At 37.8% G+C, this 113,248-nt stretch overlaps 9 protein-coding genes across 13 annotated transcripts; 3 read left to right on the forward strand and 6 right to left on the reverse strand.

Annotated features, from left to right (window-relative positions):
• The first annotated feature begins 2,302 nt into the window (after positions 1–2,302).
• stoml2 (stomatin (EPB72)-like 2) lies at positions 2,303–9,581 on the forward strand. The gene is made up of 10 exons (XM_084400929.1): positions 2,303–2,499; positions 4,774–4,926; positions 5,006–5,105; positions 5,189–5,247; positions 5,323–5,424; positions 5,513–5,647; positions 5,733–5,877; positions 7,965–8,044; positions 8,210–8,338; positions 9,240–9,581. The coding sequence occupies exons 1-10, from the start codon at positions 2,455–2,457 to the stop codon at positions 9,354–9,356; spliced, it is 1,065 nt and encodes a 354-aa protein (XP_084257055.1). The 5' UTR covers positions 2,303–2,454; the 3' UTR covers positions 9,357–9,581.
• Positions 9,582–13,305: 3,724 nt separating this feature from the next.
• Positions 13,306–21,452, reverse strand: pcyox1 (prenylcysteine oxidase 1). The gene is made up of 7 exons (XM_084399893.1): positions 21,311–21,452; positions 19,671–19,815; positions 16,862–17,068; positions 16,230–16,404; positions 15,915–16,126; positions 14,559–14,711; positions 13,306–14,054 (listed from the first exon to the last, which is right to left on the reverse strand). The coding sequence occupies exons 2-7, from the start codon at positions 19,780–19,782 to the stop codon at positions 13,384–13,386; spliced, it is 1,530 nt and encodes a 509-aa protein (XP_084256019.1). The 5' UTR covers positions 19,783–19,815; positions 21,311–21,452; the 3' UTR covers positions 13,306–13,383.
• fam136a (family with sequence similarity 136 member A) lies at positions 20,980–23,392 on the forward strand. 2 transcript variants are annotated; one of them, XM_084399896.1, is made up of 4 exons: positions 20,980–21,468; positions 21,595–21,727; positions 22,801–22,941; positions 23,024–23,392. In XM_084399896.1, exons 2-4 carry the CDS (start codon positions 21,641–21,643, stop codon positions 23,210–23,212), a joined length of 417 nt encoding a protein of 138 aa, XP_084256022.1. In that variant the 5' UTR covers positions 20,980–21,468; positions 21,595–21,640; the 3' UTR covers positions 23,213–23,392. The 2 variants fall into 2 exon arrangements, with proteins under 2 accessions (XP_084256022.1, XP_084256021.1); XM_084399895.1 differs by having other exon boundaries at positions 21,411–21,727.
• A 721-nt stretch (positions 23,393–24,113) lies between these two features.
• On the reverse strand, positions 24,114–31,176 carry gmcl1 (germ cell-less, spermatogenesis associated). The gene is made up of 15 exons (XM_084399791.1): positions 30,941–31,176; positions 30,330–30,516; positions 29,448–29,571; positions 29,254–29,350; positions 29,068–29,165; positions 27,448–27,560; positions 27,303–27,368; positions 27,145–27,229; positions 26,463–26,553; positions 26,252–26,392; positions 25,994–26,063; positions 25,837–25,912; positions 25,611–25,756; positions 24,912–24,999; positions 24,114–24,822 (listed from the first exon to the last, which is right to left on the reverse strand). Exons 2-15 carry the CDS (start codon positions 30,503–30,505, stop codon positions 24,679–24,681), a joined length of 1,515 nt encoding a protein of 504 aa, XP_084255917.1. The 5' UTR covers positions 30,506–30,516; positions 30,941–31,176; the 3' UTR covers positions 24,114–24,678.
• Positions 31,177–32,592: 1,416 nt separating this feature from the next.
• ggcx (gamma-glutamyl carboxylase) lies at positions 32,593–44,491 on the forward strand. 2 transcript variants are annotated; one of them, XM_084400509.1, is made up of 15 exons: positions 32,593–32,827; positions 33,486–33,695; positions 33,789–33,947; positions 35,009–35,174; positions 35,317–35,395; positions 35,505–35,611; positions 36,958–37,121; positions 37,202–37,503; positions 40,590–40,721; positions 41,033–41,184; positions 41,323–41,492; positions 41,586–41,716; positions 41,834–41,981; positions 43,013–43,217; positions 43,294–44,491. In XM_084400509.1, exons 1-15 carry the CDS (start codon positions 32,797–32,799, stop codon positions 43,451–43,453), a joined length of 2,316 nt encoding a protein of 771 aa, XP_084256635.1. In that variant the 5' UTR covers positions 32,593–32,796; the 3' UTR covers positions 43,454–44,491. The 2 variants fall into 2 exon arrangements, with proteins under 2 accessions (XP_084256635.1, XP_084256636.1); XM_084400510.1 differs by having other exon boundaries at positions 32,658–32,827; positions 33,489–33,695.
• Positions 43,770–49,324, reverse strand: snx24 (sorting nexin 24). The gene is made up of 7 exons (XM_084400511.1): positions 49,061–49,324; positions 48,667–48,750; positions 47,298–47,402; positions 47,116–47,210; positions 46,942–46,971; positions 46,640–46,704; positions 43,770–45,766 (listed from the first exon to the last, which is right to left on the reverse strand). The coding sequence occupies exons 1-7, from the start codon at positions 49,127–49,129 to the stop codon at positions 45,696–45,698; spliced, it is 519 nt and encodes a 172-aa protein (XP_084256637.1). The 5' UTR covers positions 49,130–49,324; the 3' UTR covers positions 43,770–45,695.
• A 3,066-nt stretch (positions 49,325–52,390) lies between these two features.
• On the reverse strand, positions 52,391–59,937 carry loxa (lysyl oxidase a). Of its 2 annotated transcripts, XM_084400827.1 has the most exons (8): positions 59,863–59,937; positions 59,078–59,749; positions 58,182–58,290; positions 57,599–57,736; positions 54,645–54,801; positions 53,266–53,361; positions 53,061–53,176; positions 52,391–52,976 (listed from the first exon to the last, which is right to left on the reverse strand). In XM_084400827.1, exons 2-8 carry the CDS (start codon positions 59,697–59,699, stop codon positions 52,970–52,972), a joined length of 1,245 nt encoding a protein of 414 aa, XP_084256953.1. In that variant the 5' UTR covers positions 59,700–59,749; positions 59,863–59,937; the 3' UTR covers positions 52,391–52,969. The 2 variants fall into 2 exon arrangements, with proteins under 2 accessions (XP_084256953.1, XP_084256954.1); XM_084400828.1 differs by lacking the exons at positions 58,182–58,290; positions 59,078–59,749; positions 59,863–59,937 and having other exon boundaries at positions 52,394–52,976; positions 57,660–57,973.
• Positions 59,938–78,809: 18,872 nt separating this feature from the next.
• Positions 78,810–88,573, reverse strand: LOC311285379 (eosinophil peroxidase-like). Its single transcript, XM_084401012.1, has 16 exons — positions 88,456–88,573; positions 88,102–88,160; positions 87,944–88,009; positions 84,821–84,914; positions 84,554–84,729; positions 84,320–84,452; positions 84,105–84,234; positions 83,445–83,651; positions 82,994–83,351; positions 82,687–82,847; positions 82,331–82,589; positions 82,072–82,242; positions 81,682–81,919; positions 81,221–81,417; positions 79,958–80,011; positions 78,810–79,746 (listed from the first exon to the last, which is right to left on the reverse strand). Exons 2-16 carry the CDS (start codon positions 88,142–88,144, stop codon positions 79,301–79,303), a joined length of 2,733 nt encoding a protein of 910 aa, XP_084257138.1. The 5' UTR covers positions 88,145–88,160; positions 88,456–88,573; the 3' UTR covers positions 78,810–79,300.
• Positions 88,574–107,357: 18,784 nt separating this feature from the next.
• Positions 107,358–110,107, reverse strand: LOC311285380 (zona pellucida sperm-binding protein 4-like). 2 transcript variants are annotated; one of them, XM_084401014.1, is made up of 9 exons: positions 109,223–110,107; positions 108,881–109,153; positions 108,614–108,801; positions 108,443–108,540; positions 108,216–108,373; positions 107,940–108,132; positions 107,723–107,870; positions 107,565–107,637; positions 107,358–107,464 (listed from the first exon to the last, which is right to left on the reverse strand). In XM_084401014.1, the coding sequence occupies exons 1-9, from the start codon at positions 109,617–109,619 to the stop codon at positions 107,388–107,390; spliced, it is 1,605 nt and encodes a 534-aa protein (XP_084257140.1). In that variant the 5' UTR covers positions 109,620–110,107; the 3' UTR covers positions 107,358–107,387. The 2 variants fall into 2 exon arrangements, with proteins under 2 accessions (XP_084257140.1, XP_084257139.1); XM_084401013.1 differs by having other exon boundaries at positions 108,881–110,106.
• Positions 110,108–113,248: the final 3,141 nt, after the last annotated feature.

The raw sequence follows: 113,248 nt of genomic DNA on the forward strand, positions 1-113,248 counted from the left end.
CTTTTATGGAAAAATGTTGGCTTCACTGAATATACTAAAGAGGATGAAAAGTGCTTTAATTTAATTTAATTTAATTTAATTCTATTTTGACTCAATTTCACATTCTTAAATGCAGCTTTACTAATAAAAACCCGACAGAAGTTTTCTTTAGAAAGTTTTACTTTCTAACATAGAGAGTAGAGACTCTATAAAGCTAAAGACTTTAAAAGTGTGTGAGCTCTACAAAGTATTCATTTGATATATGTCTGATTTATATCAGATTTTTATATTTATATTATTACCCCACTGCCATTTCCTTCTTTCTTTCTTTCTTTCTTTCTTTCTTTCTTTCTTTCTTTCTTTCTTTCTTTCTTTCTTTCTTTCTTTCTTTCTTTCTTTCTTTCTTTCTTTCTTTCTTTCTTTCTTTTTAAAGTTGCATTTCCCCTCTTTTCTCTCGTTTCTTATTTTTTTTATACATAATTGTATTATGTTCCAGTTTCAGTTTTGTATCACTGAGATACTATTAGTTTATTTGAATATTTAATTATAATTATTTTTTTAAATGTAATTTTCCGTTTTCATTTTTATTTAGTTACATTTTTAGTAATTTTGTTGTTTTTTGTCTTTTTTGTCTTTTTTTTTAAATAGAAAACAGTCTACATAGTTTTTTATTCATTTTTATTTTATTTTATTTTGTTATTTTAGAGTAGGACGTTAAACTAAGTTAAAATGAGAAAAAAATGCCTTGGCAAGTAGCTGAAATGAAATAAGTATTTTAATTGACTATTTTATTGCAGTTAACATTGTTTTATTTCTAGTAATGGTTTTAGTTTTAGTTAACTATAATAAACCTATATTGTTCAATGTTTGCATTTGAACAAAAGTGCATGAATAATGTTAATGTTTATTCAATAACAAAAAATGTATAAATGTATGGACTGTAATGATTTGACTGCTGAAATTAAATTAACATGGTCATATTTCCTTTCATCGGTCCATCAGGTGGACGTATGGACGTAAAACAGGAGGACAGTCAAAAGTCAACTAATATGGATATATCTGTTATTTACTCTCCTATTGCCAAACCCTCGTGTGATCCTTTGGTCAAATATGACCAGTGTAAAAAAGGTATTTTTATTGTTGTTGTTGTTTTGTAACACAATTTATGTACATTATTTTTAATGCATAACTTAATGTATGCATCATTCTGTTATTAGTATTTTAAATCTACAAATCTCCATTGTGACTGGAGCAGTGTTATAGGATTACAATAATATCAATTATTTATATTTTGAATATATATTTTCATTTGTATAGTTATATTTTTCATCTTAATTATAGTTATGTGCTTTTGTAATTTATTTCATATTTTTAATTAGCTTTAAAATATTTTTTCAGTTTTAGTTTTAGTAATTTTTCTATTTTTCTAATTTTTAAACATTTCTAATTTTCGTTAAAAAAAATTGTTTCATTTTTTTATTAAGTCTTAAAGCACCGGTTTCACAGACAAGGCTTAAGCAAGTCCCAGACTGTTTGAGCTGTTTTAACTGAAAGAAACTTGCACTGAGATATCTTAAAATACATCAGTGCCGTTGTTTTGTCTCAAGATGCACACTAATATTTTTTTCTAAGGCACGTTTATAAAAGCTACTTAAATGTCCTAATTGAACTAAAGCCTAATCCTGGCTTAATCTAAGCCCTGTCTGTGAAACCGGCCCTATATTTCATTTTATTTCAGCTTGATTTAATTTACGAAAACACTTATTAACCTTTTAATAACGTTTATTAACGTTTTAGTTTTGGTTAACAGTAAAAACACTGGACTGGAGCTGTTGATATGAGCCCACATTGCACATGCATCACAACAAATTATAATTTCTCCCAAATTATGCAAAACTAGTTGATGCAGTACAGTAGTTTAGTATAGTCGTGTATGTTGTCATGTAGAAAACAAATTACATCCAAGGGGCCTTTTAACCTAGAAGGCATTTAGCCACATTGCACCCCAGAGAAGTTATATAGCCATGTGTAAAAGTTTGCTTTGCAACATCATCTGAAAGCTGAATTAAAAATATGACTGCCCACTAGTGGCTGAATTTTAAAATACAAAATACATATAAAACAACAACAACAACAACAACAACAACAATAAGAATAAGAATAAGAATAATAATAAGAAAAACCTCCCTTGAAACATTCATAAACATACTGGTGTGTACAATTAAACGTTATAATTTATTTGTAATATTTCACACTCAACGTTCAGCTACGGACATTACGGACGTATTCCCGGAACCATATATTAAAAGCATTTGTTTCCCTCGCAGCCCCGGATGTTTGTAATTGACGCACGCCCGTGATGTTGTAACTTTGATTTCCGCAGCTGTTAGAGGGTCACGTTTGTAGTGTAAGCTCGGGAAGAGTTCATTCATTTGTTATAGACATCTTCAACATCTGTTTTTACACAGGGTGAAAATGCTGAGGACGGTGGTGTGTCGGGCAGGGAGCGGCCTTTTAAAGGTAACACACGTGCACTGCTTCTATGTAGGACTGTCCCGTCACTGCTTGACACTTCAGCTGAATTCTGTCTTGAAGTTCATTTCGAAATTAAATCGATATAAACGAGTTCGTTCGCACGTTTTTTTTCCCGTGTTAATATTCTAAATATTAAACATAAGTATTATGAATTTCTTTGAAGACGTGATGATTGTTACATCAGCTGCTTGTTTCATCAGGCGTGTTATATCCCACTGTGTACTTCAACTTCAAGCCTCATATGAATGATGGCTGGTGTCAGATATGTTTAATAACTTTTGAATTAAACAAAACGGTCTGGCAGATGTCAGAATGACTTTATTTGCCATTGCAGAGATACAGCGGATTTTATCTTCATCGACAACACACACACACACACACACACACACACACACACACACACACACACACACACACACACACACACACACACACACACACACAAAACAGTACAAGTAGTATAGAGTTGTACTCACTGATCTATTATATATTTTTATTTTTTATTATGTTGTGCAACATTTACTACACTACACAGTGATCAAAGTTTTAATTTTAATTTATTTAGATTTTTTTTAAATAAATTGATTTAATTATATATTTATATATATAATATTCTTTTTGTCAAATCGATGAATCGCATTTAAAATAAAAGTTTGTGTGTGTGTATATATATATATATATATATATATATATATATATATATATATAATTATATTCATATATGTGTGTGTATGACGTATTAAATTATTCATAAAACAAGTTGATGATATATAATAATATTCATACACAGTATTATATATAAACTCAAACTTGTGATAGATGCGATTAATCGATTTGACAACACTGATGTATATATATATACAGTGCAATGCATAAGTGAATACACCCATGCTAAAGTTGACTAAAAAGAGGAATACAAAATCATATTTTGGAAATTGAACTTAATGCCTTAATTTAAAAAATTAGGAAAAATCCAACCTTTAAGGACACCAATTTTCTTTGTGAATGAATAATGTATCGTAAATAAATAAATGTTCTTCCTTAAAATACAGGGTGCATAAGTGAGTACACCCCTATGTTAAATTCCCATAGAGGCAGGCAGATTTTTATTTTTAAGTATTTTTATTTTTTATTTTTTAGGATACTATGCATCCTGATAAAGTTCCCTTGGCCTTTGGAATTAAAATAGCCCCACATCATCACATAGCCTTCACCATACCTAGAGATTGGCATGGTTTTATTTCAGTTAGCCTAAAAGCTAGTTTGATTTGCATTGAGAGATGATCTTATGGAAAGTACCCCATGCCAATCTCTAGGTATGGTGAAGGCTATGTGATGATGTGGGGCTATTTTAATTCCAAAGGCCAAGGGAACTTTATCAGGATGCATAGTATCCTAAATTTTGTTTAAAAAAAATACTTAAAAATAAAAATCTGCCTGCCTCTATGGGAATTTAACATAGGGGTGTACTCACTTATGCACCATGTATTTTAAGGAAGAACATTTATTTATTTACGATACATTATTCATTCACAAAGAAAATTGGTGTCCTTAAAGGTTGGATTTTTCCTATTTTTTTAAATTAAGGCATTAAGTTCAATTTCCAAAATATGATTTTTTATTCCTCTTTTTAATCAACTTTAGCATGGGTGTATTCACTTATGCATTGCACTGTATATATATAACTTCTTTTTTTATTTACTTATCTTATTATGCAAATATAAAAAAGGTTATATATAGTACCGGTCAAATGTTTGGAAACATTACTATTTTGTAGTATTTTAATATTTTCTCCATGCTCATCAAGCCTGCATTTATTTGATCAAAAATACAGAGAAAAACCCTGTAATATTGTGAAATATTATTACAATTTAAAATAATGGTTTTGTATTTTAATATGCGTGAAAATATAATTTATTCCTGTGATCCAAGCTGAATTTCCAGCATCATTACTCCAGTCTTCAGTGTCACATGATCCTTCAGAAATCAGTCTATAGATGCTGACTAATTATCAGTGTTGGAAACAGTTGTGCTGATTCATATTTTTCAAAAATAGAAATCTTTTTACCATAAGAGACTTTTCAAAAACATTAAAAATAGTAATGTTTCCAAACTTTTGACCAGTATTGTGTATGTGTGTATTTATTTAATTATCGTGTTTTTGAATTTATGCAAAAATACATTTTATATATAGGTTTGCTGTGTAATTTGCTTTCATATACTACATCTGGTTGCGTTCTGTCTCTCTTCTGTGAACAGCATTCGCGTCAAACAGTGCCTGTGTTGTGGAGGACTCGAGCTCAGCAGCGATGGGCCTCCAGCCTTCCCATGAACACTGTGGTCCTGTTCGTTCCCCAGCAGGAGGCTTGGGTAGTGGAGCGGATGGGCCGTTTCCACCGGATCCTGGAACCAGTGAGTTCTCATCTCTTCTCCACGAATAGCTTCAATATATATGAATCACTTCCATTTCAAATATTTGATTTCCCCGCAGGGTCTTAACTTCTTAATTCCAGTCTTGGACAAAATTAGATATGTTCAAAGCCTCAAAGAGATCGTGATAGATGTGCCGGAGCAGTCAGCAGTTTCCCTTGGTAAATCACAGGCATTCTGATCTTTTTCTCTCACACTTTTATGGATTATTGAGATGAGACTTAATATGATGTTTTGCTTTTAGACAATGTGACCTTGCAGATAGATGGAGTTTTATACCTCAGGATACTTGATCCGTTTAAGGTAAGTACTTTGCTGCTTTATTCCAGTGTTTCTTTAGGCTTTCCTCTCATAATGTGCTGTTGTTCTCGTCTGAAGGCCAGTTATGGCGTGGAGGACCCAGAATATGCCGTCACCCAGCTGGCACAGACCACCATGAGATCAGAGTTGGGAAAACTGACCCTGGACAAAGTGTTTAGGGTATGAATGCCAGGCAATCTGTCAGCGACTTACAATATTGGATATACTATTCATTTGCGTGCTCAAGGATCATTTCGTCCTTTGGCAGGAAAGAGAGTCCCTGAATTCCAATATTGTCCACTCGATAAACCAGGCATCAGATGAATGGGGGATTCGATGTCTTCGATACGAGATCAAAGACATTCACGTTCCTCCACGGGTAAAAGAGTCTATGCAAATGCAGGTATGATGATTTACTCTTCAACTTGATCTCATAGATGCACCTCTCAATCATATGACTGATGTGATGTGACATGAATGTCGTTCAGGTTGAGGCCGAGAGGAAAAAGAGAGCGACTGTTCTGGAGTCAGAGGGACACAGAGAGGCGGCCATCAACGTGGCGGAGGGTCGCAAACAGTCTCAGATTCTGGCGTCTGAGGGACAGAAGGCCGAACAGATTAACAAAGCTGCTGGTGGGCTTTTTACTTTGGTTTGGAATAATGTTAGCAGTAGAATAAAATGTTGTTGTCAAATCTGAAATCAAAATGAAACCAAAATTATCTTATTGTGAACAATTCATGGTATAACTTGCCCCACCTCTGAACTGAATTTCTTATTTGGCTGATGCCGCCAGGGTTATTATCTAAACTAAACCATAAAAAACTATTTCATTACTTGAAATAAAAATAAACGTTAACTGTAATATTGAATATGAATTAAGTAATTATCAAGTTCTAAAATAACAAAAAAATAAATAAACTAAAATGGAAAACTACTGTTTATAGACATTATTTATAAATATATATATATATATATATATATATATATATGTGTATGTGTGTGTACACATATTTAAATGTCTATAAACAGTTCTTTTCATATATATTTAATATTAATTGTTCAATTTTTCAAAAATAGAAATAAAATCACATTTCAAATGTTTATATATATATACATATATACATACATACACATATATACACTCACCTAAAGGATTATTAGGAACACCATACTAATACTGTGTTTGACCCCCTTTCGCCTTCAGAACTGCCTTAATTCTACGTGGCATTGATTCAACAAGGTGCTGAAAGCATTCTTTAGAAATGTTGGCCCATATTGATAGGATAGCATCTTGCAGTTGATGGAGATTTGTGGGATGCACATCCAGGGCACGAAGCTCCCGTTCCACCACATCCCAAAGATGCTCTATTGGGTTGAGATCTGGTGACTGTGGGGGCCATTTTAGTACAGTGAACTCATTGTCATGTTCAAGAAACCAATTTGAAATGATTCGAGCTTTGTGACATGGTGCATTATCCTGCTGGAAGTAGCCATCAGAGGATGGGTACATGGTGGTCATAAAGGGATGGACATGGTCAGAAACAATGCTCAGGTAGGCCGTGGCATTTAAACGATGCCCAATTGGCACTAAGGGGCCTAAAGTGTGCCAAGAAAACATCCCCCACACCATTACACCACCACCACCAGCCTGCACAGTGGTAACAAGGCATGATGGATCCATGTTCTCATTCTGTTTACGCCAAATTCTGACTCTACCATCTGAATGTCTCAACAGAAATCGAGACTCATCAGACTAGGCAACATTTTTCCAGTCTTCAACTGTCCAATTTTGGTGAGCTCGTGCAAATTGTAGCCTCTTTTTCCTATTTGTAGTGGAGATGAGTGGTACCCGGTGGGGTCTTCTGCTGTTGTAGCCCATCCGCCTCAAGGTTGTGCGTGTTGTGGCTTCACAAATGCTTTGCTGCATACCTCGGTTGTAACGAGTGGTTATTTCAGTCAAAGTTGCTCTTCTATCAGCTTGAATCAGTCGGCCCATTCTCCTCTGACCTCTAGCATCAACAAGGCATTTTCGCCCACAGGACTGCCGCATACTGGATGTTTTTCCCTTTTCACACCATTCTTTGTAAACCCTAGAAATGGTTGTGCGTGAAAATCCCAGTAACTGAGCAGATTGTGAAATACTCAGACCGGCCCGTCTGGCACCAACAACCATGCCACGCTCAAAATTGCTTAAATCACCTTTCTTTCCCATTCTGACATTCAGTTTGGAGTTCAGGAGATTGTCTTGACCAGGACCACACCCCTAAATGCATTGAAGCAACTGCCATGTGATTGGTTGATTAGATAATTGCATTAATGAGAAATTGAACAGGTGTTCCTAATAATCCTTTAGGTGAGTGTGTGTGTATATATATATATATATATATATATATACTAATATAAGTTACACATAAGTAACTATAATAGTATCAATTATGATATATAACACTGGATGGCAGGTTTTACATTGAACAATAACTATTTATAATAATACAAATTACTGTTATAATAACAGATAATAGCAAACAAATTTAAATAAATTGTGAAATAATTGTTACATTTATTTTTTTATTTATATTATTATGAAGAAATACAACAAACATTTTTCTTATTATTTTTAAATAATGCAAATGTATATTAATTATATGTTCATAATTAAATGAATGATTGAATATTCATAATCCTCACTGACGTATCACTGCTCTTTTCCCCTGTGCAGGAGAAGCGAACGCTGTTTTGGCTAAAGCGGAGGCGAAGGCCAAAGCCATCCGGCTGCTGTCCGAGGCGCTCACCCTGCAGGTACATCTCATCCTCTTTTGAAGAGCTCAGATCACACTTATAAACATGACACTGTATCTCAGTAGAGAGGAAATCAGTTCTTCAGTCTGACTGATAGACGAATATAGTGAGTTCAGACTGTTTAACATTATAAAGGCATCTTGCTGATGTCTCATAACTGTACAGAATGGAAATGCTGCGGCATCTTTAAGTGTGGCCGAACAGTACGTCTCTGCTTTCTCCAACCTGGCCAAGGAGTCCAACACCATCTTACTGCCCTCGAACACAGGAGACATCAGCAGTATGGTCACTCAGGTATGACTTCATTCTGTACCCGGCTAAAGTTAGGAATAATTATGATTCATTGTTTTTGAACCAAGTCTCTTTTGTTCAATTTGATCAAAAATACAACAAAAGCAGTAATATTGTGAAATAATATTTTCAATTTCAAATAACTTTGATATATTCTAAAGGTGCATTGTGAGATATTTAGCAGGATCTGTTGACAGAAATGCAATATATACATAACAGTGTTTTCAGTGCGTATAAAGACCTTACTTAATGACCCGTAATGTTTTTATTACCTTAGAATGAGCCATTTATATACATACACCCTTACATTGAAATGCACCGACATGTTTCTACAGTAGCCCTAAACAGACAAACGCGTTTCGTCACTATGTTGTTCTTCGGGCAAAGAAAGTCAGCGAATAAAACACTGACACAATGATGAACAAGTAACAATAATATTCGAAATAACACATCGTTTTACTGAATAATGAAGTAAACATAATTTCTTAATTTAGAAACCACATTGCTTAACAGTCTCAGACGACGATGACGTCTTTTCCTGTCGGCCGCTGTAACTTCTGCTGGTTGCAATTCGCAACCTCACCACTAGATGCCGCTAAAAATCACACACTGCACCTTTAAAATTTAATTTATTCCTGTGATCAAAGCTGAATTTTCTGCATCAATACTCCAGTCTGCTGTCACATGATCCTTCAGAAATCATTCTAAGATGCTATTATTAATTATTTTAAATTCTAATTAAATTTGAAAATATTACTGCCATAACAGTAATAGACGACTTTTAAAAACATTTAAATCTGAATTATTTTTTAATAGTGTAGTGTATTTATGGCACATAAATATCCTAATAATTAGAATAATTTTTAGTTTGCATGTATTCCTCATTGTTCTCTACCGTCTTCAGGCCATGGCGATTTATGGGAATTTATCAAAGACGCAAGCTCCGAGCACAGCAGACATCGCGACCCCCGAGTCCTGGGAAGGAAATACAGTGTCTGAAACTGAAACTGCACAGAAATAGGCTTGAGTCTCATTCTGGGACAAAAGACACAAACTGATACCGATTCTGTTTGTAGAGGACTGATGTGATGATAATTTAATTGTGATGATAAAATACCTGAAACACTATGGTGTTCTGTAGTAACTGCACAAAGATTTTATTGTGTGTGTTATGTTTTGTTTCTGTCTTATAAGTTTGGGATGTTTTGTTTCTAGTTCTTGTAAAATTAAAGGCTATTCACCATTATTCAAAGGTTTCTGCTATTCATATTTTCAATAAAAAATGTGAAATAAACTAGTAATATTCATGTGATTCAAATTAATTGCAAATGAATGAATTAATGAACTGCAGAACATTGGTAAATATTGTATGGCTGTTTACAGCTTTTTCCAAACCGATGTATTTTGAGAGAGTTAAGGTACGCCACATTAGCGAAATTTCTTGTGAAATGTTTCATGGGCGAGAAACTGTTGTCAATTGTAGAAGCGTGCAGTTGCGCCTGTACACTTTTAGGGAGGACAAACTTTAAAATCACTAGGGCTTCCCCTGTGTGTGGTTGCTACGTGGATGAAAGTGGCAAGTGTTTGAAGGGTGGTGTGATGGGAACGGTCTCACATCATACCAGTTCTGATCAGGGGCCGTATTCACAAAGAATTTTAAGGCTAAAAGTAGCTCCTAACTGGCGAATTTAGGAGCAACTCCTAAAAATAATGGGCGTGTCTCTCGTAACTTTAGGACTCCTATTTTTTTTGACTAAGAGTAATTCACAAAGCATTTTAGCCCTAAAAGTAGCACCTAAGCCTGGGACAGCTTAAAAGAAGTCGAGAGGACTCCTAACTCACTAAGACCTATTCACAAACCGCTTTTTGTGGCATTTCACGTTGCGATGTTTTGAAATGCGTACGCGGCGGCTACAGGAGCTTCCAATCGCGAGGAAACAATTTTGCATTGTAGGCATAACTAGGGATGCAATAACGCCACCAACAACAACCAAAACTAGGCTACTCATTCATTGCATGCAAACTAATTGTAACGTTTGATTGTGAATCAAATTAAAATGTTCTTCTCTTTGCAAACGTAGGCAGAGGGATATAGTGACAGATTAATTCAATAATGTTGCAAAGATATTGCATCAATCCATGTTTTATTAGGCTACTAGGCTATTTGTTTTTCCTTACTCTTTATTCATTTAGGCTATTTATTCAGTTATTCATCATCTTCCGTCCTTCGCACTACTTGTGTAGCGCACGCATTCTCAGACCTGTCACCTGTCACTCATCATCGTAGGGGAGGTGTTTGGAATCATTCCCGCGTTACAATCATCAGCCAATCAAGGTGGTCACTTCAGTCAAGCTCGTGCATGAGTAATGACGTCATCCATAGCAACAAAGACTCACTCTTAGTTTAGGAGTTGTCATTTTTCTTTACTAAGAGTAGGTCTGAAAGGCGTTGTGAATAACTTTTAAGAGAAAACTCCTAGCTAAAATCTTTTAGTGCGATTTAGGAGTACTCCTAGTGATAAGATAAAATGCTTTGTGAATACGGCCCCTGGTGCGTACCCCGAGATAAAATCCTGCGGGCGCCTCTGGAAGCGCAGGTCACACAGAAGTCACTTTCACACTAGAAATATTTCATAAGACAAGTGTAATGATATTTCCTGCATTTAGAAGTGCACTACAGCAAACTCAGCAAAAAAAAAAAGTAGTTTATAATTCAGAGCTATTGCTACTTTTATATAGTTTTAGGTAGAGGATCGTGTATGTATTATATTTTGCAAAAAAAAATTGAATAAAATAGTGATCAAGACTAGATAATTTTGTAATTTTTACTTTTTCCTGAAAATTGTGATATGTAAACTCACAATTCTTGCTTTTTTTGCCCGCAATTCTAACTTTTTATTTTTTTCGTCCCCAGAATTTACTCTAGATTCACTTTTTCAAATTTGTATTCCCTGGTGGGAACTTACGATAGAAAACCATGGAAAGCAAGCCGAGTTAAATCCTTTAAGTCATATACACTAATTTCACTGGTCTTGAGGCCACTAACACAAACATTTAAGTATATCATGTAATTGTTAAAACTGCACAAAATAATACATTTAATCACATTTTAAAAGACATTAACCTTTATTGCAATTGTAAACATGTTTTGATCTTCAATCAACATGAAATTCTCCATCTTAAGTCCCATCAATGTCAATCCTGCTTTTGACAAGTTTGAACAATCATCCATTTGTTCTTATAAAAGAAAAAATCCCAAATATGTAAACAGACTGAAATGAGTGCGTTTCTTGCAGGAAGCCATCATTTACAGAGGGAAGGCAAAATAAGAAAGGCTAATTTTCATGAAAAACACAGAAAGTTAGAAACTCATCAAGTCCAAGTCTCAATACTTGCCAGTTTGCCATGACTGTTAATGTCTGTGCAACAAGGGAAAAAAATACTTCAGAAGGTTTTGATCCATTATTCTCTGATCATTATTAAAATTCAACAAATGTAATGCAATTATTTTTAATTAAATCACCATAAATTGACAGCAGTAAAACAAATACCACCATAATTGAAAAAAATTCACTTTTGTCTGTGGAAATAAAATCAAGTCACATCCTTTCTTTTGAATTTTAACTGTCATTCAAGTTTTTTTTTGTTTTTTTTGTGGAGTTTATGAAACCGAAGACACTTTAAGGCACCAAGAATAATTAACAATATATTAAATGCAAATTTGCAGGAATAACAAAATAAGAATTCAATAGTTTCCTGTGCACATTCATCAGTTATAGGTCATTGAGATTGTAAATTACAAGTTAAAGGAGTGAACAAGTGATCTAACGTGGTAGTTTTAACATCATAGTGCAAACGTAGCACATGATAGCGACCCTGACTACACACACACACACACACACACACACACTAGTAGCAGTAGTATCAATCAATCTATATTATTGCTTTGTTCCATTTCGTTTAAAATAAAGAGCCACCTATAGTGCTAGTCCTAGTGCTTCTACATACTGTACAGTTTCTCATCACAAGATGATGTTATTAAAAGAGTTAAGTGGGCAATATCCCCACAATCTTATAAACGCTCACTATTACGGTGAAATTTCAAAGTGCATCCTGGGTGGCTCTTCTTAAAATGTACCTGAAGGACACAAGAGTGAATCTCATGAAACCCGTCTAGAACACAAAACAAAGGGGAAAATATTGTATTGTAATTATCACCATATTAGTAGTATAGTGTTTAATTTGTAATTTAAGTACTTTTATTACAATATTTGTTTAATGTAATATGGCTAAAAGATTATATTAATGAAAATGATCAATGAGAATAACACAAATGAGAAAAAATAAAATAAAAAAAACTTGCTAATGGGGAAAAAAGTGCTTAATTGTGCTTAATTCTTTGATTCCCCCACAAGGACGAATGTAGACAGACTGTCAAATAATTATTTTCTCTATGGCTTTGTAGTCAGTGAAACATGCTGATTTATCCTTAAGTGTTTTGTACAAAGTGAAATTGTATAAATCTATTGTTCAGAAATATATAATAATAAAGATACCAGTAAAAATACTAGTATAACTATTAATTTGAAGTTAAGTGATGCTCCTTTAAATGCCAGCCCACTGCTAACAAAATCATTAATAAATCGCAAAACAACTGACAAATATATATATATATATATAAAAATAAATCTATTAATTGTAATAATATATAGTTTATAATAATATATAAATTGTATATAATATCATGTAAAGTATATTTGTAGTACAGATCAAGTATTTACTATACTGAATTGAACTTATGTAATGATAAGATTCTTCCACATTACGGTAATGAGAATTGTGGGGTGAAAGTGCTTATTTGTACTGAAAATAATGTTACTAAAAATGGGTGAAATATAATTTCTTATTTTGGGGGTGAAATATGAAGCAGATATTTCCTTATGAGATTCACCAAGAAAAAAATAATAATTTTCAAATAAACAGCACAAAAATCCACTCTCTCATCTCCATTAGAGAGTTTATTGCTTATGAAGTGCCCCGCTCTTCTGTCAAAGTTCACCTCTGAGTCGGGTGTGCAGATCCTCCTGGTCGATTTTGCCCGTCTGCTGGAACCAGCGGTGGTGGGCGAGCAGGGCCAGATTACGGGCAGAAATGGCGCTCATCTCCATGGCACTGGCCGCCCACTCCACGGCGTTGAGGTAGTAGAGGCGCTCGTGGAGGATGAAGGGAGGCGTCCTGCGGTGCGGCGGGTTGTAGGAGGGGTACGCGAGCCAGCGCTTCTCCGACACAGAGTCCCAGGACAGGAAGATTTGCTGCAGATGCTGCTGAGAAAGAGGCTGGGACGAGAAGATCTTCCAAACTTTGCTTTGGCTGGCAGGGCTTGGGCTGTAGCCCTTGGGAATCTTCACCGGGTTCAGAGAGCTCAGGCTCAGGATGTCGGCGGCTTTGTTATCCAGCGTGAGGACTTCGGATACGAAGAAGTCTTCCGGCTTGTCCGTGGTGCCCAGGAAGGACACGTTGAGCAGGCCGTGGACCAGCGTGGCCACCGTTTGGTGGTAACGGCCGGGGAAGTGGGATGGAATGGGTGGAGAAAAGCCTGAGAAGTTGATGTCAGACATGCCCTGGTGGAGAGGTGTGGCGACTACAACTATGTCGTACGTGGAGTGGGCGGCACCAGACTCACCAACGTAGTTCAACTCATAGAAATTTGTGACTGAACCTGAAAGGCAAAAAAAACAAAAAAAAACAAAGGGTAAATATGATCACACTGTAGAGACACATTACCATTCAAAAGATTTAAAAAAAAATTGTCTCTTATTCTCAACAATGCTGACTTTATTTGATAAAAAATACAGTAGCAGTAATACTGTGAAATATTATTACAATATGTTTTAAAATTGTATTTATTCATGTGATGCAATGTCACATGATTCTTTAGAAATCCTTGTAATATTCTGATTTGATGCTCAATAAACATTTATTATTATCAATATTGAAAAAAATTGTGTACATTTTTGATCAATACAAAGTTCAAAAGAACAGCATTTATCTGAAATAGAATATTTTGAAACATTATTAATGTCTTTACTGTCACTTTAGGTCAGTTTAACATATCCTTGCTAAATAAATGTGTTAATTTCTTTGAAAAAAATCATACTGACCCCAAACGGTAGTGTACATACTATATAAAAAGATTTACTGTAATGTTCATAGTGGACTGTACCAATTTTGGATGGTCTCATCTTTATGGAGATGGCAGTCACACGAGCTGGAACAAGCTCGGCTTTGCTGTGGTACAAAAGCCCGGAACAAACCAACTTATTCCCTCCATCCACTGCCCACAAACCTGACTCGGCTCCTGCTAGTGCGACAGCGCCTGCAAAAGGAATACGCCATATTCACACACTTCTGTATGCATTAAATCAGTGTTTCCAAAATGCTTTTGCTGTAGGACCACATTACACATTAGACAACAAGATTATACATTAGATTACACAGATATAAAGTGTTGACCAAACGCAATAACAAATTTGTGGTACAAAACTAAAAATGCTTTGCTGTTACATAATTACAGCACATGGTCTCTATGGCATTTGAGACCATGACAAATAATAGTGTACATGATTAAGAAAAGGCAAAAAAATCTATTTGAAAGTTTTTTTATTTCAATAATTCGTTACATTTATATAGCGCTTTTTCTGAGACCTCAAAGCGCTTTACATATGGAAGGGGGGAATCTCCTCAACCACCACCAATGTGCAGCATCCACTTGGATGATGCGACGGCAGCCATATTGCGCCAGAACGCCCACCACACACCAGCTTACTGGTGGAGAGGAGACAGTGATGAAGCCAATCAGTGTATGGGGATGATTAGGAGGCCATGATGGACAGAGGCCAAGGGGCAAATTTGGCCAGGATGCCAGGGTTACACCCCTACTCTTTTTCAAAGGACATCCCGAGATTTTTAATGACCACTGAGAGTATGTATGCTTTGGTTTTTACATTTTTAAATGTATGTTGGTTTCATATCATTTTGAAAAATGTTATATATAAAAATAAAACTGAAAAATGTCATGTGGTGTTACCAAATAATAGCATATTTTATCGTATACTGCGAATACTTGTGAGTGTACACACCTTAATCATTATTTTCAGAAAAGTTTTAAATACATTTTTCAATGTAAAAAGTACATTTTTATTAGAAAAATAATGAATCATAAATTTGTAAATCTCATTAAGTTTTTGCAGAGTCGCACCACATGACATTCTTCAACCTGAACTAACTTTGCCTTGTCATAAAAAGGTCAAATTATCTGATATTTTAAGAGACAAACTGACCTTGACAAACAGTCATGATATGATTTCCCTGCATGTTTGCACACTGGTTGCACCAGATGATTTTGATTTGGCACAAACATCAAACATTCAGAGTATTATAAATATGTTAAGGCAGCGGCTATCTACACTGTTTAAATAGCAATAGATTCTATTTACACAAAAAAATTTGTGTTATATGCCCATTTGTTATTAATGCTGAAAGGTCACAAACATCCTTTATAGTATAAACATAGGCCTACCTGCAAATCCACTGATTCGGACACTTTGGCCGTAGTTGACTCGTGTGATGGGTGCTACCATGCCATTGAGAAAGACCTGAGAGAAGCCCTCGGCCAGCATGGCCTCCTCCAGCGTCTGATTGACCAGAGTGAGGAAACCGTCTCCACCCATAGCGTGCAGCAGCTTCTCCAAGCTGGAGAACGAGTAGCCAAACTGCTGGTACTGATATATCCTACACAGAGGACAGAAAGGGACAATAAAAGGAACTTAAGAACTTACTGGTCATAATCATTCTATTCCTCACTAGATGAATTAAAGCGGCATGACAGACAAACCTCATAAACTTGTCCATTATGCCCTCCACCCACATATTCATCCGAATGAAGTTGAATCCATATCTCCAAAGCATGCGTATGAAATTCACGATGAACCAGTCGCTCTCTTCGAAGGTCAGCTCCTTCCCATCAAATATCGCCAGTTTAGAAGGTACATCAGCACGAGGTGACATACCTGATCAAAGAAAATGACATAAGATAGGGCTTTTCACACTTAACCCGGGTTGCCGTCGCTCTAAACCCTGCTTTTAACCCCAGGTTAAGGAGAGTTAGCGTTTTTTACCCGGGGTTATGAAACCCTGGTCCGGAGCAGGGTTAGCATCGCTTTTGCACTGTTAACTCTCTAATGCGGTGCCAAACGTGTGAAATGATCTGGTGTTAGAATGTTACAGCTAGACGCTTAGCAACAGACAGCCAATCACATGCCTCACATGTTGGTGTAATTAGTTGATGTACATTTTAGAATATAAAATTCTCTAATTTTCCCAGGGTAAACTATTTCAAGTGTGAAAAGCCCTGAAGTGACACACTTTAGTTTCCCCGATTAAACTGAAAATATCCAGTTGTTTCGCAGAAGGACATCATAAGATTTCTTTAAACAGAAAGATCTTGAGAGGGAAGTGGACACTGACCGAGTCTGTCCAGAAAGTACTTCATGTGCAGGTTAAGGGGGTGAATAATGGACCCCCCCGTCTCATACTCGTATCCTCCAATGTCCTCAGTGGCCAGGCGCCCTCCGACAGTCCCCGCCTCGAACACTTCGATCTTCACTCCCGGCCCAAACTCTTGTCTTAAGAAAAACGCTGCTGCCGTGCCTCCAATACCAGCCCCAATTATTGCTGAAGAAGAAATGGACTCTTAATCCATCAGATCCCACCAAACACTCCCATTAACCCTATAAAGTCTACGGTCTCACATCTGATACAAGAATTTCTAAAAGCCTATTAATTAACAACATGAGAAAAACTTTGCTGAAAAACCTGTTGTACACAATTTACTACATGCATTTTCATTTACATGCACTATTCAGAATTCAAATGTTTCTAGCAAGTAAAAGGCCTTTTAGTGTAATTGTCTTTTTGCTGTGAAATCTTTAAAAAAAATAATAATCAAGTGAAAGAATAATTTTATATTGCTATTAATATTTCAAGATGAGCACTGTCGTAGAAATTTTAAACTGTATATTAAACTAACCATGTTTCTAACATCTAACCTTATTTAACATCTAATATTTGAACAGGATGTACTGTATGAAACCAATGGAAAACTTGTGACTTTGACTGTGTGCGTGTTTGTATGTGTAAAAATAACATAGTTTGGGAAATGAAACTAGACAGTCTGTTAGAATCTTGTGATAAAAAAATGAAGTCATCATTGTAAGAATTGATAAATTAGGAGATTCCAGACGGTCTGTTTTGGGGGTGACCAGGCCCTGAGAGAACAAAAGGACCTCTCTGGAGATTAGCATTTGAACTGGCTCTCATGCACCATCGAGACGAAAGTCTCACCCCCGAGTCATCTAATCTGCATCTCCTTCCCTCTCCCCTCACCCCCTCTCTCTCATGCTCAGGTGACTACCTGATTTCACCCAAGAAAATGTACAGTTTAATGTGAATGATTATCACAGAGTATATTCATGTTTGGTATCGTTTAAAATGTCACAGTGCGACTGGTACAATTCTCTCATCTCAGAATAAGTAAAACACAAGGTAATAAGGTTTTTGAAGGTTTATGGATAACTAGCATACAAGGAGGGGTTGATCTCTCAAGCAAATGGTCACACCCCCCCCAAGAGGTGCTACAGTGTACCTCAGAATGCAAATTTACTATTGTTAGCACATGTTTACATGTGAAAGAGGTCTGGCTATTTAATGGAGTACAGCAGGCAGATCGGGGCCCTTTTCTGTACTTCAGATCGGTCCGTTAGGCTGGGAGATATAGATCTCTCAGCCTAACGTATTTCTTAATGTTGGGTTTGCATCTTCTCTCTATTCCAGAGCATTTGATGTTTTGTATCGATTATCTTTGAATTGATTATGAAATTGGCATGATACATTTACCTGACATAATAAATTGTTACATTTGATTATTCTCACTGACTTTGATATTATTTTCATTGAAGAGTTAAACGGAATAGTCAAACACCCACTCACTTTAAGTGAGGCACAGATATTATTAAACCCTTTCATTTATGGAGTCAGATGAATTAACGAGAGAATACATGATTAATGTATTACAAATTTAATCAACCAATACTTCGCATGAGTGAGGACAGAGCACGTGAGACCTTCCCTGTGTTATTGGAAAACCTCCATTGGACCAATTTCACGGGCCTTACATCATTAAAACAGAGTTTGCTTGTGCCAGTGACAGAGGAAGAAGGTTGGGGCTTTTGAACCAATCATACTGAAGGTGACATGTTAGTCTTATTTGTTTTCTCGATTCTATAAAAACTGTTGTATCTGTGTTTTACGGTGGGATTGTCTCAATGGAATTTGTCTGAGATCCTCCGGCCTTGATTCTTTGGGAGAGATTCCCTGAGAACTGCTCGGGAAGATCTCCTGGCCGTCATTAAAGCATTTAAAGGACATTTGCTTATGTCTGTCTGTTAATTACTGCTGCGCAGCAGGTCAGTTTAGGGAAGCAAATAAGTTAGAGTGAGTAAGAGTAAGAGTAAGTAAAAGTAAGAGACTCAGCCAGTTGTCGACGGAAGACGCAAAGAGCTGGAGTATAAAGGTTATTAAGTGTCGATCAGTAGACGCAACAGATTTATTTATAAAGTGTCGATTTGTAGACGCTAGATAGTCAGGTTTAGGGAAAAATCCACTACAGCACTTACTGGACTGAAGCAACTGAGGTTTATTTGATTATCCATACATATTTTCTTAGAAAAAAATCACATTAAAATGTGAGTATCAAATATGATACATCAGAATGTTTATTAATATATCTCTCAATCATCATTGTATTGCATTGCATTATATATTTTCGCCCACAAAATAATTTAATTATGTAAATATCATCTTACTAAGACATATTATTATCATCAGATATATAGAGTGAAAACTGATATTTATGTGCATTATATGCAAGCAGTCTGCTATACTGGTTTTACAAGCTATATACATTTTGGCCATATAAATAACATATGCTCAGTTTGGACTTCTGAATAAAACTGAGGTGTTTTTCTCCTCCTCAAGTGTGACCTCAATATTTCTCACTATATCATCCTATATGAGCCATAAAAGCCTGGTGTATCAAATATTATACAAAATCTAAAACACATATGCAAACTTTTTGTTTTTAGATTTAGGCTAAAGGTTCAATAAACTGTTCCATTTAAAAATTGAGTTTTCTAACTATTATTTCATTGTAGGTCTTTAAAGGGTTAAAAAGTCTCACACCTACTAAAATAAATGATTGATGTGAATTTGACCATACCGATTTTCTTGGGTGGCTCTCTGACTTCAGGAGCAGAGGCAAAACCCCTGCGTCCTACTTGACAAAGCCCGATGAAGAGGAAAGCCTTTATCGACAGGTGTCTCAGAGCCATTCTAGGGATTTAGTGCTTCACAAATAAAAACATCTGAAAAAGAAATGGCAAGAAAATAGGTAAACGAGGCATTTACATGAGATCATAAACTTTTTCATTTAGGAAATGTACTTTGGAAGAAGGTGGATGTTCGAAATGTCTTCACTGACAGCAGTGTTTTATATCATCTCATAGCAAAACTCAGATTTTGCTTTACAAAACAAATCATGTAGCTTGCTTCCAGATTTGCATTTTATTATCTGAGTGATAAAATAAAAATATTTCTATGAAGGAATTTTCAAGCAAACGCAACACATTTGTGCAAATTGTATACGAAATTGAATACTTCCATTACGTACTATATAGTAGGCGAAAAACAGTATGTGAAAAAAGAAGTATGTCTGAATTCAAAGTTCTCTGAATTCTTAAGTGTGCATAAGATGGACACTTTACTATCCCATGAGGCCATGGGAGAGGATTTGTGAATTTGGCAGTGAAGCGACCCAACTGACGCAGGTAGGTCACATGATAATGACAACATGGCAAATGTAGTCCAGATTACTGCACACATTCATACTACACAGACACACACACACTCATACTATATATAGAATGTACTTTAACGGTTGCGAAGTAACTACTTATTTAAACAAAATACTACCTACTCACGAGAGTATGCATTTTTGGATGCAGCTTCTTAATTCAGCAATAAAAACTAAAAACATTACCAAATGTGATGTCTAACTGAAGCAATTTTTGCTTATTTGTATTAGTATGTCTGTTTTTATTAATTTTGAGGAATACTGAATCTGTTTTTGTCCCAGTGAGATGAGCAAATGCCTGCTCAGTGCTCACATTTAGTCTACCACTATTAACCATCAAGTTCACTCAGCGCACACAACAACTCCAGTTTTCTCTCAACATGGGGACAGGAAAGCTGTCAGTCAATAAATATATGAAAACAAATGATCTTGCGTTACTTGTTTACTACGTAAAAAGTAACTTTTAAAGTAATGTTTTACTAGTAAATTGAAAAAGTAATCTGATTACCTCGCGTTACTTTTAATGCGTTACCCCCAACACTGGTAATGAGAAACAGTAAAATATTTTCATTACTCGGTCTTTTCATTTCGTCCATTTTTAAGGAATCATTTAACATTTTTTTATTATTTTTTTATAGTCTATGATTGACACGCGCCTTTAAGACTATTTTCACCTGTGAAAACGAATCTCGAGAATCTTGCGTTCCGTTCAGTTCAGGCGCGTCGAGCTCCGTCTGCTCTTGAACACAAGCATGGAAAACCCCAATTTAAAGTTTCGACAGTCTGCTAATAACGTAAGCTGTAATAAAAATGCAAATCTTTAATCTATAGCATTGATAAAAACTGCTGTAGACAGAGAGGACAAAGTTACAAGTTACAGTTAAGTGAGTCTAATCGATTCAAAACAAATTAGTTAAAGAAGTGAAACTACTTAAGACTTTCATGCCGACATTGTCAGGCATGTCACGTCCACGTTTACGCAGCTGTCAAAACACCATACATCTCACCTCTGTAAATCTCACTTTGAGAAGTTAAAATAATAAAGTGTGTGAAATCCAGAAGCCGCAGATTCGTCCTTTGAAAGAAGTACGGAACCGGAAATAGGAAGCACTCCATGGCGGAAGTGGCGTGATTATAGTGGCAGCATGCTTTGGTGTAGTAGGAGGTGACCTTACTGTAGTATTATTGAAGCATTTTGGTGTCAGTTCAAACAGATGCATTTGTAAGGTTTCAGTAGTGGTTTCCAGGAGTTGTTAGTAAAACGTGTTCGTTGTGATTCATGGCTTTATAGAGTCGCTGGTTAAAGAAGAACTGAAGCAGTGGATGTGAGATCAGGAATGGCAGAGGCTCAGCAGGCTCGCGTGCAGAAGGCAGTGGAGGACATGGTTCAGAGTCTCGAGAGAGATCACATCCGGAAGATGCAGGTGAGGATGAGGAGGAGGATGACCTTCAGATTCTTCAGAAGTAACTGATCTGAGGGACAATATGATATGATATGAGAACACTGTTGCTCTTTGTGGCTCAACATTCATTGCAGGTTTTTTTTTTTTTTTTTTTTATGATATGAATAGGAATGATTCATTCAATGTTCAGCAATATTGTTAAAATTAACTTTTCTATTTTATTATATTTTACTGTAAGCAGCCATTTTCAGTATCATTAGATACTTGTCACATGATCCTTTAGAAATAATTCTAATATGATGATTTGATGCTCAAGAAACATTTAATATAATTATCAATGTTGAAAACAGTTTTTGCTGCTTAATAATTTTAGGGAAACCATGATGAAAGTACAAAAGCATAGCATTTATTTGAAATATAAATCATTCATAACGTTATAAATGTCTTTACTGTCACTTTCGATTAGTTTAATGATTCATTGTTTTTTTTAAATAAAAAAAACATATATATTCATTATTCACACATTAAAAGTTTGGGGTCAGTAAGATGGTTTTATTAGTAGTAGTACTGTTATTATTATTGAAGAAATTAAAGCTTTGCCATCACAGGAATACATTAAAATGTAATCAAATAGAAACTAGCTATTTTAAATTGAAATAATATTTCACAATATTACAGTTGTATTATGTATTTTTGATTAAATAAGTGCAGCCTTGGTGAGCATAAGAGACTTCTTTCAGAAATGAACGACTCTTTCACAACGACCCCAAAACTTTTTAATAGTCAATTACATAATTAATATTAATATATTATTTATATACAATGGATTATACAAAAAAAATAAAAAAATGTTAGTAATTATAATTAATTTACATTTTTATGGAATATTCAAAAAAATCATTCAGTAGTTTTCTATCAATATGAACATTTTTTGAGATGTTTAAGCATAGTTTTGTCATTGATTCTGTTTTTCTTTCCCTCCTGATTTTCTATACTGACTAGAAGTCTTTTAACGGCTAAAATATAGTCTTTGACCACTTATTAGTCAGAGGTTGAGCAAGTAAACGTCTGCTAACACTAAAATGCGCTCTCAGGGCCGCATGTTCCACTGCAGTGCCGAGTGTTGTGAGCGTCCCGGTGAGTCCATGAACCAGGTGCACCAGTGTATCGAGCGCTGCCACACGCCGCTGGCTAAAGCTCAAGGACTGGTCACTAGTGAGCTCGAGCAGTTTCAGGTCAGTCGTTCTGTGAGATCATTTACTCTTAATCTTCCAGCTGGAAGAGCGTGATGTGGAAGAACTCTTGATTCACCCACAGGATCGTCTCTCGAGGTGTACGATGCACTGTAACGATAAAGCCAAGGACCTGTTTGACTCCGGGGCGAAGGAGCCTGCTGTGCGGGCGCTGATGGACAGCTGTGTGAGCAGCTGTGTGGACGAGCACCTGAACCTGCTGCCCAGTGTGACCCGCAGACTGAAGGACAGCTTGAACTCAATACCTCAGTGAAGAGCAGATTATGGCCGAGGCTGTAGAAAATCGTTCTCGTGAACTCATCGGTTTACCGTGAAGATTTGCTTTTCGAGAAGGTTGCTCTTTGCTGTCACCGTATTGGCGAGTGGCGTGTGTTGATTACTGTGTCTGTATTGTTTGTGGCTTTTGTACAGGCAATAAATGTGACGAAATCAACTTGCTGTCTGTTGAATGTGTCCCAGGAAAACAGAAAAAAAAAACATTTTGATGAAAGAAAATTAATTCTATTTTTAGAACCATGAAGACTTTTTTTGTATTGTTAAATTATTTTTATTATAATAAAAAATATTTGTAGTAAATATTTATTATAATTAAATTCAAGGCATTATGTTTTATATAAGATGCATAATTAATATATATATATATAAAATATAGTATGTTATTATAAATATATATGTACATTGTTGTATATATATGTGTGTGTATATAAAATGTATATTAATAAATATAACACTTGAATTGAATTTTTAATTATAACGGAAATAAGATGTGTATTATTCACACACACATATAAAATGTATATATTTTATATGTATGTTATATAAAATAGAGTTAGCTAATATAAAAAGTTTGTTTTTAATTATACTTTTAATTCTAATAAATGTTAAACAAATATTTTTTACAACATATACATAAAATATTTACTATATATATATACATACATATATATATATAAAAATAAATGTATATATATATATAGCTATAAAATTTATATATACACATATATAAAAATACACATCTTCATAGTATTAACTTCTAAAATCTTAAGTCTATAATAATTAAAATGATTGAAAATGTTCTAGGCCAGTTTTATTACTGCACTGAAGTGAGAATGAGATGTTTTTCATACTGGATAAAAAAAAAAGTGAACAATTCCTTCTGTCAGTGCTGTTTTAATGTACATCTCATAAGAATTTCTATCATATGATGCTTTGGTCCAACAATATTTACATTTCACCAAAAACACATTGTGTATAAATTTTCATTGGACACTTGTGGAAGTCACTTGAAATGCCCTGCTGGTAAACCAACACATGCCTGTTCAACCGTCACTGATCCTATATCAGCATGCATTGACTAAAACAACAACTTCTATCATGTTAGCACCAATTTCACACTGGACTGGAACAGTACAAAACCAATATTCAGTCCTTTTTTTTTTTTTTTGTAAATAAAAAAAATGTGGGAATGCCTGACCAATTAACAACCAGCCTAACAATAACAATGAGAAATGTTTAAATATAAGACAACTTCCAACAAATAATTTACAAACAGAATCAAAGAGCACTCACTCTTAGCTCTGATACTGATATACAGTAAATTATTTAAAAGGCACCTGACTATTTACAAATTAAGGACACAAATAAAATGAATGAAATAATATACATGAGGTTAACAGAACATAAATAATAAAAAGGGGCTCGATTAGAGGCGGTGTTGGGTCACGACACACTGCGTGCGCTGCTGCTCTCTGGCTCTGGTGTGTCGCCTCTCCTCTCACTGGACGGAGAAGTGTAGAGGAAGTTACAGCACACATACAGAGGGAAAGACAAGAGCCGGCTGTCCAGGTTCATCACCACATATTCCTGTCAATGCGACACAAACAAGTACTTCGGTCAAGTCAAGTAACTGGAAACAAAATGATTTTATATTTGACGTAATGACGACAGAATACCTGGTCTTTTTCAAGGGTCACAAGCTGGTAGCCTGTCGACCGGCTGCAAACCACTTTTCCACTGCTATCAAAGGAAGCAAGGCGCAATCTGAAAAATAAAGAAATAATAATCGTTAAATACTGAAGTAAAAATATATTTGATATTTTAAAAAAATATATTATTTATTTAAATATTAACTTTAAATAATTTTCAAAATGAATGAATTATAAAATAACTGAAATTATTAATTATATTATTAATTTGAAAATAAATTATGTTTTCCACCTTGCTTAGTACCATATTAAAAACTATTTTTTACTATTATAATTTATTTTATAATTTATTATTAAAAATATTAGTTACAAAATAATTAATTAATTATAAAGTAATTTAAATTATTCAATAATTTAATGAATTTATAAATTATTCAAAGCATATACATATATTCATTTTTAATAACATTAATTATTTTCTAGATAAATAGACAATTTTATTACTAAGAAACAATGTCCATATATGTATAGCATGTACAAACATATAACACATTGTACAAGCAAACATTATTATTATTTGTAGTTTAGACCATCTGTAGGAAGATGTATAAGATATATATGTATAAGATGTATATATGTATAGATTATAATACTCATTCCTTCATAATGTAACGCAATGTAATATAATATAATATGAGAAAAATAACCAGATGTGTAACAGCTCACCGGTACGCAAGGTGGCGTCGTGGCTGTAAGCTGACAGCGCCCCCACATGGCTGACTGAGGGTGTTTCTCTTAAAGATTATGAAGCGATTTGTGTAAGTCACCAGCAGGTCAAAACCATAATTGAACCCCGTCCATCGCCAACAGTACTGTAGAGACAACAAAAATACATACGTGTTATTCAAAAACAAAAATATGCAATATACTGTACAGCAAGAGTTCAACTCACATCTCCATCTTTGGTCAGTTTCCGTCCACAGCGCATGCTGTTCAGCTCAAACTCCTCTTTATTGGCCTCTTGTGGTCTGTAACCATCAGATTCACTCATTTGCAATTCAAACCACATGTTTAATGTGTAGCAGTGCAGGTGTTGGACGTTCTCTCACCCGTTATCATTATCATGTTCTGTCCTCAGCATGGCGAACCACTGCTGTTTGTACACGGTGCTCAGCCACTCTGATAAACACACAAGAGGAAGTCGGGTTAATATATATATATATGCCCCACTAATTTCCACCTCGGATAACAATGGAGCGTTGCAGGACAAGATGATGCATACTGCACAGAAAAATAGCAAAAGCTTTCTCAAAAATATTTAATCTGACTGGATTCATGCAAGTTCTGGAAGTCAAGAGGAGAGTCACCGGGCGGTAGGATGTTGTCCCGTTCCAGCATGCGGGCGGAGGCCAGGTCATTAATGATGTACTGCAGGCGGATGAGTCGGAAAACGGGCACGAAGGGCATCCCGTCATCTGAGTTCAGAAAGGGCTCCTGCTCTCCAACCTCTGTGTACGAGTGTGGCAGTTAGAGGAAGATTATAGAAATGTTTTAAGCATTTGTATGCGTGTAACGTACCACTTCTTCTTTTACACAGCCAGGCATCAGCATCGAGCAGAAGCTGTTTGATAGGACCATCCCAGGATGGATTAAGCTGCAAGAACATCCACTGAAAAAAAAAAAAAAGAGTTAAAAAAATAATAATAAGCTGTGATGCAATTTCAGTGCACCGCTAAAAACACAGACTTAACCCTATAAAGCCTGACATTCATTCTTTAAAAGTTTGGAAACATTAAAAATGTTTTATGTTTTTGAAAGTAGTCTCTTATGCTCACCAAGGCTGCATTCATTTGCTCAAAAATACAGTAAAAACAGCAATATTGGGAAAAAAAGCTGAATTTTCAGCATCATTCTAATATGCTCCAGAAACATTTATTATTACTATTATCAATGTAGAAAACGGTTAAGTAAAAAAATAAAATAAAAAACGGTTCCTTTGATGAATTATATATATATTAGTTCTATAATTAATGTATGAAATATCCACTAAACATTAAATCCACTAAACATTATGTTTAGAAATATCAGTAACAGTATAAAGTGAATTCTTTTTTTCTCCATATATTGTTGTTCTTTTGTTATTTTCTCACAATCATTAAAATATATATATTTAAATGTATTAAATTTCCATCTACTTCCTGAAGCATGTTTACACCACCAGGGGGCAGAAGACACATGGATCATGTCCCACATCACATACCTTTTTCAGTGCCGTGTAGACATCCATCTCCACTTGCATTACGAACAGATCGGAAGACTGAATAAGTTGTTCCATAATTTCCACCCTACACACACATACTAAATGAGACCAAACATTTACAAAAACTAAACGTTCAGATGCATAAAGTAAGACTGTACCCGAGCTCCTTCATGAGGTCCACGTTCTGATGCGTCATGAGGTTATTGAGGAGCCACTCTAAACACCTGCAGTGCACATGCAACATGCTCATTATGTCACAAGAGTGGTGGAGAATAATGAAGGGAATCAAACAAGACTACTGACTTCTTCATGACGGAGTCCAAGCCGTACATGGTGGCTGAGTTATAATAGCTGCACACGGTCTTCACATTCACGTTCTCCTTCATGGTCTCTCCACACTGCTGGATCAATCCATCCTAGGAAAGACAAAAAGCATGTTATTAAGGATGACACTAGAAAGACAACCTGCACCAGTGATTCAAAAGTGTAGTTGGTGGCTATAGGGGTGTTGCTAAGGTGTTTCTAGGAGAGTGATTCTGATTGGCTGTGCATTTGTCACTTTCTGCAGCAGTGAGGATTTTTTCTGCTTGTCGTGTCATTCCAGTAGTTCAGATTTGTATTGCCTTGTCAACGTTTGCACTTGTTAAAAACACAAGAATTATATTATAAATATAAACTATTATACATTTTTTCAGATAAGCTCTTTACAAATGAAAAAAATATATATATTTGGGGTCTGTTTTAACAGAAGTCTCATTCTCACCAAGGCTGCAAGTATTTGATAAAAACACACAAAAACGGTAATACTGAAAATTATTATTTTCAATTTAAAATAACAGTTTTTTGTTTGTAATATATTATGAAATTTTATTTATTCCTGTGATATAAAGATGAATTTTCAGCATCATTACTCAGTCACATGATCCTTCAGAAATCAGTATAATATGATCATTATTATTATTATCAATGTTTAAAACAGTTGTGATTCCTAAATAGTTTTGTAGAAATAGAATTTTAAAGGGATGGTTCGGAGTAATTTCAACCCAGGGTCCTTTGCACTATGACCTCGAGCCAAACACCCCCCCAGAAGCTTTTATTCCTTTGGTCGAACATTATTAAAGTTAGAGCTTATTTAGAGATATCAGCCGAATGGCTTAGTGCAGGCGCTAATGGATCCAAGGTTGTATCTTGTAAATTACGCCACTAATAATGCCCAGAATGATACCAAACTTCTACAGTAGTACAAATATGTTCTGTACTCATAAAACAAGGCATTGGAAAGTTTGTAAGTACATCAGGAGTTTATTTAAATAACACTTGCCTGATGGCTTATGCTAACGCTAACCCGGACGTCGAGGTCACTTCCGTGATTTGGGAAGAAAAGCTTCTGGGGGGGGGGGTGTTTGGCTCGAGGTCATGGTGCAAAGGACCCTGGGTTGAAATTACTCCGAACCATCCCTTTAAATGTCTTGACTATCACTTTTGATCAATGAATCCTTGCTGAATAAAATTACTAATTCTTTTTTTCTCTTTTACATACTAAACCCAAACCTTTGAATAGTAGCTCAATAACACATAGACATTATTTATAGTTATTAAAATCAAACTGAAACTCTAAGACAGCCATACATTCATTAAAACTTTTGCTGAAGAATTACAGCATAGATGGCAAAACCCATTCATACGGATATGTCACTATGACTATCAAAAGTAATTCTTGCAATTTCATTTATCTAGTGGATTAGATAACTTTACGTAGCTAACAAGCTGATTAGCAGAATTCTCAACCACATTTTTGGAAAGCAAAAGTTTGCAATAAATAAAAATGTGTGCACATGATCAAAACTGTAAGATTGGGCACGCGACAGAGAAATCGCATATCTTTACAGATCAGACACTGTTTTTAACCCTAGACATACTTACCAACTGAAGCATACAAGCAGCAGCGAGAATATTAACAACCCGACTTGGTTTGATCAATACGTCATCCCTGTAGAGTGACCCGAAAACCACTTGCAGGGCTGCAGATGGAGAAGAAAACAAGGTCAGGATATGAATGTTTGGTGTCCACAGTACAAATACAACATCAAGGCGGTGTAAAATCCTCACCCTCAGTGTCAATATTTTGGTCTGGGATCTCAAGCTCAATAACCATCATGTTAGACTCCTTCCAGGATCCACTGAACATGCTGGAGAAATAGCCCGACTGTTTCCAAACAGGAAAATGAAAGGGGGAAAAAAACATTTAAATCAAAAGCGAAATGAGTAGTCTGTTATTAGGAGACCTGAACAGCTGGACCAACCTGACACAGGTATATTTTATGCAGGTTCCACTCCTGCCCCAGGGCACGGATCTGGATGTCACTGTTTTCTCCATTCAGGAATAGCGTCTGGTAGATGTACTTAGAGGTGCTTTTCAACTTCTTCCTGTCCGCAGAAAAAAATAAAATAATAATTAGACATCTATTAAATACCAACAACACTAATTAATGTGACAATGCAGGTATCAACTGTTACATTTATATTTCTTTAAAAGAAAGAAATGAATACTTTTACTCAGCAAGGATGCATTAAATTGATCAAAAGTGACAGTTAAGACATTTATATTTCAAATACAGTCAAACTAAAATTTATTCTGACACCTTCAACATTTCTCACATTATCACAGTTTATTCGCTATAGTTTAGAAAATGGTAATAAAATATGACAAGAACTCCGAGTTATTAAATCAGTTGATATTTCACTGGTTTTGGCCATCCTTCTGTTAGATTTGTCTCACAAATGAATTATGTTGAACAGCTTTTAGCTGTTACATTTAAGTACACAATTAGATAATACCAATTTAGGTAGACCAATTTACAAGCAATGCTTAATTTTGTTCAGTCTGTGGTGTAAAAAGGTTGCATTAGCAAATAAAGAAATCATGGGCAGGTCAAAGTGTCTGAATAATTTTTGGTCCCAAATTTTCTGAAATTTTACTGGTACACAGCTATTGAAGACTGGAGTAATGATGCTGTAAATTCAGCTTTGCAATCATATGATATTTTAAAATAAATACAAACAGAAAAGAGTTATTTGAAATTGTAACAATATTTCACTGTATTTTTGATCAAATAAATGCAGGATTGTGAGCATAAGAGACTTCTTTCAAAAACAAAAACTTCTGTGTGTATTCTGAGTCTGACCTGCGTGGCGTATCCAGCTGGCTGTCCTCTTCCTCCGGCTCGCTGTCACAATCACAGCGGGAGCTGCGTTTCCTCTTCCTGCACTCACAGCTGTGTCTGTTTCCAGCGCACTGCCTCTCCAGGGCCTCCTCCGGGCCCCGGGCCGACGACTGGAACCGGCTCCCGAGTGAACCCATGATTATTCAGCCTACAGACAAACACTACTCATTTAGTCATGTAACTACACTGCTTCACAACACCACTGACCTGGCATGACAACTGTACAACCAATGCATTTTAACTTGGTACCACTTGCAGAAAGCCTGAACATAATTCAATTTAAGCACTGTATGGATGTCAGGTGACAGGTGGTGAGTGAGATCACTTTCCACTGCTTTATTTACTTAGCTTGCAATATCTAAAGTTATTTTGCCTACATTAATGTTATTTCATTTAGCTGTGGTTTCATTTAGGTCATGTGAAGCTCCAGTCTTGGTTTAGTACAGAAACAGTGACGTTATGCTGTCAGAATAATTATTTCAACATCAAGAACTTATTATTTTTCCATAAGCTGTGTATTAAAGTCGTGTGTATGTTAAGAACCATAAAGCTGGCCTCTTGTAAACACTCACCACACGCTTCTGCCTCTCAAAACACTGGACACACCCTGGAATCTGCTCCTCAAGCGCTGCGCAAATGCATTATTAGGCGTGTTATGAACGCATATTATGGCTGTTACGGCATCAAAATCGGCTGTTTAATGTATAATGAAATAAGCAGCAGTTTGAAACAACAGCAGACTGCTAAATAACAGACAGAGGTATGTGTCTCTCCTCCACGTCACGGCTGTGTGTGATGGTCATCGGGCGCTGGTGCCCCTGCTGTCGCGGAGACGCTGCAACACGTTCTGCACACTGAAAAACAACTCTATTTTTTGTTATGAAAACGTAAATTTTTTAAGAAAATAAAAAAAGACAGACTGTTTATGTTCTTCTATGTCATAAAAACGATATTATTTTACTGCAGTCTTGTTTAGTGTAATTCTATATGTTGTGTTTTATAAAAGTTTTATTATTTAGCGTTCATCTCAGTGGTTAGTTGTCTCTCTGCCTTGTATTATAAATGTGCAATAACCATAAAACGAGAAATATTTTGAATAAATTATTTATATAAATCAATTAAATTATTTGAAACGCTTTACACATAATACACTGTGCAATAAACAATCGCTGTAAAAAACAAAGTTGCTACCATACATTTTTAAGTAAAATCAACTTGGATGTTTAAGTCATTTCAATTTAAATTACATTAAAATTGTTTTAAAAAAACTGAAAATTGCTTAAAGGGATACTCCACTTTTTTTGGAAATAGGCTCATTTTACAACTCCCCCAGAGTTAAACACTTGAGTTTTACCGTTTTCGAATCCATTCAGCCGATCTCCGGGTCTGGCGGTACCACTTTTAGCATAGCTTAGCATAGATCATTGAATCGGACAGGACCATTAGCATCTCTCTCAAAAAAATGACCAAAGAGTTTAGATATTTTTCCTATTTAAAACTTGACTCTTCTGTAGTTACATCGTGTACTAAGACCGACGGAAAATGTAAAGTTGCGATTTTCTAGGCTTTCCAAAAAAAGTGGAGTATCCCTTTAACTTATTTTGATGAGTTAAAGCAATGTAAAAACATATGTTGCCATAACTTATTAATCATATAATTTGTACAGTGCACTTTACACTTCACAATGTCTCATTTGTTAACATTATTAGTTAATGTATAAACTAACATGAACAAACTATAAGCAATATATTTTTTTACAACATTTATTTATCTTTGTTAATGTTTGTTAAAAATACAGTAACTTTTTTGCTCGTTACTTAACATTTCATTAACTAATGTTAACAGACACAATTTTATTTTATTTTATTCTATTTATTTTATTCAAAAAAAATTATTAGTAAATGTTGAAATTGTTGAAACTGAAAATGTAAGTATTGTTCATTCTCTGTTCATGTTAACTACTTTAGTTAACTAATCTTAACTAATTAAACCTTACGTAAACTTTAAAACAGTGAGGTTTTTCTATACTTTAAGACATGCAGGAACATTACTTCCCAGTTTACTTCAAAACAAGAATGATTGGTATTCAGCTGAGATATGTTTACTCTAAAATAGAAATGTAAAAAGTGCAAATCCCACCAACACACCACAACCACTGAGAGGTTTTGACCGCTAGACCTCGTTTCCACTTCCCCCTTTGATGGGCGGGACTTAGGACGGAACCAGCCAATGAGCGTCGAGCTATCTACGCAGTCGCCTACCTTTCTACGGATAGCAAGCTTTCAGGGTGCTGTGTGTCTGTTTGACACGTACCTCACCCTGGTGTGTGGAAGTCTACACATGTATCGGGTGTGAAAGAATTTCGGGCGGTTCAAGACTGACAGACCTTTTGTAACGTTCAGTGCAGACTGGTTTCATAACCTGCAACATGGAGCCAGGGGCGAGTGACGCGACAGCAGGTAAATACTGTATTAAAAGTGGCCTAAAGAGATTGATATGGATATAATACTATATCAGATAATTTTGCATAACATTAGCTTTAGTATACATCTCATTATATAAGTTGTACGTATCGTCTGATTAAGTGCATTAAAAGTGAAAATGTAGGTATAATTTGATTTATCTTTCTAGGTTGAGTACAATGCAAGTACTGTTTTGTAGTATACTATGAAGTGTACTACAGAGAAAATGTATTCCTCAGAGGTTGCTTGTTTATAGCTTATGAGTTCTGTTTAGATTTATTCAGTTAACTTTGTCTCGGATGTTTCTCCTAAAATTCTTTGTGTTAGACTGATAGACACACATGTTAATATAAATATTAGTGTACAAAGCTGAAAAATGTATCTGGACAGCATATCTCTCAGGTTGTTTAATATAAAATCAACATATTTGAGTTCATACAGACATATCTTGTCTGACTTGTCATTGAAAACTTTGATAAAATGGCAACTTTGTTTTTGAGATCTCTTCTAAAACTGTAGGTGTGATGTGCATCAGTATAATAATGTTTTTATTTTTCTCTGAGATATTGGCTGAATAAAAATGCTAAATCTCCATTCACATCGCTGATTAGGAGAAACAACAGAGATATCATTGAGATTCCCTTTGTCACTTTAGCAGGTGCTCGATACGTTGAACCCTCCAAAGCGAAGAAAAAGAGCAGTGAGGAGAAGGAACGGGCAACTTCGCCCCCGTCAGAGCAGACCAGCACCATGAAGCGTCTCTTTGGCTTTGAGAAAGGAGACGTGTCATCATGGCATCGGCTGGTGTGTCTCCTCAATCGCCCCACTGACCCGGCCTCATTGGGCATTTTCCGTTTCTTATTCGGTGAGTCTTCATTTGTGCATGAAGTATGTGATTTTACAGCATCCATCATTTCCAACTGTGGTGCAGGTGTTGATGTGTGCTGTGTTTCCTCAGGTATGCTGATGGCGCTGGACATCACCCAGGAGCGAGGCCTGAGTCATCTGGACTTTAAGTATTTAGACGGGGCACCGGTGTGCCGCTTCCCCCTCTTCAACTTCCTGAAGCCCCTTCCCATGGACTGGATGTTCTTTGTGTATTTTGTTATGCTCCTTGGTGAGTTCCTCGAAAAACTCTTTATGAAATGCAACGGTGACTGCCCACTTTTCTAGTGGCCTTGCTTCTGGAACCATTTTTTTCACCTTTCATTTTCTCCATAAGCATTTCTATAAATTCTTTAGTAAAGTGACAAACGAACGTGCTATGAGATGTATTGCTTTGAGGCTTAAATTAATAAAAAAACAATGATACAATATAAAAATATGGACTTATATTAATTATAATTAAAAAACGAGTTTTATAAGTATGAAATATATTCATTATATTTATATTGTTAAAATGTATACAGTTATTATTATTTAAATATATGAATTATAAAATATTTGATGTAGGGATTCACTACTGGTTATTGGCCAGTTTATTTATTTCTGTCACTCAATATTTGTTTGTACATCTTTATTTTTAAATTTAGATTACTTTTCATGTCATTATAAATATATAAATTGTAAAAAAAAATATGATATTTATTATTAAAATTGATATAGTACTCATATTATTATTATTATTAATTATAATTTTAAAATATATTAATTATTAAATATTAAAAAAACATTTAAAAGGATTCACAATATACTGGTTCTTGGCTGATATTAAGAGAGTTTTACATTTATTTCTGTCATTCGATATTTGTTTGTACATGTCTCTATTTTTACATTTAGATTACTTTTTCTGTCATTTAACACACCGAAAGTTAATATTTAAAAAACATAATAAAAAACTAATTAAAAAACTCGAAATAGTTTAATAACACTGTTGAATATAATCTTTGAAATTAATATCTATGTTTCATACTGTACATTGTAATGTTTTGATGCCTAAAATTCTGTTGTCGCATTCAACATTAGTATTTTCTTTTTAATTTATTTAGACAAAATTATTGGCCATTTATCAGTTATCAGCCATTGATGAAAATAATTATCGACGTATTGATATCAGCCAGAATGGAGAAATGTAATGATATTTTTATTCCCAGAACCCATTGTGTCATTTTGACAGATGTGAACCCAGCACTTCTTTAAGAAGACACAATAATGATCATCCACTTGCGTGTTTTGCAGGCGCTGTTGGTATCATGCTCGGCCTTTTTTATCGTTTTGCCTGTCTGATGTTTATATCTACTTACTGGTACGTTTTCTTCCTGGACAAAACGACCTGGAACAATCACTCTTATCTGTACGGACTCATCGGCTTCCAGCTCACGCTCATGGACGCCAACAGATACTGGTAAGCTTACACTTACTGTACAGTGGCCCCAAAAACTTTTGGACACTTAGCTCACGCTTAAAAATATGCATTACACAACAAAACATTAACCCAAGAGTAATTTATTTTAACATAAAACAAGCAAAACATTGTTTTAATGCAGGTCATTAGATGGACTCCGAAACCCCAGGAAGAGGAACGCCCATGTACCGCTGTGGAACTACACTTTGCTGAGAACTCAGGTCAGCTGATGTATCTAGATTTGGCCTGAAATATCATCCCTGTGTTGTAGGACATTATCGGCATAGACAAAGTTATGATGAGATAGTAAATGTGCATTGCCTTTGACAGATTTTTATAGTGTACTTCATCGCTGGGGTCAAGAAACTAGATGCTGATTGGGTAGAAGGGTACTCAATGAAATACTTGGCACACCATTGGTTATTTGACCCTTTCAAGTGAGTATATTAGCCTCCAATTACATCCGCCTTAGCGTGACATATTGTTGTAAAGGATCAGTATCATGGCTATGTTCACACTGCAAGCCTTCGTGCTCAATTCTGATTTATTGCTCAGATCTGGGTTTTTTTTTGTTGGGCTGTTCACTTTTTTTTTTTTTTTTTTTTATGTGTCCAGTATCAGATTCAAGGTTGAACTGATCGCAGTCCCGAACTGACCCTTTATGCGCAAAAGAACAATAACAAGATGTAAACACAGAGGTTACTGAAGTCAGCATTTACACATCGAAGTCACACAAAAATTGGATTTAGGCAAATTTTGCCTGCAGTCTGAACGTAGCCATATTTTGTCTAGGCCTGTCACGATTATTGATAAATCATCAGATTGAATTTCAGTGACATTTTGACATTCAAAGAAGAAAAATTTAAGCATTTATAGACTGGTGCAGGGATGACGTCAGAACCCGGAAGACTAATTAGGGCTGCATGATATTGAAGAAAAATACGATATGCGATATCTCATTAAATAATGCGATATTCGATATGCGATACGATAATGCTTAAAAAGTGTGTAAAGTAAACTTAAATTATCTTTAAAATATCTTTAAAATTATATAACCTACATACGTGTTTCACATTCCTTTTGTGACAAGAAAACATCCCTACAGCTTCTGAAAGTGAACAGCAGTGTTTTACTGAAACATAAGAAGTGTTATTTTAACATCAGTGTAAACCACGGGGTTTAGGGTTTCAGGTAGGCCTACATTAGGTTTATTTAACAATAGAAACTGAATAATCAAATGTAAAAATAAAACACTGCTTAGTTTTCACTGTATGAATTAATTATATACTGATTCTTATTAAAGCTGCAAAAGTTATTCAGCCAAGAGCAGTGAGTGATTTTCTCTTTGTCTTTTGTTCATGATCCCAGTTATTGCAAGCTGTTGCGATATGCATATCACGATATATACATTTGCGATATTTCGATAATTTCTATATATTGTGCAGCCCTATTTTCAATTTATGAGTAAAATAAATCCTGTGGTAAACATAACTTGATACACTGCACACATTCAGACTCTAAACGTTCTTATCAAAAATAGTCATGACTGCTTCAAAATGCGCGTTTTCAAGTTATGTTTACCACAGGCATTATTTTACTCATAAATTGAAAAACCCCATGGGAAAATCTCTAAGGAACCAGCGGCGAATTAGTCTTCCGGGTTCTGACGGCATTCAGTTGACAATCGCAATTATTTGTATGACAGTTAATCATTAGCACAAAATTCATGATGATGACAGACCTAATTTTGTCTTTTTTTCCCCTCTCCCTCACTCTGTTTCAGAATGATCTTGCCTGTTGAATTGGTCAGTCTGATGGTGGTCCATGGCGGGGGTCTGATCTTAGACCTCACAGCTGGCTATCTGCTTTTCTTCGATGCCACACGTCCTGTCGCCATCTTATTTGTCAGCTATTTCCACTGCATGAATTCCCAGCTCTTTAGCATAGGTAAAATTACGCTTAAGGACTAGTTTACTCAAAAGATTTGAGATTTTGAAAACTTTATGATCTTTATTTTTTATCCTCAGGAATGTTTGCTTACACCATGTTGGCCACAAGCCCTCTCTTTTGCTACCCTGACTGGCCTAGACGCTTTTTTGGCCGTTTCCCAGAGTTCCTCTGGCCTGTACTGCCCCTCATCTCTCCTGCCCCGAGTCCCAGCTCCTCCTGCGTGTACCCAAATCCACCCAGTGTGCCTAGAGAACAAGATGAGACCCACTCAGCTCCCAGACCCACCACACCGAGCTTCAAGCACAAGTTCAGAGCCTTCTTCGCCATCCTTTACATCACAGAGCAGCTCTTCTTGCCATACTCGCACTTCATCACGCAGGTGATTTTAAACTGCACTATGTTGTTCAGATGCAGTTTGATCTAGAAGGTTCATTGCGCTTTCACAATCAATGTAAACACAGATAGTGAACAAAAGCAAATATCTGCACAAACCTTTGGAAGAGGAATCACATGCCTTGCTCACGCTTCACTTCAAAGGCCCTGTTTTACACCTGGTATTAAGATGCGTTTTGGACGATCGGTTCACAAGTGGGCGACGCTAAATACAGGTGGTCTAAAACATTTTGAGCTCTTCCAGAGGTAGTTGAAAACACATTAGACCGGATTGCTTTCGTAGTGTAAACGCTCATGTGTTCGAATGTGTACGAACAGCCACAAAAGACGCCTACTCTCCACCTACTGACTTAATGCGTAAACATTAAAGGAGAACTCCGGTCAATTTTAACATTGAGCTCATTTTTTTGTACATTTGGAGTGCTGTCAGTACAGAGAACGACAAAAATCGGTGTTGCCTACACCGAGTTATCCTCTTTTTAAAATTTGCACCCTGTTGACTTCAATGGGGCAAGTTTTAAACCTGCTTTTAGCCTCTTAACATCCTTGATGTGTCATTACAAGTGCACAGGTCATGTGAGTGATTCCTTCTGAGAGAACGCAGGTGAATCTGACTGCAGTAGATGTGAAAGATATTAATAAAAATGATGTTTATTCAGCCAGCGCTCATACCTGTATTTACATCCTGTTTTCGGTCGAAGTCCACAGTAGTCGATTGTCGAGTTCACGCGCGTGATCATAGGTACTAAACCTATGCGCGTGAACTCGACAATCGATTACTGTGGACTTCGACCGAAAACAGGATGTAAATACAGGTATGTGCGCTGGCTGAATAAACATCATTTTTTATATATTTCTTTCACATCTACTGCAGTCAGATTCACCCGCGTTCACTCAGAAGGAATCACATTGCAAATTTTGTGATTTTGCAACTTGCCACTTCAACTTGCCCCATTGAAGTCAACAGGGTGCAAATTTTAAAACGAGGATAACACGGTGTAGGCAACACCGATTTTTGTCGTTGTTCTCTGTACTGACAGCACTCCAAATGTACAAAAAAATGAGCTCAATGTTAAAATTGACCGGAGTTCTCCTTTAAGGGAAGCGCTCTAGCCAGACGGGATTTAAACTTTATTGGCTGAAGACGAAAAACAGACCAAGCACAATGTTCTCTCACCATTCCTGATTTCTAACTCACACTCGCAGCGTTTAGCTGGTCTTGCGGCTGTCAGAGCAGAAAGGAAAGCTGCTGCTCTCCGTATATTTTTCCGTCGTCTCCGACGGAAAAGATTTGAAAAAACCCATACATTTACCCGCCCATAGACCCTCCGTTCAAAGAAATCAGGAAATGGTTGAAAGTGGAGAAAAGAGACGGATTAAAACACCAATAATTTAACTTTCTCTTTAAATTATTATTATTATTATTATACAAGAAAAAGGCTTGACATTCACTTCTTTGCTCACCAGCCACTGTGGCTATTGTTCTTCCAAAGTTACTAGCCACTAAACATTTTCAATGGCCACAATTTTGACATCGATACCATGGGGAAAAAACTGCCATTTAGATATTTTTTTAATATCATCAGCTAGGGGTGTGACGAGACACTTATCTCACGAGACAAGACACGAGATTGGGGTTTCTCCTGTATGATTTCACATGAGTCTCTTCAGACCTTACTGTACACGAATTATGAGCTTCCAGAACTTTGAACTGATTAAGGCTGTGTGTGACCTGCTAATTGAACTCCTTTCCACAAGTTGAACATAGAAATAAAAACGGTATAAATCACAAAAAAAAAAAAAAAAAAATGTCTTAGTCTAAATAAAAGTGCAAACAATAAGTGCAAGTGCAGCCATAATCAAAGTACTGTAGCGCACAGACTCTTTATAATTGTTGTAAAATTGCTGTTTTATTTTGCACCGGCAGTTATAGGGTTACGGCTGTAAGTTCGGAAATAGTCCGGGTAGAGAGAAACGAGCGTTGCAGTTGTTCTTGCATTCCGATTAAAAGTTCAGAAACGGAGGCTCCCTTGTCTGTCGTTCTTCAGACGTTACAGTAGGCTACTCTCTCTGTATTCAAAGTGCAAACAGAGACCAGAGCCACAACTACACAGTCCAGAGATAGATTTGATATTGGGAGACAGACTAATGTATGTATGCAGCCTAATTTGCGCACATCATCAGGGAGCTCGCGTTTTACTTTCACTTTAAAATTCGTGATCGCACCTACTATGTAAAGCAGCGGTGCTGAGAGCACATTCTGCAAGATAAGACATTTATCAGACGCTTAGGCTCTGCTGTGCAACGAATCCTCCGCCATCATCACGCGATCAGTGAACTGTGCAACTCGTGTTTGATGAGCAGAGCAGCCGTAAGCAATAGTCTACAATGGTCTTTATTTTTATAAAAACAGCGAGACAGCTTTTCACTCGACGAGAAATCTCATCACATTTTAGTCTCGGGAGATCTCGTCACACCCCTATTATCAGCATAATTTCACTGCTGTCACTTTAAGACTTAATGCACAGATGCATTATACTGTTTCACATGCGTTTTCTTTCTCAACTGTTTACGTTCTCTTAAAACATAACTAACTGTTTAGGTGAATACTTGTAAAGACCGGCATTTTGACATTATTTTGTGTGTATTTGACTGTTTAATCACAATACGCAGCGAAAAATAACTCAATTTAGTACTAAGAGGCAGCTTTATGTGAGCACACTTTGGGTGTGAGAACAAAAAAAAGCAGCTGGTATCGTATATTCTGTGGAAAAGAGTATCAGAAGCATTTCAGATATTTCAGTATCAATATGTATAAAAAATATCTATTTTTGAAAACACTACATTATACTCAGTTTAATATTTCAGATGCCTTTAAAAAAAATGAATTACATGTATATACAATTCAACCTGCCAAGGTGGCTAGTAGGAGTGAGTGTGTTTTCACGCCACTGCTGAAATCCACATGCATTTGGCGTGTTTTAATGTCAAGCTCTGTATAAGAATTATAAATATATAGAAAAAATATAAGATTTTGTCAGATGTTAAACATTTAATCTCTGGGCCATACAGGGCTATAATAACTGGACAAATGGACTGTATGGCTACTCATGGGACATGATGGTTCACTCTCGCTCACATCAGCATGTCAAGATCACCTACAGAGATGGCGTAACAGGCGATGTTGGATATCTGAACCCTGGAGTGAGTCAAAACTATTTTACAGGAATGTTCCAGGTTGAACAGATTAAGCTCTATTAGTAATGATTTCAAAACATACCCGTTTTTATTTTTACATTTTTCATTAGCTTGCAATGCAAGTATATGGGAAAGAAAAAGTGATTCTAAATTAATTTCCTGTGATAATCGACAACATGCTACAGATACCATCAGTAGAGCTTGATTTGTTTTTAGCCCACGATATTCCTTATTTTAACAACTGGAGTCATTTAAATTGCACCACTACATTATGCTTTTATATGCTTATCTTCTCATGTCATTCCAATATGGTGCAGGTTTTCACTCAGAGCCGGAGATGGAAAGACCACGGAGACATGTTGAAGCAGTACGCGACTTGCCTCAGTGAAAATCTGCCACGCTTCAATATCTCAGACCCAGAGATCTACTTTGACATTTGGGTGTCCATCAATGACCGTTTCCAACAGAGGTTTAGTCGTGTTTATTGTGTGTTCAGTTTACACTGCTAGATGTTCTTTGATTCATACAGACAAAATGATAGTCCAATGCTTCTGACATCAAAGTTAAAAAGCCTTTGTTTCAATATGGTTCTGCTTCTATCCAATAGGATTTTTGACCCACGCATTGACATCGTAAAAGCCGATTGGTCGCCATTCCGCCCCAATCCATGGCTCATGCCACTTCTCGTTGACTTATCACCATGGAGAACCAAATTTGAGGAGATTGAGGGGTCTTTGGACAACCAGACTGAGGTGGTATTCATTGCTGACTTCCCAGGTATGTATCTCCTAACTGATTTTTTTTTACTGGAATACTTTTGGTTAATTTGCACACACAGGTGCTCAGTTATTATTAATGTGCCATCCACAGGCCTTTTTCTTGAAAACTTTGTGAGTGAGGATCTTGGGAACACCAGTGTTCAGGTCCTGGAGGGTCTAGTGAAGGTTGAAATAGTGGACGAAAAGAAGAACTACAGTTTACAACCAGGAGAAAAGATGCAGGTACAATTCTCCTATCCTCTATTATCAAACTCTGATTTGTTCCAGTGTAACATTTTAAACTCTTACTATTATTCATGTTTGTATCTACGTTGATACATTTCATTATTGTGTATTAAGATTCCAGCTGGCGCGTACCATAAGGTGTACACTGTGTCAGAAGGGCCATCCTGTTACATGTACATTTATGTAAATACTACTGAGGCGGAGCTTCAGAAGAACTTCACCAAGCTTTCTGAACTTCAGGAGAAAGTGCGCAATGGAACAGGTAAGTCACTTTTCGGTTGCATGGGAAAACTTTGATTTTAAAACTACTACAAATTCCTTCAGATTACATGACTTCTTTGTTGTTTACCAATCATTTTCATATGATCAAATAGTTGAATTGTTCTCTTTAACATATTTACTTTGATTTGTACATATTTATTTTCCAATTCAACATTGCACACTGTGTTCACACAAACAATGTCAATTCAAATTAATTCAGTGTAAAAAAAAAAAAAGTAAGCAAGCCACAGAACAAATAGCAACAAAACCAAGAACATAGAACATAAGAGTTTTGTAAATATACTTCAGTGTTTTTTTAGTCTATAGTTTTATTTATATACTATTATAGTATTTAATATTGTGAATTACCTTTATTTTTATATTTTTAGTTTTTAATGTAATTTAGGTTTAGTATTTTTATTAGTTTTTATATTTCTATTCAGATTAAAAAATTTCAGTTTGTCATTTTAGTACTTATTTTTAAACTTATTTCAGTCAGTTGCCAAGGCAACGTTTCTAATTTTCGTTTTTCCATCTAATTTTTATTTATTTATTATTATTAACAAAAACCATTTTTCAATAGTTTAGTTAAAGATAGCATGAAACTTCCCTATTGTGTCACATATCCAAGTGAAACAGCTTCACGAACAAGAAAAAATGTAGGCAGGGCCAGCGGACCTTATTTTGTCCATCGGGAATTGATTGGCTGGTTGTGGTTTGCTATTGGACGATCTCATGTGAGTGACAGGCTGTCCTGCACTTTGCGCCAGTAAACGCATCATCAGAGAAAAGATGTTAAAGCTACTTTGATTAAAGAATACGTGGGCATTCAGTGCCCACATTTTTGTGCACAGATAAATCATATTTTATAATAAATATAAGAATTGTCACAATAGCAACACTGGTCTAGATCAAAAGTTCCCTGTAGTATAACATCTTTAAACGTCAAAGGGGCTGAAAGAAGCCATTTAATTTTTGTGTGTGTATTGCTACGCTGAAGAAGCACACATAACAACTTGTTGCTGTTTATAGAAACCGAGCCTTTGCCTCCTGAGATGCAGCCACTCATCACCGGTCTCGACGACCAGGACTCGGACAACAGCGTGATCGACCCTGTAGTACGAATCTTCCTCAAACGACAGAAGCGCATGCAGGAGGTGAAAAGGCGTCGGGAAGCGTCTATGGTCGAGAGGTTCCAGAGATTTGCCTCAAAGAAATACTACTCGATTAGACGAGGGTATGTAGGGGTATTAAAGAGAGATGTCAAATGTCTTGCGACAGTACAAATTAATTATTTTGGTTCATCTCTTAAGGCTCCTGATGACAGCCATCGCTTTGCGTAACCTGGCTGTAGGTTTGCCACCGCTAGAGCAACTGACGAGAGAGGTGGCCTACGCCAACCTGAAGGAGCCTGAGAGCGAGACCAATCAGGATGAGCGTCTTAAAGACGAGGTGGGCCACGGAGAGCTGTGAGAAAACAGACTGTTACTGAGCTGCAGAAAATCAACAAATGCTTTAGTAGGTCAGTATTTTTGGAACATTCAGGTTATTGTTTACAGTTTTTTTTTTTTTTTATCATACACTTAAGCCCAAAAATGTAAATCTTTTACACACCCTCATGTCATTCTAGACCCGTATAACTACGTTAGATTTTAAGTTTTGTGAATAAGTCCTGAAATGTTGTCCTGTTCTTAACATGGTCCTGTCATATATGGCTTCAAAAGACCTGGAATGTACTGTAGTGCACAAGTGGTAAAAGACTATTTTACAGTACATTTTTCAGTTTTTTGGGAGTTTGACAATGTCTTTTTTTATTCAACTTTCATTGTATGGAGAGAGAGAGAAAAGCTGCTGGAACATTCTTAAAAAAAAAATCTCTTTTTGTGTCCCATGGATGTCATACAAATTTGGAACAATGATGGACAGAATTTATAATCTTTAGATGAACTATTTTTTCATTCCATTTTACTGGTTACTGAAATGTAAGTAATGATGACACTAAGATTTACTTTTTTTTTGTTGAGAGTAGTCAGAAAAAAAAGCTATTAATTTACTATTACTTTTTCAGTATTAAAATAAATCTAAATGAAACTTGGCCTTTTGTGAGAATGTTTGAAGTGCAGTTTTTTTTTTTACCTTTAAACCAAATAAAAGCTTTTATCTTACAATTCACTCATATGTGCTTAAGGGATCCTGCTATGTTTCGTCTCATCACCGGATTTATGCATACATAAAATCAAATGCTTTTAGAAACGATTTTCAGGTCATCTTTTAATTAGACAAATCTTGGCTATAAAAAGTGCCAAACATGGACAGGTACTGAATTGTCTTTGATGCATAAGTTTCATTATGCTAAATGCTGTTATTAAACGCCTGGGTGGCCTAAAATAACTTGAACTCAACCTTCTTTATATGCACACTGGGATTGTGGGATTGAGAATGCAAGAAAGCTGTTCAGATTGGAATTTGTCTGTATGTGTCAGTCTTTTAATAAAAAAAAGTGCAAGACTACCCCAGTGTGTCATTATAACATGCTTGAGTGGTGACAAAGTATTTAGTTAATGAATAAATGTGTTCTGTTTTATTGCTATCAGTTTTAAAATGATATTCAGTTACAACTGATCTTTTCACCCTTGTTAAAGTGCAACAGACAATCCAAAATGTCAACAAATACACACATTAATGGAATGGCACATCGTCCACACACAGAATTAAGACATCTAAATGAAAACAAACACTTAAGTTCTGTAAAACTGCTTGAAATGGTACATAAATCCATTCTTATCGCTGTCATCTTTATAACATTTAAACAGCTATGACTCATAACCACTCAAACCGAATGGACATCACCACTACTACTTCCGTCAGTAGTGTGTAAGCTTTTAAAGCTTTAGTTCACATGCGTTCTTTTTACACAGTGAAGTTCCAAAAAATATTAGACTACCATTGGTCCAGACTAAACTGCATTTACAAAGAGGTTAACCCACTGAAAAGGATTTACTTGGCTCCAGGTTAGCAAAGCTAACTTGCATGGTAACTTAAGTTTTAGTCTTAACAACTCTTTCACAGTTTTGGGCAGTAACATGATAAGATATTAGGTGTGTTCGACAGCGCTGTACATCAAAACACCGCGATTAGAGAGAAGACGTCTCTGTATGCTTTCGTATCGCTCTCGCGGTATTTTGTTGTCACACCAATCGTTCAAGTCCAACACATCTATATATACACTGGCTTGGTCCACCCATTACTTCCCTTTTTGCTAATTATAAGCCAAGTCTGTTAATCGAAAATTGCCACATCAAAACCAAACAAAGTAAATAACGTCCATACAATTCAATAACGAAATGAAAAGGTTCTTCCAACAACTTCCTTATTTGATAAGTCACCTCATCTAGAGAAACATGCAGTCAGTGGATGAGAATATCCGTCTGACCTCATATATGACACGAGGAGAGATGTGCAAATACTTGCGGAGGTACTTCTCATATTAAATGAAACCTTGATTCGGCAGTCGATATGAATGTTCACTAAAACTAAATATCAATTCCTGCATTTGCAGAACACAAAAACAAACAATGGAGTGTTGAAACCAAACCACACTCTTCAAGGCTGTAATGAGTGAGTCTGTTAAACTGGTGTTGCGTGGTTTAGTGTTGGTAATATGAATCCCTTTTTATCCGTGAAGTTGATGTGATGTCGTCCGTAGTGCTGAGATCTACCTTGGCTGGAAGTCTGGATAAAATATTCCACGTAACACACCTTCGATAACCATATTTGAAAACGTATCTGCAAAACAATTGAAAAGCATTCATTGAATGTATATGTAAAACAATACATATGCAGTGTTAAATAGAGGATTGCAGGATGTCTAGTAGTAAAATACTATTTATTGCAACAAGACTCTGAAACTTTAACTAGACGGTGACAAATGAACAGTAATTAGACTGACTGAAGTCTCAGCTCAGTTCAGATATAATCCTGTGGTTAAGTGAGCGAATGAGTCATCTGAGTCAGTTCAGTGAGGACGGGAGTTGTCTGACTGATTCACAAATACATGCTCAAGTTTACATGCATATATACACTACTGAAATGAATGCTTCTATTCAGCAAGGATGCATTAAATTGATCAGAAGCGACAGCAAAGACGTTTATGTAACAAAAGATTTATATATATTTTTTAAATGCGGTTCTTCTGAACTTTGTTCAAATAATCCAAAAAAAATGTATCACGGTTTCCACAAAAATATGAAGCAGCACAACTGTTTTCAACACTGATAGTAATAAGAAACGTTTCTTTAGCATCAAAACATCGTATTAGACTGATTTCTGAAGGGAAGACTGGAATAATGATGCTGAAAATACAGGATCACAGGAGATAAGTTATTAAAAATTGTAATAATATTTCATAATCCTGTTTTTACTGTATTTTGATCATATAAATGCAGCCTTGATGAACATATATTTAATATTTATCTATACTATATACTTAATGTTATATCATTTTTGTATTTATTTTTATATCCATTTATTTATAATATATTTTGCTATATGTTTAATAATATATTTTGTATCTGTCACTCCCAAAGAGCAGAAGGAAACATGAATGCACATGCATTCTTCTGCCCCTTAAAAAACGAAAGCTGAAGGATAGACATGTACCGTTGGTGACAGGCAGCAGATAGGGATCCCTCAGGAAGAGAAGCGCTGGCTGATGTGTCAGTTTACTGCAGTGTTTGTAGAGAAAAGGTCAGAGAACAGAATGACTCACAATCTAGTTCGGTTTCTGATGACAGTGTTAAAAACAAAGCGGACAGAGAAATTTATCACATGGTTGTGTCATTTCCCAGCCAGCGCAATAACTTCTCAAAAACGCTTTTAAAACAGCACGTCACACGTCAAAATGGCTCTGAAAGGTTGGATTTTTACATTCCGTGCTTCTTTCAGATGTAAATATTGCATACCTTGATTCCTCCGATTCCGTTTCAAATGATCTAAACAGAAAAAAGAGTCACTTTAACACACACTGACATTGTGCAAAGATCTTTATTGTAATTACTATATTGAAAAGTCTTTGTTTGTCCAAAGGTCTGCTTTCTAAGGCCTGTACTTCAGACAAAATTACACACAAGCCTTACCCACAACTCTCAGTTTTTGGCAGTGACGGGAAATGGCGGATATTGAGGAAATCCAAGAATATCTTTGGAAGAACCTCATTTTCCATGATTATAGTCTACACACACACACACAATCAAATGGTTATTCCAGAATACGGGAAAGGGACTGTGTGATTTATTTTGTTCAGCAAACGGATCAATACCTGGAGGTAGAGCTCTAGTCCCAGTCTCCTCTGCTCAAGAACCTTAGGCACCCAGTTCCTCACATGCTTCGAAGGGATTTCTGGAGGTTTAATGCTCTTTTTAAGCTATTAAAAAGTAGTCGGGAGGAAAAAAAACATGTTACACACTGTCCAGAAGGAGTCTCTAGAGTTTACACACAGGGCAGGAATGTTTTTCAAGTGGAATTTCTGCATTTTGCCAAAACTGTAAATTGCGTAAAATTCCACTTCATCTGACACTCGATGTCAAATATCCTCTTTCCTCAATGGACACAATCATACAGTCTTGATGTACTCTAGTAGCACACAATGAATACTCAACATTATTTCTGACCACATACAGTAAATAAGAAGTGCTGATCTGAGAAATTCTGCTGAAAACTTGCAGATGTTTTCTAATGAACTATTTCAGCAACACTGCTTTTTCACATGTACATGCTGTTATTTATTATTAATAATAATTATAATAGTATATTATTATTGGCACTTTGGAATCACCCTGGTACAATTGTGTGCAGTAAGAATGCATCTGATTTCAAGAATTAACAATGGACAAACATTTTACAGCATATAATTTAGGAGATGTCTAATAAGGTAAAGGAAGCCAATTTTTTAAATAAAAAATAAAAATTATCCTGTTCATTCTATTTCTAAATATATTCTGACGTTGATGAGACATGCTCATTCTGCTGTGTATTAAACAGCCGGCCATTTATTCTTTGATTGTAACATCACAAATAAATTCTGGTTTGATTTAAACTCATTCATTTTAGCCCTATAGAAGATAATCACTCATTTGTTATCAAATATATAATTTATCATCATGAAAACCCTGAATATGTTGCCAATTTCTTTATATTGCACGCAAAATCTATAATCTATATTCATATTCTCCTTTATGCCTTGAATTCAATTCTCTAATTTAATCCCCAGACTTATACGCAATATCTAAACTACTAGATTGTTTAGCCTTATGAGAGTTTATTAAAAGATTTCACTTAATTTTGATATTATGATTTCTTCTATGTGTATTTTTTATGTAATTATTTATTTTCATGCAAACTTTAATTCATAGATATACAATTGTTCTCTGGTAGTTCGTGATACATTAACTAATGTTAATTAATTAAAGTGTTACGAATTTATTAAAAGTATACATACAAATTAATAATAATTACACTTACATTCATGCATTTAGCAGATGCTTTTATCCAAAGCAACTTACAAGTGAGTCAAAATTTAATTCTGTCATCAATTAATTTCTTAAGATCCACGTTTTTACCACCAAATACATTACGTATTTTACTGCAGAGCGATAAAGAATATTGTTAGCAGTTTTATGCGTGCTTACCATTTTATGCAGGGCGTGAAACTCACTGTAGCGTTTCTCAACAGTGTGCTGTCGACCACACATGAGCACCTCGATCTTAAAAACCTGGCGAGACAAAGTGCTTTTCTATCATTTCCTTCGAATATAATACAGTCTAGTTGAGTGAGCTGAAATGGCTCATAAATATCACTTTAAATACAGGCTATATCAAAACCTAGACATCATCATAGGAGCGGTTGGGGTGTTCAAACGCGCCCAAACCTGCTCCAAGTAGTCAGCGCCAAAGAGTCTACGTCTTAAATCGACATTTCTCATAATTCACTGAGGTCAAGTGTAACGTTTATTATCGTAAATTGGAATGAAAGCGTGTTTACGCCAGCTGGCTGGTCTTGAAAGTAGCCGCTGTTGAACTCACCGTGTAGCCTTTCTCCATGTTACTGCCCTCCGACCGAAAAGACGGGATTGACACTTCTAAAGGATGCATGATCCAGCGAGATATATCAGCAATTATGTGGCACACCAGATCAAGTAATTGCGAGAGACCTTGGTGGGCCCTTCAGAGTAATTTTACTGGTTGTCGAGTTCACTGGACGCCTGACATGAATTGAAAATATTCCACGCACTTCTTCTCCATCGCATGCAGGAGGTTCAGCGGTCGGTCTGCAGATGTAATGCCGCCACCTGTCGTCCTGACAGAGAATGATTTGTTTTTCCAGTCGGAAACTGCAAAAAGGTCGGCAGCTAGTTGGGATAACCGATATCTCTGTACCTTAAATGAGTTAGACGGTATTGCTGCTGTTATATGTAGCCTATGTATTGTAATAAATGCATTTGAGGGTTTAGATTATATATCTCATTTTGTAGTTTCAATGAAACATATTATTATTATAATTTGACTATCAATTGTCAACATCATCCATTCAGCTCAGTTACCAAAGTTACTGTAAGACAAATTATCAAAAGGACCTAAATTATGTATGTATTCATGTACTGTTCTGTGGACTGTTTATCTGGAAATCACCCCCTGTACCTTTGAATAGGGCACTATTTGAAGGGACAGCCATTTGAAGTAGTGTCTGAAACCACCATAGTGGACGTTTTCAAGTACACTCATTCAATCCCACAATGCACTGCAATAACGAGTGTACAACCGATGTACGCTGGGCTGAATCCGAAATCGGATACTCTCTTGAGTAGGTACTTATTTTGAATACTAAATAAGTATGTTCTATATAGTATGAATGTGTTTAGAATAAATGTAATCTGGACGTACTACATTTGCTATGTTGGCTGGATCCCAAATGGCACACTTCATGTGGACTTGTGGTCTCGTGGCCTTAAATTGTGCGTGCTCGCCAAGTGTATGAGTCCGTAGGGTGTCCCATTCTGCATTTCAGCGCTCAGAAGTGTGCTCGCGAGCGCCGCGACCGCCACCTTTGTGCCTTCGACGCGGTCTTCAGCGAAGCCCGCACTTTCGCACCCTCCACACAAGTTACCTACCCAGGAATCATTGTTGCGATGTTGTGAACGCCCAATCAGATAAATGAGGGGAGGGGTTTGTCGTTACCATGTGACCTACCAGCGTCAGTTGCGTCGCTTCACCTCCATTTACAAACCCTCTCCCGTGGCCTCATGGGATAGAATGGCTGGATCCCAAATGGCACACTCCGGCCTTGTGGACCTCTTTCGAGTTCACACTTGGTGATGTCAGTAAGTGCAGACCTAAGGGGTGCTGGCCTTGAGTCCACGCAAGAGTGTATTTTGAGACAGGCTTGATGACATCATGCCACCAAAAGTCAAACAGCCTCAAAACTCCTCTCCTCATTTATCTGATTGGGCGTTCGCAATGATTCCTGGGTAGGTAACTCGTGTGGAGGGTGCGAAAGTGCAGGCCTTGCCGAAGTACACATCGAGGGCACAAAGGCGCTGAACGCTGAAATGCCGAATGGGACGGACTCGTACACTTGGCGAGTGCGCGCAATTTAAGGCCACGAGACCGCGAGTCCACTTGAAGTGTGCCATTTGGGATCCAGCCTAAAGAGTCCATATGCACACTTCAGAATATCGCTGGAAGTAGTACGTCATCCGTGTACTTTTTGCCTACTCTTCTATGAGTACTGTGAATTCAGACATACTTATTTTGTCACATACTGTTTTTCGCCCCTAGTAGGGAAGTATGCGATTTTGGATGCAGCCTTAGTGAACAGTTCACCATAGACTGTATAAAACTAGGTGTACACTCAACGGCTAGAAAATACCCTTCATGCACTGTGAGAGTTGCACATCGAATGAATGGGACCCTTTTCACAGACTGTGATGTTGTTCACAAGTTTTTGCAGTCATCAACAGCGTAAATCTTGCAAAGATTTATATATTTTTTTAAATGTATGTACATTTATAATACTATACTTTGTATTATATTACCTTTTAATCAAATTACTAAAAACTAGTTAACGCTGCTGTGAGGGTGTTTCTAAAACAGCGGCTGTGGGAGTGAAGGTAAAAGTTAACATCTTTTTTCTCTTCTGACTGCCGTTATCAATCTCTCTCTATTTTTTTTCCTCTTTTTGAAAGTTGTGAAAACACTATTGTGGAGTTTTTCTTTTGCTATTTGAGCAAATGAGAACACAAAAAATATATTTAATGTATTCTCTCATTCACCGCTATAGAATTGTACCAAACTATGACGACTTCCGCTTCTGAGAAACCTGGAAATGTGAAAATGGTCATTTCCCGTATCCGACCAGGAGATGTCGCCCGCAGCTGAATCATCCATCCATCCATTTTCCAAACCATGCTCCAGCGTAATATCATACAGGTATACATTCCTTTTTTAACTAATTATTCAATTGTTTAATTACATAGTTTCCATGACAGAGTTCAAGATAAAATGATTATTAAACAGCAAGCACAAACTGTGCAAAAGCGGCAGCGCTTCCGGCGCTCTCAGTGTCCGAATTCACTCACTCGTTTTCATTCACTCTTTCAAGTGAACTATATTAGTGGACCAATGTAGGGAATAGTGAATGAGGGTATAGGGTGCGATTTCAAACACAGCCCTAGTTTGGCATGGTTATTGATTGCTTTGTTCACCTGTTTCTTGTTCAGTTTGTTTTCTCCTGTGTATTTAAGTTTTAACCCCTCAGTTTAGTTCTACTCACTGTCCAGTATTGTCTTTGTGTTTAAGTCAAAGCTGCTATGTTTGTCTACTCCTGCCATTTTGGATTGTATCATTTGTTTTTGGTTTATTATTAAAGTTATATGGCTATGATTATATCCACCATCTCCTCCTCCTAGGCCTGACAGGTCGTGACAAAATATATACATTTTTAGAAAAATAAATAAATCACACAAAACTGTATTCAGACACATCCCATAATGTTACAAAAATAACACAACAGCACACTAACCCCCGGTTTCAGACGAGGCTTAAGCTAGTCCAAGACTAAAATGCATGTTTGAGCTGTTTTAACTGAAAACGACTTGCACACTGAGATATCTTAAAATACATCAGTGCCGTTGTTTTGTCTCAAGATGCACACTAATATTTTTTTTCTAAGGCTACTTAAATGTCCTAATTGAACTAAGGCCTAATCCTGCATTTAAACTAAGTCTGTGAAACCAGGCCATAATATTTATTTTAACCACCTGTGGCCAAACATTATTTTATGAAATTTAAGCATCATTTGTTAATTATCATAATGTGAGAATACCAAGTCAGAATACAAATAAGACAAATTCACTTAATGAGGCTGAGTGTGAAGTTTATTCAAGTAATTTTCATTTCATATATAAAATGTGTTGCAGTAATATGAGTATCTGTATATAAATATCTACTTAGAATACACAACTAAAGCATCCCTCTAGCACACACAAAAAGCACATTTAGGGTAAAAAAACAACAACAATGTGGATCAACATCTGAAGGTTTCATTTTTATATTTGATCAGTCTGAGAGAATGATGCTTAAATTATTTGGGGAATGTGTGGTATCAAACTGTGGCGGATTCTGGAAAAATAACCAACATTTTATCCAGTTTTTAGGAGGAATCCAGCACAATATGACCCTGGACACTTTGCTTAATAAATTCAAAGCAACAAAACAAAAACGAAAAAATTAATAATGCAATTCACTTTAAAACTGTATTTATGCGTCAGGTTTTTATATTGTATGGCATAGTCAACACTAAAATGCCCTGCTGATTATTGGCTCTCACAAACAGGAAAGTGGCCCATGACCGCTGTCCATTTATCTGTTCACTTTGTCGCAGGTTTTTATCATCAAACTATCATTTCCTATTCCTTGGGATTATTTTGTAGATTCTTAATACCTGAAATAAACCAAAAACATGAATACGTTACATTAAACTAGATGCAGTTGCCCTAGTCATTCGAAATACTTAAGGTATACTCACTGCGAAATATGACATCCTGAAACATAAGCGTAGTTTCCGGTGTAACGTACATCACAGCGCACAATATTGTTAGTGTAGTCCGACTCTGGCACCTGGTAACTGGGATTTACACTAACCTAAACCAGAAAGGGAAAAAAAAGGCTGGAACTCAGGAACAAGATATTTCTTGAATACAATAACTCTTAATGCGATTAAGGCCATAAACCTTGAGGATGTAGTTTCCAGGTTTCACATCGGTAATATCTATCCATTGGCAGTCGATGTCGGCATTGTAAGTGTCGTAACACCCTGGACTCAGACCCTGGACCAACAACAACAGTATACTTTCAGCACAGAGACATGTAAAATGGTAAAGGTATGTTATTTGGGTTGCACTTTATTCTTACCTAAGAAATACTGGGTAATATAGGGTAACTATGGGTTACGGTTAGGTTTAAGGGTAGGTTCAGGGTTAGTGCAGAGTGTATTATACAGTTATTGTAATCACTATAATGAGTACATAGTATGTACACGTGGAACAGGACTGTAAAAAAAAAAGCGCTACCGTTATTTGATGTACCTTGAAGTATAATGGAAAAACCAAGATATATTATTCATACAGAATCATTGTATTTTACAAAGTACCATGGTATTACCATACCATGCCATCATTGGCCCATGGTACTGCTATAGTAAGGTTAATCGAAAAACGACCTGAAACTGAAGTTGCGATAGTCTTTTCTTCTCTATTATGATGTATATCCATCTTCTCAAAAATGAAAAAATTCAGGCTGAACTTGATTTCATCCATGGGGAATTGATTGGATGGTTGGGTTTGCTATTGGTTGATCTCATGTGAGTGACAGGTTGCTCCGCCCTCAGAGAAGAGAAGAGATGTTGCTGCAAGAGGGAGGGGAAATTATTTTGATTGAATATTACGAGGGCACATGAATTTAAAAAATAATAATGATGGATACATTTATAATAAATAATGCAATGTTCCATAAAAAAAAAATGTGTTTTATCTATTGTTTGTGTTTATTGGAGGAGAGTTGTAAGCTTAGCAACATGCTTAACAAGCTTAGCAACATGCTAACCACAAAGTCAATCGAAATCAATTGTGAGTTGAGTCTGCTGTGCTTTTCATGAGAAGAACTATCTTTATAATTTAGAGTTGCTACCAAAACTGAGTTCTCCAAATCCATCACATTTGAGGTTTCACTTCAGTCATAGAAATATAATATATACATAAATAATGACTTTAAAGTTACCATGATATCAAAATGGACAATTCTTATTTTTCATGGAATATTGCAGTATTTATTATAAACGATCATGTGCCTCGTAATCTTTAATCCAAATATCTTCCCCTCCCTCTTGCAGCTCATCTCTGTTCTTCTCTGATGAAGTGTTTACTGGCGTGAGGGCGGAGCAACCTGTCACTCACATGAGATCGACCAATAGCAAACCACAACCCATCCAATCAATTCCAGGTGGACAAATCAAGTCCTGCCCCACATTTTTTCTTGTTCCAGAAACTGAATATATGTCACAATCACAATATGCAACCTTCGTTTCATGCCGACTTTAATAAATGAGCGTGACCTGAGTGTGGGAGGTGCAGGCGAATCGTCGGTAGTAGCCATAGTCACAGGATGTGTCCTCAAGACAGAAACTGGCCTTGTGTCCCTCTGCTACTCTTCTCTGAGAAGTGGCGTCCAGCAGGTCATAATGGCTGAACTCGTCCATGCTGTGGTAGTGCCTATAGAGACAGCAAAATATATCAGGTTATTATCATGCATGACTTTCAACTGGTGCATATCAAATTTTGCCTGCCTCTGGGAATCGCATTGATAAGTGGGCTAGTTAATCGACTTAGAATGCCTGCCATTCATTTTCAACGCTTTAATCCTATTGATGAATTTCCTTAACACTGGGACATGTATCAGATGTTCAGTCAGAGAGGAATGTCATGTGGAGCCTTTCCAGATGGACTTCATGGCCAATGTGTGAGCAAGAATTTACACCACGCCAGAATATGCTTAGTTCACCTCAAATAGTTTCAGTGGAGCCAGTGAAATTGTTAAAAGGACAGTTCACATGATTTACTTTTACTTTTTCATGATGGTTTTTTTCTTTTCAAAATGAACATTTTAGGACAGTTTTTCATGCGTTTTTCCAAGCAATTACAATAAATGGGGACTTTAGAGCTTCAAAAATGCTGCAAAAGCACCATAAAAGCTTCTTAAGCCATTCAATAGCTTTGTATGAGGAACACACTGAAATTTGAGAATCACTGCTACCAGATCATTAGCTAATGTTTCCATCCATCTATTTGTATGCAAATTTTCCGAGCCAAAGTCCGTCATCAAAATAATGCTTTGGTATATTGACCTCCCAGAAGCATATCTCACGATTGCGTTCCCAAACACCAGGCATCCGAACACAAAATAACATAACAGCAGTTGTTTCATCTTCGCTCTCTGAGACGCAAGTCATTTATGATGTAGGAAAAAGAGAAGTGGCTTCCTCGATTGCAGCAATTTCCCAGGAAGAAACGATTTTGTTCTCTTGAACACATGGGATGAAATGGTGTTTTATTCGCAAATGTTTTATGCAACATTCCAATTTTGCATAGTTGGCCTATAAGCAGGGCCTAAAACTAACTTTTTGCCATACGTGCCAATTGCCGGTGACTAAGGAACATTTTTAAAAATAAATATTTTTTTACCGGCCATGAAACTTTGGTTATGACAAAATTCACAATTCTCTATTACAATTTCGATAGGCTACCACAGCTAAAACTACTAGCCTAACTAATATAAATTAAACAGAAGTAAACAGAATTAAATATAAGAACAAATAATCAACTACAAGCAATAGCACAAATAAATACAGTAGAACAAATATACAAGTGAAATAAACAGTGCTTTTCAGGTAGGTCTAACAGTAGTTTTCAGGTAGCCTACAGAAATTATGATTAATCAAATGTAAAATAACACTGCATAATCTTTACTGTACAACTTAAAAAGATTAATCCTTATTAAAGTGACAAAAGTTGTTGAGTCAAGAGCAGTGAGTGATTTTTTCTTTGTCCTTTGTTGTTTGATTAACAATAAAATCACAGATAGCAGCAGGTTTATTAGGCTGCTGTCACTTTAAGAGCTAATGCCGGGATCGAATATAGTTTAATGCATGCGTTTTATTTCTCAACTGTTTGCGTTCACTTAAGACATAACCGACTACGAGAATACTTGCCAAGACAGGGTTTTTTTGTCCGTTCAAGAGCAAGAAGGAAAGAGAGCTCAATTCAGGATTTGCGTGCTGTCTGAGGCTTTCTGAGAGAGAATGTCCGTTTCGGATGTGAGAGTAACGAATTGTGTTCCCTTTCACGTCTTCTTGAATATTTAAATTGGCAATGCTTAAACCTTCGTGACAATGCAGTGCTGGCTTCGGATTGAAACATATTAATAATTCAGATTTGTGAACAAATCTTTCAGACTGTTTTTGTGAACTGGATTACACAGTGATTCGTGAACTGAATCAATGATTCATTGAATTGATCCAACTCAAAAGAAATCAGTCATTGCTACACAAATGGTATCAAGACTAATTTATGGTGTTTTGCATCATATTTGCAGCTTGAAAGCTCCAGTCGCTTCATTGTAATTGTATGGAATAAAGCAACCTGTACATTCTTCAAAATCTTTCTTTTTATGTTTCTCAGAATAAAGACTGGTATACAGGGTTTGACTGAGTAAAAGATTCAAAATGGGTAATTTTTTGGTGAATGATTTCGGGAAAACTGCAGCATAGCCAAAAAAACTAAAAAAACACACTTAATCATATTGGATGATTCAATAGCCCCAGTGTAAAGAAGACAGTAAGAAATAAATAAATAACAGGCAAGAAAAGCAGAAAACGATCATATTATGACACGTCAAATAAATGCAAATCAGCCCACAGACTTTACGCCCCATTTATGCGCAAGACCTAAAGTGTATACACTGGAGCTTGTCCAAATGTACGCCGTAGTTGGTGGTGAGACACGGCTTACTTCATGATGAAACTATGCAGTGAGCTATTACTGACTCAACTGAAGTATAAGCAGCAATACCGGGCCTCTGCTATGTGTTTTCATTTAGACAAGAACACAGACCCTTTTCCTTGTAAAAACAGCACCACCAGCACTAGATTGAGATATCCCTCAGATAAAACACTCAAATCATGATAGAGCCGCAAATGAGCTTCACAGTCTTGCTTTTCGCTAAGGAATTCAGTTCACTGCATCATATCTTTAGAGTTCTTAATAGTGGTCTGTGATGCATTACTTAAAGGAGTAGTTAAAGGAGTGATAATGGCAGTGGATTGCAACCAACAGATTAAAGCTCAAAACTAGACATTTATTAATATAACTCCGATTGTATCCTCTAGGATGGCTTGCGGGTGAGTAAATCATGTGGTAATTTTCATTTTAAAGTGAACTACTCCTTTAAGACACAAGTGAGAAAACTGCAGAAAATGCTGCAAATGGTTGGAGCTGTCAGAATCAGACTTACTGATGGCAGCTGTGCCATTCCCAGGTGTAGCGTGGCCTGCTGGGAAGAAAGTCGGAGGTACCTTGGTTCTTGACTCGCTGCGGGAACCTCAGCAACATGCGTGTGTCGTAGTCTCTCACGCTGGACCTGTATGCAGAGCTGCTCAACAAAAACAGCCCAGCGGTTACAGAATATCAGACATTCCTTGAGTTTCTCATATTGTCCTAACAGCTTTCAGAATGTGTTTCTTGGCCCCCGTGGCCACATTTCAAGAGCACATGGAACAACTACAGATGCACGTCTCCAAAGAAACACTCCTTTTACTGGACTAGACTGTTCTTGTGTGACCCGGTAATGTGTTTCGCAGTCAAGCATGTGATCATTTTTCCATGCAAACAGCTTTATGTGAAGTTTGTTTGCAGAGTTTCTCACTTCCCATCGTGGCAGGACTTTCGTTTAATTTTTTTTCCCTCTCACAGAGCTGGTTTGAGTTATTGGATGTTCCTACCACATGGGTTTTAAATAGGTTCTCATGACTCATCTGTTACACTCGGAGGAATGCGAGTGTACTAACTCTACTTCTGTTTTATTTCAGTAATAATACCTCGCCAAGCAGTTTTCCTCAGCGGCGCATCTGAGATTGTACATTGGAACCCTCTGCACGTAGGCAGACGCTTGAATGTAGTACGGGTCTCCCACGAGATCAGGAAAACCTATGAAACACTGAAATGTTTTATTAACAGATACAAGAAAATGCACAGAACTATAAAAATAACAGCTTAAACCAGCATGGCCACCTGACAAATGCCCCAAAACCCTCTTAACCCAATGCAACCAGACCACCCTGACCAGCAAACCACCATAGCCGGGGTTTTTTGCTGCAAAGATGTCATTATTTTAAACTGACAGTTTTAACTAAATTAAAAACGCCTAATTATGCAATTGAAATAGAGGTGCATCCGATGACATCATGCACTTTTTTTTTTTTTGAGCACTCACTTGGTGCCAAAACTTCTAAACACTTTTTTAACTTTATAGTTTTCAATATAGCTCCAGTGATAGAGTTTTCATTTTAGCCAGTAGGCTAGATGGTGGACAGATTATGAAGTTTCCGACCTGATTTGAATCCTCAATAATCACACTGTAAAAAATTATATGATCAATTAGTTATGACAACATATGTGTTTACATTGCTTTAACTCATCAAATTTCAGCAATTTTCAACTTCTTTATGTTACACAATATTCAACTCATTTTTTTAAGTCAGTTAAAAGTAATTTAAGTTGAGATGACTTAAACAGTAGATTGTACTTAAAAATGTAAGGCAGCAAATGATCAAACAGGCACACTTATCAAACAGATAGATAGATAGATAGATAGATAGATAGATAGATAGATAGATAGATAGATAGATAGATAGATAGATAGATAGATGGACAGACATACAGACAGACAGACAGACAGACAGATAGATAGATAGATAGATAGATATGTCCTTACCGTGCTGGAAGTATCTTGTGCCATATCCTGGACGCTGTTCAGGACGGGGTCTCTCGTACGTGTCATAATAGTTATAATACGGGTTGTCCGGATCAGTAGACTTGTATGGGTTGTAAGGATCATCTCCTACCATCACTTCATCGTCCCGCGCGGTTCTGTCGGTGCCGTTGACCGATGTTTGCAGCTGATCCGTGTGATTCCTGCGCCCGTGCGATCCTCTGGCGCGCGCTCCATCGCCACCTGATAACCAGCTAGAGGCGCCACCGCGCGCACCGATACCTGACGGCAAACGCGCGGACCCGCGGCTCTGGGAGGCTCGTGAAGGGGAAGATGAAGAAACTGAGCCGTCGGTTCTCGTAGCCGCATCATCATTGCGCACGATGGCTATCGGCCTGGCTTCCGTCTCCTCTTTCTTTCCGTCTCGTTTTAACGGTGGCTGATACTCAGAGCCTTGACTTAATATACTAAAGAGTTTGCCGTTGTGCTGCCATTGTATGGTTTGTCTGAGAGCTGCCGCACCAGTGTTGCCCTGACGCTGAGAATGACCCGTTTGTACAATGCAACTTAATAAACACACATGCGCAAAGGCGTAAATGAAGGTGTCAATTAAACTCGTACTCATTTTTATTTAATTGGATTCTCCAGTTCTTCTGCTTGTCGATGTTCCAGTAACTGTATTGGGGGAACAAGAAACTGGGCTAAGTTGTGCTCTTTCATAAAGCTAATAAATGAAAATAATAATAATAATACAAATAATAAATTAAATTAAATAAAGTGAGACTTACATAACGGAAAGATGAGATCTCAGTGCGACCTCCTATTGCTCTGCATTTGGACTAACTGATGCGCAAGTGTAAGAGGGAGGAGGAGCTGATTTTTAAAGTTTCTTGTTATACAAGCTCCGGTAACGGTTCTTATGAAAGCTGCAAAACGTGAGATTCAACATGGTCAAAAATAAGGCGAAAACATGCAAAGAATTTTTTTTCTTACATCAGTGGAAAAATATTTCGTGCAATTTTCCTCGGTGCAGTACATTCCCAATCCTCACATAAAATGAATTTAAGATAAAGATGTTCGCGATAATAAAAAAGGAAACACCTTTTAAAAATCTATGTAAAAACATGTGCCATGTATTTTTTTTTTTTTTTTAAGTATAGGCTATTATAGCCTATACCAAATAATGATATAGCCTACCATTTTCTAAAAAAACTAAACAATACTTTACTTGCTCCTTGAATACATTAATCATTATTTTCCAACATATTTTTTCAAAGTTAAAACCATTATTAGGTTACATTATTAGTATGGTTACTCAATTTGACTTAAAAACGCATTTTTAACAAAAATCTAAATATTTTTAAACAAATGGAATGACCCTGATACAGTCATGTCAGTCTAAATTATCCCTCTTTATTTAAGGTTTTGTTGTCATATTGCTTTGATTTTATAAATAAATAAATAGCCTACATAAATAAATCCAAACTTACACCAAGATACTGTATGTTTAAATACTTTTTAATTAAAATTTTTAGTTACGTTAATTTCTTACTTTTTATATTTTTGAATACAGTCCAGGTAAAAAAAAAATATATATATAAAAAAACACATTAACAAAAGATGTTTGAGGAAAGATTTGGTTTTCATGTTGTGTTGAGACAAATCCCTCTCAGTCTGACTTTTGGATGAACCTTTAAGAGGCACATTCTTGGCACAAATGTCTCCACATGTCATTGTTCTCATAGAATATGGCCTGCAATTACACTATGTTGTCTGTTCGGGAAGTTGTTGCTCATAAAATAAAATCCGTTTTTTACTTTCCTCCTATCACTTTCACGAAATCCTTTGATACTTTCTGCCACTTCTCTGAAAAGTGAAAGCAAAGTCATGTGTGGGGCCTTCACAGGTTTACGAGGTGCTACTTTAAACATCACATGTGCTTATAGCTACAATAGGAGCTCCATGTCTTGTTGGAAACTGTTCTACGTTCGTCACATGATGCACTGTGTTTATAATGTTCAATCATAAACGCACCTGGGCCACCCAGACCTCAACATAGATCCACTCTTTCCTTCAACTGCTCACATCTGACCCAACTACTGCTTTATACTTTCCCATGAGCAATGCATCCTATGGCTTGCATGATTGCAAGTTAGAAGAACTTAATCAATGGTCTTGAAATTCTGTGTCTAGCCTCTTAAACCACTCATAACCAGTGACCAACCACAAGGACCAACATTGCAGAGCTTCCCAAAGTCTTTTTCCCTCTCTTTCCAGTGGACCAGCAGAGAAAATCCTTTAAATTTAAGGGTTCGTTGAACGTGGATCATACATTACATAGATGATATTTCATTGTGGCCTTCGCTCTGAGTCAGTGTAAATGAAAGCTCTGGTAGATGAGCGACTATATTCATCATCCACGAGTGCAGTCAACTTCCATAATGCGGACACTAGAGGGCACCTTTGTCTGGTTACTCTTCTTGACAGACATGCTAAAGATTATCTTAAAGCAGAGGATTATATGATATTTTGTATCCTCAGTTCTGTGAATGTATTTAGGACAACTTGGAGATGCCCAACTTAGTTAAAATAAAAAGTTAAAATAATGCAAATGAGGAAAATCACAACATACCTTTAAGAAATAAGGTAGGAAATGTGGTGACTATATCACAATATAGTTTGGCCTTGTGTAAAATAATTACCACATAACAAAAAATACATTAAATTAATCAAGATATTTTTTAAATATCAAAATGTTCCATTTTATTATAATATAAAATGTATAATTTATTAATAATATTAACATTTTTTTTTTTTTTTTTTAACAAACTAAAAAAATAAAACATCTTTCCATGCAAACTAACCTGCACAGTTATTTATTTTATTGAACTGGTGATTCATGCCACAGCTGGAAAGCTGCATCGACCAATCAGCATCCGGGAATCTGTTTTATAGTCTGCAGCATGTTATGTGTTAAAGCCATGCCATGCAATATGTTCTCCACTTGTGTCATCAAAGTACCCATCAATCAGTTGAGTGTTAAGAACTGCATCAGTTAAACGTTTGATTTATTATAATGATCAAGAGAAAATCTATGACACGCACACATGAACTCAAAAATGGGCCTTACATATGAACATTATGACCTCACTGAACCGCTTGCGTAAGCTGAAACGTGCCAGCAAGGCTAATTTTGCACAAAAGTGGACGTCTGCCCAAAAGTTCTTGGAGGTACGCGAGTCTTAGCAGTTTGAAAACGCTGCATTTGGTTTTAGAGGCTATGACAAGAATACAATGAATGTAAAGTAGGCTACATGACAATAACACCTTAAAATGGCAACATATTATAAAACAAACCCTAAATTCCTGTCCTCCTCCATAATCTGCTGGCGCATTCAAAGAGATAAATAAAAGTGGTTTTCTTCACAAGGCCTCAGGTGGCGTATTCAAAGAATGAAGCTCTAAATATCTGGCTCATGTTCCACAAGGCCAGATTTAAACGTTTTAATAAAGCCTTGCGTTCCAGTGCAGCTGCCGTGTTTTTGAGAAATAAACTAGAAAACACTTTGTACTCGTCGTCTCAGAGCCACATGAGCAGAACCAGCTGTACTGGGTCACTTTTTGTTTTTCGTACATCACCCGGTACGTTCAGCGCCTGGGCTTCCCTTTCCTCTGGCAGCGGTCGCTCCTGCTTTCCTCAGACAGTAGAACCACATATGAAAGTAATTAACCTAGTTCCTCAGTCCACGTTGCTTGCTTTCTCTTCAATTGATAGGCTATGCAGTCTAAAGCGTCTGGTGAAAACACAGAGACGGCCAAAAGGTGGTGGTCACAGGTAAAACGCAATGTGAATCATATATCTGTGGGTCACATTTTCACAGATAAAAAAACGGGCCATTATCAATAGTAGGCCTATAGCGGCACATGAAATCTGCTTGGAAAACATTTTCGCCCTGAGCGATGGTTAATGTGAACTTACTTTTAATGCCTAGCCTACAGGAGCAACACATATGTTTGAATCACGTCAACAATAAAATATAGAACATGTTTTTTTGGTTTCCAAAAAAATAGTCAAACGGGAGCCAAATAGGCTGCTAAGGGTATGTTTACACGACGTACTAAAACCAGAAAAGATTTTCCTTTGCATTCGTGTACAGACGACAACATTGTCAAAACGAACACCGTTCACACGGATCTGCGAAAACGACTAAAAACGTTTGATGGCGTTATAGACCTTATGTAGCCCCGCCCCTTTTCAGCGCTGCGCTCGTTGTCTTTTGACTTCCGGTCTGTATTTTCGCAGCGATTTTGCGTTTATTAATGAACGGCTCGTTTTAAAATCTTCCCGGTTGACTGACATTTGTTAAGTCATCTGCTTTAAACATTACAGTCCTCATGATAACTTTCGTTAACTTTACATTAAGTAAACCCACTTCAAAAGCTAATTACTCCTGGACAGCAGCGCCATGGAAATATACAGAGCGACCGCAAAAACGGAAGTTCAAAGACAATATTCTAAAGATGGCGGCGCCCTCGTTTCTCTGGTGCATAATAAGGTCTATACGCATGTGCATGATGGCACCGTTTTCACAAATTCATGTTTTTTTTGGTAGTTTACACGGAGAAGTTAAAAGTAAACGTGCACTTCGAAACACATTTTCAAAAGTTAGTGTTTTTAGGCCTCCAAAATGCTGTTGTGGTGTAAATGAAAGGCCAAAACGCAGAATTTTTTTTCCATTTGTAGTTGAAAACTGTGTCGAGTAAACGGCCCCTGACATTGGGGTCGTTTTCACGACACAGTTTTCAACTACAAACGGAAAACTTTTTATGTGTTTTGGCCGTTCAGATACATGACAACGGAGTTTTGGGGGTCTGAAAACGCAACCTTTTAAAAGCTATAGATTAAAAAAAAATACCGTTATCATATCCGTGTAAACAACATAAATGTGAATTTGTGAAAATGGTGACGGCATGCGCATGCCTATTTCGTGTTTCCTTACAAAGTGACATCGCCATCTACTGGCCTGGCATGATTAATACAACGGATTTTAGTCATTTTCGCAGATCCGTGTGAAAAAGGATCGTTTTGAAAACATTGTTATCTGTTCCATTTATCAGTACATTTAGTACATCGTTGTCGTGTAAACGTACCCATAAACCCATTAATCGATTTCCTACATTACAGAGGAAGATCTTGCTCTATATATTCCTAATATAATATTAAACAAGAATCAAATACATTAGAGGAACGTTCTGTAGGCCTACTTCGAAATTAGCACATGAGCAGACTTCATTAACTTATTAAATGTGAGAATTTCTTCTTTTTTTTTAAATCTAACATTAGACTGCCCATAAATTCCTATAATAAAACCTTTTTAAATAACTTAAATCATAAATGATCTAATATAACACATCTATACTATTTGTAGACTATCCAAATAAAGTTGTAACTCGACACAGTTTGAAAAAACACGCAAAAACAGCAGGTTTCCATTACTCAGAAGCAAGGAGCAAAGCCTTAACTGGTATACACTGGACTACGTGGCACTCGGCACGTGTAGGCTGGATTGGGAGAGAATTCATCGAGAGAGAATAAGGGGAGGAGTCCCTCTCTTCTTTAGAATAGGGAACATCTTCCCATCTCCTTTCTAAACATTTCTGTCATGCCCTTTCGGCCATTTTTGAATTCCCTCATTATAAATCCCACTGAATAGCAGCTGTTTATGAGTAGGAGTAAACCACAATGTTATCATTGGTGGTGACAAAAGAAGAATTCAAAGTTATCCCAGACTTTTGGCTAAACATTTCCACAGAAATTCTTGAAGTCGGGCCTTGTTTGTGTCTTTCCACCCCCCTCTTAATAGGGTGATAATGTAAGTTGTTTGATTGAAAGCAGCAGAAGAAAATAGTGTTTAGTCTGCTAATAATACAAATATGGACAATGGGGACAAAAATATATTGTGAAAGTACATAGGATTAACTAAATAAAATAGGCCATATATAGGAACCTATTTTCACAAAACATTCAAAGCAATTGTATTTTCCAAAGCAATAATAAAATGTAGCCTATTATCTAGGGATATAAGTCTCCTGAAAATGAACATACAGGCCCAATATAAATAACCAAATTCAGCTGAAAAGAACTGTCTTTTAATCAGTATAAAAATATTATATTATATTACTACAAAAGTTAATAAGTACCTTTGTCAGATGACCTCGTCCTCATCATGATGCATGTTTAATTAATTAAAAAAAAATTTTTTATTGGAAGTGTGTTTAAATAATGATGCAAGAAAGATATATTGAAAATTACTGCTTTTCCATCACACTAGAAAATATTGCTCCTTTGGGTGTTCTAAACAAAAAATTTAAAACATAATAATAATTGCAGTGTTCACAGTATACATAATACTGCATGCTATTCCAGACACTGTCACAATCACTTTTCACTACAGGATCAGGATGTGGTATGAGCTCCACCTGTTGGCAAAGATCTGTAACTGTAGCACTTCAGTTCGTAGCATCTTGTTCATGTTCAATTTTTAAATCACTGACTTTTGAAAACATCTTATATTTGAACATATCTTAAAACCCTTTCTTTGTACTTATGCGAACAAATTAATTTATTCCCTCCAAATCAGTTTAGTCTTCTAACATTTTAGGGATCATTCAGGAGTGTTTCAGAAACAGAACAGGCCTAGTATTATGACAGAAATGACAGTTAATATATATTTTGACAGTAAAATTCTTTTTTTTTTATGCAACTGGGCCATTTAGGTCATTCTTATTGTTTACAATACCATATACGTAACCCTAAACCTATTGGCCTGGTTTCACAGATCGGTCTTAAATTAAGCCAGGATTAGGCCTTAGCTCAATTAGACAAAACAATGGCACTGATGTATTAAAATATATGTCGCAAGTCGCTTTCAGTTAAAACAGCTCAAATGCATTTTTGTCTGGGGCTATCTTAAACCTTGTCTGTAAATACCAGTCATTGTTAGCTAGTTATATTATGCTGACCCATTCACTAAAATAGTCATACCAATCCAATGACAAGTATATTTTATCTTAACTGTGTAGTTAAGTATCTTGTTTGCATTTTAAAAAGATGCCAATATCAGAAAGTGTGTTCAACTGCAACAATATTGTTTATTTGCAACAAATACGCGTGTGTAAAACACACTTAATGCACAAGCACTGCACAGCCAAAAACATAAACTTCAATAACCGCAGTAAAGCAGAGCTTTGAGAGACATGTCAAGCATAACTTAAAGACACACAAGGAACACTAAACAGTGTGCTTGAGAAAACAATTCTGTAGATGTAATAAGTGTTCGTGCATCAGTCAGTTAAGAAAAAAAGCACAGCGAACTACGTCGCTATACCGACTCCTTCCTCCTCTTTACAGTCCAATTCAACTCTGCGTATCTCCTTCTGTCCTGCAGTCCGGGGAGATTATGCAGTGTGATCTTATTTGATTGATGAAGTACAGCATCTTGTCCAGCTAAAGCCAGGACCTCGACCACAAGGAACTCCAACACCCCGGTGAAAAACACTGCGCCCTCCTCATCGACTGTCTGCCTGGGCTTTGCGTCGCTGAATGTTTGCTGAAAGTGCTTGACGGGAAACACGAGACCTGCACGTGCAGACACCAGATCAGTGACGGCGGAGGCGCGCTTCCTTTTCTTCTTCATCGTCAGGGAAACACAATCTTTAACCAAAACACAGTTTGCATAAGTCATTTTGGACATATTCATTTAGTTTCATTACGTGTTCTGTAGATGTGTTACTTCCACAAACAAAGCAAAGGTATTTTGCTATGCTGCCCTCCGCAGGACCGGAATAAGTGTGTTCACGCCATGTCTTAATTACCTGGGAAGTTCGCGCTTGCTATGGTCTCATCTGGGAGTTTATGCTATAGTTTACTTCCAAACCAAGAAGGTGGAAAGTGTCCATAAAGCTATTCAACTTATAGTAACTGGAAGAGAATTAGCATTTGCCTGTTCCCTATGGAATTTTCACATTTTCACATTTCACACTGCTCTATAGTCCCGGAACACGGTAACCTTATATAGCCTATTGAAGTCATGTGAATGCCCTGCAACGTCATCAAAGAAAGACAACGACGGGGTCGCGCAGATTATATAACATAAATAAATATTGTAATTTGCTTTACTTTTAAATTCAAAATCATATAATTAGCCTATATATATACACACACACAAAACACTGTAATACATAATTAAAACATTGTATTAGTCTATTAGTTTATTACATAGACTACTTTTATTGACTGTACACGTATTTTAAGGCTGTACAGTAGGCTAACTGTCATTCAATATGAAAATACATTTTGATTTGGTTAACTATGTATAAATGTGCTCTTAATATGGTTTTAATAATTGTAGAGGTCTCATCTAGTGAGCTTTCTTTCCCATGTGCAGCTGCATAGTAAACATTCCAGAGGTAAAAAAAAAAAAAAAAATACAGTGCCTCAGCTGCTTCTCAACCCTTTTAATTTGTTTACATATTCATACAATTGACTATGGAAATGTAACATTCATCACCCTAACCATTCATAAATACTAGTTTGTAATAACAATATTTATGAATCCTCTACGTAAACTCAGAGCCGTTTAAAATCTCTTCCAATGACTCTGCTCTATGGTTAGTTCAGAGTGGTTACGCAGTGTGCATGACAGTTGGGTGACTTTCGCTCTCAACTTCCTGTGAAGTGATGTAAAGATGTTCCCTTATTCCCTATGCCGTTCGCAGTGCCCTTCGAAAGGAACATGTTCGCTCCCTTCGGATTGTAATCTCACTTAAGATGGCGATAAAACCTGAGAAGTCCACTTCGCAGTCCACTTACAGTCGAATGGAATGCACCACGAGTTTATCTGGACACTTGCCAAAGCTCGTTATGAAAACGATGCTGTAGCTGTTACACTGCACAAAGAAGCTCTTACTGTATTTACATCGTGTTTGCATTGTTATTTGGTGAAAGCATTTGTGAGAGTGCAGAAATTGCGTTGCAATGTGATCCCATCACTTCATTCACGTGATCAACTGTCAACTGTCTGTCATCTGCTCAGTGTTCATCACTGCAACCTTTCATGTGATGAGAATACATCTAAATATAACTATAATCAACACTTTTCACGATTCGTTAATCTTGATAGCAGTGATAATAAAAACGTAGGTCTAGTAAAAGATTTTGAGAGAGAGAGAGAGAGTTCCACATGTAATACTAGCTATTTCATATGCAAACATGTCAGCCAATCACAGCAGTGGGCGTTTACACTGAAGTCTCACACAGACACGCCCCTTCAAACAGAGCGTTCAAATCAGAGGCTAAAATCAGGCTAGGAAAAATGCCTTTTATTTCTAAATTATGACTATTTTTGATGTAAAAACCATACTAACATTATAAGGGCACCCCAGGAAACATTATAAAATAATAAAATAAACAGGGCCATGCACAGACATTTTGGGGGCAAGTGCTCAAGTGAAAAAAAGGCACACCCACGGACCGTTGGCTGAACATCTCATATATGACAAAAAAAATTGGAAACACTTCAGGAGATTCGTCATCTGATTGGTTGAATTCTACAGGATTTTGCATTTATTAACGGTGACCCCCTTATCAAAGAAGCAAGCCATTGTGTTTACAACTGTCACAATGAGCGCTTATCAGGATCAGCTAAATGCTGGATTTTCAAAAGTATGTGAAGTATGTAAAGTTTGCAGTATAGACTTTAAAATACATCAAAGAGTTTTACACTGTCTGTTATTGTAGAGACATCGACTTTACAATTTCACACCCCTAAACATGATGCAGAACAAATTGAACTGTGATTGGTTGTTTACATGTCAGTCAGACAGCCTCTGGTCGGTCCTTGGCCAGTGAAAGCTGCTATGGAGTCCAGACATTCTGCCGTCAGTCTGAAGGTCTGGCAATGCGCGACATCGGCTGCGTCTGAAAACTAAAAAAATGCTGCCTTCGGAGGATGCATTCCAAGGTAGGAAGGCATCAAAGTACGTCTGAAACAATGTTAGCTTCCCTTCTTGTCTCCTGAGATACTTTCATATCTATTTTTTGAAGGCAGCATTGATGTATCCTTCACTGATATCCCACAGTCCTGTGCTTTCCATACTGTGACAGCTGAGCAAAAAAATAAATAAACATGACGTCTGAAAGTTTTGGCGGTCAGTTTTTGAGTAAATGTATGTTTTTGACCAACTTTTCCCACTTTTGATGTCATTTTTAGTGAGAAAATACTATAGTAGTAATTAAATATCCCCTTAGATATCACCAAATCTCTCTCTATTTTACTGTAGATCATTGAACTGTTATGCTGCCTTCATGTGCAAACACTGCCTGCAAAGCCCCCCGACTTCGAATGCCATTTAATAGGCTGCGCATGCTAGCCATTATTTAAATAGCAGTTCTGCTTAGCCCCCAACAGTTGCCTATATAACAATTTAACTAAAGCTCAAACAATAATCAGAGGTTATGGCAAGTACTAAGAAATAATGCCGGAGTGCCTCAATAGTATTTTGATCTAGCCCCCTAAATTTAAAGGGTTAGTTCACCCAAAAATGAAAATTCTGTCATTAATTACTCACCCTCATGTCGTTCCAAACCCGTAAGACTTTTTTTTATCTTCGGAACACAAATTAAGATATTTTTGATGAAATCCGATTGGGGGGCTCCATTGACAGCTATTTAAATAACACTTTGAAGGCCCAGAAAGGTTGGAAAAACATTGTTAAATTAGTCCATGCGACTACAGTGGTTCAACTAGTGTTGTCACGATACCAAAATTATTGTTTCGATACCGATACCAAGTCAAGTATTGCGATTTCGATACTTTTTCGATACTTTTCCTGAAAAGGGAGAAACACTCTCAAATATCATTGCTGTGCTTTATTTTAAAACCGGGACAACATTCTAATCATATAACACACTAATAAATGAACATATGAACAGCAGATATATTAAACATTTGAACAAAATATGAAATATCAAAATATCAAAAATAAATTAGAGCAATGACATTCAAGGTAAAAAAATTATAAATTTTGCAGCATTATCTCATTTATCATAAGAAACATAAGAGCTTTATCTTGATTCTGAACTTTGAATAAAAATATGAACAGCGATTATATTAAACAATGTTTAATATTGGTAACATATGATAAGCCTCATTGGTGATATATTTGACATGTGGGGAGAGAGTTGTGGAAGGCCTATACTTCATGTTAAACATAAATATATAGCAGCAAAGACAACGTCGGCAGTGTTGACGGCAAAATAGGCTACAGAATAATTCGTTCTGTATTGAGAGGTGCAATATTTGAAAATCGATAATATTTTTTTAAATTACATTTATATGTATTTATGTCAAAACTTTCAAACATCAAAATGTCATTTATTAATATGTATTCGTGTTAAAATGACATAGAAACATCTTTTCCTATTCTATTTTGCCTGGGAGCGCTTCCAACACGCTTGCGTGAGGCGTGAAAAATAGGCGTCGGTTCTATTTCTAGCATGCACGCGTTTTCCGCGCGTCTCAAGCTGCGCCCAGACGCGTGTGTCACGCAGGCAGTTAACATGGGAGCCGAAATAAAAACGGACACAACACGCAGCCAGTGTGTCGCAGGCCTTACAAATCTGGAACGCGGTCATTCTTAGAAGTATCGATACTAATAAATTAAGGAATCGTGACGTTTTAATTTCCGATTTACTTTTGAAGTATCGGTGCACCGTGCAACAGAGCAAGGTAGGCAACGTACTTCCATATGTCACTCCTCGCGTCATTTTTTTCTACGAGTCGTGGACCACTTGTGCTCGCACATGCAGCCATCTCGCTGTAGTGTTTTGTCACATGACACTGACAGCGGCAGGTTCTTTGCTGCGTGCGTCAGGAAAAAAACTCAGACGTCCATGGGAGGCTTTTTTTTTTTTTTTTAAGTATCGGTACACCGTGCAACACTAGGTTCAACCTTAATTTTATGAATACTTTTTGTGCGGCAAAAAATAAAAAAACTAAGACTTTATTCAACAATTTCTTCTCTTCCGTATCAGTCTCCGACGCGCGCTCACGAGAGCACCACGACGTATGCGTGTGGAAAGCCGGGATCCTCTGTTATACAGCAAGATACATGTGTCGTCTCATTTTCTGAATTATCCAAACTTTCAAGAAATGGCATGACAATATCACAATTGATGCAGCACACACTCTCCTGTTCAGTAGGCATCGCTTGACACTGATGACATCTACACCACCATCTCACCATTGTTCTCTGTCTTTCAGAAGCTTGTGGCTGTGGTTGTGTTGCAGCCTCTTCTATCTCTTTTAGTTCGTTCTCTGTATATTCTGGTTCGAATAAGTAAGGTTGTGCAAAAAAAAAATACAATTCACCTTCTGTGTCGAAATCGGCAGACATAGTTATGAACTGTTTTATGTTGAGCGTGCGTCTTCCTCTGCTTGTAAACATGTCAGAACTCCAGCTCCTGCATCATCACCACACATGCAGGCGTCGTGGTGCTCACTGAAGAGAAGAAATTGTTGAATAAAGTCGTTTTTTTTGGTGCACAAAAAGTATTCTCGTCGCAGGTTGAACCGCTGTAGTCAAACTGAACCACTGTAGTCACATGGACTATTTTAACGATGTCTTTCATACCTTTCTGGGCCTTCAAAGTGTTCATAAAAAAAACTGTCAATGGAGCCCCCCCTGAGCCATCAGATTTCATCAAAAATATCTTAATTTGTGTTACGAAAGTTGAACGAAGGTCTTACAGGTTTGGAACGACATGAGGGTGAGCAATTAATGACAGAATTTACATTTTTGGGTGAACTATCCCTTTAATAATATAACTATTTCAGTTAAACTGAAACAGTAACCAGAGATTATGGCTAGTACTAATAATGCCGCCCCAATGCTTGCTATGATTTTAATAGTATTTTTATCTAGCCCCCTATAGTGAATGTGACTGCATAACAACTTAACTAAAGTCGACTGGTCAGAAATCTAGATTTCCACCTGATGTGCCCCATGCTCCATTTAATCTGAGATCTTAACCTTGCATGCAGATTTGCGGTAACAATGGATATACAACATAATCTACTAGAGTTAATCATTTCAGAGTAAAGGTCCTTCGGCGTACGAAATTATAATATTACGCGTAGGGATTACTACGCACGTTAAAAAACAAATACGACCTCACATTGTGCCAAATCTGCCAATCACGTTTTCACTCTGCCTCCGAAACTTTCATCCGTCATAAAAAAATTCAGATCAGGTTCGATTTTCTGCGTTTTTTGCATCCGTAGCAAGCATTTTGAGAGGTGTTTTGACAATAGCTTGTTTGCATATGACGTCACCTCACTGCGTTGCCATGGCGCGAAATGCAGATGGAGGGCAGGAAGTGATTTGCTACATTTAGAACCACTATAACAAACTCAAAATGCCTATGTTTTGCGTCGTTTATGGTTGCTCAAATCGATGAAACCACGAGGAGTTTTTATCGAGTACCAAAAGTTGTTGTTCATAAGAGGGAAAAAGGCAAGAAATTGACCGAAAAACGCCGGAAAAAAATGGCTTGCAAACCTACGTCGGAAAATGCCTGTGTGTGCAGTGATCACTTTGTCAAAGGTGAATTAACTTATGTGGCTATGTTTGTGTAACGTACCAGTTTCTGAACTTTGTAAAGTCAAAGTAATTGTTTCTTCTTTTCTTTGAGTTTGTAAGTTACCCCTGTAACTGAAGACAAACTCGTAACGTTACAGGCAAAATCTTTCAATTCAGTTGAAAAATCACTCCTCTTCATAACGTAAGGATCACGTCCAACATATGTTTCGATTTTTTTGTTGTATATTTCTCTTGTAATAGCGTCAAAAGTAGTCCAGTACGGACTTTCCGCCATCTCGTCCATTCCGCTCTTCACTTCCTGCCCTCCGTCTGAATTTCGCGCGTCATCACAATCACGTGACTGCAAACCACCCACCGAATAATGAATACGAAAAAACGCATACGAACATTTCTGACTGCAAGAACCTTAAGTCAGAAAAAATTAAAATGTAACAATTCATTATTAGTCAGGTAAATGTATCATGCCAAGGAAAATATTATCAATACATAGGCCTAATATCAATTGCTCTGAAGTAAAGAGTAAAAGATGCATACCTTTTGCATAAAGATGCATAGAACAAGAAAGAGGGAGATTTGAAGAAAAAGACTGCAGAAATAGAGATACAAAAGAACAGTGTTGAAGCTACTGTATTTTGCTACCCTTTAGGAAAAGTAGTGAGCTACACTACAAGTTACTATCAAAAAGTAGCTAGCTACGTTGAACCTACTTTAGATTTTTTAGAACGACGTATATTATAAATAACTGAATAAGTGTCTGAGGAATGTTTTAAGTAAAATATGTAGTGTTTAAACCAATGCAATATAATTATGATTTCAAAGAGGATTGTTTTATTTTACACACTACTCAAATATCTCAGACTGTCTGTCAAAGTCAAAGCGCAAAATTGCAACAAATGACATTGCAAGAACAAAATAGCCTACATCCAATGAAAATATAGAAATATATAGGCTAAGTCTACTATTATAATACAACTGCGCTACAACATAATGGAATGTTGCAGAGTATATACATTTTCACTTTACACTAAGGTTGTTAAATGACAATACTTGTCTTAATTTCTTCACTTGAAAGGATTGGAAACACTTGAGCATTTGTTTTGGCGGAAAACTGTGACGAGACCTTTAGGTTTCTATGGCTTCGTCTACATTAATCCGGATACATTTGATAACTGGGTTTTTGTTTAAAAACGCTCTCCGTCCACACTAGCTTTTTCAGGTGTTTCAGTGTGGATGAGAAACTTTTGGAAAACGCCTGAAAACGCTAAATTCACCTTTAATGCACATGCGTAAAACCTCACAAAAGCTCACTGAGATGATACAGACAAAAACAAAAAACAAAAAAAAATGTATCGTGCAATTCTTCTGATAGGATAATCTAAATATCTCATCATTCACTGATCGTCCAGGTCACACTCACTCATCATTATACGTTTGGTTTAAAACGCTAAAACTGCTCAAGTTTTTCGGCAGGACAGCAAATGCGAGAGAATATTCTGTCATGTTTGCAGGACTGTGATATTAAGAGTGTGCAAAGTAACAGGGTTTTAGCAACTGTGTAAAAGTGAACAGCACGTAACAGGCACAATACCGGTATAAACATGAACATCTATTGGTACAATATGCGTCACGTGACTAAAGTTACGTCATCGTTTTAAATACCTCCAGTTTCACAGTGACACTACAACGTGGAAACAGTGTTTTCAAATTTATCCACTTTGGAGATTGTTTTCAAAAAGCTTCGTTTTTATTAATAAAAACGGCGTCTCAGTGTGGACGGAAGACCAAACCGGAGAGAAAAAGATGAAAAAGATATGTTTTCAAATGAAAACATATTAGTGTGGACAAGGCCTATGACATTAAAAATGCTTTTATATTATAAATCGAGTGAAATGCTGTAATTATCTGGCTGCCCACACAAATGTTGGAAGTTATGTGAACGTTAAACAGCATTACTGGCATTTGAAAAATGCACGTTAAACTCACAGCACATGCAGTGATGGAGCTCGCAGAATTTACTGTGAAAGAAGAACGCGAATCACAAGCAGCAAAACCGGTTTGCAACAAATCTATACACCAATTTAATTAGATCAAAGCCTTTGTCGTGTGATTAGCGCACTAATTAGCTTAAGCTACATCGCAATTTAATTTTCTGTTCGACTGACTACCCAGCTAACAATGACCTGGCGGTCCACCAGCGTTTTTTTCAATTATAATTGACAAACAAAACGATGGCGCAAACGTTAGTGGTCTTTTATGTTCATTACCAAACTGGCGGACAGACCATGACTGGTCATTGTAATTAAATCAGAAATAGTTTGATGTAGAGAGCAATAAAGCAGAATAATTAATACTCTTAAAATGGCTATTATTCACATGTATGTGAAGGACAGCGGAGCATGGAGCCGATCCGCAGCCGTTCCGCAGTTGGTGGAAATCCGGGGTAAGCCGCAAGATGCATGATTAAACAACAGGTGGCGGTAATGCACAAATTAAGTTTGTAATATAGTAAGAAGAAGCTACGCTGCTTCAGTGCATCGCAGGCTCGACAAAACGCAATGTAGATTTTGCTCGCGCTACACCTCTAACGTTACTTGCTCCAAAAAGTAGTTAGCTACTGGAAAAGCTACACTGTTTAACCCTTTCACACGTAAGTTTAAAATATTCTGACTGACCCTCCAGCGTGAGTTTTTCAAGGCGACCGTTATTTAGAACGTGTCACTTTATGGTTTCCATGCTGACGCCTCATTGCTCGTCATGTGACACACCGCAGCAACAACAGAGCTGAATGAATGATGATCTGCTTTTATGTCATTTTTCATTCAAAATATTCACAAATTTGTTGGCTATGGCATGAAATATCTGATATTCCGATTGTCAAATATATGCAAGTGGAAGTGTTTTACACTTTTTTGGTTACACTTTATTTTAAGGTGTCATTGTTACATTGTAATTATATTTATATTTAATTATACTGAGTCATATTAAACAACTACACACTTAGTTGTTAGGGTTAGGGTAGGATTAGGATTTGGTTGAGGGTTAGTTGCATGTAATTATGCGTAATTTACTGTTATAACTATGGTAAGTACATGTAACATATGTAACAAGGACACTGTAAAATAAAGTGTTACCCTTTTGTTTGTGCTTGTCATTCATACATGCTGTGAATGCTGTGTTTAGCTCATTCTTTGTGCATTCGCCTCGCATGCGGGGGAATCGGGGTTCGAGGCCGCCTTGGAGCAGGGCGGTTAGGATTGGAGTGTGAGTTTTGGATGCAGAGCAATGAAGAGAGGGGTGTGTTTGTTTGAGTAGATTTCAAATATCAAAAATGTCGGTTTTTGAAATATCGCTTACCCCACCTTTAAACCATATAGATTTTGGGGTAAATTTCAGATGGTTTCAGCATGTGGAGAAAAGAGATGGGGGAAGAGGGGGTGAAGGGGAAAGAAATGTAAATTAAGACAATACTGAGGTGATTGATTATGATTGAACATGTTTATTTCCAGAAAGGTCCTTTGTTTCCTCAGTGAGCATAGAGCCCTTTCTGGGACTAGTCTTACATGTTTAAAAACAGTCAATTCATATAATCAACTTATTGCTTATTGAACAGGGGCCTGTTTCAGAAAGGAGGTTACGTGAAAACTCTGAGTATGTTAACCCTGAAATGAGGGAAACTCTGAGTTTTCTGTTTCAGAATGGGAGGTATGTTAAACCTGAGAAAGCAGAGTAAGTCAAGCCCGTTTCTGAAAGAGAGGTAACTTATACTCAGAGTCAGTTACCATGGTAACTTACTCTGTGAACCTAACCTGGTCGGGAGCAGGTTTTCTTCGGTAAACCCAGAGTTTCTATTGGTCTCCTCCCCTTTTTTAAAGAGGAAGTAGTGTTTAAACACCTCATTCATTCTTTCAGTACATTTTTATTAATAAAATTAATCTTTTATTAATAAATTAAATATTGCTATTTTTACTGGGTTTTTTTTTTTTTGTAAATAAGATGAAGTCTATATAACTCCTTACCTGGCAATTGAAAATACAGTAGTAGATTAGAGTTACATAATGTAGTTCTAAACAAATTCTACAGAATTAAACTGTGGCATTTACTGAGAATCACTGAACTGTGTTGATCTGTGCAGCAGAAGTTGATGGACCATCCTCCTGCTGTTCTTCCACACTCTTGGGGCAGGGGGAGAGATAAGAATACCCATTTATACTTAGATTTAAACTTTGATTCTATAGGCTACTCCACATAAATATGTGAAAAAATCTGAATGTGTAGATTGTTTGATGTGTAGACACTGTAGGCTTCTCTGTGGCAGCAGAAACTCTTTATCCCCATCGTCCTGGAGCGTTTGGTCGAGTATAGCCTACACTTTATAACACTATTTGTCATAATGGTGTATTGAGTAGGTTACAACTGCCTGGGGTTCTGTTGGGACAGGAGGCTCCAACAGACAGATATTACCATCAGAATCTGTTGGGACCAACAAAAACCCAAACCAAAGTAAAATAAATTGAAATATCAAAAATAGCCTATATAAAAAAATAACACACCTCTTACATTTTATGAGGCCCTTGGACCTTCGGGAGTGACTGGCTCTGAAGTCCCTCCAGGAATTCCCTCAGCAAATGCTGCTGCACTGCTACACTGGATGCTATTTAGTTATTTATGTCAAATGTAAAGTCAGGTAGCCTACACCCATGATATGCTCAAGCCTTACTTGATTGAATTATGTTTTCATATTTAATTTTCAGCTGCTGCCATGTTCTTTTAATACCTGCAGGATTGCACCTACATGAACATTAAAATTAGGTTGAATAACACACTGTTCTTTCACCTCTGATATTATAACAGTTGGGTAAGTTACTTGTATTACTAACTACAAATGACATCTTCAACAGTGTAATTAGATTAATGTCTACTTATTACTAATTACTAAATCCCATGTCAACCTCAACCATTTCAACATTACAAGGAGAGACAAGAAACTGCACTTTTAATGCTTTCAAATAAACAATTGCATGAATTATTCTTGAATTGACCAAAGTGTGTAGAGGGAGAAGGTTACATAAAAAATATACCTTTTAAAAATGTATGTTAAATATACAGAATTGTTCTATAGTCTAATGCAATTACATCAGATTTTACTTTAAATTACAGAAGAATTAAGAGTAATCCCTTTAATTAAATTGCAGTATTTAGATTACTTGGTAATTAATTACACCCAACACTGTATAACTAATTAAAATGTAAAGGTGAGAATATGCAGACCTCTTTTTGTCTGGCGCTGTTGCCATGGTGACTCATAATATCTGCGCTCCATTGATAATGGCTTTTTATAGTTGTGGTGCACGCGCTTAACTCAGAGTAGGTCAACTCAAGAGTTGATTGAACTGACTAATTTCAGCTGTTCTGTAACCGAAAACTCAGAGTTTCCCATCTCAGGGTAAGTCAACTCAGAGTTCAAGTTTTAACTCAGAGTTGGTTGAACCTCCTTTCTGAAACAGGCCCCTGGTGTATAAAATGAATATCACATTTGTATAGTGCTGATATTTGAGAAAATAGCACTCTTGCTCATGCAATAGCCAATTGCTTAACTGTATTATGTTATAAATACTATATACAAGAACTCATTCAAGGGCAATTCATATCTCAAATTTTGGGGGCATTTTATTAATTTTGGTGGCATTTCTGACCTTGCACAATGTTATTTTGTCAACACCAGACTAGCGTGTTTGTTATTGCTTAATGGATGGCTATTGCGTAATAAGGTGTATTGAGATGTTTTGATAGTGGTTTAATTTAGTGATGACAAACAGTGCCGAAGTTTAGGACAAGCATGATTGTTACCTCACTGTGTTGTTGGGCACATGCTTATTTGTGAATTGGTGCCATGGGCCAAATTAAAACAAAAACAAACAAAAAAGTCTTGCAAAAAGCGCACTTATCTAATCAGAGGCCAAAAGGGCCGGTGTTTGAGCACCACTTCGAGTCTATCTGTTCACGTGCCTAATATTTTCCCTTTTGGTTGTGTATTCACACTCACAATTTAGAAAGTAGAACGAGCCCAATAATTAATTAATATATGAAGATTTTAATTATATTATTTTTTTTTTTTACTTTGCTAAAAGCATGCACATAAATAACTGTCACAGAATGGACTACAGAATATTTTTGTTGCAATCTGACAACAAAAATAACATTTATCATCATGCGGTGCATTAGCGATTACATCAATGTTCCTACATTATTAATCATTTTGCTTTTAAACAATTCAAAATTCCAACATTAAGTATAACTGAAGAACCCTTCATTTTGCATAGCTAACATAGTCATAGTCATCTTATTAATAAAAAACAACAGAAACAACTACTTTAGAAATCACAGTAAGAAAGAAATCAGTGTTTTAAAAGACAATGGAAAAGTAGCAGTTTGCATTTTATAGGCTTTTTTTTTTCTTGTTATTCTTATCCGTAGGATATGTGCATTTGTACGCAACTGCATTTATAATAAATAAAAACAACAACTACATAATAGGAAAATAGTAATGCATTAAAAGTAATAGTCTCAAACAAGGAAGAGAATATGGCCAGAAAAATAGCTGGAACTGCTTATAACATTAGCACCCCGAAAAGCCTCTATCCACACACGGTCTCCCATCTGTAGGTTCAGTATCACCTTCCCTTCAGCTAATGATCGCGTATTAAGGTTGATTGTTTCAGCAGTTAGCTGTACAACATTATTTTTCTTTAAGAACACTGTGCCCAAAGTCTGAGTTCCTTTGCATGAGAACTGGAATTCATATACACCAGGAATCTGGCAGAAGAACAGCCCTGATTTTTTGTTATAATGGTTCTGTCCATTGTAAAGGACCCGACTGAACACAATCACTTTAGCAGAGGCAGGAGGGTTGGTGCCAACAAAAGCAAAGAAGGCAGAATGTTGTCCCGTAGTGTTCATGGGGGGTCCTGGGGGTCCTGGAGGTCCAGATGGGCCTGCTACACCTTGTGTACCTGGGAAAATTAAATATTAGAGAAAACGATAAAAAATCTTTAAGTGATATTGATAACATATTGAATATCTTTTTTTTATTTGCGTTAGTTTAAATCTTGGCTCTGTTGGTTTGTTCAGTTATCTGGCTTAAAAATGAAAACAATGAGCAAGGTTGGTGGCTTTGTTGAAGAAATATTTTGATTTAGATAGTTTGATCTATGACCTGCTTACCAGGTTCTCCTGGAGGTCCTCTGGGTCCCGGAGATCCTTGGATGGTCTCTGTATCTGAGGGTTAATGCATAGATGTTATATGTTTGTACTATACAGAGATTAGAAAAGTACACACATCCTTCACTCAAGAAGAAGTTTCAGGCTGGGAAATCACACTCATCCAAGGCCATCCTAGACACCAATAACAAATTCTGAAACCATGGACAACCCTATTTTTTGCATGATGGGGTGCTACTGCTAACAGATGTTAGCAGTTTAATGCTTAACTAAGCAAACAAAAGAAAAAAAAATAGTAGCATATTAACAGATGAAACTGAACTGCACTTGAAGTCTTGAACAGATCAGTAGTTTTGCTTCTACATTCCCGAGTCTCACGCATTGATTACTCTGATCAAAAGAAACCTTTTGCCGTTGGTGCCGAGCCAAATCATAGCATTTGCCAGTCAAGACTAGCCAATTCATGATTTTTTAGAGATGCCACCAAATAGAGATTAAAACTAAAGTAACGAGCCTGGTTTGAAAATGTAAGGAGAAAGTACAAATATTTGTGTCAAAATGTAAGGAGTGAAAGAAAGAAAAAGTACTGTTTTCAGAAAAATCTACTGAAGTACACTAACAAAGCATTTGTGCTTTGTTTCTTCCCATCTCTGGTACTATAAGTCTAACTGTTTGCACTAAAGTAGAATAAATCTGTTAAAAATGCAAAAGAGGACCATAACCCAAGCAACATTCTTTGAAGCATAGAAAAGGTAGAAAGAAGGATTAAACAGCTTACAAAGTTTTGGTGCAGTACATGTGCAGTCATAAAACATTGCTTGACAGTTGTGACATCCAAATGTATTAATTTATGTCACTGCACCAGTCCAGTGTACAGCAAAGAAGAAATTACTCAAGCTGTGTCCAGTCTAGAGGTTTTGCAGTGAATTAATTGCCATGTGCACAACATCAACATTCGTTCTTTGCAATTAAGAGAAAACAAACACGTCTAACCTAATTTACAATGTCTGAAATGTTGATGCCACTGTCAGCTGCAAGGTCAAATACCAAATCACAGGTGAAGCAAACCATGGTGACCATGCAAACAGATTATACAATTTCTACAATAACTGGTATGTTCCTATACTACCATAAATTAGGTACTCTACAAGCACATAGAAAAGGTAGTAAGAAGCTTAGGCAGAAATTTGCAGTCAGAGGAAGAAGATTCATGTATGACCACATAGCACATAAGCATTTAAGAGCTCTAATACTGTGGTGCCTTACCAGTTTCAATCCAAGGGTTGAGGTCTAAGGCGGGGATATCCCTACAGTTAACGAAATTGGCTGAACTGGTGAAGCGGAAAGGATCTCTGGGAACTCTGCTGATTCCAGTGTTGTCACAGATGATGCGGGCCAGCGACACAGAGGCCAGTGATGCTTTTTGTTTGGTGGTAAACACTCCTTTGTTCTCCCACCAAAACCTGAACAAGCCGTGACACCTGACGTTAACACCACTCAAACACATACTTTTGTCTCATAGATTAAATCAGGGATGTCCAATCTTGCTCCTGGAGGGCCAGTGTCCTGCAGAGTTTAGCTCCAACCTGCCACAGTGCATTTACCTGGAAGTTTCCTGAAGACCTTGATTAGTGGGTTCAGGTGTTTTTAATAAGGGTTGGAGGAGGATAGTGGCCCTCCAGGAGAGGGATTGGACACCACTAGACTAAATACACTGAAATCTTTACCTGTCACCCTCGCGAATGTGCTGGAACTGTGTAGAGATGAGGCAGGCAAAAAGAGAACCAACACGACCACCAGGAACAAAAGGCTCAGCAACACCTCCCAACCAAATGTCAATGTTCTCAGGGGTGCCATAAAGCTCAATCAGCCTGTGAGCCAATTCAGTGTTGTTCATCACCACAGCCAATTCTTGCTCATTCTGAGGTGCCGACAGTCGACAGAACTGACGCCATGCATTATAGCCTTATGAGGAACAACAAATGGATACCGGTAAGTCTTCTCTCAAAAACACATGCAGTGGTAATGCACCATGAAGCTGAGTTGGCTTCACATGGTTCAGATTAAAGGGTTCTAAGACTTGGTGTGCATGTTGAGTATGAGTCCAGAATATTTACCTGGTAATGCATGGTCACGGCCTCTTTGGATATCAAGGGAAGCCAAGTCAAAAGCAATGCGGACTGTAAATTCAAACAATCTCTCTCTAAGAGCATCCACCATCATGTGGTCCTGCGTATTCAGTTTTGCTGGCCGACCAATCAATCCACGCAGCAGAGGATCGATGCCCCCTAAGCAAAAAGCAAAGCAGAAATAAAGATGGAAAGAAGACAGATTTAAGTCTCTGTAGGTATGCTGTAACAAGCCGCACAAACACACCCTCGAATATCACCCTCCACGGCGAGAAGAAGGCCTCGAAGAGGGGAATGCCTGGAAATTCAGGATGGTTCTGGTAATTTTCATCAAGACGAAATTGGATAGGTTGGATGGCCAGGTGGCCAAAACGGAAAGCTGCAGTGGCAAAGACGTTTGAAATGGTAGGTTCCACATTTTCATTGTAACCTGGATATTGTCCAAGGTGTTTATTGTTAGCCTTAGGGCCCACAATTATCGGCACATATTCCTTAATCACCAAGATCTAAAAGAGAAAGGAGAGGTTGATCATAAATATATGTTGTACTCCGCATTTAATTGCGTGTGCTTGTGTTAACACACTTTTCATTGAGTGTCTTTACCTGGTTGTAGGCACCCACAATTTTTCTTGCCTCTTGATAGAGGGTTTCACTACTCCAGGTAGGATTGAGCACATGGAGGGCACGAGCCAATCTATTGTGCTCTCTCAAGAAAAGTGCGTGTAATGAGGTAAGACCAATGTTCTCATCAATACGAACATCTCCTACACGCATCAAGAGTTTATTAGCATTTGCAACATGGAGTTGTGCAAATTACATACATTTTAAATGCTGGATTTACCAATAACGACTATGCCTGATACTTGCATATGAAGGCATAAGATTTTCTAAGAATGAAAAAGTTACTGACCTGCAGTGAAGCAAGGCACCTCTGTTAGGGTGGTGTCATTGAGGGTTTTCCCACGCGTGGCACAGAGATTACTTTGAAAATTGGTGAAGGGCAGGTGCTCTCGTCCATTGTCCTGGAATTGATCATTGACACGTAGAAGACCACCATCATTAGTCAGGTCTCGCAGTTCCTTTGCTAGCCCATCCTCTGCTCCATAAACCTGTCCAGCATCTAGGAAAGCTGTACGAGCATTGATCTGTTCCCGAACTTTAGGGACCCTACCAAAGATCATGGCGGTTTTCCCAGAACCACAGACCGGTGATGAACGGAAGAAAGAGAGACAGGAGTCAGGAAGCAGGCGTTGATCTCCTGGAGGAGCCTGTGTTTTGACAATAAGTATAGCATGAATTATAGCCATTATACAACAACCAGAGTGGGACAATCTTTGACAGAAGGACAATCTTTGACTGACTGGAATTGGGAAGCAGGGTTCAGAGTGCTCACAGCTCTCGTCACAGTTGAGGCCACTGCTAAAGGACCTAATGCTTGGTGAGGTGGGCGCTAAAGTCAGATCGTGGTCAATCCATTGCCCAAAAGTGGAAAGCATGGAGGTAAAGTCAAGATCACTCTCTACGTCAGCATCTGCAGTGCTTACAATTCGATTAGAAACCAGTCTGACCTGAAATCAATGAGGTAGACAGAATTCAGACATTGTTAACTTATTGATGGCCTAGTTGATTGTCAAGTAGACTTCAATCCCATACACAAAAGAAATATATTTGAAATATATATTCAGTGTATATTTTGGAATATATGCAAATATTTGAAATTGGCCCAATAAATATATTTCATACTTATATTTCATATATTTTTGTTATATTTCAGAATATATTTCAATGTATTTTTTTCTGTATGGGTCCCCAAAAGTGTCAAAAATATATGTGGCATATATTCCAAATACAGTGAAATATATTCTGAAATATAACAAAAATATATGAAATATAAGTATGAAATATATTTATTGGGCCAATTTCAAATATTTGCATATATTCCAAAATATATACTGAAAATATATTTCAAATATATTTCTTTTGTGTATGGGATGAACTATTTATAATCATCTCCATCATACCATGGGCAGTGCTGCACCATTAAACAATTTGTTGGGATCCCACCCTTTGGCCTGGGAGATGTCATCCTCATAGACAGCAGGCAACCAGCTAGCAAAAGGGGTGTTGGATGCACCAAGAAGTGGGTTATTCCTGGGAATGATAAATTTAGTTGCTTAGCAAAACAAACACTAAGTCTTTGAATTAGACTACTCTGAATAAGGAGGACAAGACAGACTTGTTGTTGCAGACATTGTTGGCAGTTCGATACTTGTTTATGTGGGGTGTGGTCCTACAAGAAGGGGGCCGGACTTGAGCAGTACAGCCTGTCAGACGTGTAATCGTGTTAAGCTCGTCTTGAGTGAGCAGATCTAGGGGAAAACACATAACGACAGTTTATAACAAGAAACATCAGTCAGTGATGGATCTTTTCTGTTCTTTGCTAGTTTGGCAAAGTATTTTGTTCTCATACCTGTATCATTGATGGCCCTCTTGTGTATATGATGGGCTTTCTCACTGATCAGTCTGAGCGTTTGCCCCATGTAGTCTGCGGCTCTCACAGCCTCTCGTGTCTTTCGAGCTGGCTGTTTCAGCAGACGTAGCTTGTCGGAAGGCTTGATGGCATCTCCACGCACCCTTGCTAAACTCCTGAAAGAGGGGAGATTTATAAAAAATAAAATAGATCAATGACTGATGATGGCACAGGAATATTGAGCAATATTCTTAAAACTTTACTCACTCATCACGAGAATACTTGTAAGCAGCATCTACTATTTTCTTTGCTTCCTCAATTGAATCCAGAATGAAACGTCTCCCGGGACTCTCTTGTTCTGCTAAAAAAGAAAAGGGTATTTCATGATGATATGGCCCTAGAAAGGCTAATAATGACTAATTTTAGTGAAACCTGTCATTTATTTATTTATTTTGTAGGGTAGATGGATTTACTTCACTTAGTCTATAGATATTTACACCTGGTATTAAAACAAGTCTTTATTTTCTACAAAACGGAGCTATTGTAACAATGTTGATGTAATAAATGAATCACACCTTGACAATACAATTACAACAAGCTTTAATATAACACGCAGGAAAACTCAGAAGAATAAGGGTACACAGCTACTGGTAGAACAAGAACAGACAAAAGAACAGACATAAACTCAGTGTATAAATGCATGAGGCAAACAAAAGAGTATGATCAGGTTCACAGCTGAACAGAATAGCTAACAGCCAGGATGGAGGGGACACCCTAGAGTGGAGTCGAAGACAGGAGAAGTCATGGTGGAGATGACTTGATGGAATGTGGGGACAACCTGGGGACGACCGACGAAGATGCAGTCACTGAAGATGGAGACACTGGTAGAGCCAATAAGCTGATGAGCCTACGCAAGACCGATGGCACTGGAGAGGGCGAGGTGGAGCCGTGTCACTGAGCGTCCAAGGTGGAGCCGGCTAACCAGAGAACAGAGGCATAGCCGGTGGGACCGAGGACGATGGCAGAGCCGTGGGAGGGGGCAAAACCAGACGAAGGCGCAGGCAGGACGATATCTGACCAAGGCGGAGCCTGCTGGATGAGGGAGTCCGTGGAGCCGTATGGCCAATGGTTTCAGATGGAGTCGAGGGAGGGAGGAGTCAGGGTGGAACCAAAGCCAGGGGATCCTCTAGGCTTGGTGGAGCTGGTGGCCTGAAGACACTTGGCAGATCCTGTAAGAGGGAGAAGCAGAAGGGCTGAAGGACACTAGCGGAGGCAGGGCTGAGGAACAGGCTGTTTGAGAAGGTGGGAGAGGGAGGCTGGGCAGGTATTCTGGAGAGACAGGGGGTGCTGGAAAGACATTGAATACTGGAGTGGGAATAAGTTCTCCAAAAGGTCCATTAAGTCCTCAAAAATGTCCATAAGTTCCTCTAAAAATGTAGCAGAGGCCATAAACATCTCCTCCACAGCTGTGGGGTTGTGGGCGGGGTTTTCCTCCCAGTCTTCAAGCTCCACTAGCACTACCTTCGCACCGAGCCGCACTCTGTCAAATCGCTTGTAGATGAAGGATGGCTGGTCTCTGGCAGTACTGGAGTGGGGGTAGTGACGATGTCATCCTCCGCAGGGCAGATGGTGAGTGGTGAGGTGTTGTTTACTGGCACCCACTCCACGAATAAGGCAAAATCCTAACGAGGACCACCCCCTGAGAGGCGTGCCCGAGACCACTTCCTGAGACTGGAGAAGTAGAACACACAGAGTGAGCAGTCGAGAACTCCCAAAAAATCCCTGGTGTGTTACTCCAGGGAGCGGCCCTTCTGCTCCAGGCACAATAACTGGACAGCGGGAAAGTACATGGTGATGGAGAGAAAACAAACAAAAGAAAATGCCACAAAAATAAACACTGTTTTGGTATGTTCTTCTGTAACAATGTTGCTGTGATAAATGAATCGCACAATGACAGGAGTAAATTCGTGAGGCAAACAAAGGAGATCAGGTTCACAGCTGAGCAGAATAGCTAATCAATGAATGAGTGAATGAGGCATTTATATAGCGCTTTGTACTACTGTACACCCAAAACACTTTACAATCATGTCAGGGGTCTCTCCTCAACCACCACCAGTGTGCAGCATCCACTTGGATGATGGGACGGCAGCCACAGAACAACGGTGCCAGTGTGCTCAACACACATTGTCCATAGGTGGAGAGGAGAGAGAGTTATAGAGACAATTCAGTTGATGGGGATTATTAGGAGGCCATGATTGATAAGAGATAAGTGTCAATACTTCGGTTTAACGTCTCATCTGAAGGATGGTGCTTGTTACAGTATAGTGTCTTTGTCACTATCCTGGGGCATTAGGACCCATGCAGAGGACAGGGTCTGCACCCCCCGCTGGCCTCACTCAGAAACCAAGGAGATTAATGAGAACTCTAGTAGGCTGATAAATAGGGAAATTAATGAACAGAAACAGATCATGAACATGACAGCAATGTGCAGTAAGGGATATATATATATATATATATATATATATATATATATATATATATATTAGGGCTGTCAAAAGATTAATCGCGATTAATCGCATCCAAAATAAAAGTGCATGTGTGTGTATTGATATATACAAAATAATTATACACAGTACACACACATATATTATGTAAACACAAACTTTTATTTTGGATGCGATTAATCGCGATTAATCTTTTGACAGCCCTAATATATATGTTTTATATATCCCTTACTTCACATATATATATACATATACACAGAGCCGGCCCTAGACCTTTGGGGGCCCTATGCAAAATTTGGTTGGAGGCCCCTTTGATAATTTTAAGACCTAAAGAAAAGCAACGACTGCCTAATAACTATACGGTACATATTATTATTATATCTACTATGTTTGATGTCTAAAAGAAAAAAAAATTGTGATACCACTGACTGAGCTGAGTGGCAGTGCAAGACTGAACACACACTGAGGAACTTGCTGAATAAAAAGACTGATAAAGTGATTTTCACTGACCAAATATAATTTATTTGACAACAGAGTTTAAGAGTCACAAACTACAGCATATATATATATATATATATATATATATATATATATATAATTTAAATTAAATAGAGCAAATAGAATAACATTTAAATAAAATTTTAAATCATATAATAAATAGAACATTCAAATGTTTGAATTTTTCAAATAAACAAAACAATAACATCTAAAACACCACAAACAAGATCAATAGTAACAATAATAATAATAAAAACAATAATAAGAATAAGGTAACATTTCAATAGAACTATTCAAATCCAAACTTATTTAGTACTTATGTATTTGTGTGCGTCTCCTTGGGAAAAAGTTAGTCTATTTCTAGGTTAAAATAAAACACAGAACTTACCAACATTGTTAGCTTCTTGAGTGACATGACTGTGTTGTGAACTAGGAATATATGTGGTTGATGGAGCTGCAATGACATAAAGAAAATAATTATATATAAAGGTAGAATTAATTTTTTAAATGCAGAAGGTTATCATTTTACAACCCCTTTATACTCACCAACAGCTGGTGCTTTGTTTACTGGTAGCATGTAACTTAACATTACTTTAAAAGTGCTCCTGGACATAAGGAATAAATTAATGTTAACGTTAGCCCTTTAGTGTAGAAGCCAAACTGGGTTTATATTGCTGTTAGCAGTAAATGCTTTAACACCACATCGAATGATATAGGCATGATACTAAACCAATTTCATGCAGCAGCATGTTATTAGCATGTAAACACTGTAGCATAATTAAAGTTAATACAAGCACGATTTTGGCTAATGTTAATATGAAGCAATTCCTAACGACTTTTGTTAGTGCAGATAGGTTAACGTTATCCATACAGGTATCGGAAAATTAGGCTTACATATACCTTTATCTTCTTGTTTCTTCTCTTCTTCCAGTCTCTTCTTTTGACGTTTTTCATGGCCAGAAAGATGTTTTCTTTTCTTGTCAGACATCGTCGACGTCGGAGTCACTGTCTGACTGACTGACTGACCGACCAAGTGACAACGAGTGACATCATAGGGTCATTCAGGGTCAAGACTCGCGGTCGCGGGAAAATCGCCAATCGCCATAATAAATAAATAAATAAATAACAACTATGCTTATGATGCCAGATAAAGAGCGCTGTAGGCACATTTCTTTGTATTTATTTATTTTATGTTACTTTTGATGTGTGAATTTTTTTTATTTATTTATTTTTAACCCACTAGCTAGCAGTGACTCTAGGGGGCCCTCTGCTGGTCACGGGGCCCTTTGCAATTGCAAAGGTCGCTTAGTGGCTGGGCCGGCTCTGCATATACATATACATATATATATATATATATATATATATATATATATATATATATATATATATGAAGTAAGGGATATATAAAACATATACATATACATACATACATATACATATATGTTTTATATATCCCTTACTTAATATATATATATATATATATATATATATATATAATATGAAATTGACACTCCAGAAGACTATTGTCAAACCAGGTATGGCTTAAATGACTAAAGAGCACAAGACTGAATTTCATGCACCAAAAACATTTTAACACATGTGTTTTGATAGGATTTGATTCTTGTTAATCATTAGCTGTTTGATTTTTGATGGCATGATTGGTAAACTTACCACCCATTGAAATGGCACAACAGCACCCCACCACAAAAAGAAAATTGGGAAGATTCATCTCTGAAACACAAATTGCGACAATTAGAGAGTGAACATAAATAGATATTATGTTTATGAGAATTGCACTGTTTTGTGTATTTCAACAATTTTTTAAAGATAAATTCCTCTATATTTAAGAGAAATATATATGATAAATTAACTTAAATAAACATAAAATACTTAAATAACTTATTAAAAACTATTTTAAACTATTTTTTTCAAAAAAAAATTCTATTTTTATACTGTGCAGACATTTGCTATTTTTAAACAAAATGTAATGTTTTAAAATTTTACGTATTTTACATTTTAAGAAAAAAAAAATAATACTAACAATTCATTTAAAAAATCTGTCTAGAATAAGAAGTGTCTCTTAAATGTAACAATTATTTACTCTAAATTCCTGGCATTTGCAATCAGCATCATAGAGTTGTTTTACATAGAGTACTTTTTTTTTATTATTATTATTCCAATTAAATTGATAAGTAATTTAAAGAGTATTTTTGCATTTCTCACCTGGTGACAGGTCTCAGGCTCTCTGGTTCCGGACTCAAGGCTCAGTGTGTGTTGTACTGACTGGATGGAGCAGCCGTGCTTTATACCGTCCCTCATCCTCACTCTGCTAAGCATCAGTGAGGGAGTCGTAGGCGGGGCAACTGGTTTACTTCATTCTTCCTTTTTCACTGAAGGGCATTTACCATAGGTGGAGTTTGATTTATTATATATTTATTTGAGTCTGACACATATTTACTCTTCATTGCTTTACATTACAGGAAGTTAAAGATTTCTGTACTTAGCTTCTTAATACTAACACAAAATATTTAGAGGGATAGTTCAACCTAAAAAGGGAAGTTCTGTCATTATTTACTTACCCTCATGTCATTCCAAACCTGTATGCCTTTCTTCTGTGGAACATAAAAGAAGATATTTTGACAGATACCTCAGTGTTTTTTGTCCAATGCAGTTTAATAGGATCCTATGTTGTTTGGTTCCCAATGTTCTTCAAAATATCTTCGTTTGTGTTCAGCAGAAGAAAGAAAGTCATACAGGGGCTGTATTCACAAAATACTTTATTTTACCACTAAGAGTTCTCCTAAATAGCAGTAAAAGTTTTGAGGTAATAGTTTCCTCTTCACAAAGTTGTTGAGACAGACAGAGAGAAGTCTAAAGCTTAGAGAAAGGGCGGGGTTGACCTTGTATAATATGTTTGGTCTAAAACGCAGAGGTGGACAAAGTACACAACTTTTATTACTTGAGTGAAAGTACAGATACCACCGGTCAAATATGACTGGTGGTATGAAAGTTGTAAAGTGAAAGTTGTAAAGACAGATTTTTACTTTAGTAAAAGTACAGAAGTACTTGCTTTTAAAAGTTTTTTAGTATCAAAAGTAAAAAAAAAAAAAATTATTTTTTTTATTGTTGCACTGTTGAATGTAATATTTACAATTGGCAACTTTGTGCCTATCTGTCGAATAAAGCGCTTTTAGAATATTACAAAACCTATAGAAATGAAACAACTGAACTGACAAAAAAGACAGCCATGACAATCTTAACTTTTACTTAATTTTAATCTTAAATCTCACCTTCCTAACCCCCTCAGTAAAATTCAATTCTCCCACGATTCTGAATGCCACCTAAACTAAATTGTAATTAATTGGAGGTTCTGACAAAATATTAAATGCTGCAGTCTATTTAAAAGTGTTTAACTGATTTGAATTAACTATGTTTGAATGATTTAATGACTCTTGTTTCATGACTGGATGAATCAGTATTTTTGAATGAATCTCTTGAATGAATGATAGTCACCGAAACAATGTAATCAGTATGATTGTTTTAAAATCAGTAAAATCATTTTTGTCAAGTAAACTTTAAAAAGGTGTTTGTCCTATTTTGATCGTAGACATCAGTATTTATATGCGAACTGGAAACTATTATCCTATTATTTCTGTGATAATTGAATAATATTTGTAACGCAGAAAGAAATACCCCTAAAAAACACCTACCACTAACACAACAGTCTACTAATACTCAGTATGCAGGCTCTAATGAAATTTCTGATCAGCAATCTAGACATCATCTTCCTTACAGAAACATGTCTCAACAGTAATCATAATTTTGTCCTAAATGAAACATCTCCACCAGATTTGAGATATTTCAGTGTCCCTAGACTTAATAAGAAGGGTAGTAGAGTTGTCTGCCTGTTCTGATATGCCTGTGGATTTTTTAAATCATTTCAATACCTTGCAGTGCATCTGAAGAGTGAACATTCTGTTATTTTATTAGTTATCTATCATCCTCCTATAAAAAAAGGCTTTCTTGATGATCTTGGAGAACTGCTTTCTAGGATTTTAATTGACTTTGAATATGTCTTAATCATGTGGCTTAACTGTCAGCTACCCAGATATTGTAGATGTTGCCACATCTGACCATTATTGTGTCTTTTTTTGAGATTTCAGTATGTTCCAAAACTGTGAGTGATAAGAAAACTGTCAATAAGCGTCATCTCATTGCTGATTCTGCCACAACCTTCATGGAGCTCATGTCATCCAAGGCTCGTTTTGGTCGCATATAACCCATTTTGCTCCCGAAATTTAATCTGTGAGACCTCAAAATATATTTGGGAGCATTTGTGCGAATACACATAATTGTTGTGGTTTTAATTTTTCTACAAAACGTTATAATTACTGCACAGTATGTGCCTGCTGTGAGCTGATACAGTAGTTGTGTCCCAATTCAGGGGCTGCATCCTTGGAAGGCCGCGTCCTTCAAAGGACAGACCGAGATTTGTTAAATAGGGGCGGTATAGCCGATTGTGTCACCACAGCACAACGAAGGCTGTCCAAATTCCAAGGCTCCTTCAAATGCAGCCTACAAATGTGGCCTTCCTTTCCCGTGAAATGAAGCATAGATGGACCCTTCGTGGCCTTGCCTACCACAGAATTCATTTTGCGCCGGTGACAACAGTTTTATTTTAGAGAAATTGGAAGATGACACTTTTAAATGTAAGCATTGAGTTTTCAATTAACTTGAATAATCTTATGTCTCTACTGATACAAATGAAAAAATACAATAAAAGTTCAAATGTTGACTTATCCAGTATGTTACCAACATTCGATGTAATGAAGGTTTTCTCTTTATTATGTACATAAAAGTGAATTTTTTTAGAAAGGTTTTCGACCTGTTTTGATTTTAGGCAGCTGAATGTAACTTTAAAAAGTCCAGTACAAACGTTACTGCCGCTCATCAACATCAGCTATCACAGTTGGTAAGAACAGACTGTCCCATTGAACAACTCCTGGGATACAGCTCTAGTTAGCAACAATTTGTTAATATTGACAATAAATGATGTTAGTTTCATTTTCCAAATAACCAGTGGTGGAATGTAACGAATTCATTTACTCTGTAAAAAGTTCACTTCATATTACAAATATTGTACTTTTTATGAAATATTACTTTTTGCAAGTTGATTTTGATTTAGATATTAGATATTGTTTTAAAAAATATGAACACTATATAATAGAAACACTAAAAATGTGGTCTTATAGATCAGGGATAGGCAATGTCAGTCCTCGAGGGCCGCTGGAGAGTTTAGCTCTGCAGTCATAGAATGGTTTTGCATGTTAAAATATTCAGAGCTGGGTAGTAACTGATTGCATGTAATCTGGATTACGTAATCCGATTCCAAAAATTAGAAAGTACCGGTACTTGTTATTTGATTATATTAGGTTTTAAAATACCTTTTTTTTTTTTTTTTATCTGCAAAGACGTGACCTTCACCAGCATGCCCATTTTCTATAGAATTGTTCTAAAACAAGAGAAAAGGAAACACTAATAAAAAATATTAAGACAGGGGTGCAATCATAAGAAGATATCGATACAAAATACTCCAGAAATCATCTTTTCTGGATACTCAAATTTGGTTAAAACATTCACTGACAGCTTGCATGACAGCACTAAAATACAAAAAGAAAGTGAATGTCTAGGTTACTAATGTAACCCCAGTTCCCTGAAGGAGAGAATGGAGACGTTACATCAGAACTGAACTGACGAATTGGCATCTTGCCTGAGAACCCAATCACCTTTGAGTGTAAACTAAATGAGGCAATGGACATTAGCATGCGAGATTTGCATTCCCCACCCCCCTTCCCCACAAAGCAGTAAATAAGGAAAGACACAGGCTCGCTGACAGGGAAGCCGTACTGTGGAAGAATACACATGTGGGATCACCCGTAGGGGAATTACAACACATGGGCACCTAGTCTTGCACAGGGGCTGACCTTCTGGGCACACACACGAGTGCTAGACCTAGCATCAGACACCTCCGCCACATCTGACTGCCAATGGTGCTGGAGGAAATCCACACAGGGTTCGCCATTAGCGAACATATCCCATCCTAAGAGGGGAGTGGCACTGCAAGCGAAACACCGAGGGGGTTCCCCTACATACTAATTACTTATAGCCAGTACACAGGAGGACACAGGCTCTGTCCTTGCTGGTCCTGAGCCTGATACGCCAAGACTATGGCATTCACTATCCAGTGGGCCAACCTCTCCTTAGAGACAGCCTTTCCCTTCTGTTGGCCTACATAGCAGACAAAGAGCTGGTCTGAAGTCTTGAAGCTCTGCGTGTGGTCCACACACAAGCGCAAGAAACCTGATGATCAGGTAGTGCTTTCCCACAGACTTGCCATCTACTGCACCATGATGTGGGGCGCTAGCAACAACATACACTTTCAGGGTGGAGGGAGACAGCCTTCGCTCCAACCCTTCTTGCAGGAAGGAGAGCACCGATTCGATCGGGCACTTCCTGTCAATACCACTCAACCAACAGGTTCCACTTTAGAGCGCAAGCGCTAAGGGCGCTCTCGCTGAAGTTATAGTGTCTCCCACTGCTGGGGGTAGAGCACTCAAATCCTCCTCGTCCCGTCCAGAGATTCCAGAGGTCTGGACGCGGGTGCTACAGGGTGTTTCAGTTCTGGGAACCAGGTCTGGTTGGGCCTGTATGGCACAACTAAAAAGACCTGCTCCTCAGCCTCCCTGACCTTGCACAGTGTCTGTGTGACTAGGCTCACTGGGGGAAACGCACACTTGCAAAGCATGCAAGACTGTTTCGATAAGCCTGCAGCATGAACAATGTTCTTTTAGATGAACTGCATTAATGCAAAGGAAAGCTCTTTTAGTAGCAACCACTGCTGACGCACCGTCACACCAACACTCTCTGAAGAGCTTTTTCATGGTTCGTTGTACACTTCTCAGATGAGATCCCAATTCGTCAGTTCAGTTCGGACAAAACGTCAAACGTGACTGACTGATAGGGAAAGACTATTGCCTTATCTACTGGTTGTCTTGTTGTGGGCTTTGTATAGAGTGAGGGCTAATTGTTATAATATACAAGAGAGCCTAGTGGAAATATTACAAGTAGGTTGTTGCCTTGCCTGCAAGTCACACTGGCCGAGTTTTTGGCACTGGTAAATAAATAAAAAATGTAGGCCCTCATTTTAAAGGGGAACTTGGCAACTATTTCAACTTAATAAAACCGTTTAGAAATCATTTGGATGGTTCAATAACCTGTTCTGGTGAAAATGGTGACTTTCCCCGCTCCCCCTAGAGTTCCCAGGCGGAAAACCAACATTGCAACATGGGGACTAACGTCCCGGTAAGTTGAAAATAGGAAGTCTCGTGAGAAGCGAGAACGAGCGAGAAACACAAACTGCTTTACGGCAATTCGACATAAACACACACGCCCCCCTCAATACCGGTTAGCCACGCCAGCTAGCTATAAGAACAAGCGACGATGTATCATTCTTCAGATGTTCCGATAATAACAAATGCACATGAGCAGCGGTAGAAAGGGGGTGGAGGCCGCCGCAAGTGAGTTTTTTACGACAGTGTTGTGAAATATACGCCCCACAGCTGTAGGGGGAGCTCGTTGAGAAAACATGCGACAACAAAAGTGAAAATCAGCAAAGAAATGGCTAGAATTGCCAAGTTCCCCTTTAAAAAATTCGTCTGACTGCTCCTTGCTCCCTAACACAAAACGAAATATTAGAACGATGTTGGCCTCAGACCACCTAATGAATGAAGCTGCGCAGTGGTAACGCAGGGGTTAAATTTACATTTTTAGGAAAGAAAGACCTCTGACTTTTATCACTGGTTTCAGTAGCTATTTGAGTAAATTAAACAACACTTACATATTTAAGTGTATAAAAAAACACTTGTCAACAGCGCGCAATGAATTAGGGTAGGCTAGGCTGCGAAGGATCGACCTGTTTTATCCTTTGCGGCCCCTGGATAAGAAGGGCGTATTAGGCCGCATTTGAAGACGCAATCTGCCTTCGAAGGATGCACCCCCTGAATTGGGACCCCCTGGTCCACCGTTCTATCACAACCAATTAAACCTCATCTTTAATTTCTTAACTTTAATGCAGATTTTAGATTGATTAATATTAGCCGTCAATCACTCCCTTTCACAGCGCTCCCTCAAGTGACAGGGAGCTAACTAGTGCGCAAAATGTAAAGAGCTGCACTGAGATGAAAATAACACAGATATTTATTTTGTAAGCTGGCAAATGTTACAGATAATGTAACTCCTGGAGGTAGTGATGGCGATCATGTTGTGAATGATTCCAACAATACTGAAAAAAAGATAAATCAACGTAAAACGATTATTGTGCCGCTGCCATATTCCATCCAGCGCACCTTCCTTTCCTTCACAGCAGTGCGCTTTCGTTCCTCCCTAAGCCAAACTTAACATCCAAATCAGCCGAATAAGTGAGTGTTGTAAAATGCAGTCTACTGTTGCTAAACTGCGGAACGTGCTTGATAGTAAACAATGTTATTAAAAGTGCATCAAGCCACGAAAGAGAATATGTCGAAATACCGTTTTGGTAAGTATCCTCGTAAACACAGTCTGTTATGTCTTAAAGGGACTATGTGTAGGAATTTCTCCCATCTAGTGGTGAAATTGTATTTTGCATTCAAACGAATAATGCTCTCCAGCGCCTCACTTTTTCAAATGCGCGTTGCATCTGCGGTAGCCGTTATGTACCAAAAAGCTATGACAGGATGTCTTATAATAGCACTTCGAGTTTTTCTTCGGGTGAACAGGTTTGTTATTTAAAACTGAAACTTGAAACAACGAAAAAAAGAATGTTACAGTATGAATTACTGACTGTGAAAAACATTAACTATGGTAATTAGTAGTAATGCCTTCTTTACTCGTTATATTTTTTGAAGTACGTGCATTGTTAGATATCATCATCATCAGAGCCTTCTCTAACGTTACTTTACTCAATAGCTGCTATTCATCAAAGAGCCTGTTTAACTTTTAACTATAAATGTTCTACTGTCTATATAATAAAGTACACAACCAAGCAATGAAAAAAAAGCTTGTAATTAAGACCGTAACATTGACTTACCTGTCGAGAAGAAAGCAGGCAACTTCAGGGTCTCTTTTGAAAGCTTTCTCCTGCATTAGCAATCCCGACATTAACCCTTGTTTTTGTAATCTCCGGTCACGTTTCCTTTTACGGTCTATTTTGGACTTTTTCGACGACGAGGACTCATCCTGTGACTCAGCATATGTATGAATGAACGGTGTATAAATAACCGTGCAGTGCAGCCTTTTAAACTTGCCGCGGCAGTGACAAGCGCCTCTCACTGCTCTGCTCCTCCGCTTCTGCTGGCTTCAGTCACGTGACGCTGGTTCTGAACGAAAACGCGTTGTGGAAACGCATTGGCCTAGTACTTTTTGTCCCTCTCTGCTATTATAGTTTTTCAAGATGGCGGAACTACATGGAAGCCTCCGTGGACCTACCCGTCCCATGTATATAAAGATAATAAATTCTTCGTTTACGAGGATTAGTCTGATCATTGGCATAGGTATTTGTACACCATTGAGGGCATATTTATGAATAAAAATATTGATTTGAGATAATAAAATACCTAAAAAGCTACACATAGTCCCTTTAAGTGAATGTAAACAGTTGTGAAATACGTGTGTAACAGTAGATTGGATCCGTGCAGCTCTTAAAGTGAAAGCAGCCTAATAAATCTGATTGTTAATCAAGCAACAAAAGACAGAGAAAATTCACTCACTACTCTTGAATGAGTACATTTTGAAGTTTTAATAAGGATTAGTCTATATTTCATGTATACAGCAGTGTTATTTTACATTTGATTCAACTGTAAACTTTATTCAATGTTGGCTATTATTTATCTGAATACCACTGTAAGTTCATCTTCCTGCAAAACCTAAAGCACTGTTCAATTCATTTGTATTTTTGTCGGTTTTGTTTGTAATTAGTTTCTTTGTTCTTATTTTATTGCTGACTGTTTACTTTACTGTTTTGAGAACTTTTTACTTGCATTAATTAACCTATTAGTTTCTGCTTAAGTATAATAACACGATAATTGTACAATTTCACTGACATTCGAAATTTCTTATAGCATGAAATAAGATTTTGATCATATCACCCACCAATAATCGTGTTAAATAATTGTGATTTAAAAATTGACCAAAACAAACGTGTTAATGATTTTTACATGCTTCCTTTTGCTGGTGTAATTAATCAGTACAATATTTCATTTCAGACACTCAAATCTATCTTTCACTTGCTCCAGATGCCCGCAATTCAATTTCCAGCCTACTGTACTGTATAGAGAGCATACAATTGTGGATATCACAAAACTTTCAACATCTAAACAAAGATAAGACAGAGGTACTTATTATCGGTAATGTTGCACAGAGAACATATATTGCTCCACATTTAGACTCTCTATCACTAAAAGCCAGTAATCAGGCCAAGAACTTAGGAATCATGTTTGACAGTGACCTCAGTTTTAACAAAAACATATTAGCAATGTTACTAAAACAGCATATTATCACCTCAGAAACATCTCCAAAGTATGTGACATTCTTTCCCTTCAGACAGTGAAAAACGTGATCATGCATTTGTTACGTCTAGATTTGACTACTGCAATAGTATTTTTGCTGGTTTACCAATAAACTCTATTAAACACTTACAAAGAGTTCAGAATGCAGCTGCACGAATGTTAACTCACTCTAAAATTTGAAATCACATAACTCAGATCCCTTCACTGGCTGCTGTAAAATCTCAAAACACATTTTTTTCACTATAGGGTCTTTCCTTGATTTATTTCACTGTTGTATTTTATTATCTTATTTATATTATGTGATTTTATTTTTGGTCATTTTATTATCTTATTTCTGTGTGTGTATGTATATTTTGTTTCTCCATTGTAAATCACTTTGTAAGCACATTTTTAAAAGGTGCTATATAAATAAAGCTTTACTTACTCTAATGAGAGTTAGTTAACATGCAGTTAACAAGTTACTTAAAGTGAGTAGAATGTCTGAAGTGGACTATCGAAATAAAGTGTAACCAAAATATTCATTGGAGGTATAAGAATTATATACAGTGACAAAAATGCAAAACAAAATAAAACTATCTTATATTTTATCTGCTTCTAAGTCAATTTCAGCAATGGACATTCTCTCAAACAACTTCCTGCTTTTTAGACTATATTGAAAGAGTAAATGTATGATGGTTACTTGTGGCTGCTTTTAATTAATATGACATATCAAAGTACCACCAACACACAAGTGATAACCTCAGAACATTAACTTTCTTCCCCCAGTGTTAAAATTCCTCTAACATTTCCGTTTTAACCTGACAGCATAATGATTTTAAACATCTTTTAAATGTACCTTAAATGTAAATGTAATGTGAACACAGTGAGAATATGTATGCATAACATCTCAGTGCATACTATTTCCTCAACAGGATCACTCAATAATAAAGTCTTTAAATCTCTCAGGCAGTCTGATTTGTCTCTGTGGTCTCATTTATGGAGCCACCACACCACCTAGTGTTTTACTCTGGATAGGTATTTTGTCAGAAATTATTTGCCCAGTTTTCTCTGTTACTTATTTGACTGGTTCTGTCTCTGCTTGGTATTGCCGTTCAACTGGACTGTCATTTACATTCTCACTGAAGAATTTAATTACAAATGTCGTGTTCCTTTTATTATGCGTTCCAACAGTGTATGGAACTTGGTTGAATGTGGTTGTCAGTTTGTCTGTCTTGTCTTGTCTCATCAGAACCTGATCTCCCACATCCATCTGAGTATTTTGCCCGATCATAAGATGCGCAATATGTCAGGAGTCAGGTCTTTCACTGTCGGGGAGTTTGAGGAGGACCTTAACCTTATACATTTTTTGGGAGGGGGCAGTATGCACCAAGCTCCGGTGGCCGTGGAGCTTAGCCCACCAAGTTCACCACCATGTCCAGTGAAAATACCTGCCAAGTCTGAGTGTCTTCACTCTTCACGTCATGCCTGCCGAGCCTGAGCTTCTTCACATCATGCCTGCAGAGCCTGAGTTTCTACACGTCATGCCTGCAGAGCCTGAGCTTCTACACGTCATGCCTACCGAGCCTGAGCTTTTTCAACGTCGAGGCCGCCCTTCCAGAGTTCTCGAACAAGATGGCCGCTGTGCCTGAGTCAGCTCCGGATGATACAGCGCTGATCATCATGGCCACAGCTATTTTGTGTGTGTGTGGGCAGCACACACATCAACTCCATCCTGTGACCCCTGAGCAAAGATGGCCGCCTCCATTCCAGAGTCTCTTCCTAAAATGGCCGCCTCCATTCCAGGGTCTCGTCCCAAGATGATCGCCGCCATTCCAGAGTCTCGTCCCACGTTGGTCGCCGCCCTTCCAGAGTCTCGTCCCAAGTTGGTCGCCGCCCTTCCATAGTCTTCCGACAAGATGGGCCACTCCTTAGGAGGGGGGCTATGTAACGGTCACCAGCTGGAGTGCCCTTGAGAGCCACCAGAGGGCACTCCACATCAGACTATTGTCATTCCCTCAAGGACTCCATTCCCCATAATCCTTTACCCAGACTAATCAGCCATGATCACATTCCCCTGTGTCTGATTACCTTGTTTAACTCACACTATAATAGCCGACAAAACGTTGCACAACGTTTTTTAAACAGAAACGGTGATGCGTTGAACACACTGTTCTGATGACGCAAGAGTTGCAACTATGGCAGCTGAGAAGGCCATTCTTTGTGTTCTTTGTGAAGAATTTTCTGAGCCTGATGAAGTCTGTATAAATATGTGTTTAATACTACAAAATATGCCCGATGTTACAGTTACTGCACTTGCCGCCCAGAACAAAAGAGAACATCCCAATCGAGTGAAGGGATTTGTGGAAACTGAAATGGAAGCACACATCTTACCTAATTCAAACTAAAACACATCTATTTAGCCTCACATACTGACTTTATTTGTAGTTCATACTGTTTTAATACCCTGTGTTTTCTTTCTCATTTTTAGGAAAAGCACTTAATTACCGTTGTTTATTTCTATACCTGTCATACACTTGCAATGAAGCTAAAAATATAAATAACTACATCATTATGTTGATATCCTATATTTTTACAATAAAACTTACGACAAACATGTCTTCTAATATCCTCAGTTGTTGCGTATACCGAGCTGCATCGAACACATTTGTAAATGACTTTCCTTGAACCCATTGTGCGAGTTCACTTTAATACCACGTGCTTTATATACATGTTGCTGCTGATTGGACTGCAGTTGTGACACACCCACCAAACAAGAGAAAACGCATCTCAAACCCCGTTGCACACCGGTGCACACCGTTTCCAGGAAACATGACGTTCAACCCGGAAACCGTAGCAAAACATTGCGCACCGTTTTGAACTTGAACGTGCCCCTGGTTTTCACATTCATTCCCTGCGAAAGTCTTGTTTAGTGTTACACTGCAATTCCGAGCATTCTCCCTGGTTTCATGTCTCTTGGTTTTGGATTTCTTGCCTGTTCTGTGGATTACTCTTTTGCCCGTGTTCCCTGCCTTGTTGTGTTTGTTTGTATGGACTGCCTCCCTGTGTTTGACCTTTCCTGTACTTTGGATTACGTCTTTGGATTACCCTGTTCAATAAATACTGCATTTGAAAGAAAAAAAAAAAACAAGAGCAGTTCGTGTGGGTCAGACATGATTTTCGGCGACTTAATTAAATTCTGTTTTGTTTAAAGCCTTCCTTTAAAGTGAACTTAGTTTTGTAAAAAAAAAAATATTATCTTAATTTTAATCAATGTGTTATCACCCAATTGCCTGGATTTAATAAATAAGAAGCAAACCAAGAATGTCGGCTGTGGAATGGATTGAAGTCAAAATTAACACTGCTTTGATGATCATTTTAAACGAGTCCTGATTTGAGCTCAATGGTTGGACACCATTATATTGTCTACAGAGTGGAGATTAATCTTAATAAATATGCGCTATAGCAAAAACAATAGGCTAAGATAAATAAAATCTGAGGTTTTCTAATTATTCCTCCGGCTGTATTGAGCAGCGTGCAGATCCTCCTTTATCTCATGACTCGGGCAATCGCCTCGTTCACATAGGCCGAATGTTTTTGTTGTGTGTAGCCTATGTGTTTGTTTAAGCTAAGTCGTGTGCATTTAGTTTATATTCTGTAGGACCTACACTATCTATTTAAATACAGACTTTGTAGGCTATTTGCAGCTGTAGCTAGGCTACTAGTGTTTTTTTAATTTTTAATTTTTTTAGTTTGTACTGAATGAATGTTTCATGCTTCATGCACATTTTTATTTTAGTGTAATTTTATAAATAAACAAAATCTTCATTTGTTCACATCTTAAAGATTGTACCTAATGGTGAGTGTGGGGTGGGGGCGGCACGATCGTGTTTTGCCTAGAGCGGCAGTTGAGCTTGGGCCCTGAGTAAAGTCCACAGGACTCTTCCCAGTAGTGTTGTGGTCAATAAATCTATTGGTGGCCACATATATGCGGAGCTCCTTTTTCCAGTATAGGCCTTCCGCCTAACAATCCAAATGCTTCAGTATAGACACATTTTGCCTCTCCACCTCGCCATTTGCCTGTGCCCACTTGGTGTAGTCTTTACATGCTGAATACCATTTGTCTAACAGAATTGTTGGAATAGTGTAGACAAACTGTGGACCACAATCTGATCTGAGGGTGCACGGCCATGACGGCTGAAAACTTCCTTCAAAGGTTTTATCAACTGTGGTAGACTTGAGTATCAAGTCTCCGTATCAGTCTCCGACACGCATTCACGAGAGCACCACGACGCATGCGTGTGTGGTGATGACGCTGGAGCTGGCGTTGACATATGACCCGGAAACGCAGGGCTGTGTTTATAAGCAGAGGCACGCTCCGATCATCAGTGCCAAGCGATGCCTACTGAACAGGAGAGAGTGTGCAGCATCGATTGTGATATTGTCATGCCACATCTTGAAAGTTTGGATAATTCAGACGATGAGACGACACATATATCTTGATGTATAACAGAGGATCCCGGCTTTCCACTCGCATGCGTCGTGGTGCTCTCATGAACTCGCTTCATAAAATTAAGGCTGAACCATTGTAGTCACATGGACTATTTTAACAATGTTTTTCCTACCTTTCTGGGCCTTCACAGGGCCTTTAAATAGCTGTCAATGGAGCCTCCCCTGAGCTATGTTTTGCTTGCCGGGGATGTGGACTACACGAAAATCGTATGGTTGTAGTCTTAGCACCCACCTTTCAATGTGAGCACATGGTTTTGACCGCAGCCCATTGATAGTTTCAAGTGGCTTATGGTCCGTTACCAGGTTGAACTTTTGCCCATATGTGTATGGTCTCTCACATGCCCATACTAAAGACAATTTAAGGTAGGAAGGCATCAAGGCACGTCTGAATCTAATATTAGCTTCACTTCCCGTATCCTGAGATACCTTTTTCTGATTGATTTTTGAAGGGAGCATAGATATATCATTCACTGATATCCCACAATCCTGTGCTTTCCATACTGTGACAGTTTAGCAAAAAAAATAACATAAAGATTACATCTGAAAGTTGTGGTTAGTGGTCAGTGGTCAGTTTGTGTGTAAATGTACATTTTTGACCAATGTTTTCCACTTTTGGTGTAATTTCTAATGAGAAACTATTGTAGTACTTAAATATTTGCTTATTTATCACCAAATCTCTCTCTATTTTGATGTAGATTTACATCAAAATAGGGATATGGGATATTCTGGGGATATCTAATTTGATTTTATCAATAGATTCCACTAGCAACAAACCTTGTTGTATTATTTTAATTTAATACTGTGAAGCTGCTTTGATACAATCTGTATTGTGAAAAGCGCTATACAAATATACTTGACTTGACTTGACTTGACTAGATCATTAAACCATTATGCTGCCTTAGAAGTAGGAATGTCAATTTACACAAATTCCCGTAGTCGATCGTTGTTTGCAGAATGCTGCAGTTAGAGTGGTCTTAAACGAGCCGAAGAGAGCACATGTCATTCCTCTCCTCACAAAATCGCACTGGTTGCCAGTTGGTGGAATGATCTGCCTAACTCAACCAGAGCTGCTGAGTCCATAGCCATTTTCAAGAAACGGCTGAAGACACATCTTTTTCGGCAGCACTTGATCCAGTAATACTAACACTTTCTCTTCTATTATATTACATACTGCGTTAGATTAAACTGAGAATGGTCATAGCACTTGCATATTGTTGTCCTACTGTTAGTTTAACTGCTTCTATTGTTCTCATTTGTAAGTCGCTTTGGATAAAAGCGTCTGCTAAATGAATAAATGTAAATGTAAATGTTTAGGTTAATGAGTAATCGATTAATCGTTTGCCTTAATACTGCAATGCGTCTGCTGGAGTGGCACATAGACAACAGCATGAAAGGGTGTGCAAATGGCGCTCAAAATGCCATGTTCCTCACCAAATGAATGAGAGGAGTTTTAGCCTAAATAAAGGGCTAGTAGGATTGTAAAATGAGTCAATGTGTTTGATCATTTATGAAATGATTTAATAATCAAATATAATGACTGATACAACGTGTCACCAACTCCGCCTCAGATGCGTGCTACACAGAATGTGTAACATGTTTACACTGCAACTAAACCCATAGAATTTTCAACGATTATATTTCTCATTATGATGTTATGTAATATGACAGTCCCAATAATATTTGTCATGCATTGCTGTTTGAGCTGTGCACACTGAAGCTGAAGCTGATCACCGGTGGGCTTTATACTGCGTTAATTCTTAACCAAATGAATCCTATGAGATAAGTCACAGCATGGGACCCCTGCGGTGAAAATTCACATACTGAAGAGCCAACTTTGCTGCTGCCAGTCCTGTTATTGGTTTGTGTTCCCGTACCCAAGTACGACTCTCATAAAGAAGCACGCTAAGCAGCTGCTCCAAGATGATGGTCTCCCCGATCTCCTCCTTAGTGTGAAGACCAGGTCTCACCCAGTGGCAGTAAAGGGTGTTGTGGATGCCCGGAATCGCTGTCGGTAGTTCTCTGGCGAGATATTGAATTTCTCCTCCTTCAAGAGCCTCCTTCAGGCCAGCATACACTCCTGCTTACTCCTCATCCATTGCCAAGTACGCCTCCAAAGCCTGCCTGGTCAGCAATGGAACCAGATGATAGCTCCACTCTTCCTCGTGCCATCCACAAGTCTTGGCCAGGCGTTCGAAGCGTCAAAGATAACTCTTGATTGTCCTCCCCATGTTAGTAGGCAGGTATCCTCGGCGGTTCACTCATTAGCCTCGGCTGGCTTGGAGCTTGACTTACTGAGGTCTCTGTCCAGTGAGTGGTTGCGGGTGCGGTTGCAGTCTGTTTCGGAAGATCCATTTGCAAGCTCTCGACATCACTAGGTGCCTCAGAAGGTCTAGCAGACTGCAGAATCATATCTTATAGCCCCCGGAGTTCTGGCATATGCTGCTCCTCCCATTTCTCTTGTGCATCAAGGAAGAGACCCATCAGGGTCGAGTTGGCTTTAATCTGCGGTGTATGGGACTCAGATGAAGCTGTAGAAAATGCCTCCGCCCCCTCTTCATCCTCCGTTGACTCAGTGGTGACTCTTTTCTTTCTTTATATAAATATAAATATATATATATATACACTGCTCAAAAAAATAAAGGGAACACTTAAACAACACAATGTAACTCCAAGTCAATCACACTTCTGTGAAATCAAACTGTCCACTTAGGAAGCAACACTGATTTCACATGCTGTTGTGCAAATGGAATAGACAATAGGTGAAAATTATAGGCAATTAGCAAGACACCTCCAATAAAGGAGTGGTTCTGCAGGTGGTGACCACAGACCACTTCTCAGTTCCTATGCTTTCTGGCTGATGTTTTGGTCACTTTTGAATGCTGGCGGTGCTTTCACTCTAGTGGTAGCATGAGACGGAGTCTACAACCCACACAAGTGGCTCAGGTAGTGCAGCTCATCCAGAATGGCACATCAATGCGAGCTGTGGCAAGAAGGTTTGCTGTGTCTGTCAGCGTAGTGTCCAGAGCATGGAGGCGCTACCAGGAGACAGGCCAGTACATCAGGAGACGTGGAGGAGGCCGTAGGAGGGCAACCATCCAGCAGCAGGACCGCTACTTCCGCCTTTGTGCAAGGAGGAGCAGGAGGAACACTGCCAGAGCCCTGCAAAATGACCTCCAGCAGGCCACAAACTTGGCATTTGCCATAGAACACCATGATTGGCCAATTCGCCACTGGCGCCCTGTGCTCACACAAAAATCGCTGCAAAAGATGCTTTCCAACAGGTTTTATCGTAGTTTTTGTCCAACTCCATTGACTTGTATTGGTTGTGCTGTGAGGTGCGGTATTACTCCGCCGCCGGAAACTGGAGTGTCTATTATTCAAGCTCTCAACAGAAGAATGTACGGGTGTGAGGCGTTTGGAAAAATAGGTCCACAGTTTTACAACGAATGGTAAAACACCTGTTGGAAAGCATATTTTGCAGCGATTTTTGTGTGAGCATATCAGTGAACACCCCTGACCACTCTGTGAGTTTCACGTCTTTCTAAACGAAAGTTTAATGCGTTTTAGGAAGGATTGTTCCAGTGCACCTATGCAGCCATTGTGGAGGTGGGGGGGAAAGCGAAAGAAACAGAAAATTCTTGGGCCAGCAGCATGTGTCCAAATTTTAATCTTAACCGTTCTATTTCATCAGAAACGATCAGTAAACAGGGCTTTAAGTGTAAAATACCGAACTTGTCCTTTAAGATGAAATATTCCTTGTTTTTCCACCTTTTTTGAACATACAATTCTGGCCCTTGTAGACTGACTCAAGAGTTTGACATGCAGGGTTGTGTTGCAATGATATGGCAGACTTTATCAGCAATATCTGCTTTATTCTTAAATTGTCAACAACATATTAACAATATATTCACAAACAGCTATTTAGAATTAGAATAATATTACATAAATTTTACTTTTTATCTTAATTCAAACTTTTAGTATACTATTATGAATTAATATGACTACACCACAGAGAGAATTTGCTTTGATGCTGTCTGCTAGCATTGACTCACTTCCCCCAACTCTGTTCATTGTGGTCTGGAGATGCACACGAACATCTATCATTAGAGCAGCATCAGAGCAAAGCTCTCAGTAACTGACAGCCAGCTCAAGCTCTCCATTCCAGCTCCTCATGGGCTAATTGAGCTCATTAGCACCATGTAAGACATCAGGATTATATCATTGCAATAAAAGAATTTAAAAGCCCTTCACATAAAACAAGCAGGGCTGCACAATGATGGTTAAACTGATAATGATTATTCTCATTTGAGAAATTAGTTCATCAGAATTATTGCACTTGTATGTGAGCACAAATCAAGAGAACATCAACTCATGGGCAGTGTTAGAATGTCAGAAGGGCAAATAAGTCACAATTACCTTTTTTATTTTATGTGTGCAGAAATAAATGCAAAAAAAAGAGAAAAAGCACCCCACTACATAAAATATTGAGCTATACAGAGGCATAGGGGCCCAGGTTAGCAACTGGAGCTTGGTTAGTAGTTCAGTTCAATAGCTTGGGCAGAAGCTTGGATTTAGTTCAAGTCAAGCACCCCATTCGGAATAAACAACACTATAGCAAAAACGCATCTACGGTTTAGTGTGGCCCAATAAATAAAACAGAACCATCATGAAAGATCCAACTCCAGTTGAAAAATCAATACCAAAGAGGCACTGTTAGGTTTCATGCAATTTATTAAAATCAATTCACATGACCAGTGTAACTTCTCCACTAGACACCACAGTTTGCCCACTAGAGACGGTCTTGATGGTAGTGTCTCTTCCTGCAAAAAAAAAAAAATTATATATATATATAAAAAAATAACACACATTTAAATGCCAAATTTTCACAGTTCTTGAAGTCGGTTTACAGAAAGCACTCACTTTTCCTAGTGCAGCTTTGCTCACAGGAGCCAGAAGAGGGATGGCACACCGCTGTACTACAGTGGATGAAGATCTAACAGAGGGGGAAAGGGTTAAGCCACAGAATTCACTATAAAAAGCACTAATATTAAGGGTTGAGGTAAGGCTGCAGAGCATACAGTTTCCTGCAGAGGAGCCAGTGATGCTGGATCAACAAATGTGAACATCTTCACAATAAAGCGCTTGTAGTGGGTTGGGAACTGAAGACCAGACGATCCAGCCACTGGAACCAATGTGGTCAGGTAACGATCATCCTGGTAAGGGCATCTGAAAGGCAAAGAGGCAGTCAGAAACACCTTACAGCACACTAGATGAATAAAGAACCGCCTTACTCACCCATCAACCAAAAGGTCCCATTGGGGTAGACTGAGTGGACTTGGGGTTGATGTCACCCAGCAATGTCCCAGCATCAGGACAATGTTGGGGTCGGTCCGCTCCAAAATGTGCACCTCAACATAAACAGGCTCCCGCAGGACTTTTGTAACCGGATAATCAGCATCACTGTAGTAGGAAGTATACGCCTCATCCCCTGAGGAAGAATACAGTGTTTACCCAGAAACGGCTGAAAATTGAGCTTTAGAAAGGCTTTAGGCACACCTGGGAAACACTTACCTTCTGCACAGCCTTTGGTGACACACTGACCATTTGCCAGTCTAAGCTCCACCCTGAGGGGTCCAGAAGCAGCTACTGGGGGAGGTGGAGGAACAGTGTTGACCTCCACAACCAGAGCTTCCACTGAAGTACCAGAGTATCTACACTGGAAGAGAAGCCTGGAAAACAAACAGTGAGCTTGTAGCATTTGTCAGTGATTAGCATTTGATGAAGCATACATCACTCACTCAAAATGGCTGTCCCTTGTGATGGAACCAAGTGGTCCGATACCCACTTCATACGAGGAGGTCATTCTGTTTTCATACACCACATAGCCACTGTCCTCCTGTAAATAGTAACACTGTTGGCATCCAGTCCATTCTAAGCCATGCAGAACAAAACCACAAGCAGCTACTCACCATCATACTTGTGCCACACGCAGTGACAGGGAACTGGTATATAGAAAAGAAAGGTGTGGATCCCACAGGACTGCAAGCTGGATCACTTCCACCCAGGAGATGGACTGAATCCAGGCTCAAACGAGGCAGCGTGACATCTCTAGCCACCACTACCACAAACTGACCATCTCTTATACACTGGACAGTCACTGGAACAAGGTACAAGAGCAGGTTATTGCTGAGGATCAGTTTAACATGAACACCTTCACATTGACTCAACACTCTTACCTGCCTTCCCATAGTAACACTGTTGTCCATTAAAGCAGCAGTTGATAGCTGCACATTCAGCACCACTGATACCAGGTGGTCCACATTGGATCTGCTCATAATCAGCTACAGCACATTTGTCAAGCAGCTCTGCCTGTGCCACTGGCTGCTTAGGCTGAAACTGCTGAGGAAACTGTTGACTAGCTTGCTGTTGAACTGCCTGAGGAAACTGTTGACTAGCTTGCTGTTGAAGACTAGCTTGCTGTTGAACTGCCTGAGAAAACTGTTGACTAGCTTGTTGAACTGCCTGAGGAAACTGATTACTAGTTTGCTGTTGAACTGGCTTAGAAAACCATTGACTACCTTGCTGTTGAACTGCCTGAGGAAACTGTTGACTAGCTTGTTGAACTGCCTGAGGAAACTGATTACTAGTTTGCTGTTGAACTGGCTTAGAAAACCATTGACTACCTTGCTGTTGAACTGACTGAGGAAACTGTTGACTAGCTTGCTGTTGAACTGACTGAGGAAACTGTTGACTAGCTTGCTGTTGAACCGGCTTAGAAAACCATTGACTACCTTGCTGTTGAACTGCCTGAGGAAACTGTTGACTAGCTTGCTGTTGAAATCGCTGGTCAGTTTGCTGGAACATCAGAGGTTGAGGATTTGGGGGCAGATTACTCCACTTTGGAACAGCATGACTGAAAGCACAGAACCAAACACAAAGTGCCAGAGACTGAACAGCACACCAACTTCCTGCCATTGTTCAACAGCTATTCACACTGTTGAGATGCTGCCCTTTGGTGTTTTTGTACTCTACAGATTTTGGCTAATTAACAATAATCCCTGCCTCTTCATTAACAGTCATGATTCTCCAGACTTGCATGAGTGGGAGTTATGCAACTGGGTGTTTCCATTTGTTCTTAAGATTCAATTTTCCTTGTTTTTTTTCCACCCTTTTTGAACATACATAGAATGCACATATTGGCCCTCATTTATCAAAAGTGCGTACACCAAATTTCCAGCATACACCCAAAACCACGGTTACTTTGAGATTTATCAATATGGACGTTGGCGTACGGCACGCTCAAATCCTACGCCAGCTCAGGAGGTGGTGTACATGTACGCACGTTTTGAGTTAGTGCGGAAATGCGCAGAAAAACAATTCCTAACACCACAAAACGCACTGACAAACTAAAAGATATGATATATTATGACCCACTGTAAAAAAAACAACAACACAGTAATTATAAACTTCAGTGTTTATTTTTGTGCAACATGGACTTCAATGTTTAATTTGTGTGACTTTACCAAAGCATTTGATTTGTAGGCATATGTATTCCTTCAGTTGCGAGCCTGTGCACTTTACCTGACGTTTCAAGCCTTGTTTATACTTTCGCCTGGCTCCGCAGCGCGAGTCTCCGCAGACTGCGCGCGCACCTCCCCAAACGGACGAGGCGTTTATACTCGACGCGCTCGCCGTTGTACTATTCTTTAAAACGATGGTTAGGCCAGGGTTAGGCCCGGCAGGTGTGCACGGACTGGGTTCAGTAATGAAAGGCTTTCAATGACCAAAAAATTATTCAGACTGACAAAATAATAAAAATGACAATCTTCTTTTAAATAATACAAATAATAATAATAACGACATTCTTCTTCTAAATAACAATAAGCGTCATTAATAATAAAAATCTAGAAATCAATTTTGTTTCTTTCCACTTCACACAGAATACAAAGTTCAGGCATTATTCAGAGTAGCATAAGTCTGATAAGTGATGTTTCAAAGGAAATTTTTTTTTTATTTTTTTTTTATTTTTTTATGAGGTTAAGTGCTCACGGAAGAGATGGGTTTTCAGCTGTTTTTTGAATGTTGCCAGTGATTCTGCATTCCGGATGAGGCCGGGGAGAGCGTTCCACCAGCATGGAGCTGTGAATGAGAATGTTCTGGAAAGTGATTTTGTGGCTCTCTGTGATGGAACCACGAGACGTCGCTCGTTGATCGATCGTAGGCGTCTGGTAGGGATGTAGACTCGTAGGAGTGAGTGAAAATAGTAGGGAGCTGAGCCTGTGATAGATCTGTAAGCAAGCGTCAATGCCTTGAATTTGATGCGAGCAGCGAGAGGTAGCCAGTGCAGAGAGATGAACAGAGGAGTGACGTGGGCCCTCTTGGGCTCGTTGAAGACAAGACGAGCTGCAGCATTTTGGATCATCTGTAGAGGTTTTGTTGCACATGCTGGAAGTCCGGCCAAAAGAGCATTACAGTAGTCAAGCCTAGAGATGACCAGGGCCTGGACGAGAAGTTGTGTTGCATGCTCAGTTAGGAAAGGCCTGATCTTCCTGATGTTGTGCAGTGCAAACCTGCATGATCGAGCTGTCTTTGAAATGTGATCTGTGAAGGACAGCTGGTCATCAAGCGTTACTCCGAGATTTCTGACCGACCTTGATGGGGTGATTGATGATGACTCTAGCTGGATGGTGAAGTCGTGTTGTATAGACGGATTGGCAGGGAGGATGAGAAGCTCAGTCTTTGCCAGGTTGAGCTGCAGGTGATGTTCCTTCATCCATGTGGAGATGTCCGCCAGACAGCTTGAGACCCGTGCAAATGGTAAATGTGCAGCTACTGTGGGATCATCTGGTTGAAACGAGAGGAAGAGCTGTGTGTCATCAGCATAGCAGTGGTAGGAGAAGCCGTGTGCCTGTATGATGTGTCCCAGTGATGTAGTGTAGATGGAGAAGAGGAGGGGACCAAGAACTGAACCCTGGGGAACCCCTGTGGTCAGTTGATGTGCTCTGGATACCTCACCTCTTCATGCGACCTTGAAGGACCTACCTGTGAGATAGGACTCAAACCAGTGGAGTGAAGTTCCTGTGATGCCCAGTGATGAGAGGCTGGACATAAGGATCTGATGATTCACAGTGTCGAAGGCAGCAGACAGATCCAGGAGAATGAGGACTGAGGACTTGGAAGCAGCTTTAGCGATCCGTAGGGCTTCTGTGACTGACAGTAATGCAGTTTCTGTTGAATGCCCTTTCTTGAAGCCAGATTGGTTGACATCCAGCTGGTTGTTTAGAGACAAAAAGGATGTTATTTGGTTGAAAACAGCTCTTTCAAGTGTCTTCGCAATGAATGGTAGGAGAGAGATAGGTCTGTAATTCTCTACAGATGATGTGTTTAGTGTTGGTTTTTTAAGCAGTGGAGTGACCCGAGCCTGCTTGAATGCTGTAGGGAAGGTGCCAGTATGGAGGGATGAGTTGATTATGTGTGTGAGTGATGGTAGAAGTGTCGGAGCGATGGCTTGTAGAAGGTGTGAGGGGATGGGGTCTAGAGGGCAGGTGGTATGACTGGAGAGGAGAAGTGTAGATACTTCTTCCTCGGTTAGCGAGGAGAAGGAGAACAGTGGGATATTGGCTGTGGAAGCGGTCAGTCTGGGTTCCTGTGTGTGTGGAGCTGAAAACTGACTGCTGATAGATGTTGTTTTGTTGGTGAAGAAGTTCGCAAAATCGTCAGCAGTTAAGGAGGAGGAGGGTGGTGGTGGAGGTGGGCAGAGGAGAGAGTTGAATGTCTTGAAGAGTGAACGTGTGTTGGAGTTGATCTTGTTGTGGAAGTATGAAGATTTTGCAGCATGAACATCCACAGAAAAGGAAGAGAGGAGAGATTGATACATACTCAGGTCAGATGCGTCTTTTGATTTGTGCCATTTCCTCTCCGCTGCCCTAAGTTCAGTCCGGTGTTCCCGAAGAACCTCAGATAACCAGGGGTTAGGGGGAGTAGCACGTGCTGGCCTGGAGGACAGAGGGCAGATAATGTCTAGAGAAGAGGTTAGAGTGGAGCATAAGGTGTCTGTTGCTGTGTTCACATCCAGAGATGAGAATTGTGAGGGTGGGGGAAGAGAAGATGACACGGCAGAGGAGAGATGGGAGGGAGAAAGTGAGCGCAGGTTTCGCCTGAAAGTGACTGGTGGGGGTGTTGGTGGTGAAGGGGTAGAGAGATGTAGACTGAAAGTAATGAGGAAATGATCTGAAACATGGAGAGGTCTCACCAGGATGTTGTCTGTGATGCAATTGCGTGTGTAAACCAGGTCCAGTTGGTTGCCTGATTTGTGAGTACCTGTGGTGATGAGTCGTTTGAGATCGAAAGAGGCTAGGAGAGAGGTGAAGTCTGTTGCATGCGGCTTTTCGAGATGGATGTTGAAGTCACCAAAGACTAGAAGTGGGGTGCCGTCCTCAGGGAAAGTGGACAGCAGCACATCCAGCTCATCTACAAAGTTTCCCAGCTGACCAGGGGGACGATAAATGACTACAATATGGATCTTAATGGGAGTTGTAAGTGTAATAGCATGATATTCAAATGAGTTGTTGTTGCATAGAGAAGAGAGTGCGGAGTATTTGAAA

The sequence above is a fragment of the Rutilus rutilus genome (genome assembly GCF_951802725.1).
Source record: "Rutilus rutilus genome assembly, chromosome: 25".
Classification (NCBI taxonomy): domain Eukaryota; kingdom Metazoa; phylum Chordata; class Actinopteri; order Cypriniformes; family Leuciscidae; genus Rutilus; species Rutilus rutilus.

Bases quoted from the DNA above. Each gene is read 5' to 3' on its own strand.
- snx24 (XM_084400511.1), bottom strand. From the start codon at position 49,129: ATGCATCCTTTAGAAGTGTCAATCCCGTCTTTTCGGTCGGAGGGCAGT. The intron at 46,972-47,115 runs GTAAGGCTTGTG...TTTTCTGTTTAG, and splicing joins CCAAAAACTGAGAGTTGTGG to ATCATTTGAAACGGAATCGG. The intron at 45,767-46,639 runs GTACATGTCTAT...ATTGTTTTGCAG, and splicing joins TCTGCTGCCTGTCACCAACG to ATACGTTTTCAAATATGGTT.
- fam136a (XM_084399896.1), top strand. From the start codon at position 21,641: ATGGCAGAGGCTCAGCAGGCTCGCGTGCAGAAGGCAGTGGAGGACATG. The intron at 21,728-22,800 runs GTGAGGATGAGG...ATGCGCTCTCAG, and splicing joins ATCACATCCGGAAGATGCAG to GGCCGCATGTTCCACTGCAG. The intron at 22,942-23,023 runs GTCAGTCGTTCT...ATTCACCCACAG, and splicing joins GTGAGCTCGAGCAGTTTCAG to GATCGTCTCTCGAGGTGTAC.
- stoml2 (XM_084400929.1), top strand. From the start codon at position 2,455: ATGCTGAGGACGGTGGTGTGTCGGGCAGGGAGCGGCCTTTTAAAG. The intron at 2,500-4,773 runs GTAACACACGTG...TTCTGTGAACAG, and splicing joins CAGGGAGCGGCCTTTTAAAG to CATTCGCGTCAAACAGTGCC. The intron at 5,425-5,512 runs GTATGAATGCCA...GTCCTTTGGCAG, and splicing joins CCCTGGACAAAGTGTTTAGG to GAAAGAGAGTCCCTGAATTC.
- loxa (XM_084400827.1), bottom strand. From the start codon at position 59,699: ATGAGTACGAGTTTAATTGACACCTTCATTTACGCCTTTGCGCATGTG. The intron at 57,737-58,181 runs GTATTATTACTG...TTTGTTGAGCAG, and splicing joins GAGGAAAACTGCTTGGCGAG to CTCTGCATACAGGTCCAGCG. The intron at 53,177-53,265 runs GTTTATGGCCTT...TTTCTGGTTTAG, and splicing joins CTGGAAACTACATCCTCAAG to GTTAGTGTAAATCCCAGTTA.
- LOC311285379 (XM_084401012.1), bottom strand. From the start codon at position 88,144: ATGTTAAGTTACATGCTACCAGTAAACAAAGCACCAGCTGTTG. The intron at 83,352-83,444 runs GTCAGTCAAAGA...GTCAAAACACAG, and splicing joins AACCCTGCTTCCCAATTCCA to GCTCCTCCAGGAGATCAACG. The intron at 82,590-82,686 runs GTAAAGACACTC...TTTCTCTTTTAG, and splicing joins TTGTGGGTGCCTACAACCAG to ATCTTGGTGATTAAGGAATA.
- ggcx (XM_084400509.1), top strand. From the start codon at position 32,797: ATGGAGCCAGGGGCGAGTGACGCGACAGCAG. The intron at 37,504-40,589 runs GTGATTTTAAAC...TGGGCCATACAG, and splicing joins ACTCGCACTTCATCACGCAG to GGCTATAATAACTGGACAAA. The intron at 40,722-41,032 runs GTGAGTCAAAAC...AATATGGTGCAG, and splicing joins TTGGATATCTGAACCCTGGA to GTTTTCACTCAGAGCCGGAG.
- gmcl1 (XM_084399791.1), bottom strand. From the start codon at position 30,505: ATGGGTTCACTCGGGAGCCGGTTCCAGTCGTCGGCCCGGGGCCCGGAG. The intron at 27,561-29,067 runs GTAAGTATGTCT...TGTCTTTCCTAG, and splicing joins CTGCTTGTATGCTTCAGTTG to GATGGATTGATCCAGCAGTG. The intron at 25,913-25,993 runs GTGAGAGAACGT...TGATGGTTACAG, and splicing joins GAACATGATAATGATAACGG to ACCACAAGAGGCCAATAAAG.
- pcyox1 (XM_084399893.1), bottom strand. From the start codon at position 19,782: ATGGCTCTGAGACACCTGTCGATAAAGGCTTTCCTCTTCATCGGGCTT. The intron at 17,069-19,670 runs GTATGGTCAAAT...TTTCTTCTTCAG, and splicing joins AGAGCCACCCAAGAAAATCG to CAATAATTGGGGCTGGTATT. The intron at 16,127-16,229 runs GTTTGTCTGTCA...TCCTCTGTGTAG, and splicing joins ATAATGGACAAGTTTATGAG to GATATATCAGTACCAGCAGT.
- LOC311285380 (XM_084401013.1), bottom strand. From the start codon at position 109,619: ATGGCAGGAAGTTGGTGTGCTGTTCAGTCTCTGGCACTTTGTGTTTGG. The intron at 108,374-108,442 runs GTGAGTGATGTA...TTTGTTTTCCAG, and splicing joins ACAAGGGACAGCCATTTTGA to GCTTCTCTTCCAGTGTAGAT. The intron at 107,465-107,564 runs GTGAGTGCTTTC...TTTTTTTTGCAG, and splicing joins GCAAAGCTGCACTAGGAAAA to GAAGAGACACTACCATCAAG.